General features: G+C 41.0%; 3 protein-coding genes across 5 annotated transcripts; 1 reads left to right on the top strand and 2 right to left on the bottom strand.

Moving 5' to 3' along the window:
• Positions 1-25,541: 25,541 nt before the first annotated feature.
• NOL10 (nucleolar protein 10) lies at positions 25,542-78,098 on the bottom strand. 2 transcript variants are annotated; one of them, XM_069011591.1, is made up of 21 exons: positions 77,993-78,098; positions 77,512-77,557; positions 76,659-76,757; positions 75,780-75,857; positions 73,950-73,987; positions 70,413-70,549; positions 69,616-69,681; positions 67,409-67,469; positions 66,818-66,903; positions 66,379-66,457; positions 65,022-65,171; positions 62,634-62,700; positions 58,173-58,225; positions 40,153-40,279; positions 39,089-39,168; positions 38,820-38,918; positions 38,135-38,224; positions 36,234-36,407; positions 35,588-35,835; positions 30,365-30,467; positions 25,542-26,844 (listed from the first exon to the last, which is right to left on the bottom strand). In XM_069011591.1, the coding sequence occupies exons 1-21, from the start codon at positions 78,056-78,058 to the stop codon at positions 26,725-26,727; spliced, it is 2,067 nt and encodes a 688-aa protein (XP_068867692.1). In that variant the 5' UTR covers positions 78,059-78,098; the 3' UTR covers positions 25,542-26,724. The 2 variants fall into 2 exon arrangements, with proteins under 2 accessions (XP_068867692.1, XP_068867694.1); XM_069011593.1 differs by lacking the exon at positions 77,993-78,098 and adding an exon at positions 77,767-77,965.
• Positions 78,099-82,070: 3,972 nt separating this feature from the next.
• ATP6V1C2 (ATPase H+ transporting V1 subunit C2) lies at positions 82,071-101,213 on the top strand. 2 transcript variants are annotated; one of them, XM_069011595.1, is made up of 13 exons: positions 82,071-82,121; positions 82,951-83,168; positions 84,295-84,362; positions 89,629-89,714; positions 93,809-93,903; positions 94,602-94,693; positions 96,322-96,420; positions 97,478-97,546; positions 98,468-98,560; positions 98,975-99,068; positions 99,380-99,477; positions 99,898-100,027; positions 100,822-101,213. In XM_069011595.1, the coding sequence occupies exons 2-13, from the start codon at positions 83,040-83,042 to the stop codon at positions 100,915-100,917; spliced, it is 1,149 nt and encodes a 382-aa protein (XP_068867696.1). In that variant the 5' UTR covers positions 82,071-82,121; positions 82,951-83,039; the 3' UTR covers positions 100,918-101,213. The 2 variants fall into 2 exon arrangements, with proteins under 2 accessions (XP_068867696.1, XP_068867697.1); XM_069011596.1 differs by lacking the exon at positions 82,071-82,121 and adding an exon at positions 82,832-82,850.
• Positions 101,214-102,251: 1,038 nt separating this feature from the next.
• On the bottom strand, positions 102,252-116,390 carry PDIA6 (protein disulfide isomerase family A member 6). Its single transcript, XM_069011594.1, has 13 exons — positions 116,294-116,390; positions 113,157-113,298; positions 112,275-112,332; positions 111,486-111,612; positions 110,894-111,000; positions 109,394-109,527; positions 108,870-108,984; positions 107,813-107,953; positions 106,529-106,613; positions 106,363-106,435; positions 105,174-105,332; positions 103,471-103,567; positions 102,252-102,725 (listed from the first exon to the last, which is right to left on the bottom strand). The coding sequence occupies exons 1-13, from the start codon at positions 116,325-116,327 to the stop codon at positions 102,657-102,659; spliced, it is 1,341 nt and encodes a 446-aa protein (XP_068867695.1). The 5' UTR covers positions 116,328-116,390; the 3' UTR covers positions 102,252-102,656.
• Positions 116,391-144,179: the final 27,789 nt, after the last annotated feature.

A 144,179-nucleotide genomic window follows, 5' to 3' on the forward strand; every position in this document is an offset into this window, starting at 1 on the left:
CTGCATGCTGGTAACATTGCACCAGCCACAGACAGAACAGGAGGCAGAAGGAAGCAGGGAGCTTCCTCAAGAAATGCAGGAATGCAGCAGCATCCATCCTGCAATCATTTCAGCTTATCAAATCATTTATCTTCTGGTGATTGATATTCAAGGAAGACTGTTCTTGAAAAACAGCTGTGGTCCAGAGCCCTTTAAGTATTCTCAGTGTCTGGGTTCAGGGTCATGAGACAGTGCCTCACATTACACCAGGCTCACTGCCAAGGCATCAACAGGGGATGAGTTAAATGTAATTGCAAAGCGCTGGCCCAGCAATTTGTAGATTTCTATGGCTTATGCCAGGGCTTGGACAGCAAGAATCACCCCTCCATGTGCAACAAAAAATAGTGTTCTATAAGAGTGTGAGGATATATATTAGTCCCTCTCCACAGCTCAAACACACCAAAAAATTATTGGCTCTCTTTGGACAGAAACACTAACCCAGCTGAAGCTTACTCCCTCAGTAGGTGCTAATGATATACTTGGCTTTCTGACCATGCTCTGGAATAAAAAGGAGTGTTATTAATTACCTACAATCTATGTATTTATTACACTATATGGGACCTGGCTGATTCTATTGTTCATTTTCAATTAAATAAAAAATGTGATTATTGCAGAATTTAGCAAGTCAAATGGGTTTCTGATGTACATTAAATGCTCTTACAAGATTTCTCTGTTCTTGAAATACCCATATGGACAGCAAACAGGAGGAATTGCTTACACAAGGATGTAGATGAAAGACTGGTCTTTAGCAATGTAGCTAACAGCCCACCACCTAAAATAACCCATGATCCTCATTAGACTGGACAGATTAATAGAGGTGAAGATGCCAAAGTAGCTTGTGGAGTACCTTGCTAATACCAGGCATGACACTGGAGAAACACCTCACGTGTTGCCTGTTTCAGCAACCAGAAACAGAAACCTGTTTTCCAGGTTGTGGAATGATGGAGATCAATTAGAGGGTGACTTGAGTTGCCAGGGTAACAATCCCAAAGGGGACAAAGGAAATAAAGTTAAACAAAGATGGTGAAAATAATTTTTCCTCTTGCTGACTATATTACTTTAACACAGAATTGCTGGATATGATTGCTACTAGATAAGGAATGACAATTCTTTAGTCTGTTGGTCCAGATTCACTTCTAATACAGGCAGAAGCATTGAAAACAGCACTGGTGACAACTAAGAGAAAAAAAAAGAGCCAAAAGAACTGCTGTATGTGTGTAGCTTACATAATAAAGAAAGGCATTACAGGTTTGTTTGTTACAGACATTTTTGAAACAGAATGGAACATGACATATAAAGCAACAGCTGTACTGAATGCTGGACAGTTGTAAGGTGAAATTCATGCTGCCTTCTCTCCTGACTGCCTTACACAGGTAGACTGACTGGGAGATGGGGACTAGGATCTCAGGTAGAACATTTCCTGGAAAAATCTTGGGTTGCTCTGCCCTGAATTTTTCATCCCATTCACCAGACAGCCCAGGCTCAAACACTGAGGAAAACCACTACTGTCTTTTTAATCCAGAGTTCATAACATTCCTGGTTCAAATCTGCTGTCTCAGCACAAGACTTTAAGGTGAGGGTCTGCCATCATAAAATGAATACTAAGGTACCCCGGTGTGGGTAACCCACAGCTCTCTCCTATTTACAGAAACAGGAACCAGTTCAAGGGCTAGAAGATTGATTTTTATCCTGTGCATTAATCATTACTTTATAAAAAGCAAAATATCCAACATGAGGGACAGAGTGCTTGCAACATCTTTCTTCAGCTCCCTCAAGAGTATTCTACTTCATTCCTGGTGGGCAATGTCTTTGGGGAGATGTGCAGTTTCAGATTCCCTCAGGCAAAGGAGTCAGTCAAGCCCCAGGACTGCCACACCCCAGCCCCAGCTACCTACCTACTCACTACAGCCAGCAGCCATGTGCTGGGCTGTAATACCTGAGCCTAATCTCACAAAGAACCTTTAGCTCCCCAAACAAAGCAGCTCTTTGTGGATGCCAAAGCATCAGCTCTTCCTGAAAGGTTAAACAGGGCCTTGACTCCTTAAGTTACTTGGCTTGGAGACAAGGAGCTTTCACAGGCTAAGCAAAGATCTGCATGTGAAAACAGCTGAGCTGACATGTATTTAGTATGTTGCCGACTTCTCCTCCCAGAGGCTTTGATCAATGTTCAGAGAGCAGGTAAAATGCACAGTCCATGCCCAGAACTAAGATGCCAGTGGCAGTTCCAACAAGACACCCTGGCAAGAAAACCTCCTGATCGGATAAAAATGGGAGGTCTGTGATGCAAGTAATGAATACCACACAAATGCTCCCATCTCGTGATCCAATGAACTCTGCTGATGGATCCTCAGTGAGTTTTTCTGTTTGGCTCTACACCACGGGAGTAACATATTTTCTCCATTTTAATGCCAAGACACTAAAGCTTACAGAAACTTGGTGAAAGCCACAGAGCAAATCTGCCATGCCAGAAAAGAACTTCAAACTTTCAGCTCCTATTCGTTGTTTTCCATGTTTTCCTCCTTTGGTCTTACCACTTCTTGGTGCACTGAGAGCAAGGACTCCTGTGAAGCTACTAGGAAATATGACTTGGACACCACAGTGCTCCAGTCCTGCCTGTCTTATCAAGTCCATCTCCTGTGTCCCTTGAGAGCACTGGAATGCACAGAGTGACCTTGGTGGTGCAGAAAATCCTAGGAGTTGTCTCCCTGGGTATTGAATGATCAGTCCTATCTCAGGTTATGCCTTTGTATTACAGTGCCATCTTTAGGATTTAGAAAACTGGATGCAGACACTGGACATAGAGTGAGGCACAAAGAGGACAGTAATACCAGAAAATAAAAGGGGCCCAGACCCATTCTCTGATCCTGAAGACAATGACCTGCCAGAACAGATATGTCTAGTTTAGCTTTTTGCAGCAGGGTGGCAACACCCAAACCACTTAGTGAGACTGAGTCCAAGCTGATTCCCAAGCTGTGGGATGAACACTGCCTGAAAGTCCTGTCTTAGGTCCAAACCATGTTAGGCACAGCAGCAGGTCAAGAAGACTCCACAGACACCACACGAGCTGCAGCAGCAAACCTTCTTCGTCAGTGGAGAGGGTGTCTAGTCCACCTCTGAGTGCACACATGCTGAGATCAGACTTTTACGGTTGTCTCTGCCAGCAAAAGGCATTTTCATTGCCACGGTGTCACACAACAGCACCCTCTTACAGTGGCCACACCTGTGATCCCCCAGCAGAAGAGACCCTCTACACCAGGACTCCCCAGCCTGCTATTCCCAAAGTCACCCAGATTATGACATAGCAGTGCTGACTCTTCAAATCCTTGTGGCTCATAGAAGATGATCAGAGGTTGTTTGTATGGTCTTGTCTGGCATCAGAGCTTTGGAAATGGTCAGCTCCAGAAAGCTGACAGTCACCTGCACCCTGAGGAGTCAGTGACATGTTCGAATAGTGTAGCTGACAGCAAAGGGAGGGTTTGCTTGTGCCCTCAGTGCTGGGGCACTGATTTGTCTTTCCTGGTTAATTAAAAGCACTGAGTAAACTTTTTGTAAAAAGAACTGTTGCAGCAACAACAACACAGGAAACAGCATTACAAGGAGAAAATCCAGGCAGGACAGATATATCCAAAGGCTTGGAGCATCTTGGTAGAGATCAGGTTGAGAGCAGGTTAAACTCAGTTGGGTGGCAAATAGGATTGGATTGATATGAACATGAATAAATAATATCAAACCGACTAGGAAGCTACTGAAGAGCAGCCTATTTCTATTTCCTAGAGGCCTGTGAATCCAATTCATAGCCAAATTAGCAACCCAGACAGTAAACTACCCATCCAGACCAGAAGCTATCTTTAAATACAGCAGGAGCTCTGTCTTGCCTTCAGACCATCTCTGGGGGTGAGCGTGAGGAGGCAAGAACAGGAAGTAAGGAAATGTACTGTGAAAAATATAAAGCATGTTTAGTCTTGTGGACTGGCAGTGGAAAAGAGATCATAAAAGAGCATAATCAAAGTGCAATAACAAAAAGGAAATACTTGGCCTTGAAAAGATAAATAGATTTAATGATGTTGTGAAAGCATCTTTAATTTCTGACGTCTTTCTGCTGCTTTATAGCATACGAACCAAGGTGTATATTTTTTTGGTTTGGCTTCCTGTCTTTCTTAAAGCTCATATTCCCCAGTTTTATTTGGCACATTCTTAAATAGAAAGGACAAGATCTGAGATTTTACCAAATTCTCTTTCAATGCATCCAGTAAGTATTTTATCCTCTGATATGAACCACAACCGTTGTACAAGTAAAAGTTGGTCGAACACACTGCAAAGAAAGGAAAAAAAACATGTCAGTTCTCAAATTTCTTCACCAATGTAGTGCCATGCTTTGAAGACTAGTTTAGAAAATGACTTAAGCAAAGCCATGTTCAAATTGATTTCAACAACCCAATCAATTTGACAATATTGTCAAGCTTAACTGTGGTAGTTAAATCAGCGTGAAGCTGCCTGTGGAAGATGCTTCAGAGCTCCTATAAAAAACATCTCTGGTTCATCACCAAACTTCTGACATGTGCACATAGAAGAGCCCTTGAAAATGTGGGTTTAAGCAAGCCAAAGCAGAACTGTCAACAGCTAAGTTAGAGTCACTCCCTAATTTTAACTACTAACTGCAAAACCAGTTCCCTTTAGAAAGAGGAGGAGCTTTTTCAGAAGAGATGGCCTTTCTCAGCTGGCCGTCTCTCTCCTAGAGAGTAACTGTGTTGGCACATTTGTCCCACTTGTGTTCCTCAAAGAGTAGCAGAGGCTGGTGCACATGGGCTGGCTAGCTGGGACATTAAACTGCCTGCTGGAGCAGCTAAAGGGAGTAACCCATAATGCTGGATGGAGCTGATGACTGGGCAGCTAAAGCACCCTGAAAATCTCAGTCAAGAGTCAGTGAAATACACCCACCACTTCATTCAAATGGGCAGGCCAAGTCCAGCTCCTCCGTTAAAATGCTTACATTTATGGAGCCCTCTTAGCTTATTTAATCAGTTCCTAGGAAGTTTCAGAAGAAACTCAAGTTCATAAGCTGATGGCTTATACTCTGCAGAACAGCTGTCTTGAAAAGAGCACCAACAGCTTTGACTGGCTGAGAATATGGCCTTTGTAGGAGTACAGTGCTGGTCTCAAGGATCCTGTGATCACTCAGCCAAAGTTGCTTATGCACCTTCCCTTCTGGCTTTTTGTTCCGAGGTCCAGCCATGTCTCTTTCCCCACCCCAATTTGGTCAGCACTGTTTTACTGAATGGGACAGAGATCCCTGCTTAAAAACACCTTCCACTGAGTGAAAAACATGGATGAGAAAATCCCAATCAAAACCACTAACTGTGAAATTCCAATGCCATCTGAGGCTACCAGGTAATTCTCTGAGGTGTCCTCACCTTCTCTCCATGTCCTCAGTGGTGGAGCAAAGACAGTGGAGACAAACCAGCCAACTGCTCTCCAGGTTGATGGCTCGGGGCTTCTGGATGTCTGTTCCTGGGAGCAATCTGACCATAAATAGGTGGTTTTTAACAGATTACCAAGTGCTGTGCCTGTCTGTCAGTGATGGCTGTGTTGCAGGACCGTACTGCCACAGCAGCCTTGTGATCACCATGAGAAAGGACTTTTCTTCATGGCCAAATTTGCCTACACGTAGATCACTGAAAGTTATACACAGCAGGATGAAGTCTCTCCTTGTTTTTAGGCTGAATACTTCAAGAATCACTCTAACTACAAAAAGCTGAACTTTGTGTGTCTGTAAGAGACACCTCAATAAAAACAAGAACCCGCATCAAACTTGGAGGACTTCTGCTGCTGTGACACCTTTACCACCATCAAACAGGATCCACAAGTGCCACAGCCTATGAGCTTCTCACATTTGTTACTTCTTAAATTCTCACAAACATTTTCTTCACAACTAAGCCACAATAAAAGACTTTTTCTCTTCTGAAATAGGGAATTGCTCCTGTTCCTAAAATCAAACAAAATGAAGCAGATTTTAAGTGACTTTCAAAATCACACAAGAAAGTGCAGGTAGAAGCTACAACTGTGGTTCAGTCCTACTAGTCCAGTGGTCTAAGTGTAAGACCTTCCTTCCTTCCAGACACTCTGCTTTACTTTGAAGCTGGGATAATGAAGAGGTTTCCAGTGCTGCTGTGTCCCACTGCTGTCTGCTCCGCAAGGCAGGAAGCACCATTGTTATTGTGCACTGGGCAATGCCCATGCATCCATCTCTGCAGTGAAAACACAGTGAGCATCAGCACCTGCAGCCAAGGACACTGCTGATGAGATGCCACATTGAAACATATGCCTGGGATGTTTGTGATCAGCAGGGTTGTGGACCTCTGCACCTGGAACCAGTCTAATGCAGACTTTACAGTCTTCAGCTGCCCACATTGGGGCTTACTCCCATTCCTGGATCCCAGCTGCTCTGTAGTTGAGTGTGGCAAAATTTTTGCTTGTGGGGGGTAAAACAGAGATACAGAGAAATGTCCTTTGCAGCACATCACATGAATGGGCACTCTCTGCCTCCATTCCCACCTTCCTCAATTGACTTAAATGACATACATTCTACAGCAACTAAAAATACATGAGGGCCCTATCTGCTGCCATAGCCCTAGGAAGAGGAATGCTCTGAACACTCCAGGATGAGAAGCAAAAACACTAAAAAATTCTGTGCCTGGATGCACATTCAGCGCGTTTTTTTGAAGACCTTCGCTGGGGTGCCAAGACTGCCCTGGCCTCCAGGACTGTCCCAGGTGGGCTTGTGACCCTTTGCACATTTGAGCTCATACAGGTAAAATTCCTGCTGCCTTTCAGTGGTGTCTGAATTTTTCCGGCACGCAAAACAAGCAGATCCCCATTGGAATGAAGAGGCCTTTCTGCCAAAAGGCTCAATCATAGGAGCAGTCTCATCGGCCTTGCGGGGGCCGATCCGATGAGTAAGGACTAGTCCCATGAGTAAGACCCATGGGACTGGACGCGGCTTGTCATTCATTTTTCAAGTGCATGCAGGCCTGCTAAAGCTGACCTATAAATTGGGAAAGAACGCAATCATTAATGGGTACACTGTCCTCTCTTCTGAGGCAAATCCCGGGATGCCTGAGGCACTCCTCTTTTCCATCAAACTTCCTTGGTTTCTCCAGGCAGCCATAAATTTGGGTTTGTGTCCCTTGACTGAAATGAGAATATAATTTGACAATTTAGAAGAGCCCCACCAATTTCACAAACACTGCTTTCTCTCCTGGCTCTACTTGGAGTCCATCCAATGCAGCACTCAGCATGCTAAAGCCCTAGCATGTACTTAGAAACACTTTCCTTCAAAAAATGCATGCAAAAGTGTTAACGCCAGCATGGTGAGAAGGGCCAGAGCAGGGGCTGCAGGCAGGCAACACCACTGGCTTTCCTCTGTTCAGATATTCCTCTCCATTTCTGGAATGAGAGCTGACCTCTTGTCAGAGCTCCTTGGATGAATCACTTTTCCTTTAGAAATGTTTTCACTGATTCTACAGCAACTGAATAAATGCAGAGAAGGAGAGTTTGCTGGAGGCAGGTGTGTAATTCACCTTCCCTGCTCTTTCAATAACTCATTCCCACAGGTACACTTACAGTAACATATGAGCCTTGTGTGTGGACAGAAACACAACTGTAACTTCTGCAGCGTCAGCAGCACCAACCGTGAACGAGGAACAAACAAAAGCATGTTGTAAATGCTGGTTAAGCAGGGAATGCCCCAAGACAGGAGCCACTGGAATTTGCCAAGTATTAAACCACAGTGAATATGTGTTGGCATTCTTCCTACATATCTTTGATTGCTATTTTAGATTTGTTATCACCAAATAGCATACGCATACAATATTTTCATCATATCACCAGCATATCATCCGCTCCTGATTGAACATACAATCATTTCATTTCCTGATCTCTCTGAAACACCTTCTGCTACATGGCTGACACAGAACAAAACCAAAGAGGGAAAAGATCAGTGAGGACACTGACCTAGTAAAAGGTTTGCTGAAGCCAGTCTGTTTATGAGGGATTACTACAATGTGCTGATTAAAGAGATTATGATTATCTCTTTCTAAGAGATTTATCTGCTGTGATTGTGTGTACATAAATGCCTCACTGCAAGTAGCTAGAGGAAAAGCTATAGTCAGATAGTACCAGATCCACAACCAAAGTATTTGGGATAAGTAACAGAAAATCTCTTAGAAAGCAAAGAATATCTAGCCAGATGCCACTGAATCTTGTCTGGGTAACATTTCATCTGACAAAGCCAGTGCCCAATCTCTAGCTGACAAGAACTGGCAAAACTCCAGCAACTGGCTGAAGAGCTGGCCTATATTCAGCAGAAATCCCATCTTTCCCTTCTGCTTCTGAAATACACCAGGCAGAAAGTCAGGGAGCCTAGCAAAGGGTCAGAAGTGAGCTAATGGCTCATGTGGGTCGAGGTGGACTGCCATTCAGATTAGCCTTTGAGAAGCCCTCTGGGGCGGTAATGACGCAAGATGCCACACACACAACACGGCTGTGGTAGGTCATAGCCAATCTGTAATGCTGCACATGTGAAAAAGGGGGGAAATCCAGACCCACCATTTTTGCAGAATTATTAGCCCATATTATCTAATCTTAAAAAAAACCCGCTTGTTTGAAGATTAAAGGTCAAACAGAGGTGATGTCAAACTCACCTCCAAGTAAAAATCTCAAGAGAACAATTTGCTCCATGGCCGACCCTGAAGGGGCAGAAGGGCCACCCCAGGTGATGAAGATGCAGACAGCCAGGGCAGAGATTCTGGCAGTGGCTGCCCTGTTCCATGCTGCCCTGACAGAGCAGCTGTAGCTCCAAGACATAAATTCCTCCTGCAAAGCTTTCCCTGTGAGCAGGATGCTTTCCCAGTTGATTGGTATTCTTGGAGTCGCTGGGTGATGGAAATGCTTAAATAGGGGTGTTGCAAAAACTGGGACTTCAGAGCAGACCCGTGACAGCCAGTTGTCTGTGATCATCTCTTCTGGCATTGCTAAATGGGAAAAGGTCTCTTTTAACTCCAGGCTCTGGCAGAACAGCTATAACAAATTTTGCCACAGTGGTTTAAGACATCCCCTTTATCTTGTAGCACATCCCGACAGATGGGGCTCACAAGAGCACCCCAGCTACCCAGCCCATACACAGGGGATTAGCCTGTCACACACAGGCACTGAAGCCAGCTAAAGGCACCCACACACTCTGCCATCATGTCACCTCATCCATTGCCTGACAGTCTGGGGGGTGACAATGGGGAGAATGGTGCTGCAAAATGATTCAGTGACAAAAATCACCCTGGCCAAGCCAAGAGCTGCAGTGCACACCGCTTGCTGATGGAGGTACGGCCACACAGTGTTGGTAGTGACCCCAGCTCCCAGAGGGGCACACGGGGAGGGGTTACCCACAACAGAGGTCACTGACAGCCCAAGAAGCAGCAGCCACATTCATTATGAACGAAGAGAAGCAGCCACAGGAAATGTCAGTGAGCATCTCCAGCACAGCATCCAGAGGCTAGTTCACACCTTAAGAGAGATGGAGAAGTAGATCTTAGGCTCTCACAGTTTTTCTAGACCTTGCTCCAATGCCCATGTCTTTCATCTTCAACGCCTCTTTCCTGGGTAGCCCTATCCAGCTGCCCCAAGGACAAGCTCCTCTTAGGCTGTGAATCTTGATGGCAAGAGTGGTGCTACTCCAGCCTTGATCTGAGCACTGGGACACAAGTCACGTAAGGTGGTTGCAGACATAATCCTGTCATCATCGTTGATTTGCCTGTCTGCTTGCGCTCACTGGTGGCAAGTCTCAAGCTTAGATGACCTGCACCACAGAGGCAATCAGTGCTCACCTTTTCCTCTCCAGATCCTTTCAGCAGCCTCTGCTTTGGACTTCTGCATCCCCACAGCAGAGCATCACAGTAAATCCAGCTTCTACCTCCTTCCCCACTTGCCCAAATCTGCTCTCCAGAAGACTGAACTGTGGCTCTTTCTTTTCTTCCTGCTTGCACTGGTATAGAATAGATCAACATCTGCTAGCAAGCTTTGTGATAAAAGGAGACCCTTGCAATAAGAGTTTCTATCACTGGATGCAGAGTTTTATTAGAATAAGAAAAAACAAATTATTGACACTATTCTGCTTCTCTCCATGCTCCTGCTGGGGACATGCCCAAATTATTCCCATCTGCCACCCTGCTTTGAATTTAAAAGCAGCAGTAATCCATAGATCCTTGCAATTATGATTAATTCTATCTGAGAAGGAAGAAAACCTCAGAATTCAATGAAGAAGTTACCACATACAAAAGACATGTTGCCTAATAGTGGCCTGCTTTTATTTTATTAGAACTATAACACTGAAATTAGTTACTAATGTTTTGAGGTCTGCCTTTGATCTTAATAACGTATGTGGTGAGAATTGGACAAATCAGTAATTGTCTCCAGCTGGAGACAAAGCAGTTGGAGAAGAAGCCATTTCAGGATCCTCTGTAGTTGCTTAAGTAAATCCTAGGATTAGGAATATGCAAATTTTACTGGGGGGAGGGAAGAGAGAAGTAACTTGCAGTGCTGAACAGAAAAATGAATAAAAATTATTGTAGGTGGGCTGGGAACTCAAAATGCTTGATTTTAATTGATTTCAAGAAAATGGAAAATTCAGTTTTTCCCTGTTCTGTCTGCAGCAAAAGGCAAAGGCTGGTTCACAGGTGCAGCTGACAAACCTATCCAAAAGGTTTGTTGTAGGTAGGGCAGAGAAAAAGAAGAGACATGACAGAGAATTGATTGTGGAAGTCTCCTCTGCTGTATGTATGGGTACAAACGAGTAATGTTTCATAGTGGGATGTTTTAACCATAGGATGTTTTAACCATGTTTCCTTCTGCAGTCCAAGTTGAAATTTTGTGTAAAGGACACCTGCCCTGCTTGTTGAGCAAGGTGAGCCCTATCCCCAAAATGTCTCGTTGTTCAGAGGTGCAGATGTGAAGACTTCTCTAGCCAGCTTGTGCAAGAGAACAGTTTTCTTGCTCCTGTTGGAGTGGGGCCTGAATCCTTCAAGAGTCCTGCCTAAAAAATCAGGTCAGAGTTTAAAATTCAGGTCAGAATTTTAACAGGTCAAAACTACACTTTTAAACAGAAAAAATCAGAAGTACTTTGGGAACAACAGGGATTATGTCCTGTCAGACTCTATTTTCAAGCAGGATGATAGAAATACCAACTTCAAGATTACTAGCAGTAAGACTGGCATTCTTCCAACCAAATTTTATTCCACAGACACATCCCTTATGGTCTAATTTATTGCTCTATCCCTGCATTTCATAGAATTATAGAATAGTTTGGGTTGGAAGGAACCTCTGGGTCATCTAGTTCCAATGGACATCTTCCATTAGACCAGGTTGCTTAAAGCCCCATCCATTTAAGGAATGAAAAATAACAAAAATAAACAAACAAAACAAATGAACAGACAAATGAAAGAAACATACTCTCTAATCATTTCAGATGTTATCAGCAACAGTTTAAAAGAAGCTGGAAATATTTTCATTAGTTGCTCTGGGAAAGATCTTGCCTAGGAAGAGGAGAGGACTTGTGGCAGCAGAAGGCATTTGTGGACTGCAGGGAGCTGTTCACAATTTTTATTTGTATAACATACCTTAATGGAACTACACTGAAGTGGCTTTACCTGTGGTTCACAAACTGGGTGTTACTCATATGTGGTAGAAAACATGAGGTTGACTTGGGCAGGAGCCATCAAACACTTCAGACTGCTCAGCCTCGTAACATGCATGATATGGCCATGGAAAGCATCTTCAGGTTTCTTCATAATACCTAGTTGGAGGCTGGAAGCTGTTTTGCCTCTGAGGAGGGATTTCCAGGCTTGGGTATTTGTGGTTAGATGCAGCTCCAGTCTCTTGGACAGAAGGCCAAAGACTGGGATTGAAAGTTAGAGGTTTCTCTACCTTCCTGGCAATAGTATTTGTCTGTTAATAACAGAAGACCTCAAAGTAAGACCCTGGGAGAAAAAAAAGCTTATAGTGCACATAAATCTTCAGGTATTTTTAAAGAGGACATAAGGGAATATGCACTAATCCACTGCTTGCTTATACCTTTCTTTGAATGTTGTGATTTGCAAATGCTAGTTTTTGCTATGCTCTAATTCCTTGTGAGCTCTGTAACTGCAAGTATATAATTGGGTTTTTTTCTTCATGTTTTGTTCCCAGCTCTTCAAGTCCTTCACTGTCCATTTTCAGTGGTATCTACAAGGATTGGTATTGTTGGGGCAGCGAGAGCAGAAGAAGCCTCAAGTCAGTGGTAACTTCCCCAATGCACTGTCTTGAAGAATGTGCACTTTGAATGCACGAGCATCAGCATCTGCACCCTGCATCTCACAACAGGGCCCTGCAGGTTGGCTTACAGTTCAGAACCACAAGGAGAAAGTAAGAGCAGGGATGAGACTGGTATCTTTCCTGTAAGCCCATTTGTGTTCTGCCCTTTTTCCCATGGAAAGCTCATGGGCCAGATGTGTTGTGAAACTGCTCCTGAGGTGTTTCATCTGGATTGTCATCACTTCTGCTGTGATGTTACAACAGCAGCTCATTCCTACAGGCTCAGTGGTTGCAATTCCTTTCCCCTGGAGCTTGGAACAACCTCGTTCTGCCCCTTGCACTCTGTCCTGGGCAGGCCAGTAACACACCAGAGTGACACAATGTTGGGTCCAGCACCCACGGACCCCTCTTCTGGCTGAGCCTGACCTTGGAGGCACATCCTAGTCTGTCTGTGCTGGTGCACTTCAGAGCTGTGACTTACCCTCCTCCTCCACCGTGATTCCAGTGGTGAGGGGACTGCACAACTGCTGTTGACTCTGTCCTACTTTCAGCCTTTCTTGCCCTTTAGCACCCAGGACCCCTCTCTGCCATGTCCTGATGACAACCCAGAGGTGGGAAGTGGAGAGGTGGACACTTTCACTCACTGTTTCTGTAGAATTACAGGAAATGGGACAAAGTGACATTTGTGGGACCCTGTGCATAGCTTCGCTTCTGGAGGGGGATAAGCTCTACCTACCCTGCATCAGTGAGGTGTTTAGCTAATCTGCTCTTAAGCTCCTGTGATGGAAATCTCACAGCCTTCAGCCCACTCACAGACAACTATAGGCAGAGCAAAGTTCCCCGCTCCATTGCAGATATGTAAGGAAAGGCATAAGGAACTGGTCAAGTACAGAGAAAGCGTCTCAACAAATGCTTCCAGCTTCAGGCAATCACTGAACGTTTCTTGAGCTGGAGATGGCATCCAGGTTCTGAGGCACAGTAAAGCTCAGTAGATATCTCACCCCTTCTAGGACTAATACCTATGTTTGGCCTCCATAATAGCCTAAGATAACTGGTCTCACAATGTACATGTTTATCATACACCTAACTCTATATGTTTGTCTTAAACCTGCTACCTGATAATTTTATTTGCTAGTATGTGGATCTTACATCCTGAAGAATACTTAATAGTAGTTTTGCAAACTTCCTTTACACACCATTCCAACTATTTTATAGGCTTCTATGATATAACTGCTCAGTTGTCTCTATTTCCAAGCTGAAGTGTTCCCCACAATTAGATCTTTATGTTAAGGAAGCTCTGCATGTCTCTTATAAAAAAGGCTGTTTCTCTTCAGTGCATAGTTATACCACAACCTTTCTCACAGTGAGCTGACTAGAACTCAACCTAACATCCACAGCACAGGAGCTCTTGAGCCTTATGTATAGTGCAGATACTAATTACTTTTTTTTATATTCTTGTCCTCTCATTGCCAATAACTTTGGACTATTGCTGAACACTGAATCAATGGTTTCAGACAACTTTTTCCAAGATCTTTTCTGAATACCAGTAATGAGCTGAGAGTGCACTCTTGTGACCCTGCAGCTGACTGGATTTTCCTGTCTGTCCCTATCACTTTGCACAGCTGATGTTCTACTGCTGTGTCACATCATGTCATGCTGACAGATGTCACTTTGTTTTCTACTCAGCTTTACTGTATTTTCCTACAGCTCTGTGCAGCCTTCTTTATTTCTTACTTTCCTGGGTGATGAATTATCTTTCCAAATCAGTTACAAATACATGGAACTGCACAGGGTCCCTGGGAACACCCACACTTTCCTTTTCCTATCAGAGAAACTGCCTACTGACTGCCACCATTTTTTTCCTGTCTGTAACCATTTATGAACCTACAGGAGGACCTCTCCTCTTACCCCCTGAGAACTGACAGAAAGCAAGCCTATTTTCCAAGCAAAAGGCAAGATATATTATTAAGAGCTTTTTAGAAAGCCAAGTACTTTGAATTGGTGGCATATTTACAGATATCACAAACATGGGACACCTTCTGTACAAGGAGTTACTGAATAGTTCAGGACTTAGTCTGAGAAAGAGACAACTGAAAAGGGTCATGAAAGAAGTCGGCAAAATCAAGAGTATTGTCACAAAGGGGATGAGAAGGGAACAGCTGCCTCACTGTTTCCTCAAAGCCAACAGCTGGAATGAAGCTCAGGTGAAGCCACAGAGCCAGGCACAGCATTAACAGTAGGAAGTGTCACACCATGCAGTAGCAGTAGATGTTGTGGAAACAAAAATCTGCAGGCTTCAAGGGGAAGCTGGAAGAGTACACAGAAGCCATTTCCAGTTAAGGCTGTTCCCAAGCTAAATGGTGCTGGGAGCTGGGTGAGTAATAGGTAGAAGCTGCTGCTGTAGGATCAAATCACATCTCAAGTCAGCATGGGCTACACCAAAACTATGCACTGCTCAAAGAGAAGTCACATGAATGAAAAATCAACTTATCTGAGGTTGCAAATGTTCACAGCATTTTTGCCTCTCCGCAGGAGCTCTGTCAGTTTGCCATCTCATTGCCCTTGACTAATCCTTCAGCCATGGAAGAAACCTATACAGTCACCTACAGATGCTGAAGCTATTCTCTGGGGGAAACTATAAAGCCTTCTGCATATAAAGCCCAACTAAAAATGGCATTTGAGACCTCAATTGTTCCTGACTGTGGCTCCAGTCATCTTTGTGAGTAGGATCCATAGAGTTTCAAGGGCACAAACCACACAAAAGTAGACTCTGCTGGTCTTTAGCTCAGAAGTAAAATAGAAGAAAAAAACCCTGTATTGTTCTGATTCTCTATAAATATTTTTAAGAGAGCCTCTTTTATTCCTCATTAATTGTATCTTCCACAGAAAAGGATGTCTTTGGTTTAAATCATTAGCAACAAAAAATGGGGACAGGGATGTTTTGACAAATACGGTCTCTAATTACATCACCAATTTCAGAGCAGGGAATGCACCTTTTTCCCCTACCTTCTGTTTAAGGCAGAATTTATTTGCATTTAGCCACCTTCCTGTTGTATGGTGTGCCATACTGTCAGGAAATCAAAGATGTAAACTGTCTTGTCCATCAGAGCAGACCAAAATTCCAGCTCCTTCCCACAGCATTTAAGACAGTGCTCTGACAGAAACACTTAGTGGATTTGAAAACTTTCACTTTCTAGAATCACTGAATCATGGAATAGATTGGGTTGAAAGGGTCCTTTAAAGGTCACCTAGTCCAATCCCCTGCCACAAGCCTGGGACATCTTCAACTAGATGAGATTGTTCAGAGCCCCATCCAAACTGACCTTGAATGTTTCCAGGGATGGGGCATCCACCACCTCTCTGGGCAATCTGTGCCAGTGTTTTATCACACTCATTGTAAATAACTTCCTTATATACAATCTAAATCAACTCTCTTTCTGTTTAAAACCATCACCCCTATTTCCACAGGCCCTGCTAAAAGTTTGTCCCCATCTTTCTGCCTCTGTCCCACCTTCTTCTTCTGAGACATTGTCCTCCTCTCATCTCTTCGGATTTTGGGACCCACCACAGCACACACATTGTGAACGTGTGTGAAATGATGGAACAGCAGAAATCTTACACAGCTTTCAGTGTTTTCCTGCATCCTCACTCCACTTTGGGAGATATCTGCCAATCAGGAACCGGGTTTGTGAAAAGCATACAGCAGATCTGATTTCCGAAGTGGAGCACCCTGCTAGACTTTGGCCTCTGAGTCAGAACAGAAACCATGGTTGGTCTGCTCTGCCCAGCCACCATTAGGGGCCAGGGCAGCAGCTCTGAGAGCCAGGGAGTTCTAACACCTACACAGCCACGTCCCCTTACCCCCCAGCATGGCACAGTCCTTTCCCTCAATGGCACCCAAACAGTAAGCCAGGCAGTACCTTGTCATTGCCACAGTAAATACACAGCCAACATCATCTCAACACAGGTAAAACTCCTCCAGTGCCAGCAAGAGTGTGTCTTGCACCAAAGCAGCAGGGTTGACCCTGTTGTTTTGGAAGCTGTGTAAATGGAAAAGATCTGCAGCTGGAACAAAAGCCCAAAGAAAATGAATTGAGAAAATTATTCAGTAACAGTTCAAAGGCTGCATGTGGAATGAAAGCTGTCTTATGCTTGAAAATTCCAAGAAATTATTCAGTAATAGTTTATCCTGTGCAATGGGTTCTCTGTAATTAATGCAAGCAGCATCCATGAGAACCAATACAAATTACATACCAGACATTCAGATTAGCTTTCTCTGCCTCTGGGTAGTTATGCACCCAAGTAAGAACTTTCAATTGAAAGAAAAGTCTTTCTCAATGATCACATGCTAGTTTAGTTCACCTGAGCTACAGGTCTGTTGTCGAGGGATTTGGAGCACGGCACCACAGCTCACTCACATTAGTATTGCTTCTCCAGTTAAAACACATGAGATCCCATCAACGTAACAGATTTTCCCTCTTTCAATGCTTGAAATCCACATGCAAAACAGTGTTCAAAGAAAACTGTCTGAATAGCTTTCAAATTTCTTGTTTTGAGGCATTTACATCATCTGATTTAGAAATTGACTTGTCATACACGAAATCCCTATTTGTGCTTGGTCTTTGCATATTAAATGCTTTAATTAATTAATTCTGAGTTAAATATTTTTAAATTGAATGTTAAAATTAACCCATCAGCCCAGGTACAAAAATCAAGTTCCATTATCAGTGTTTTCAATTGTTCAAAATAGTTTATTAAGAGAGTTGCACCATTCCCAGTTAAAAATCCCCAACTTATGCTCCCTTTTCAAACTTCAAACCACCTGTACACCATAAGAGTTACCTTTCCTGTGTTTACTGTATACTTTTACAAGTGTTTTAAGATGTGTTGGATGTATTTTAATATTTTTTTAAGTATTATTACTTTGCACCCTAACTCAAAGGCTAACTCCAAAACCCCAGTTCTAACAGCCAGTAGCTATTTTTAGCCCCATAGCCATTACCCTGTAGGCAAGCTCCGTGGCAACCAGAATTTTAATGAGGCATTTTAGCACCCTTATCTCAACTGATACCACCCCTCTGACAACGACGAGCCATTGGTGGATGGAGATGATCTGTCAAAGGGAAAGCACCAATTACTTTAAGCCGAGGGGGCAGGCTGTGGGCGGGCTGTGGGCGGACTGGGGCGGAGCAAAGGCACTATAAAACAACAAGACAGCCCTCAAAAAGTTCAGAGAGAGAAGGGAGAGAGAGTCCTTTGCAGGCTGGCTGTGGTGGACATCAGTGTGGGGCATTAAAAGCCTTACTCCTATTAAGGAGCCTTTAATAATTGTTTTTTTTTACATTTGGACCAGCCAAAAGTCAGCTGAGCACTGCAAGTCCTTTTTCTCTACCTGAGGTCCAGTGCTATCTCAGCCAGAAGATCTAAAATCCCTGCGCTCCTGGGGCATACCATCTATCGAGTCATAGGATCCCAAATCTTTATATTTTTCTAATTTCTGTAATTTTTCAATTCTTCTATTTTCAATAAATTATTTAAATTTTTTATTTAACTAAGAGTTGTCTCTTTTCTCACATGACTGAAGTGCCTCAGGATAGTTACTGTACCTTGTGTATTTATGTCCTTCTGCCTTAGGGCTTAATACTCCTTTCTCTGAATCCAGTGGCCAACTTTACTTTCACAGACCCTTCATATTTATGGAAAAAAGTAAAATCTTGTATGGAAAGTTTTTTGGTTCTATTGCTTTTCAGCTTGGTGGTGAGGGAACACTGCCTAGGCTCCACTGGGAGCCTGTGGTACCTTGCTGAAATATGGAAGATACTTCTAGATACAGCAGTTTTAAAATGCCCTGACATACAGAAGGCTTTCAGAAAAGACCAGGAAGATTGCTCAGAGGGAAGGCTGGAGACATGGCTGCTGCCAAACTCTTAGGACAGCTGTGTCCTGGGGATTTCTGAGCTGTGTTCAGAGATTCAAGCACACTTGAACTCTGAGCAAGCCCGGAGCCTGGTCCCAATTCTTGCCTTAGCCAAGGAGCAGAAAATTTGACCTGTGGGAATAACACAAGCTCATGCAGTAGAGGTTGGTTGGCTGTACAAGTACCTTACACAATAACAGATCCTTAGCTCATCTAGTTCTTCAGCCTGGTTTGTATCTTGAAGTTAGTCATATAGATGCCCTAAAATGCATTACTCAGTATGGTGAGCTAGATGAAGTGATACATGAAGAAGTAGGGGTGTCCCAAAGTCAGAAGCTCCAAGGCTTCCTGTGATCAAGAAATTATTTGCACTTAGCTCCTATCAGTTAGTTGTCACCAAATTCCAATGACACTAGAGAAAAAAAACCAGCATTGATAATAATTTTCATTCCTACTATTCCTACTTAGTGCAGAAATTGTTTTGCTAACTTACCAGCTAAAGACAGACTGAAAAAATGAAGAAGTTGTCTGTCTGTGGCAGGTTGACCCTGGCTGGACACCAGGTGCCCCCAAGACTCATCCATCACTGCCCTCTTCAGCTGGACAGGGGGGAGAAAATTTAACAAGGTGTCAAAAACATGCCTATCCAGGAAGAAGGGAAGACAAAACAGGTTCAGACAGCCCAGCACTTCAGCCCTTGTGATTAGATAGTGCCCAAATATCTAATCCCCAGTAATTCCAGATGTTGAGGGGAGCAGCAGAATCAGAAAAATGTTTGAAAGTTTATATTACTGTTTCTACCTGACCAGCTGCACCAGCCTTGTCATGCTGGCTGGAGGAATCCAGTTTTTAAAAGATCCTGAAGTGCAAGAAACCACAGCAGGTCAGGACGGGATTGGACCTTCTAGGAGAAAATGGCAATAAAATTAAACACTGGAAGTTTTCACTGAAGACCCCAAATGAGAACAGATTAATTTCAGCTCTTGAAAATTTGACGTTTACATTAATAAGCTTTTTTTTTAATTGCAAAAATTTTAAGAGAAACATTTGACCAGATCTGAAATGACTTCCCACACCTCCTTTCTCCCCTTCTTTCCAGCTGCTTTACTGACTGCCTTATTAAACAGTGACTTTTTCCAAGTTATTTCCTTCTATGAGAATTCCTTCAATTTCACGGGAAGTGCTGGCCTCTTTGAAGGAAAGAGCTCTGATTCCCCAGATCTTCAGAGGCAAGGGAAAACAGTATGTCTTAACTGACACTAGAGGTCAGTTACTTTTCCGTGATTAAGAGGAAGCATTAAGGCATCACTAGAGGCCAAGGCAGCCATCCATTGTTGGGCATTACTTTCTAGAAATTGTTGCAGTAGACATCATGTACACATCATTTAAGAAGGGAAAGAGAAAACTTCTGGAGGGAAGGAGCCACCTGCCTTGACCTTGGTCATTTCACCCTGCAGCACCCTGAGGGAGTAAATCCTCTTTGCTTTGGTCACATTCGAGTTCTCCTGCCCCCACAAACCGAGTTTTGTTAAACCAGCACACATATACAGCATATCCTGGCAGCCCTGCCCTCACATCTATCCCAAATGCCATCACTGAAGCAAGCTTTTGTTCCCACCACTCCAGGGATGACAAGCATTTCTGGAATACCTGACATAGCCTTGTGCCTCCCCTCTGCTCTGGAGAAACATCCATCTTCTTCCAGTTTTTACCTGGAACATTTCATGGTTTGGGAGACTGATTACGGAAATAAAGGATTGTCACTTTTGAATTCTCCTGGAATAACTGGAATAACTCTAAAGTTACCAATCATTCTAATGTCTTCCCTTACTGGCTAAGTTGCAGATTAGTGACACCAGCCCACAGCTACAGGTTCATGTGAGATGTTACACACAATGCTCCTGGTTGTGTCTGTACTTGCAAACTGAACAGCGTCAGGCCCTCTCCTAAGAACTGGAGAATGATTATCCACACTCTTCTAGTGATACTTAAATTGCAGCAATGCGGTTACCATGACATTGTGCAAAAGTGATTTGTTGAAACCTGTCTAAAATATCTTTGATAGAGGGTATTTATTTGCTGTGGAGAGATGTTTAAAATATTGCCTCATTTTCAGTGCAACAGTGTCATAGTCCCATTCGGCAACCTACAGTTTACCTCCGGGAAAGGAGAAACACACAGTAGCTATGATGAAACTTCCCTTTTGATTCAGTTTACAGGAATATCACCAGAACCCCAACAGACAACATAATTACTTTTCACAACACTGTCATTTGCATAAGATGATTAAATCCTCACAGGTAAGCATGTGGTCTTTTATGACCCCTGCTGTATGCACTCCACTTGTGGCAGTATTATAAAGGTTAAAAACCAGAAAAAAATGCATTTACAGAAGAAATGCTGGTAAATGAAAAGGACATAATATTCATGATTGAAATGAGATAATGTATCATTTTAATGCTTTTGAATGCTAAACTTTTTGTGTAAGTGTACATAATGTAACTGAGCATGTATATAACTGTACATTGCAATCATACTAATGTAGTAGGTAAAATTCTTGAAAAAATTATAAAACACACCAATCCCAGCCAAAACACCCAGACCTTACTGAAGGAGAGCTAGCACAGCAGTGCAGATACACACAGAGCAGAAGTGGATTTTAGGGGCTTTAAAGCAACGTTTCCCTGCCTGTTGCCACCAACATGCACAGGAGTGTGAACGAGCTCTGAATCCTCTCTGGTGCCACAGCTCTCTGTATCTCCAGGCTCATACAAATCCTTTCTGCTCAAGATGTGCCCATACACAACCAGTCTACTATTACCATTTCAGTGCTCATTCTCAAATCTGTGCTGTATCTGTACAAATTTGTACTAGAGATCCTGATATTAACAGAAAAAAGTGGAGTGTAGAGAGACGCACCCCAGAAGAAAGAGCCAGATGTTCAAATGAGATAAGCAAGTAAGGGAGGCAGAGCAGCTTTGGCAGAAACTGCTGTAGGGAAGGGAAGGGTGGTTCCAGGAATTGGGAGTATAAATTCTGATTAGGGCTGGGCTGGTATTTCCCACTTCAACTGCCTAGTTTTCTCTTTAATGAGGAAATGGAATTTTTACTTTTGCCCCCACTCAATGAAGAATTAAATGGGAACAAGGACTTGCCTTCATAGGTAAACTGACCCAAATCTCAGCATAAACCCACTGGGAATGACAGCATTTTCAATCGTACCTGATCTTGCTGCAAAAGTATTGTACTTTAATTAAATACAGATATCAAAGGAAATGCAGCAGTCAATCCTTTTCATGAGTAAGATAAAAATTACTCCTTTCTGAACATGCTCAGGGTGGATCTTCACTTCTTGGATATGCTCCATAGTCTAAAACACTAAGCAAAGAACAGAAGATGGAGATCCTGAAGAACAGTCAGCAACAGACAGACACATTTCTGAATTTATGCTAGTACGGATGGTTTGGTCATTGTAGTTTTCATTCACTTGTACAGAAACTCACTTTAGCTCTGCTCATAGATGAGTGCAAATCAGTCTGTACCACAGGATACTCCCAAGTATTTCCTATGGAAATGCCACTTACAGGACAAACACACAGTAATGTGTCACTTTATCAACAGACATTTGCCACTAGGCCCCATGTGGATTAAGATCTGGGTCAAATTAAAAAACAAAGGAGAGACACAAATTTGATCACAGGGCTGGAACATCTCTTATGAAGATAAGCTGAGAATTGTGGTTGTTCAGCCTGGAGAAGGGAAAGGTTCGGGGTGACTTTAAAGCACCTTCCAATAGCTAAAGGGGACCTTCAAGAGAGCTGCAGAGGGACTTTCCATGTGGGCACATAGTGAGTGTAGAGATAGCACAAGGGAGAATGGCCTTAAGCTGAAAGGGGGTGGGTTTAGGTCAGATATTAAGAAGGAATTCTTTGCTCTAAGGGTGGTGAGGCACTGGCACAAGTTGCCCAGAGCATATGTGGACCCCCCATCCCTGGCAGTGCTCAAGGCCAGGTTGGATGGCTCTGAGCAACATGGTCTAGTGGAAAGTTCCCTGCCCATGGCAGGGGCTTGGAACTAGATGATCTTTAAGGTCCCTTCCACCCCAAATGAAACTATGATTCTATGACCCAGAGATCCTTTAAAATGGAGGAATTCCTTTTCTTTCAGTTATATAAACTACAAATGGTGCTAAATTTGATTATTTTCTGCAGGCTTTACTATTAATTGTTCATTTTGGTGACAGGACTATTTCATGTTCAACACAAAGAGTCAGTTGTTGAGTAAAATGGGCTTTGAAATACAGAGATAATGATCAAGAGGTAAAATTTATTTAATAGATTTATGTGCTTTCATTCAGTTTAAAATCCCCATACTTCTCAAGATCAGACAAAATATATTAGCTATGGAAACATGCCAAGAAGTATATTATCTTTAAGAAAGAGATAAAAAGATAAAACTAGTGAGTGATTCAGTGGAAGGATGAGAGAAAGGGGGAAAATTACTCCAGTCAATTAATGATACATGCTTCCTCCTTATGCCCTACAACATCCATAGAGTAATCAGGCTGGAGAGGTCCTCTAAAGTTCATTAAACCATTCTTCTTCCTCAGGGAAGGCTCCACTACACCTGAAGATACATATATATCTATACCTGCAGATGTTTAATCCAACAAGTCTTTTCATGGACATTGCACAACCTCCCCAGGCAGAGAGCACTGTACTGCTTCACTGTACTCCTGCATCAGAAACATGGTCCTGTCTTCCTGGAATTAAATTATATTCCCCATTTCCACATCTGGAAACATGAAGAACACAAATATAAAAGGCTGCTGCAAAGCAAGATGGAGTAATCTGAAAACTGTTCCATTCCCTCTCACAACTCCTCCTGAACCTTGACATCTCAAACCTGCTTTAAGCTCCATACATAAACCCCATGAGTACAAAAATGTGCATATACATTTTACACACACTTGCTATATATGCAGGGTAATATTTTGAAATCACATTTCTTTTGTTCAGATATTAAAAACCAGCAGTGTGGGGTAAATTTTTTAACTGTTTTGTTTAAACTGGTAGATGCTCCTAATTTCAGACAATTATACCAGCCACAGGAACACAGAATGATTCTTGGCTTGGTAACAGAATTTTGGAAAGAACATGAGACAATTAGTTTTGGTTCAATGCTAGTTGAATGATTAACAGTCTAACCAATATAAATCATATTACTTGTGGAGTAAAAATACTGAAGTACAGGTGACACATCAGACCCAGGCCATTCCTTTATCTCACCAGCATTTCACTCACATTTAACCACTATCTGTACATTTATTTATAGTGGGTTTTTAAACTGATGCTCACTGTAAGTTCTCATATGTATGAAACAATCAGGGTTTCAATGAGGCTACAGCATCTGATCACACTTACCTTAAGAAGATGAACCTTAAATGCCACAAGGGATCCCAGCAACAGCTCAGCTTCTAGGAATTGCAATTCTGGATGAATACTGATTCCTGCACCATGGAAAATGAAGTGAAACTGCTGACTGAAAAACATTAATGAAACCAGGTTGACACTTAAGAAACACCTGCTTTGATTGCATGATGAAGCTAATTCATTTGCAGTGATGTTGCATTGATACTCCAGCTTCTACTGAAACTTTCAATCTTCCCAGATAGCTGCTCAAGAACAACTTTAACCTGCTGTTAATCTACTTAATCTATCTCAACTATCTAAACATGCTTCATGTCAGGTCCCTATGTGGACAGTGATGTGGATTGAGAACTGGCTGAATGGCAGATCCCAGAGGGTCATAACCAGTGTCACAGGGTCTAGTTGGAGGCTTGTCACTAGTGGTGTCCCCCAAGGTTCAGTATTGTTTAACTCACTCATTGATGACTTGTATGAAGGGGCAGAGGTCTCCTCAGCAAGTTCCCTGATGATGCAAAGCTGGGAGGAGTGGCCGATACCCCAGAGGGCTCTGCAGCCCTTCAGAGGGACCTCAACAGGCTGAAGAGATGGGCAGAGGAACAGTTTGAAATTAACAAAGGCAAATGCAGGGTCCTGCACCTGGGGAGGAATAACCCCAGGCACTGGTACAGGCTGGGGTGACCTGCTGGGAAGCAGCTCTGCAGAGAAGGACCTGGGAGTGCTGGTGAACAACAAGCTGTCCATGACGTGTCCTTGTGGCCAACGGTGCCCTGAGGGGCATTAGGAAGAGCATTGCCAGCAGGTCGAAGGAGGTGTTTAAAATGTACCCCAACTACCTTTGAGGTGAAATAAATGGCATGCTAAGGGCAGCATGCATGTGCCTTCTATCTAACAGTACAAACCATATTCCTTTTATCATAGAGGTTTCAACCTAAACACATGATCAATACTATCACAATACTTATATTAGGAATGTAAGTGCAAGAAAAGCAAAACACTGACTTAAACCAGTCAGTCAGAAGAATCTCAAAACCAGAAGAAATACTCTCATTTTAAGCTGAAAGTTAACCATTTCATACTCAATTCATTACCACCCCGCAAATCAACCATATTTAGTTTTTTACTGCTCTTGACAGCCCACAAAATCAATGCTGAAATACAGATGCCTTATACCGTAAATGCAGCTCTAGAGCAAATGTAATGGGGATTTAGGCCCACCATGAGAAGGAGCAAACTCTGCCAAATTGCTGCTCTTACAGCACCACTTCTGTCCACCCAGTGCCCTGTACCAACCACAATGGAGGCCAGTTTCCCCTGTTAATCTTTCCACGTTCATACAGCCCCGTGTATGACTTGAACACACCAGAATCGCACAGAGATAGTTTCTAAGAGATCACATAATGCTCCAGAGGGAAGATATTGCACTAGTACAAATTTTAACTTGTCACTGCATTTGGATTTCAGAGGCTTGCAGGTCAGAAGACAAGACTCCAAAAAGAGGGACATACCCTGAAGCAACCACAACTGCATTCACATTTCTCAGCGCCTAAGGAGAAGTAATAATTGTACTTACAGCATGGGTGAGACTGACATTGGAATACTGAATAGTTCTGTGCTAAATAAAAAGCATGAGAAGCTTTTGGACAATGCAGTAATTTGACAGAGGTAAAAAACTAAGTATTGAGAGACTCATCCTTTAGTTGAATGCAAGGGCAGAGGTGATAACTGCAGTGTAAGTTTTTAAAGATAAAAATATCAGGTAAAAATGCCTTTTTAAACCAAAGGCAACAATATAATTAAAACAAGAATTAAAGCAGGTAAAATTATGTCAGGGAGAAAAAAAATTTAACTATGTTAAATTATTATTTAACAACAACAAAATATGAGGCTATGAGGAATGAAGGCTTTTACTGAAGTAACTGCAAAGATTCTATAAATACTGTCCAAGAGACCTGACCAGATTAATACCCCTCTGGTTTATAAAGCAAAACACTTAAGAACCTACGAGTCTCTTAAAAAGATTTACAGTGACAGAAGGATTCACTGATTCTTGTTGGAGCCAAAGTTCAGAGGTTTTTTTGATCTAGCAAAAAGGCAATCTATAAAAGCTTTTAAAAAGCAATAAAAAGGTTCTTTTAGGTTCAAAGGTAAAAGTTAATTTATTCGCTGAAGTAGTGACCTATTTAGGTTCTAGGTTTTTAAAACTCTTTTTTTGAAGCATAGGAGACTACTGGCATAGCCTTAAAGTGCTTGTTATGTGAACATATACCACTTGATCTATGTTGAACCATGGCTGGCTTTCCAAAACAGAAACATCAGGTGCAGGTTTTACATGAGTTAAGGTAGTATTTACAAAATCTAAGTTAATAGGACTTAGTAATAGGGGATGCTTCTGAGCCTCCTCTTTGTACCTGGTGTGGCAAGAGAGGTTTCCTTATAGAATGACTCAAAGGAACCCAAATCAGGCATTCTCAGTTGCCCTTCTGACAACCATTTGTACCATTTGCTACTAAAGGCAACCCAAGAATATAAAGCCAAAGTCAGTTTTTGAAAAATACAATTGTGTGTCATCCTTCAAGATGAAAAATTTGTTGTGCCCTTGTAAAGATAAGCTTTTAGACAAAATAACTTACCCATGATCTTCTACCTAAGCAGTCACAAAGATTTCAGAAACAAAAACTCACAGCTCTTAAGTTAAACAAAAGACAGGCAGCCTCATTGTATATATAAATTCTTATATAGAAAACATCCAGGGTAACACAATAACCGGTTGCTGGTGATTTATGAACAAATACAGTTCACACTGGACAATATCCATAGTGTCCTTTGGTCAGTACTTTAACTTTCATAAACTTTTCAATAATTAACACAGCGTTTAGGAAGTTCTGGCTTTGTGTTCACCAATGAATCAAAATACAAATCATTGGTACTGTGTCCCAATTTGAAAAAGCCTCTTTTCAAATGAAAAATGAGGTAAGAAGTTTCTTAAAAAAAAAATAACATAAATCAGTGAAATAGTCGTCCTCTTCCACGTCTGCTCTTGAGTTGACTGGCAGAGCGCCGAAGACTTTTCCTCTCTTGACGATGCAGTTTCTCAGCTTCCTGCTGTTTCCTTTGCTGCTCTGACTGGAATATTAAAACAAAAATAGACTCAGGTTCTTGTAAATTTACAGATCACCTCATTGTTCCAATATCAATATATCAAGTCAGAATTCCATTAAGCAAATCTGGAAGTGTTACCATTAGTTGCCCCATGCTATCTTGTGTCAGACTCTACCTGTTAATTCTGGATATCCTCAGGCATTACCAGTCCAAGTTTTTCAGAGCAAATGTTTAACATAAAGATATCAAAAAACAGTGAACAATGTATTTCAGATAAAAAACAAAGCTTAAGAATACACTCCAGAATTTATGTTTAAATACCCTGAAGAATGTAGATCCCAATTTGTGGCTACTTAGTATCTACTTTGGTTAACTAGTGTTTTCAAGTTTAACCACAGAATCACAGAATAGAATAAGCTGAGTTGGAAGGGACTCACAAGTACCGAGTCCAAACCCTGGCTCTACAGGAGTCTCCCTGGACAGAATCACACTATGTGCCCAAGACTACTGTCCAAATGCTTCTTGAAATCTGTCAGGCTTAATATTGCACAATTTAATTTTAAAAAGACTGAACAATTAGTTAAATTTGCTGAAGCATACACATCTCCTAAAATGTGTTCTTAGGAGTTCTTGGAAGTGTTTGATATGCTGTGTGCAGTTCTAGAAAGACTTTCTACATGGAAGTAATTCTAAATCTCTGCTCCTGTGGCACATGCTCTATTAATGTTTCTTCTCTTAATCAAAAACATGCTGGAAGGGTTTAATTTATGTACCATGTAGATGAAATGGTTCTTACAGCCATAAACTACTATTTTCTTTGGAAGACTAAAGCTTTTCTTTCAGCTAGGCAGAAACTGGAACTAGCAGACTTGAACTAGCCAAGCTCAGGCAACTGTCCATGCTAAAAGTACTCCAGCAATTTGAGCAATCTCAAGCAGCCCAGGATAACTGCACTGACAGCATGACAGAATTACCACTGTAGATTGTCAGACCAAACCACTACATAGATGCAGCTGCATCCCCATTGCATCTCATTCTGTAACCAACAGTATTCGTGTCAGCTCATCTCTTCCCCCGTCTCCCATTCACCTACCATTTAAGCTGAGCTAGAGATCTGCTTGCATGGACAGCATTTTGGCTGAGGTGAGATACAAACCAGTTTACCAAATGTAGCAATCAGCCCATACTGGTATCAAGGCCAAAAAAACTACTGGTCTTCAGACTTTGATGAAATTTATTAATTCCTGTTTTCGTTGCAAGTAGAGCAACAAGAAACCCACTATTTGAAAATACAAGTAGCTTCTCTTTGTTTCCAGACCTCTTCTGAAACAGTCTTGATGAATCTTACTTAAGTTCACGTTGACAGCTACTCATAGTGTACTGAAACGGAATGACCTTGATCTGCATTAGAAATTTTATGGTTTGGGTTTTTTAAATGTCTTCCATACTGTCCTAAAAGTGTAAGTACTTTGACATATTAGAAATCCTGCTATTTTGTTAGATCTATTTGCTATGATAAAGCATATTGAAATCGAAAAATAAGTTGCCACACTGTAGGAACCATATTCAAATCCCCTGAAAACTAAACTGTGAAATATCAATGACAAACAGTTTCATCCCTGGATCTGTCAATGATGGTAGCTGGGCATCAGGAGGCTGCCAGCATACCACACCTGCAAGAGCCAAGTTCAGCCTCAATTCCTCTAACTTAGGAGTTGAAGTGATACCAACCCTAAGGAAGGACAATTCTCTCACCTGCTAAATCTTTCCACCTACTCCTAAATACACCTGCCCTTTGAGGAAAGGGCATCACAAAGCCTAAGTTGATGTTTCAAGTAACACTAAAACCCCTTTTTTGGCATGTCAGCTCCAACTCTTCATCTTCTGAAAAGGAGTGCCATGACTGCATAGCATGACTTCCTCCTAGCTCTCCCTTCTCCATTCCTTGGGACTTCAGAAGATATCCACAGAGTCTGCTTATTTGAGAGAAGACCTGTAAGTCTTACTTTGTTGTTCTGCTGATAGGAGAAAATATCTCCACTGTAGATGCATTATTTTTCTTTAAATTAGATTTTTAAAAATCTTTTTAATTCAGATGGCTACAGTGTACATATTTTAATAAAGCAATATCAGTAAATAGTCAGGGAAAAGAAAATCCATATATGTTAGAAGCACCAAAATTTTAAAAAACCCTCAAAGCTGTATCTTATCTGATGGAATCAAGTAAAATTGGCATTCTGAACCACTGCTGTGTCTGCCTTCTTCCTGCAGGGTCTGTCTACCTTGCTCCCCCAAGTCTTTACAAAACTGTCAGTAAAAAGTGACAGTTCAGTGTGCACCACCAACTGCACGAAACCTTGTGGCTTTACACTTCTTCAGTTAAAGCTACTGTAAAAAAATCTGTGCTTTGAAGCCCTGCAAAGCCCATTTATTAAGCTGTAAGACACCAATATATCAGTTACAGAGTTGGTAAAATCACCAGAATGGTTACCCTACAGGGCACTGCAGAGGAATTTGCGACTTATTCCACAGTCACATATTAAATTCCAGCAATATAGGAATCAAAAACAGATGAAAAAGGACATCTGCAAACAGATAATAATCAGTAAAGTAAGGTAGAAACAGTCAGTAAATCTGACTTTTTTTTTTTTCCTTCAGGCATATCCAATGTGACAATCAAGTAACTACTTAGCCATTTTTGTGACAGTGTTTTACCAGTGAGAACAGTATTTGACAAGTGGTAAGGAGAAATGTGTTACAGCAAAGATGCTTACCTGAGGAAAACCAATTTTAACCAAAGTAAATTTTCTCAGGTCAATTATTAATTCATATGGGTCTTCAGCTTTTAAACTGAATCCTCTCCTCAGTTCTAAAGCAATTTTCTGGTAAAAAAATCCCTAAATGTTCTGCAGCAGTAGCAGATGCACACAGGCATTTATTTAACTGTCCCCATGTTATAAAGCAATCACCCGTATGCAATCTACAAAATCCTTTAGAATGGAAAATCAAAACCCTTGGAAAGGGTAAATAGACAGCAGTTAACTCCATATGGAATATGACAACCAGTATAGGACCAGCTCATTCCTGTGACCTGTGTTACATAAAGTCAACAACAAAGGTGGTTTGGAGCTCTGTTTCTGTCATGCTGAGACCTCTCACCATGCTAAACCAAGAGAAAGCCTGTCCCCTGCAGCACCCTCACTTGTGTTTGGACCTGCAGACTGAGATCTGATCAGTGCTGGCACTGAAGTCAGGGAAGGTCACAAGCTTCTGGTGGTACCTCTGCAAATAAACTATTAAAAGATGCAAGCCATTATTTTCCACCAGAATGTAAGATTTTATGAGTGTTGCCTGAGTTATATGGGATAAACACACAGAGCACTACCGGAGGCTTTCATTCTCTTGGCAAGGACCTGAAGAGTTGGCAGCTTATAAAGAAATGAAGAGGGACATTTGCTTGATGGTTTTAAAGTTCCTGTTCTTTCATGCAAAAACTAAAGTTACCTGTGCATTATCTTAAAAATTATATATATATATAGCTCACCTTCTTTAATTTGAATGTTGCCTGTTTGCTGCCTACTGTGGTATCAGACACATTGAGTGTGCCAAGCTTTTCTTCAAGCTTTAAACGATCTTCAAGAGTTTTCCTGCAGAGAAAAACTAACATTAGCCCCTATTTTTGCCATCTTTTTACTGTAATAAAAGTTGATAATGCAGTCAAAACAAACCTCAATTTCTCTGAAACCTTGAAATGTCATAACTAAAAAAATAAACATTCAGGAAACAGAAAGACAAATTCAAATAATTCCCTCCAGATACTGCTTTTAGTAGAAACACTTTTAAAATTTATGTAAAGTTCATTGTTTTTGCTGCTAAAAAGTAACATGACTCAAGTTGAGAAAGAAACCACACCCTTCTATTGCTATAGTTTTCTATGAAATGTCCAATAAAGCAGGGGATATTAAACTGCACAAATAAAAAAAGTAAGGCTAGATATTCAGTTTTTTTGAAGTCTTATAATTTCTGAATTGGAAACACTTTTGAAGGAAGGAAGTAAGCTTGACTATACACCAGAATGAATTAATCACCAAATGAACCATTTCACTACTTAATCCAAACACAAATGCCTGTTCGGACACTGTGCCTGCAACAGTCTAAGTAGTTTTCTGAATAAAAGAACAATATAAACAAGTGAATGTGATAAAGACAGACCCTGGGCCCAGAGAGGAGCTCCACAGAAGCATATGCCTTCAAGCACAGTGCTTATCACTGAGTTTCTGTAAGCAAACTGGTGTAGAGCCTCTCCCTCAGGCTCCAGACTCCAGCTTTTCTGTGGAGAAGGAGGTAGGTGGTGTGGCCAAAACTCATACTGATTTCAGCTCTCCTCCACCGGAAGTTAATGCCCTGCAAAAGCAAGACATATGGACATGCCCCAGCTGCTCCAGGTTGTGAGCTGGTATTTAATATCATGGTTGCTGACTTCAGTTAAGTTGGGCTGTAAACCAGAACAGCTGAGGAGTGGAAAAATGCCTTGTTCCCACATAAGCCTCCAGCTCAGGGGGAAGGCAGGCAGGCAGGGACAGTGCTGGCTTCAGCCAGCCTCCCTAAAGGCACCTGTGACTCCTAACATGGCTCAACCTTCTCCTATAATGTAGGTCCTACGAGTAAGTAGCACCCTCTGAGAATATGACATGGCTTGTACAATCAAACTCACTCTGCATGTGCTTAGAAAACATTCTCCTAACTGTAAACAAAATTAGTTTCTGCAAATTGAGATGCTATTAGTGCCTCATTAGCTCTCTCTGAAGAGGGCCAAGAGACGTTTTTTGTACAACTTTTGAAGTGGAAATAAATCATCATAAAAATAGAGATGATTGGCAGCCACCAGAGTCAATGGCATTTACTGTGTATGAAGAACTCATGGCTGTGGTGGCCTATGCATGAAGTCTCTGAAGTCCACTGCATTTTGGTTAATGAGCCATTTTATGTAACAAAGACTTTTCAGATTAACAATGAAAAATTACTGTCAAGAACTACTTTATTTCTCATGACTAGGTACTTTGATTGTATTTTTTTCTGTAGTATATTTTTATTGAGTACATGTGAAAACTTGTTCCATCTGTGCGAATCGGAAAGACAAGCTAAGCCTTAGAGCTAACTGTGGCAGAAGATCAGTCACCAACATTGTGGTGGGATTTCTACATTCAAGTGAAGTCCCATTTTTCTCCCCTTTGAAAGTGAACTGGAGAAATATGGCTACTACCCAGCAATTATTTAGCATGACTGCCTAGACACTGCTTCAGTCAGGAGAAAAATTAAAATGAGTAGATACTAGCAACATGCTGTGGGGTTGTAATCTTACTGAAAAAATGTAGGTATGGTTCTATTTATCTGAAAACGTGCAGACTTCAAGTGATAGTGAATTGTACATACTGATACACAAACAACAGCTGGGTTTTTTGTTTTGGCTGGGTTTTTTTCATGTCTTCCTCAACAAATTAATTCAAGGGATTAATTTACAGTGTTATGAGAAGCAAATTCCCCTGTTCTAATGTAAAAATCAAACAAAAAATTACCCTTTTTTTCCCCTCATTATAAGGAGAACAGTTTTTCAGGACTTTTCCTGCTGTAAAACAAGAATACCTCTTTAACAACACCTAGGACTATCAACTATGGCTTTCTTGGCCACCTCTGAAGACACATACATTGACTGTCATACTTTTCATAAAATATGACTGCTATAGAATTCTGACATGCTTTAACTTCAGTAACATACTCTTTAAAGGGACATCAAGTAAATCAAAAGAACTCTTAACACACAGATAAAAATCCTTTCCTTTTATGCTTCTCTTTCAAGTTACTAGGTAGGAAACCTATGTTGCAGGGAAACAAAGCAAGGATTTGGAGGTTTCTTGTGAAAGTGTAAGAGTACAAAAGGGGAAAATTAAATGTAGATGGATTTGAGACAAGGTGTTTTATAGAACCATGAGTAAATTTTGCAGCTTTCCTGCGCAGAGAGATGAGTAGACTGTGGGTCTAGGAAGGAATTTATAGTACGCACCACTGCTTTAGAAGTTGGGCTTGGAGCCGTGCTGAGTCAGGAACATGTCAAAAGAAACACCCAGTTTTATATAAGTCATAAACTGTTTCCTCAGGTAGAACATTATATGATTAGAGAAAAAAAGAACATCTAGCCATTAAATGCGTAGTGAAGGTATTAAGGTACTTAATTATATTGGTCACAGACCATCATTCCATAACTTGGATATATCAAATCAAAGACAAACATGCCAGCCTCACCAGATTGTACATGCCACTACAGTCTTTCCAGGTTTCAGTATGCTACTTGATTTAATTACTTTTATGCTGACTACTTATCACTGGATAAGACCAGCACAAAACATGTTTTTCTCCATAAAATTCTAATATGTAAAAATGCTTATGAACCCAACAATTTAGCTCACAACAATTATGATTACAAAATAATATCAGATATGCATTATATGAAACAGACATCAGCTGCTGATTTTCAAATTTCTTCTAAGAATTTGAGGAACACCAAACTCCATACTGAGAACAATGCTTGGATGAGCACAAAGGGGATCAGTGAGTATAGAGCTAATTGATTAGACGAAGATAAAAAAAAACCCATGTAAGTAAATTCAATAACAGCAACTCAGAAAACAAAGGAAGTGATGCTACCACATTAATATTTTTGGTCATTCTATTCTGTCCTCAAATTCTTCTCCTTTTTTTTTCACATTTTACACTATATCCTATCTGTGCACCTACCACAGAGGGTATCCATTAGCAGCCAATCTTAAAGCAGACTCTCCTTTCTTTAAAAGCAGTCTTTTAAAAGTCTTTTCACAGCTTATGTCATCACAGACATTCCTTCATCTACTGGACACATCTGTGATATCTGCTTTTGTTTTTCCTGGGCTGAAGAAATTATTTTGCTCCCTTAAAACCAAAAAGAAAAAATTTACTTTATCCTGTGTTGCCCTGCATTATTTTTTTCTAAATGTTTCTTCTCTTCCTTACACCTGTCTTGGCTTATTTACTTGAATTTCCACACTCTTGTTCACATTTAAGCCTTCAATGTTTTGAATAAAATGAAATCTTTATGCTTCAAATTGAGTGTCCTTGAGAATTTGCTTTAGAGCTTAGCAGCTGAATTTGTGCAAAGGAACAGTATATGAGTAGGCTGCAGCCATAGAGCCTTTTAATGACGTATTTCACTCGCACTGAGAATACAGTGTCATTTGACCAGTCTGTCAGGCTCCTTCCAAGTTACAGCTAATATGACTATAAACCAAATTACAATGTAAAAAAAAAGTATTTTTAATCTACAATACTTTGTCAGAGTGTCCAGAGTGGATTTTCTCCTGACAAAGAAGAAAAACTGACAAAATTAAAAAGTTGCTTCATCTTCTGGAACAAAGAAAAAAAAGAAAAACAATCAGAAGAAAGTTAATGGAAATAGCTAAGGAAGTTAACAGAATAAGTGGGTATATTCAATTAAAAAAAAAAAAAAAGAAAAATCCTTGTGTGAAATTACTTGCTGATAAAAAACAGCTAAGGAAAACATGGGAATCAGTTCTGCAGAACTGCTATAAATCCCAATTTATAAAATACCACTATTTCTACTTAAGAGAAATCTTACAACATGGAAATCATAGACTATCTGACTACCATAGGAACACTATCTTGCTAATACTTAAAAATCCCTTTTACATGATCGTTCTAGTTAAAAGGCTGAATTTTTATCAAATGTTTCTTTGTGTCTTCAGAAAATTTCAATTCTAAAACAACTAGACTGTAGTCATTAGTGACATAAAGAAACAGCCCCATTATATTATTCACTTTCTTTTCTTTGACTGTATAATTTCATTTTAAGTAAAACCAAAATGCTTATTATGAGATCCATCTAGCCCAACAAGCAGTTTCCAACATTAGTCAAAATTCTGCTCTGCACCAACTGTGCTGCAAGAACTTTGAAGCTACTGTCTTGAAAGGTTTAATAAGTGTTTGTGCTCCAAACAAGAAAAGGCTATTATATCTCATCTTCTGAAGGGCTCAACTCGCCTCTGAAAAAAACTAAATCAATGAGATTTGCAGGCACTGAGCACCTCAAAGCCAAGTCTTTTAATTTAATGTGCTCTTTCTTTAGTTTGACATGCTTATCCATGTACCTGTTATTTCATATGATCATCAGTTTAAGGAAATGAAAAAACCAAACCAAACCAGCTACACTTAACAGTTAACACCCTCCCAGTGTGGTACTTTGTATTGCAAAAAAAAAAAAAAAAAAAGCAGAAATAGTAAGTTCTGACATTATAAGGACAGTGTAGGTTTTGAAAATTTTTAGATGTCATAAAAATACCCAGACAAAACAATTTTACTGTCTTGACCCACCTTGATCCTACTCCCAAAACTATTCATGTAGCATTCTACATCCTTTTAGGTGGTCAGATGAAAAACCTCCAGTCTGTTAACCTCATACTGACACTGGTGGAGAAATATAACCACTCACAAGACATGACTGTTATCTGTGACAACAGCACTTTGCCAACACTGAGTAATGGATCCCCCATATCTTACTAATCTCATTCAATGACTATGTCACTTTAAGTTATATCCTTGGATCACCAGATGTGGCTTTACTAGCAAGAGCTTCCAAGCCAAAACATCACTGGACTGCATTGTAGGGAAACACTTGAGAATCATCCACCCCCAGCTATTAAAATAGGAACATTAGTCTTACTTCATTAATTTTTGTTTTTTGGCAGAGTCTTTGAAGCTTCTGAATTCCTCTCCTTCTTTAATCTCAAAAAACTGAGGTTTCAGTAATGTTTGCTGATCTTCCTTGAGCCTTTCCTGCCGCTTTAGTTTTTCCTCTTGGCGTAAAAGCTTGCGCTGTTTCCTGACCTCTTCAACCCAGCCTTTTTCATCATCTGAACTCTCAGAACTTTCTGCATCACTTGCTTTTCCTTCTGGTTCTTCCTCCTCTTCCTGCAGACAAAAATAGTATAAAATAAGAAATCATCAACTAATTTTCTTTTCAAACCATTCCTGCAATTAAGAGTATGGGACAGCTTTTACACACAGCTGTTTTAGATACAGCTGAAGAGAACTACAATCTTTAAACAAAAGCAGTAACAGCAAATGAAGCTGAAAATATATTACAAAGTTGTTACCATCTACGTATTTTATGTTTTTCAAATCTATATTTGTGCAGAAACAATATAATTTACATCTAAAAACTAGATTAAAATTATAAATTACACTTAATTATTGTAGCTGATAAGACATTCTTGCATTGCCTCCATCTTTCTGGGGTGAAAAGTCTGAATGCTTGAAAGAGAGGGAAAAAAAAGCCTATGGAGTCTTCCGAATGGAAAATATTTTACCTGTCCTTGTGCTTCCAGTTCTTCTAAGATCTTTAGCTTCCTCTTTCTTTTCTCACTTATTTTAGAAACAAGTGGGTTAAGTAACCTAAATTCTTCACTCTGCTCATCTACCTGGAAATCTGGATTCTCAAACATGACCTTAAAACGATCATCTTTGAGAAGACTTGGCAGATTCTGGAACAGAAGTAAAGCATGAGCAAGTTAGACAATTCTGAAACAGACATTAACAAAATAAGTAACACTTTTTTTTAATTAAACAAAATTAATAACCAGCATATGAAATGCCAGTTGCTTTATCCTTCCAGGTCAAATAAAAATCAAGATTTATGCTTACTGTATTTTTACAAAGATTGTTCAAAGCTACCTGTAAGCAAGAGGTTTTTTTTTTTTTTTTAAATGCACAGTATAGACACTTTAAATACACAATTACTAATATTTTCAAATAAATGTTTCTCATGCATTCAGCCAGCTAGTCTGGAGACATGTTGGTATCTACTGACTAATCAGCAGTACCTCCAAGGCAAATATACTGCCTGATGGGGATGATTCTACAACATGTAAAACAAATTATAAGGGTACATGCCTTTATGCAATGCTACTATTATTTTACTGTAAATACTTAAGAGGAAGTGTTTTTATACATATTATAACACTTTTTTTCCACTACTTTCACATACAGAATGGAAAAGGCAGTTATTCATGTCAAAGTAAAATGAACTCAGTGTAAATTATGCTACTGATGAATTCAGAACAGTTCAACCTACTAATTCAGCTTATGAGAAGACCAGTTATTGTAATTTTAAAATCATTACATACATAGCTTTTTATTATAAAGTGCTAATTTTTTAACATTGCTCAATTTATACCAGCATATCAATCCCACCACAGCATTAGGTTTTCATTGTTACTTAAGAAAAGTAGGGTGGAACTAAGGATACAGAAAACAAGAGTAAATTTCAAACACAAAAATGCTGCAAATGAACTTTCAATCACAGCCAAAAATTAAATCCCAAAGCCTAAAATAAATTGCTTGTCATAGGACTCTAATACTGTTTCAGAAAAATAACCTGAACATACATTTTTATATATACTCTGTTTAGTCTACTTAATTACACAGTCTCTATGGGCTCCAAGACAAATCAGTCCCCATCTACTGAACTCTCATTTTCATTGTACCATTTGCTTCAGTCTGCATTAAAGTTTCACCCCCACCACCTATCTTTTTAGTAGTTCATCCTTCCTACTAACCTTAACACACAAGATCTCATTATTGACATACATTGACACATGCAGCTAATGTCTGCTTTTCATGAATGCTATACTCCTGTGAGAATGAGCACCTATGAAGTGCTACCTATAAAAAGCCTCCCCTCCTATTAAATATTAAACATTTACCCATTTCTTCAATTAAAACTTCTCTTAGGAGAGAAATGGATTATTTTTAACATCCAGAAGAACTTCTGTTGTGTAAAAGCAAACCATTTTCACTATTCTATAAAATATATTTAACTGTACATACACAGAACTTAAATTTTACAGATAACTTCTATTCTGTCATGGTCACCACTAAGATAACCAAAACCAAATGTAGACAACAGGTCTTGTTCGAACAGCTGTGGTATTGAGGCTGCATTAACCAGCTTTTGGAGTCCTATAAAACCCGTATCACCTTCACAGTATTTCACCATTTTTAGCTTCAAGTTACTATATGGTCTTTTTTGTGCTGCAGCTATAGTCAAATGCATTTTAAAGCCACCTACCAGAATAAGTTATTTATAAGAAACAGAAGCAATGGTATTTTGAATCTGTTTGGCTAAACAGCAACAACAAAAAAAATGAATCCTGTAAGCATTGCTAGTTCTGTGCTCCCAGTTAGAGAAGTCACCAAAGCAAGAGCTCACCTTTTGTTTCCGTTTTTTGCTAATTTGTTGCTCTTCTCCTTCTTCTTCAATCAGTTTGAGTGCAAGTTCTTTATTAACTTTCGGAAGTTTCTAAAAAGAGGAAAGCAATTAATCAATACATTAGCCTTTTACACATGCAACCTACATGCTTTACATTCTTACTATTGCAGAAAAACTCCTTGACTGGTTCCAAATATCTCTAGGTACTAGCAAAGCAACTGCACTTAGAGAAGATTTAGGAACTTGTGTATTATTTTTAACTTCTAATGCATCAGCTTTAGAACTTAAAAAGCAACTCTTTCTCCTTTTATGTTGAACAAATCCAATCTAGAAAGCTACTGGTTATAAACACAATACAATTTTCATGTATCTCTTTCCAGAGTATCATGTTTCAATGGCTTAAGTAATTTAATGTCAGAAGTAGAAATTGTAAAGTTTTACCAGTGGATTATCTGCTCAAGTGGCAAATGAGATGAGAGGTCTCTTTTAGTTTGGTATCAGCCTTTCAAAATCACATGCAAGGGAATTTTATGTTTCCATTCAAGAAGTTCTATAAATTACTTTGTGTGTCCAATGATAAACAGAATCAAATCCTAAGTTGCTACATCTCTAAGATACACTTAGGAATATATTACTCTTTATGAATAGTTTTCCCCAAAGTATATTATTTGTTTATAGGATTTACCTTCAGTTGAACTCTCTGTGCACGTGTTTCTTCTATCTTCTGTCTTATTTTCTCTCTTCTGTATTCCTCATAAGCAAAGGGGTTGGCCATCATTTTTGCCTTTTAACAAGCAGGAGGGAGTAAAAAGAAAATACCATTAATACAGGACACAGTCCATTGTCTGGATGGAAAAAAAAAAAACCAGAACAAAATAAAAAAAGAGAAAGAAAACCCCAACACACATATTTTATTGTTAAGAATAAAAATTGACAAGATGCAGCCTTATTTACCTTATGATAAAGTCTTATGTCCATGAAGAAGCCATGCATATATGCTCTGAGCAATGATGATCCAATGAGATGAGCAAGGCCTGGGAAAAAAGTTCCAAATTTCAAAGAGCTTTCATATATAAAGAACTTCTATTCCAAGCTAGCCAGTCCACTTCCCTAAGACAAACACACACTGCCAATGCAAAACATCAATCTAACAGTCACAATCATGACATCAAGACTAAGTAAAACTGGGAATAAAAAATCATTCTAGCCAGCAAAAAATTTTAAGCTTCTTCAGAGCAACCAAATCCACTTTTCTTATAATAATGCATGCTACTGAGCACTTTAAAAAAATGCCTACATACACTATACTCTATAGAAGTTCACAAAAAATTCCAGAGGATTTTTTGAAAGTCCATAGGTGTGTGATAATCCCCTTTTTAGTGTGATATAGAGATGTTTTTAGCTAAAGAGTTTGGCCTTGGGTCAAACCCAACTCTAAACAGTCGGAAGTAAATTAAGTAAACTGGAGCAAAACACTGCAATCAAACCATGTAATGGACAGAAAAAGGACTAGCAAGCCTCAGAAGAAGCTTGCTTGCCTTCTCTGCTATAGAATTTTCAGTGTTCCAATTCCTTGAAACTATTAGCCCTAGAATGATTTGTATTTTCTGAAAATTATTACATTCAACTAGGGTAGCCTTTGGCTGCGAGTTCCAAATTCTATTAGAGCACCTCAAAAATATTTTGAAAACTAAACCAATTTCTCTTCCTCTGCCTTCCATGTAGCATATGAAAGCACACACAACAGATTCTCAGACACATTATATCAGCAAATATCAATCCCCTTCTTGTGATAAAAATCTGAGAAACACAAGTGTCTAGTGTTGAACTGGTAGGGAACCAAAGAACTTAAGAGCCATCAGTCTGGAATATTAATAACCAAGAAGACAAGAGGAAACTACTGTCAGTGAATTTCATAACAGTCCTCACACATCACAATGAAATTATAAAAATCAGATGTGTAAATGTTCAAAAACTGAACAAAGAAGTCAGCCAAAGAGCATATACAACTGTTTTACCTAAATTTTCAAGGTCTTTTCTGGTAACAAATTTGTAATCGTCATAAACTGTGCTCTCTGGATTCTCTTCCAGTTCTTCAGTCAAGTTGTCCAAGAAGGAACACCATTTTGGGGCAGGTCCTAAAACCTGTGGATATTATGGAAAGTTATAACATTGCATTTTCTTACAGAAAAAGCCTACAGTTAGGCTCTTGGCTACTGTGCTGTAGTGGAACAACAAATTAATCCCACTGCAGACCTCAAGAGCAGCACTTAGAGAACAGAATTAAACCTATTGCTTGCATTATCAATAAAGAGTACTATAGATTATATAAGTGTTGTTTTAATTTAGGTCATTTGAGACCAGCCAGTCTGGAGGTTTCAAGTTTAACTGTTTCAAGTGGTCCCTGTCTGATTAATTTATTAAAAGCTTAGAGCCAAACATTATAGAAGAAATTACAAACTACTGGCACTAGATAGCAACTAATTTTTAAAGTGCTGCTGGATCTTGGACTCATTAGGTTCACTATGCAATCATGTTAAATCCTACTCTGCCCTATTTATTTTAATTAAAACACCACAGATATATTTCACGTATTTTATTCAAGGATAAACCCAAACTGTATGAGCAGATAATGGGAAATATTAACAATACTTGCATATTTCCAAGAGGCAAAGGATTTATTTGCACAATATTAGGTAACACTATCAATGTATTTTTCCATATAAGCTTCCTCCAACTTCCCAAGTTAAAAATCAGCTCCCTTCACTTTTCCCTCCCGCTGTTCTGATTGAAATTCCTCTCCATCTTGACTCATGCAGTCACACTCAGCTGTTCCAGCAGTCTTATTTTAGTAAGTGAGTTAGCTGCATGGAAAAATCTAACACTACATTTCTCTCTCTCAAGTAAATCAGATGACATTTTAGAATGCTAAGTGACCAGTTAAATCCTATAGTGGGACTTTTAACGAGGTTTCTGATTTATTTGCTGAAAATTCATGTTAACCACACTGCAGTCAACCATAGGAATGCTTGTGATACAACAACATTTTAAGATCCTATTCAATTATGGAAACAACTACAAGTGATTTATTTATTTAAAATATACATAGTTTGTTTTAACATGATCATATGATAACAGTATGAGATAATGTCATTCATTTAAGTGTTTCTTCTAATTCAAAAGTCTTCTTTTGAAGACAACTACACACAAAAAAACCTGTAAAACTGTGTTCTAGACCATAATATTCTATCTAACATATTCTTGCCTGTAACACTCCAGAGAATATTTTATTCTAGCCCACTATTCTCTCTGTATTAAATATGAATTATCTTCCTAAGATTTCAGCCCTAGCTGAGAACTATTCCATGCCAAATGAAAAAGTGCACCTTTTTTACCATGCTGTATATTTCATTCCAATTACCAAAAGCTTCCAAGGAAATACCCAAGATGTCACTAACAAGAAACACTTTACCTATGTTTTCCCCATGTCTGCTCCAGGAATAAATGACATATATAACATTCAGACTGATTTCTTGCTAACATTCCAGAAGCTTTTGTCTCCATCCAGATTTTAATTTTTTAATTTACTTCCCCCAAACCCACTTATTTAAATGCCAAGCTTTTATATTAAAAAGGAAGCAGGCTAGATCTATTGAATGTCTGCATGCCACTTGAGGAATCAGTTATCTGTGCCTCATTACCAGATGATCAAAGCATGACTGGTGTGGAAGAACCTTAAGTTTACTATAATTTTGTTTCAGATGAAGCAGTTTGTCCTTCTTATTAAAAAAACCCGCAAGCTACTTACTATCTAAACAAAACATCTCTTGTAATAAAATTTAAGGACAACGTTCTCTCCTAAGATTATTAGAAATTAGAGAATCCTTGACTCACATCCATTCCCATTAAATAAAAAGTTCCCCTTCATTTTATCTTGCTGACACATCAGTGAAGACCTCTATCACTTCAATAAAGTTTTTCATCTGCTCAAGCCCTACAAAGCACAAAGAAACCAGGCCCCTACAACCACTTAGGGCAATCCCCGAATGGGATCTTGATTGGGATAAATCTTTGAAGAGTAACTAAAGCAAAAGTCTCACAAATAAGGGAAAACTGTTTATCTACTCTTCAGCTGTAGCGCCACTCACAGTTCCAAGTATTCCTATATTCAAAACCTGATACTGAGAGTAAAACCTTTCATGGGTGTAATCTGTGCCATGAAACACATAACATGATTATTCATTATAATCTCTGGAGTGAGTTGGATGATCAGATCACAGAAAACGAAGTGGGGGAAATGAGATAATTGATGGAAAAAAGCAGTGGCAGAATACCAGGAAAAAATAGAAAGTCCAGCCATTATTCAAATTTCACATGTAAACTGTGAAAAAACAGAAAGGAAAACCCTACAGAAATGTCTGTGTACATTTTATTACCTTATTTCCCCCTCTTCCACCTCACTAAAACCACTTGCCTACCTATTCTAGGACATCTTAGGAGCTCTGCTTTGTGCATTAATATGAAACATTTTTTAAAGCTTAGGAAGAAATTTAAAAATAGAAAAGGCAAATATCAGCCACAATCATAAAAACATAAACAAGAAATGCCCTTCTTTCGCAATAGTAATCCTTCACAGAATGTAACTGCTATTGCATTTTTAACTGCAGAATTTAATGTTCCACTGTCAAGCAACAGCCATCCCAGGATGATGCTGAAAGCACTCCAGAATGGCAGGCTCCAAGGTTCCACCGTGTCTGTGCCCAGGTACAAAAGCAACAATTGAGAGGGTTGGTCTGCACTGGGCCTCCAGGGACAAGGTGGGAGAAGTGAAACTGGCCTGTCTTCCCCCAGTTCATGTGTTTCCATATAGTGGCCACTTCCAACACAAGTGGGACCGCTTGGAGCTGCTGTCATCCAGCACTGGCACCACCTCAGCCTGGCCTGCAGTCCCTGTTAAAGCCACCATAACAAAACAAAGCTTTGGAGTTTGTGTAGGTCAATCAATATACTTGCCAATTTGGATTGGAGAGGTACAAATATACCACACCTAACGGAGAAAAATGCACTGAAATTCACAGCAAGAGTAAGAAAATGTTATGAGGTAGGTAATTGCATGTAACTTAAGTGACAGATAGAATTTTGACAATATTTATGATATACAAAATAGATTTCTCCGCAAGTTTTAGAAAAGTTGCACTCAGCCAATGGAAAAATCATTATTAAATGAGTGCACATCTAGGCTCAGATTTTATCCAAATTCTTTTTAGGACAGGAAAACTAGACATAAGAACCAACAGTGATCAAATAAGTATCTTTTGCTTTTTTCATTAGTATTCTGCTTTCTGTAGGATAACCCCTTCTTGAGACAATTTCTGCCAATTTCTGCTGAAGTCAGTAAGATTGCTTTGAAAATGTTTTTGCCCATGAACAGAGGAGCCTCACCCACCAGCAGGGCCCAGCTGGCAGCAAGTGGGGGGTGCTCTGTGCTCTGCTCCCCTCCCAGTGCCTTCCTCCTTCACCAACTGGAAACAGCACCCATGAGGTGACCAAAGCACAGCTGTCCCACAGTGTCCCACCACCACACTGCAAGGCAGAATGACAGATGGGTCACACCAATCCCCTCCTCCCCACAGCAAAACTTACCACTACGATACACCAGTAATGCAGACACCTCACTATTACCTTTTACCTTGTTCTGAGCCACAGGAGGTAAAAGCGTGGACTTAATAATTATTAGTACTGTGCCACCTAATATCAAATTTTTCTTATACACATTAGAATATTTCTTAACTTTACACACAGAAAACACAACATATGATGAGTGGTCTAGCATGCAACTGAGCAGAGAAAACAAGTCTAAGATCAAACTGTTCTAGAAACAGAAGAGAAAAATGTTCACAGAAAAATGTTTTTTAAATATTTTAAAATAACTTCAAACATCACAGTTCTTTGTATTCTATCCTACAAGATGCTTGACTTCATAGTCTTGTAGCATCAGAAGTCTTACATGGTACAGCAATGTTCTTATGGCCATGCCTAATTCCTGAGCATTTCTGTAGAAAATATAATCCTGTCATTGGTCTGTAATTCTCCTAAAATTAATGAACTCTAGGACAGCATAGGTATTATTCCCAGCCCACAACAGATATTCCTTATCTTCAATTTGGAACACCGGACAGCACTTGTACACTTTTAAACGCCACTCAACAGTTTGACAGCCAGCTCTGCAGAGCCCTTAGAGCCACAGAAAAACTGCCCGAATCCTAACTAGTATTAAACATGTTCAACAACTTAAAAGAAGCCCAGGATGTGTAGAAGCTTCCACAGTCAGATGTCAAGAGATTTAAATTAAACTACTTTGAATGCACATCCAGACAAGTATTGTTAAGTATCTGTTAGGTTTCTGAGACCAATTCTACAGAAGTGACTGAACAACTGGTTCCAAAATCTGTTTTTCTGTATGTTAAACAATAACTTCCTGGAAGATTTCATACAAAGCAGTGATAAACTCTTTTAGCAGTAAACAAGAAGTCAAAACGTAGTAAGACTCAAATAGCAAAAACCCCTCCCAATCTTCACTGATGTATTTTGCCATCAAAAATACGCAAAATGTTCACAGACGGAATTAATCTGATTTGAAAATCATTCACTAGAGTTTGGAAAGTTTAGACTGACTGAATTCCCTCTAGAAGACTAACTTAATGTATGTGGACATCATTCAAGCACACAGTTCAAGAGGCTTTGGAAAGCAGAGGTGTTATCTGCTGTTATCTGCACGAGACAGCAACACATTCACAGAAACTTCAGTTTCACAAAAATTAACACTGTAAGGCCATATCATGCCACACCATAGTGATACAGTTAGTAACAAAAGAGCAAGAAAATGTATCCTATCACAGTTCTTTTTTATTTTCAAAGTAAAACCTTCTGTCAAAAATCTTCCAGTTGTGTGTTGTGGTACCGTCTATGCATTTTGACTAAGACCATTACTAAGGAGCAAAACTGTACTAACTTAATAATTCACTGCCATATTCTTTGAATAATGGTGATTACAATGAAAATAGCATATTTTTCAGGTCTTCATCAGATCTCTATGTACAGTGCATTGTGAAAAATTATTAATGAGTTGGTGGAGACATTTTGTACAACTCCAGTATATGTGAATGTGAACTGTAGCAAGGACTGTGAAAGGCAGCAAGGAGGATTTCTGAAACAGTAATGCTTGCACAGGAATAAATACATCACAGAGACACTGTAAACTAGAGCTGACCTAAGCGCCAGCGGAGTGTGACTCTTAACAGCCTTTTAAGTAGAGATAGTGGGGAACAACTAACAACTAGTTTTCAGATGAAATCTGAAATATTTAAGGAAAAGATTATACAAAATGGGACTTGACTTCACAATCCAAGAAGGCTCCTCCATTCCACCATTCCCATTAAAAAACAAAACCAAAAATGAAACTTAAAGCACTTCAACAGACATTATTTTCTAGACTATTATTTCTTGAAATGAAATATATGTTATGTATCTGATTTGATGACTTCACATACATATTTACCTATAGGAGACAAAAATAATTCTTTGGAGAAGACAAATAATAACAATAAAATCTTAATTTTGTTTGTTTTTAATGAAATGGCACAAGATAAAGCACTTAAAACCTTTAACAGGATATATTTGCTGGAGAAAGCAGATGCACATCTATGCATGCATATTCTCAGCTTCTATCACACCATTTAACAGGAGGAAGAGATTACAGAAGGTCTAATGAGGGCGGTAAAAAAAATAGTGATCCCCAGGGTGTGGGCAGTGATTGAAATGTACAATTGCATTTTAAACGTAATTAGCTCCCTAATTGTATAGCCAAGTTTAATTAATGCAATTACATGAAATATTAATTACTATTCATTTTAAGTGTATTGTTTTCAATGTTTTGTTCTCTAATTTTAAGAATTAGACAGATCTCCATATGGAATAAACTTTGAAAAGTTTCCATCTAGATGCATTGAAAAGTCAAGAGAAGAACACCTTGCTGCACCTTGTTAACAGTTAACATTAAATCAATTGTAATTGCTAACTCTAAAAACCCAGATGGATTATTTCTAGCTTGTAGATATGAAAATCTGCAGCTCTCTGTTCTTGTTACTATGCTTTTGGCCTTCAATCATAGCCAGCTCAAGAGATCAGCTCGTGTTAGGAAGGAGCCGTGGGATCACGTGATCTTGTTATGTTTCTATCAACTACGTTTCCATACACAGCGTTTCCCTTAGCAACCAATGTGCTCCAAACAATTTGTCATTTTGAATTCTGCCATTCTTTTGTAATCTTCTTTCTTCCTATGAATGCTCTATGATCAACTCCAAATATGCCCTGTTAATCTCTTGAGTAATTCTATTGATTGGACTGAATAAAATTCTTTGATTCTCTAAATTAATTGGTTTGGGGAATAAACTCCAAACAAATCTCCCATATATTCTTCATAATTTCATGCTTTCATTCACTCTACATCATATGGTGTAGATTTGGTGCTTTTAAAGGTATCAAGTAGCTCAGTGGACTACAGACATGATGATGAGAGACTGAATAGCACCTTTCTGGCATACTACTGACAACAGCACTGCAGTTGGTTTTAAGCCCACGCACTCATAAATTTCACTGAATTAAACAATGAATTGGCTCTTTCTCTCATCCTAACTCCAGCACATCCAGACATTTTTGGCAAATTCATTAATCAGAGAGGTTGAATAGTTGGTTTTCCTACCTTTCACTATGCTATGGAAGCTGCCAAATCAACTATTTGGAGGTTTTACTCCTTAGAGAACATGTTAAAGGAAACATTGCTTTCAAGATCTTCCCAGTGTTAAACAAAAACTGCTGCAGGAACTTGCACACATCTTCTAGGAATGAGAAACTAAATCTTTCCACCCTGGTAGTTATCAGATAGTAAGTACTTATTTTTATAATTCTGAGCAGTTCGGCTATGTAATGATGGTTTGGGTTTTTTTTTAAATCTCATATTCTCTGGTCTGACAAGTATTGCAGTCAGTTAACCAGTCATGGGTGTGCTCTCACTTTTGAGTGTCCTTGGTGAAGCCTCATCTTTTGAAGGAGACAATGGTCCAGTTGCTCATAATGCTGGGAAAAGACGCCCTCAAGCAAATAAAGTTACTCCTTAAAATTGTAAATGAAATTGTCAGAATACTCTTTTCTTCACACAACAGAACAAAAACGGGACACTTCTCAAGTCATCTGTGACTTACCAGCCACAGCATTAAGAGTAGAGTCTGATGTTTGCACCAATATCCCTATCATGTTCTGACATACATAAAACAAACACTTCATCAGTACTGCTATGGATCTTTTATTTATCAGACTCCCTACATTTTTTAAATGTTGAGACAATGTTGAAATCAGAAAGATACACTGAAACTTGAAGTACCAGAGCATATTACTTCCACATGAAGTCAACTAATCAAATGAAGCTCAAAAGGCAAAAGCAGAGTGGCTTCTCAAAGAGTGTGTTACAACCATGACCTGCTTCAAGCACCTTCCCAAAACTATTAGCTGAAAATAAACCAAAAGTTACCAAAAGTCTGTCCTTATTCTAATACAGCAGCATCTATAGCATATCTGCTGTAAAAACAGAGGCAAATAGGTAAATTGCCTTAATACTGTGCAGTAAGTTCAGCAGGGACTCACTTCACAGGTTTTATTTACCTATGGCCATCTGCGGATGGTCTTTCTTTATCCATGAAAAAAAAAAAAGATGCAGATCAGGTATGCTCAGCTGAGCTCATGCCTTGCTGACAGTAAGTCAGGAACCACATTATACTTTGGCCATCTACACCTTCCATTCCCCATCACATTTGACTAAGTGCTCTTACCAATTCTTTCGCATAGCTTCTGGTACTCATTAGAACCTTCATGAAGTCAATTTACTATTCAGTGACTAAGAGTCACTGAACCAGCACAATCTCCCTCACAAATGACACCACCTTCATAGTTTACATGGTCTAACAAAAACTCCACCCTATCAGGATACATTAGAAAGAATAAATTACTCGCAAAGTTCTTCCCTTGCATTTACAATTGTGACAGGAGAGGCAGACAAGGGAATGGTAGGTGGGAAACTGCATAACTGTCTTGGCCTTCATTTTAAACAAGGAAAGAACTTCTACACAGCTTTTACCTGTTGCAACATGTTCAGAAATCTGTTTCTCAATACATAATGATACTTCTTGCAATACTAAGGGCATAGGCCATCAATGGTCAAAACTCCCGCTACTAACACAGATGACAGCAACACATGCATTGATTTTAGTATGTATGCAATAGCCTCTGATGGCAATCTAAATTAACAAGAAACACCAAATGAATGAAATAGAAACGCAAAGTCCCAGCAGTCCCCTTCTCAGTTTCTCTTGACGGGACAGGAAAATTCCTCACCTGTCACACTGTGCAGGATCTTGCCTCTCGTGCTTTTAAGTGGCTGGGAACAACAGAGTTCTTACAGTACACACCAGATGCCAAGGAATGTTACAGCATAAGTATCTTTACAGTCATTAAAACAAAACATACTGGAGGATGATCTGTATTTTAGGGAAATTCAAGGAATGCTAGAGATGTAAAGGTACTGGCAAATCCAGCTCTTTGTCTACCTTATATGACTAACAAACTACTGGAAATCTAGGAATGTGTGAGTTTCTAATAACTCCCTACCACTGCAGCTTAATTGCTTTTTGCAAAACTGGGAGGAAGACTTCTCCGTGAGTTTATTCAAGTATTGCCAGACAACACAAAGGGAAGGAAAAGCAACTACCTGTTGGGAATGTGCAGCTCCTCCAGAGAGATACTGAAGATAAGCTCAGAATAAACCAACTTCTTTGCAGAGGATAATGCTAAAGAAATTTTGTATAACTCAGGAAATAATCTTAAGTAGAAAGTACCTTTCAAATAAATATTCAAAAGCTTACACATATGTGATAGTTTTATTTACTTCTAAGGTTTTCTGTAATAGAAATCCTAGGTCTTCATAACTTTTACTATTTCTGCATAAAATAGTCATAACTCACAACACATGGTTCAATACTGAGTGCAGCGCAGAAGACAATACAGTTACCCTGTACTTTCAAGTGCAATGAAATAAAGACTTAGTTGAAATTACTACATGGACAAAAATCTCACATGCTTTGTTTTCTGATCCAAAACCTAAAACACTCTAATTCTTATTACATGCTGATAGACATGTAGCACAGTACAAAACTTCCTTTCAGCAATTACATATTTTCATTATCTGTGACTGCTTCTCTCTTCACTGACTGAAGCTAGGCAACTGCATCTCTAAATTTTCAGAAATGAAGAATAGATGGCCAAAAGGAAAGAACAAGTGCAAGTTAAGAAATAAAAAATATCTTTCAGATACTCAAGACTTAAAAAAGGGAAGCACACCCCCTCCTCAAAACCTGTTTCTTAAAACAAGAACTCAAGAACAGAAGGTCCATTGCTACCAACTGCTTGAGAAACAGTCACAACACTAAAAATATATGATTCTTGTATCAATGGTCAGAGCAATCACCTGGTATAATTGCATACAACTTTTGCTTTTAAGAATTTTCTCCTGTGCTCTATGAAGGGTTTGATGTAAACTATAAGGAAGTATAACTTTACAGTCAGCATGCTGCTGTCTGCTCAAAAATACTGAAGAAGTTCTGCCTCGTACACCAACAGCCACAACAGCTCTAAGCAGGGTTCATACCCCTTCATAATCTACACATGATGTCGAACTACTACATCATCAGCACCAAAAAACATCTAAAACAAGTTTTACAGGCATATCAGAAATTGTTTCCTGATTATCACACATTGGTGTTTTCCTTCTACATACGTGTGATAAGTGGTAGCGTGTCTCTCAGCCAGCACATGGGAAATGGAGGATATCCTTTGTTGGGAATAAGCCCAGTGTGTTATTTTTCAGCTTGAAAGTGTTTAGGTTAAAAGTAGGAAGCTCACATTTCTGCTTGTTAAGATAAACAACTTTTTTCCTATGCTTATAAATACTGTGAGATAGGTAATGCATCATTCACCAGGCACTTTTTTTTGTGTAAAGGATTAGACTGTTATGGATGGAAAACACAATTTTACAAGATTGATATATCAAAACTCAGTTTAAAGGCCAAAGATGCACTCTAGTATCTTTTTATTAATGGAAAGTTTCTTCTTTTGACACTTTGCAGCCTCAAAGCTCAACTGTAATACACTACTTCATAACAACCCTTTTTTCCAGTCATGTCACAGTTCTCAAAATAAACAAACTAAGATTAAGACCAACATTTTCCATTCTATAACAACCATTTTATTTTACAATTTTTTTTTCTCAGACTATGAAATGTTTTTCTACATTATATACTGTTTCAAGATAGAAAAAATCTCTTAGCACAAGCCAGTTTCATGGTTGCTTTCCACTTTACCAAAAACATGGTAGAGAAGGGCTGTATTAAACAAGATGAATAACTGTCTTCTAAAACCCACAGCCTCATCATATGATCTTCAAGACAACATTTTAGGCACCACTACGCAGAATGACCTAATACTGCTAATCAGAAGGCATGGAAACATTCTAAAAGAAATCAAGATCTTACTCTCTACTGCTAATCTGTTCTCTTAGTGTCAAAATGCCAGACACAAATATAAAAAGAACTGCGTCAATGATTCATAGTTTTTACCACACAGAAGCCAAAAATCTGTACATAAGATCTCACTGTAACTCTAACAGCACCCACAAACTATTTGAATGACAGCTGACTATACAAAACACTGTCCCTAAAGGCATGAAGTACAAGGTGTGGACAGGTAGGTTTGTGTTCCCACCATATAAAGACCCAAGAGAGAAAAGAACCAATCAGTAGATCCCAAATGGATGAGAATGTAAGTCTTAGAGCCATAAAATTATGAACCATATATATAACCATATAGGTAAGTAACCATATAACTATAACCATAGAGGTAAGTGTGGAGAGTGTAATACAGGAGAAACCTCCCACACCTTTTTAAGTGAAAAATCACAGACTATAAAGACCGGTATCTGATGGTCATAACATCTTGTATAGAACTGCTGAGAGCACTCTGTCACCAGACTGACAGAAAATACCTACCTATTTCAGATAAATGCTTTTTCTGTCTGTGAGTGAAGTGAACACAACTCTGGTCAATTCAGCCATTTAGAAGCAGCTCATCTGGATGCGTAAGATCAAAGCATGTTCATCCCTAATTTACATTCTAGAACTACTCCAAACAATACCCAGAAAGAAATAAAGGGGATGAACTAAGGTATTAAAAAACTGCTTTCACGTGTTTTTCCTTCAGTACAAGGTCCCTCTACAGATGTTTCACCAAATATCCAGAGCATTAAATGAAAACATGTAAGCTAATAGGATGTTGCCTTAATCAGTGATTATGTTATTTCAGGGTTAATGACTAAGGAAAGCCAGTTTTTCTAAGGTTTTCTAAGACTTTCTTTATCTAAATCGAAGGAATTTTTTTTTAAGGAGAAGCATTTTTGAGGAATATTCAAAACAAAAAGATGCTGATAAACAGTAATTAAACCAGGCTAGAGGAGTGTCTAAAAAAACTGAAAACAAAATTAGTTAAAGAATGTATGAAAGGCAAGAAGTATCAGCAATGGTTGGTTTAGCTGAAAAGCCACCCAATTTTAAGAGGGCAAAATTCACAATATTTCTAGCAATAAGGAGAGCCACATGTCCAAAGTAGGTATTGCATTAGAAACCAGAACCCTTATCCTCCTGGAGAAACGGAATCATTGAGTAGGCAAGAAATACCTGCTCTTGAAATATTTCCAGTTTATAACTCCAACAGCCCTGAACTAGGAGAGTGCTCCAAAACTACCTGAAAAGAAGCCAGAGGTGCTCCAGGATTTATATTTTCTCAAAGAGCTTAATATCTTCACTACACCAAAAGTACATTGCTTCCAGCCTCAACAGGGAGTGTCCTGCCAAGACTGCAGGAAAATAAAAAAAAATCCAGAACACTGAATATTACACTCAATTAATTACAGTCTTAATTGCTCTCTTCTTTTAACAGTCTAATGAATAGAGCAAGTTTCAGTTTCAGTATGTATGTGTAGCCCAAAGTTTCAAGTCCAATAAATGAGACAGGACTGATTTGCAACATCTGTGCTAAGATCAGACGGGTTCGTGTAACCAGAAGTAAACACTGAGAGTAACATCTATGCCCCTTGTTCTCCGCCCAGAGCACACAGGAGCTGACATGTAAGGGGTTTTCTGTACAACCTGCAAAGACAACGTTGTATGTCAGGGAACATGACAGCCTCAATTAAACTTAAAGAGAATCTGACTCATCTTAGATCCCAGGCCAGTGGACCACCATGTGTCAGTGGAACTTCTGCCTCTCTTCACTTCTTTGGCCAGGACCTGGTTGCACTATCGACTCAACTTATGTTTCTGAGTCAGTAGTCTAAAAACTATCCCAAGGCACACACAACTTTCATTTCAACCTTCCCGAGGCACACATCAAAGTGATGTACCAGGAAGCCAGCTGGCAAGAAGCAGGTTCCAAATGTTTGCATAAACTGCAAGTTAGCTATTAAACTAGTGGCAAACAGCCCACTTCCAGTCAGAGGCACTTGCCCTCATTAAAGCCCAACAAAATAAAACAAAAACAAAGTCTCCAAGCTAAGCCACTCAAGATGTTACCTATGTAACACAAACATTTCATTTCAACGGTCAATTTGGTTTTTGCTCACTCTGCACTGTGTACTTATATGAGGTACCTTGCCATTTAAACGCAAACCTGTCTGTCCTTTCTAGAAAAGAAAAAAATCACCTTGTATTTCCTCTACTTACAGCTTTTCACACAAAAGAAAAAACTGCAGTGATTTTTTACTTTTTTATAAGAAATGCAGTGTTCTCAGACATTCCTAGTCTCAACTGTCATACCTATCCTGATGCGTGCCATTTCATTTACAGGCAATATTATGATACATGCTGTCAAATCTTTTATAATCCTGAAGTTCAAGAGAGTCATTTTTTGGGTTTGAAATGGAAATTTAGCTTTGGCATTAACAATGGAGAGAACGGGCACACGTACACAGATAATTCAGTCAGACATGAGCTCAGTCGGAGCACATTCCAAGCTGGCCGGACAGAAGCCAGCTCCAGTTCAGCAGTCATGTAGCTGTGTTAGCACAGCACTGTGCCCACACTAATAAAACCTGCTGAGATGCTGGGTATGCTGGGTTGGGCACAGTCCTGCACTGTCTGGCCAACTCCAATCACGGACAGAGGATGCTGGGTCTGTCTGCACCCATCCATGAATATACACACTCCTGCTCTGCAAGACTCCCACTGCTGTGAATTTTTTTTCCTTACAAAGAGCACAGCACCATACATTTGGGATTTTAAGTATCCTCCTTGATCATAGCCATGGCAATTTCATATAGCTGTTCCAATGAGCATTTAAAACAAGAGAATAATTGCTAGCACTACGGGCCAATGAGGGGCATGGGCAATTGAATGGATTTTATTTACATAACTGTCCTTTACAGTTAGTAGCATTTCCCCCAGGCATTTATTCTGTTACAGAATTCAGCAAGACTTATAACTCAGTTCCTGTCAACATCTCAAAGGACACATTTCTAGTAGTATTCAAGTCTACCTTAAAGTAAACAAACAAAGAGAAAATTAGTTATTCATTATAAAAACTGTGAATCCTCGTTCTTAGAAAAAGACAGAAAATGAAACCATGAAAAGAGATCAGGTAATACAGTTCTTCAAAGTTTTGCTCCAAAGGCCCATGTAACTAAACTTATCTTTGCCTGTGCGAGGAAATTAATAAGTCTTTCAAGGATGAAAAAAATCCATGCATTAATCATGTACTGACACAGAAACCAAAGGACAGGTGTGCAACTCTGAGCTCAAATAACTAGCCTGGAAGATCAAGGAATAAAACTGTAACATGAATGTGTTAATAACATTACGTTTTTCTTAATAAAAAATGCCCTGGAGCACTTTAAGGCTGACACAAGTCCTCCATTTTATATTTTCTTCATTTAAAAGGTAGATTAAAAAATAAACAAAACAGCCAACAAAAACAGATTTAGTGAGCTACATACTTGATTTTTAGGAAATGCAGTAAAACACCCTTCAATTATACAGCATTGTCTGTGCCAGCCCCTTCAGTCTTGCTTGTAAAAAGGCAGACAGGGTAAAAAAGTCAGACCAGAGTGGGAGATTTCTGTCTCTATTTCAAAGTAACTTCTTCTCGCTACATTTAACTTTCCTATTGTCTAAAGTAAGAATTACATGTTTTGAAATGAACTACAGATTGTCAACTAAAACAGTACTGACAGTATTTAAGGTATGTTAAACAGCCTTCAAACTCAAAGCCACTGACACAAACTGGAGAAGCTTAGCTTATTTGAAAAGCAAATTTAATCTGGGCAGTAGCCTTTGAAATACATTTTAAATTTTCTTGTATACAACAATATTTCAAAAATAGAACTGATATTTGGATTTATGCTTTAACATTCATCATTTGGGTCCATTTGTATACTCATGTCACCGTGAATGTAAAACCCATAAAAAGGTATCATCCAAACAAGTTTAGGCAGATTCAGGTACCACAAATCAGGGATAGCGACAAAGGATGATGGTTTAGGGCAAGATTTATGTTAATCTTCATTGGAATAGCCTGACTGCTGCAAAAATTCTAGACAGTATTAGTCAGTACTTAAGTTTGCAATATTCTCTCTAGGTATGATCTGAGATCTAATACAGAGTGTATTTCTTAACTAAAAATTACTTGTCTGACTTCAGAAACATGAATTCAGTACTCACAGGGCATTCAATGAGAGTGAGATTTTTGAGAGAGCAAAAAGTATTTTTCATTTTGATTTACAATATGTGCAAGAATACTCAAAGTAATACTAGCTTGAACAAGTTCTAACAAACCATTCATCTCTGGTGACAATCAAGACAATGAAATAACTTTTTGGCTAAGTTGAATGTGCACCTCTAATGTACTATAGCTGTCAAGTTCATGTATCATGCACACCTGCACAAAAAATATCTCAGTGCACAATTTTCAGACAGAAGCTGAACCTTACCTTTAGTGACAGAAGGAATGCTTTTTCCATCTGGATTACTTAAATTAACTAACTAGTACACTCCAGTTTTAAAAACTCATCAGATTTTGAAAATATGTGAGTTTGTCTTCCCTAATCCATTAATTTAAAAAGGCGATAGATTAAAAAAAGTGCTTGGAGAGCTACTCTCTCAACCTTATAAGGGACAAGGTAAATGGAAAGAAAGTGTTCAGCTTCTTAACTACAGCTAGTATTTTGCCATAAATACATAAGTATTTGTTGTCCCCCTTTGTTACCCAAAGCATGGAAAGCGCCCATTAATAAAATGCGAGCCAGTTGGAGCCGAGTTACAGAAATAGGCAATTCACATCCGAAGAACATCCTTTATACAAATGTATAAAGTTTTTATACAGTTCATGTATAAAATTCCACATCTCTTTAAATGCAAAAATCTAATAATGTAAGTAAATATATCAGACTACAGAATTGTTTAGAGGGGTATACTGTTGTGTTTAGACACACAAATACAACATGTATATATTGTCTATTCCACAAAGAGAAATAAACTCATAAATCTCCATCCTGAAATCAAGATCATACAGAGTGGACATGGCAGCAGAGAATGACCAGAAATGAACTGAAAAAGTAAAATTTAAGTTAATTTAAAATCAATTAGCTACATGAAGACTTTTTGGCTGATTTAAAAAATAGTGAAATATATATTATAGTTTGTCCAAGATATGAATAAAATTAATTAAGAAGTGTACATATTTTTAGAGTCTGGTCAGCTATTCTGCATGCAACATTTACATAGGTATCATTACTATTTATCTTCTATCAGGACAAAAAAACCTCTAGATAACGCACTGTAGAAACTAAACCAAGAGTGAAATGCAGGCATAATTTTCTGTACCATTAGGCTTGCTGCTAAGTCTCCCTAAAACAAATCTGAAGAGATTTAACATATAGTTAAACCTACAGTTGAGCCTTTCAAGTGGAAAGCTTACCCAGTTGTCATGGGTTAGCAAGCATAGGCCCAGAAGGGATGTTCTTGCAAAGGGGTGCTTACAGCTTCCTCTGTGACCTGACCTGACAGAACCTATCAGCTGGCCAGTTTGAATATGGACAAAATTTAAGCCACTTAAAGTTGTGACCGCCTCTGTGATGCACACATAAGAATAGAAACTCCGAGGCAGAGCCTCTCTGTCTCGTTTCCAGTGTTGGGACAGGTGGCTGCGGGCCCCGTGCGGGGGCCAGCGGGCCCGGCCCAGGCCCTGCTCAGGCCAGGCCGGCCTGGGCCACGGCCATCCTGGAGCCAATGGGCCCTGTTCCATCCGTGGAACCCCCCCACAGCCCTGCTGTGGGCAGTCGGAGTGGCTCAGCTCCCCCCCCACTGCAGCCAAGATTCAGCTCAAGCTGCACTGTCCGCAGAGATCATGTGAGCAACAGCGATAAGCCACATTCCAGCTGCAAGCCATAGGTGAGATTAACCCTTTTAGTGCTGTGAAGAGCTGAAAACCTGAGGAAAGAGAAAGAGGAGATGCTTAAAGCTGAAATTCTGTTGTAAAGCTATGATATATCAGAGTATCCATTGTGATTTCATGAAGATATGGGGGGTGGAGTGTTCAACTTGTACTTGAGAGCAAAAGCACCTATGCTGAGATAAGCAGATGCTGAAGCAGCTGTAATTTCATGAGAAATTTGAACAGGGAGAGATGGAAGCGATGAGGACTTTTGCTCCAAATGGGAAAGGAGAAAACCTCAGTTCCTGGAGATGTTCCCAGAGATAGTCCTAAAGATGAAGATGAGGAGGGAGGACCCTTTGCTCCCAGGGAAGGAGAAGGGCCTCTGTTCTTAGAGATGAAATGCTCCCAGAAGGGTGAAGAGAACTTTTGTTTCTAAATGGCTCAACCTTAAAATTGTACCCCAATAAACTTCAAGAGTGGACCCTCGAAAGCAGCTGTGGGAAAAGCTGCAAGTTGGGGGAAGGGACTCACATACAAGCAGAGAGACTCCTCTTCCTAAATGGACTGAACAAAGTTATTTGGAAGTGGGCGGCTCTCTCGTTGTGATAATGTGTTCATAGCATGAGCAAGAGAGGCTCCTCTTCCTACATGGACTGAACAAGGTTACTATGGAAGTGGTAAACAGACTGAACATCTCAAGGGCTGTCTTTTTACATTGTCACTTGGAGAAGGGAGAAAGGTGGGGGTAGAAGAAGAGTTCTGAAGGTGTGGTATGATTTTTTTTTTTCCTTCTTTTAGGTCTGTTAATAAACTTCTTTATATTCTTTTAAGGTTGGTGCCTGCTTTGCATTTCTCCTAATTCTTATCTCACAGAAGGCAAACAGTAATGAGTATTTTGGACCAAACCTCTACACTAAATTGGTGTTTCTGCCTGGTTACAAACCCAACCTGCTACACCGGTGAAAAGCTGCAATTGCAGAAGGGCATTGAGCATAAGCAACAGTCAAGAGCCATATTTGAAGCCACACAATATCATTTCTTTGTCAGAACAGAGAAGAGTATTTACTGCTATGACTATGTCACTGTATACCACATATTAAAGACCCTAATGAAATATTTCACAACAAAGCAAAGTTATTATCTTGAAACTTATAGTCCCTATTTAGGAATTCTTTTTGATTAGCTATCAAAAACCCTACTTTTTCCAGTAAAGCTCCACCTGAATTTTCTACCACCACTAATCAGTTTTGAAACTGTCAGCAAAAGGCAAATCTTAAAAAAGGCTGTTTTTAAAGTAATTTAACATGTTACATTAAAAAATTATGGTTAACCTAAATTTACTTTACTGTGACAACTCAGACAATGTAGACATGAATTTCAACTGAAATACCTGAATGGCACCAAACAATTGTGTCTTTAAAGAGCAATATTAGCAACAACTTGTATTACTTACTGGTATATAATAGATATTCATTTTAGGGGCTTCATTGGCAGTCATTAGCATTCCTAAAAAGAGATTTCCACATTTAAAAATATTGATCACAAGAGGATAATACTATTTTTTTTAAAAAAAACCTCATAAAGTACATATATACACTAACCAAGACCTGTAATAAATTGTTGCATCAAATACCATGGAAAGAAAGGTGTGATACCAGCATAATTAACAAAGCCTAATTTTCTACATATTTATTCCCTTTTGTCCTCTATCTTAATGGTTCAGCACCACTTTAAGCAACATCAAGCCCTGATAAGTGCGGGCTGCCAATTTTCATAACAAATGTAAACAGTTCATCCCTTAATACTGTTTAGAACAAATCCAGTTAGTACTGCAGTTAAAACTTACCTGGGATATAAAACAGCATTATTAATACATTGGTATTAATATTTATGGTTTTTTGTTTTATTTTTAAACACACACTTAAACAAAGCCTTAATCACAACATGGTTTACACCTTCATTCATATTTCGTCTTGAGAAATCAACACAACAGCAGCTACTCAACCCAAAATGAGATATAGGATAGTGTGGCTTCAACAGGAGTAATACTAGTGCTATTAGCCAACCAGGGAAAATGTAAAATTTGAAATATCTATTAATATACTGAAGAAACACCACAAAACCAATGTCTTGGGGTTTAAGTACTCTGAATATAAAAAAAATACTGTAGCAATACTAAAATCTGTGGAAAATCTCCTACTGCCACAAGATTTCATATAAGTTCAAAATGAAGAACACTCTCAATTTCCTTCTACATAAAAGAGTAATAAGAACATTTGCTATATACTTTTACGTTTACCTCAATTTTGTCTTTCCAATGTAGCTGATCAAGATGTAATACAAGAGATTGATTATGAAGAAGAAAAGTGCCATCAAATTAGATAACATTCTGATCTGAAAGAACTGTAACATGCCACTGAGACTATGAATAATTGGGTCAATTACTACACACCCAGAGGGCAGAAATATAATTTACACCCAACTAGAGGAATGCAATTAAAATGGGTGGAGTAATCCTTCCTACCTAATCCTTTTATTATAAATACACAGTGCAGCTGGACTTACAATGTCGGAAAAAGCAAAAGCAAGGTATTTGTGAAAGCTTAGTCAACAAACTGGCTAAAAACTGTGCCTGGAAAGGTTTGCAGGCAATTTAAGGAAAAAGCAAGGATTTATAGTATATACATGAATACACACAGACACACACAGAGTACTCCAGCATAGTATATAGGTTACATGCTCGCCTAGCAGCACGCTCCAGAGACAAAGCATTTTTCCATTGGCTGAATATGAATCACTGGAAATAAAGACAGAAATTAATTCTGCAGGTGCTTCGAAGATGACAGTAAAGGAAAACCTCCTCTTTGAGAGTCTTCCACCAATAATTAAAGGAGGACAAAAATGGACTTCAGAACAGTACATGGGTATATACTACAAGGGAAATAGAAGAATGAAAGTTAACAACTCTGAAAGGAGAAATCTATTCCATGCATTTTTATTGCTTCAGCTTGTTAGTTTTAACCAATTTGTATGGGAAGACAGACCACACCCTAACAAACTACATAACAGCCTACTTTGATTACTGTAGAAGGGAAATAAATGAGAGCCTTTTTTCAGAAGTTTTAATAAGACCCTCTTTGGAAAATGCTCTGCAATACAGTATCATGAATGTAAAAGAATGCAAATGGGAACATGAAGTGATAGTATGTGGGAGAAGCAGTTTTAGAAAATGCAAATTTTTAACTTTTAATTTTTTTTACAATAATTGAAACAAACAGGACACAGATTTATATACACTGAAGATGCCGTCAAGTTTCATTTATATAATACAACTAAATCTCCTGTGTTTCCTGTGCCATGCATCTAGTGGTGCTCTGAGAATGCTGGGGCACCAGTAAGAGCACTGAGCCAAACCCATACTTGTTAGAAGCTCCGCGGGACGGGGAGCTCAGGCCCCCGGCGGGGGGAGAGAGAGACAGTCCAAACCAATATGGTTGATAAATGAACTCCGTTTATTAGCAGTCCAAAGGCACTTATATAGTATACCAGCTTGTTAGCTCCTAAGTGGCTTAAAGCTTATCAAGACACATTTCTATTTCTACATAATTGGACTTATATTGGCAAGTCTCCACAGTCTTGTTATGATCAAAAGAATTTTGTGCTCACCTCCCTTGTTCACTCCCGGATAGCACAGCTGCAAGTTTTTCACTCCCTCTCTGTTTTCTCAGGCCTGTTTGTTTCCTTCACACAGGGACTTTCCCATGGAAAGTTTTTCTCACACACAAGCCTAAAAACTTCCAGGTCTATTGCTTGCACAGTTCTTTTATTGATCCCAATAATTCTATTTCCCAACACATACTGATACTATATTTCCAACTTTCCACAACTGCAAGGCTATCTTACTGAAAGTATTTACTTATTTTCAGATCTTCAGTCATGATTATTCTTTAAATTCTGAATGAGCATGAGGTGGTTCTAGGCATCTTAAATTCTGGTTCAACAATATTTATGACAAATCTGTGATGCACCACCTCTTACCTTAAATCTCTCAATTTCCACTGCGACATGTTCTAGCTTTTGCCCCACTGTCTCCATGTGACCATAAAATACAACCAGTTTTCTTCCCACAACAGTTCTTACTAAAACCATCAAGCTGTCCCCCTACAGACAATAAGAAAAGCAGAACTGACTTAAGTAGGAGATGTGGGACACAGAACGGGACTGCACAATCTAGATCTCAATCACAGACACATGAAAAGCTGTGTCAATAGCAAGATTAGAGAGATGTGTGCATTCAGTTCTTTGTGCTACAAGATTCATCCTGCAGAGTCTCATGAAAATCACTTCCGCAAAAGCACATGAGGCATGTCCACATACCACAAAGGCTACAGAGTGTCCAAAGTTGAGTAATGCCCATTCTTGATATATTCAAACTTGGCTTGACCTGAGCAACATGATCTGACTTCAAAGCTGGATCTAACTTCAAGTTGCCCCTGCTTTGAGCAGGAAATATACAACTCCCAGGGGTACCTCCCAACCTAAATTACACTACGATTCTACATTGTCAAAGAACTTTTTTCTGTTCCATTCCCTGTGGTGAGCTCCTCATTGGTGCTGCGTGGACGTTAATTTGCTGCAGGGTTCTCTTTTAGATGAAACCAACAAGCTCACAGGTGAAACGCAGGTGAAATGCTAAAGATGATTCACTCCAAGGACCTCTCTCTGTAGCCACCATGGATGAGGGCTTATCCACCTCCATGGTGCACAGTCCACCCTGTCACCACGCAGTAATTCTCATATACACCTATATGAACTCCTACATACAACCAGGGCACATGGCATGTACCCTGCTCCATAAGGTCAAAAATGCCCACCATCTTATCAGGGAAGAGTATTTAATTGCTCATCTTACCAAAAAAACAAAACCACAAACCTCCAACACATTCTTAACTGAAGTTGGCAGAAAAGACAAAGATAAGTTTTAACTTGCTAGAAATCTCAAACTCACTTATCTACAATCTTAAATTTGAGCTGCTAGTGTGAATCGAAGTCCAAGCTGCTCTGTCTTTACTGCTACCTCGCTCTAAAATTAGGATAATAGCAGAGTTTGCAATTGTCTGCTTTGAGATTTTTGCTCTGTGCCATCCTAGTGGCCCTAACTTACTTCATCTTTTTCAGTACTGCTTTCTAAAAAGGAAGTAGGTGTCACACTGTACTTAAGAACGACAGCAACTCATATTAAGCAAGAAAATTAAGTCCAGTTGCACTCTGAAATACAACCGAAGCACATATGCACATACAACCACCACTTTGCAAAATATTTTTACTCATAAATTAAGTCCTGGTTAGAAGTGACCCTCAGTTTTGATCTTTAAACATAATGAGATGCAACAAATCTGAAAACAGTCACAAAAACCATGCAAATTTGTGCACATAGGAATCTACACTTAAAACCAAAGTATTAAATCTAAGGACCAGCACAATTTAAGTGCTGTATTTAAATCCACAAAAGGTCAAATTTTTGTAAATACTTGAAAAAAAATCTATAAACCTGCTGTAAAGAGATTTTTCCTACCTCTAGAAAGCAAGCTCTAACTCATCTGGGACTTAGTCAAGACAATAGGCCAAAATTGCTATTCTTATGAAATGAGTCACTTCAGATATTTGAAAGAGTAAAAGAGATCAATCACTCAATTAACAGCACAGCAGCTTCTAACTGCAAAGAGATTCCAATGTAATGCAGGTACAGAGGAAACAAGGACACTAATTGACAAATAACCCTTTATTCCAAGCTCTGCCATAAGGAGGAAAGTAGACCTAAATTGTATCACCTAACCAGGAAAAAAGACCACAGCTTGGGTTAGAGCAAGCTTTTCCTTTTGAATTTAGCAAGATATTACTATATTTAACATACCTGAATTAGGATACAGGCAGACATCATTTATATCATGTTCTGGCTCCATTGAAGTAAATATCTTTCCCTGAAATTGTAGGAAGAAAATACATCATATAGAACTCCAAAAAATTAATTAAATTCAGTAAATCTAAACATTAATAAATAGCTACTATAGAAGCTAAGAAACATGATGGAATAAAGATGGAATAGCTTTTGCAGAACAATAAAATATTATCAAATATCTGAATATAACACAAGGAACTCCATATTGTATTTTATGTCTGATTCAATCTCTTACAAGGAAGTGAAGCCTACTGGCTATTGAAGACACAGCAATGTACAGCGGCACCGCTAATTTCTCAGTTTACACTTCTATGTTGAAAATATATGTCAAATTTACTTTATTTTATGCAAAAGGGGGCCTGAGGTCTATAAGTTCCTGGCACATTGCCAGTGTAACTCTCACTTTATTCAACTCTGAATGTGGTAGTTTTAAATCATTTTTACTTTGCAAAGTATGATTAGCTGAAAAAATGGATTAGGAATGAAATTTGAACCTGGATCTTGGTTCTTCCACCCTGCTAATGTCTAAATGAAATTTAATATAGCTCAGCATTTTATTTAGGTCTTGATATAGAATAAAAGTAGTAAGAGAATGCAGTGGTATCTAGCTTAGATCAGAACTGAAGTTAAAAGGTTACTTAAGAAAGAGGTAAAAGCAGGAAACAACATTCTCAAAATAATAAGAACTGGAACAGTGTCTGAAAAACCCAGACAAAATACAGGTGCTCTTATAAGCCAACACACAAGACAGCCAGTAGAGTCTCTAACAACTGGACTGCATAATCTGAAGCATGAGACTACATGCCTACACAGTTCTAAATGAGGGACAGGAACAAGGAAAATTTTGATCCTGTTCCCCTTTTTTTCTTTCCCTGCAGCAATCCCACCTACCTTTCCAGGCCCTTCCTTTCCCTCCCAGTTACCCCACCCACCTCTGGTCTCTCCCTGATTATTAAGAAGAGTCCTCCTCCACCCCGCCTCAGCAGACAAAAGCCCGGTGCTCCCCACCCCAAGGCACGTCTCAGCATGGGGCTATTCTGGTATCAAAGCCATATGCTCTCCACCCGCAGTCTGCCTCTGCACTTGGTTCCCAGCCAGAGATAGTCAGGAACCAGCATCTGGGAGAGGTGGAGCCAGCTGGAACATACTCTAGGAAAGAGTCCAAAGCTATCTTTGCCTTCCAGCAGTGAGAAACCCTCCCTTTTCCCACCAGAGGCCACCTGACAAACCTTACAGTGCTTCATTCTCAAGGAGGGAAATATACACACCTAGGAAAAATGGCGAGAGGCCACTGCAGATGTTTTAAATAATAACCAATAATTTATTTGCTCTTTCAAACAATAAAAATTAACTGCAGAGGAGCATACAAAAAACTACTTGTGATCACAGTAAAAATAAAAGGCTGTTGAAAGTTCATGAAGCAGCACAACAATACTGAAGTGACTGCCTGAAATAATTAGAAAAAAAGCCTCTACTACAACCTCTTTATGTTTCACTATAAAGTTAGAAAAGCATAGATGGAGCACGTTTTTTAGAAGGAACACAATTGACTAGACAGCCCCTCAAACCAAAACAATTTACAATAGTACTACTATGAATCTATGGGGTAACATATTTTGTTACCCCATAGATTCATAGCAAGCTTCACTGACAGAAAGATAAGAAAGAGGGCAGCATGATATAATGAAAAAAGTCCTATGAAAATTAGAGATTTCAATTTCACTTAGAAGTGCATGCATAAAGACATTGACCATTGCAACATAATCCACTAATACAGTGTAAGACACATTGTTACTGCCTCTACGCACAGTATCTGCTTCAGTATCCAAATATGTTCCTGCAAAAATAAGCAGCACCTGATTTTAGTAGGTCCTTAACTAACTGATCTACCTTTGAAATTAACCCTACTTTGAGCAGGGAATTGGAATGAACATGTTTTCTCTGGTGAAAAAGGTAACTGGATGTATTCAAGAACACTGTGAGAAATGCACAAACCAAGGCAACGGCTAAGATACTACTTTTTATGTTTAAATCCTCCTCCTGAAAGAAGCCTCTTGGCCAGACATGTTCAAACAGCTAAAAAACCCCTAAGACTGTATCTTTATACCTGACAGCCTATTGAATAACTTCCCAGATGCTGATTTAGTCAGACAGGACAAAATGCTATGTAAATTAAGAGACATTAAAACCTCAGCTTCCTACACTGAATTTCAGCTTAATTAATCAAGCTGCACAAAAAAATACCCAAAACAACAAAACAAAACAAAAAAACCTAGAAAAACCCCCCAACCCAAATAAAGTAAAAATTTAAAAATCCAAATGCAGCAACATAAAACTACTTACTGTATCTTTGTTCCACATTTTTATTATTCGAGAATCCGCAGAGATAATTAAATCCAACTGATGCTGAAACTGAATTGATTTAATAGGCAGGCCATAGTGGTGATCTTTGACTATTAATGGACTACTAGACCGGAGATCATATAATAGGACCTTGAAGAATAAGAGGCAGATTAAATTTATAACATTCTAAGATCATGAAGAAGTCACGCCCATCAGATCTTCACTAAATATTTAGCTAAACTTGAGATTTTACTTAAATACATAGGTGGGATTTACATAAAATAAATAATTTTAAATTCTGAAAACAACCTATTAGGTGAGCCCAGTTTATTCTAGTCATGTATTTTAACATCAGCATGCTTCCATCTAGAAAAATTAAAAAATTTAAGATCTAACCATCTTTCTAAAGACTTTTAAATTACTATTGAAAAAAATGAACCTTTTTTTTTATTTCAATACTCTTAGTATTTCATAATTAGTAACATTTCACTTTCAGATTCTTGTGTTGTTCTTACATGATTTAAATTTTCAGACTCCCTTCCAGATTCAGTGAATGCAACATTCCCTCAATGAAACACCACAAAGTGCAAGTTTTTGTGTTAAGGAAAGTAGAGAGTACGGGCCCTATATTCCAGAAACCTGTATTTTTATCTCCAAAATTTCCTATGGAACTTGAGAAAGACCTTAAATCTTTCATATGTAAAGTACAAATACCAAGAATTCTTGGGAAAAATAATATTCTTGGTTTATTTAATCAGAAACACAGTCTACAATAAAATTTGTCCGACTTGTACACTAGCACAGCAAGTGCAATTCTCATACACATATCTGCTCTTGAAGAAGCTACAGTTTTCTAAACCCATGAAAATACTGATGAAGGCAGGAAACAGTCCCCACACTTCCCTTTACAAATATGATGGCAACAATAAATGAATTTAAATGATTTTCCATATTAAGATAAGACTGTAAAAATAACAGTTAATAGACAATAATTTCTGGGCTTTTTAACCACCAAGATAAGGGAGAGCACATATGTTGCATTGAAATGGTACTGATAGTCCCAAAATTAGCAACTTCCCCCACACACGTGACTCAAGTCTTAAGAAAACTGCAAATCTGAAGTAATATAGTATATTGGTTATGATGATTTTAAGTGGTACCGACAGAATTCTGAAAAGCACAAGCATTTGACAAAATTAAATAGCAGTTTGACTATTACTACTCTATACATGTAATTTATGGTCTTATAACTACTTGCAGTAATAGAGATATAGTGCGCTCAATGTATGATAGGCTGGGATTGGGAATTGCAAGAGCAGGATCTCCTAAGAACGATGATAGATGAAGTCAAATATACCTGCCCAGTAGATGTTCCAACAGCCATATTCAAAGCTCCATCAAATTTCAGTGCTGAAATGGATGGTAAACCTTCTATCCTGCCAAGCACAATGCTTATAGTTAGGCATTCTTTCAATAAAGTCTGCAAATAATTTTTTTAATGTTAAAAATTGCTACATTATTATTGCAAAATAATTTACAGGCATCACTCAGAAATACTACTTCAAAAAGCTGTGCTGTTTACATTCACAACTTTTATTTGTATAGAAAAATAGCCACTACTATTCAGATCAATGTCTAAGAGAACTCCTTTATGATTAAGAAAATCCTTTATTCACACTAGCAATGACAAGAGAAGAGAACAGGCAGGTCATTTTAAAGCAAAATGGGATTTATTTCTAAAAGCAAAACTTCTGAAAAATTCAGGACAACACACTTTACTCACAGCCTTTACTCACTCTGTGTCTGCTGTCACACTGCTTAGTGCACAGTCCAACAGCCCAACTCGATTTCTAGTTCTAGGGTCCCAGCATTCCACTTTACCCTAAACAATTTAGAAAATATGGTTCAAGCTTATGTAGCAGATGCCTGGTATTCTGAAAATGTTTAAAGAAAATTATGAATTATCTAATCTAATTAATAATTACCAAAATTTCCTAGGTTGACATGAGTTGTTTTAATAATGACATACAGGCTGCACACATTTCATTTCTAGTTTCTTTCATGGAATCTGAATCAAAATCACTAATTTTCTTAAGATTAATAGGGTACACATGCCAGGTAATTTCTACAGATGGCTACACTGCAAAACAAGAGAACCTTATTTTCGCTCCCATCTGCAAAATCTCAAGTACTCAGCAACCAAGTAATTCAGGTATTTTATCTGCACTACGCTCTAAAAACTCATCTGTAACATATCTATATCTAACATAACAAATGAGACCAATTTAATTAATTATGTTCATGATTTCTTCTTATCCTCCTGCAAATTAATATAAAAATGAAACAAACACTACTGCCCTTTTTATAAAAGGAATGCAAACATTTACCTCAGCCGTTCCCATAGCAAACAAGAAGTGTACAGGATTTATGTCACAGACATTACTCTCTCTAAAATAGAAAAAGGAGCAAGTTTAATGACCTCAGAAAAATTTAACACATGAACAACTAGTAAGATTTCTGTAATCGTGTATACACTATTGCTCAGCCTGGAAATGCAAAAGTTGGAAGGAGGGACAGATGGCCATAAAACAGCTTCCCATACTTAAGGGAGCTTACTAACGGTTTGGAGCCAGAGACAGTGCTGATTACTTGAAACAGGTAAGGCTCCAACTGGATGTAAGTGTGGTCACCAGTGCACATAAACTACAAGGGACAGAGAGTCTTCAGTAAGACATGCTCCTAGAACCACAAGAACCACTTCATGTTAAGGTGCCCAAAAAGGCTTCTCCCAGGATGCATTGTTCTGTTATGTTAATCTATCCCAGTTTGGATTCCCCGGTTGGCTGTCAGCCTTTACCACTCATCACTCCCCCAGAGCTCCCCATTGGTCCCCGTTCCCCAGTCCCGCCTTCCCCCCCCCCCCCGATAAAACTGTGAGCTTTGGGCTCACGTTTGTATTTGCCTCTGCACCCTTCAGCAGTGTAGCAGCAATAAATGCTCCTGCTGGAACACACCCAAATGCCCTTCTCGGCTCTTTGCTACCGACTGTAACACTGAACCCACCCGTGCTTCTGAGGGTGCACGCGGGGCCCCATGGAGCCGAGCAGGGACAGTGTTATGTAAGGATAATATTTTTATGCTATAAGGATAATTAAGCACTGGAATGTGTTAGTGATAGAGGCCAGGAAATTTCCATCTTTGGAGTTTTCAAGACCCCCAGAGAAAATTCACCTGAATTCATATGACCATGCCCTGAGCAGGAGCCTGGGCTCTGAGGTTCTCTCCAGCCTGAACAATCCTGTGTTCTTCTGCCCATATCCACCACCTACCACCAAGCCCTGTCATATCACTCTGCTCCACTGTATTCTTAAACAACTCAACAGGACATGAAGAAATGGCCTCAAGGTGTGCTGGGGGAGGTTTAGATTGGATACCAGGAAAAATTTCCTCACTGGAGGGGTTGCCAAGGATTGGAATTGGCTGCTCAGGGAAGTGGTTCAACCACCATCCCTGGAGGTATTTAAAAGACATGTAGATGTGGCATTTGGGGACATGGTCTAGTGGTGGACTTGGCAGTCCTGGGTTAATAGTTGGGCTTGATGATCTTAGAGGTCTTTTCCAAGCTAAATGATTTTCTGATTCTAATTATGTCAAAAGATCTTTCTGATGACTTATGTTCTAAAGCTTACATCTCCAACATGTTCTTGTGTGACCAATGGTCTCCCTTCTCCCACCCAAGTATCCTGTTTTTCAACAGGGCACCCAAGAGCCCTGTATTTCAACAACAATTCTTCCAAAGTACAAATATTTCTGTCTACACCACTTATCCCAGCACTTTCCAACTACTTCCATTCAAAGGCCTCTACCTCTAATTCTGTAACTCATCCAACTCCCTTGCCTCAAAACCTTCTCAGAACTTAAGTCTCATCTCTCTAATCCACATTCTACACTACACCCTTACCTCTCCCATTCTAGGATTTCCCCTTTTTTTCTCCTTTTGCTTGTTTTTTATTTTGCCTTCCCAAATACTCCTTCATCCATTAAGCTATCCTGCCCACTGCACACCAGCTGTTGCCCACCAACAAGCCACTCTATTTAGTGAAGTCTGTTCTTCTAATCTGCCTCTCTCCACATGAAAAAAGCTCAGTTCCTACTCTGGTAGGCTTTTCAAAAGAATCAGACACATGCTGGAGATATAAGAATTCTCTCTGGGCTACTTCAAGAGCAGAAGGACAAAGACATGTCTGGGAAAGTACATACCCTGTGGGTAGATCTCTATATGATGGCTAAATTGAGTAATAATGGCAAAGTTTTAATGAAATGCTCTTATGATCAAGTTATATAATACCTATTTAGTCCACATTAAGCAATTTTAAAACATCCACAAAAGAAAATTCAATTAAACATAAAAACTAGAACAAAAAAAAAATTACAGAACATAAAATGAAATGAGACTCAGACTCGGCATATGTTCCTTTTCAACTCTGCAAAGCGTTTGGGCAGCGTTCAGAGACAGTACTGGTGCTGAGCATGCTAGGAGTCTGCTTCCATCTGGTGGAAAGAAGACAGAGGTCATGCATCACACATAACTTACGAAGCTTCAGTTTGCAGGGAGTTCAGAAATCTTCCTTGTTCCAGATTTAGCCTGTACACTTCAGAACTACAAAAGAAAAACCCAAAATTACTTGTCTTACAAATACTGAAAAACACTGCTGTAAGTTCAGAGGCATTGTAAAGATTCTTATTCACAACCTAATTTTGCCAAATATACAATTTTCAGAATTCATAATCTACAAGACAAACCTATACTTCAGTGTTCAAAATACAGAGAAGAATGTGCATGTTCACCACTTATTTATGATACTTCAATATCCTGCCAATTACTATTTTTACAGGGAAAAGATACATTAACTTTTCTCAAGATCTTTTAATTTCCTGTGATTTAAGTTACATCTTGAATTTCTACTTATTTTGCTTGAAACCCTAGCATCTAATTTTATTTTTACTGTGTCTTTTCAGAGACCCAATTATGTGATTTAACATACACTTTACAGCAATGAAACACCAAGCAGGACAGGAAAAGTTATTTAATTTTCCTTACTTAAATGCTAGACACTTTTTAAAGCAGTACACTGACCTGCAGTTTTTAATACACATTTGCAAATACATGATGTACATGGTTTAAGAATCAAAGGAAAAAAGGTTTAAAAACAGCATGGGAAACTGAATTAATTTTAATCTTCCCATATTTTCCACTCTTCCCAGTCTCCATTATTAATTTGGAAGAAATTGCCACTTCTTCCACTTTTTAACTTTTCTAGTATTTGAATGTTCATTTTATTCTTGGAAAACATGGCTAACAAAAGTGAAACAAAATATTCCACTTAATACCTTGCTCCTACGAAATACAGGTCACATGATGGATAGTGGTAAGAGAAATCTCTACCAAATTTTGGTATTCTTGTCCTGTAGTAATGGCCATGTTGTGAATGAAACTCCACAAATCTGCCACACTGCAAGAAGACAATCTGAAAATAAAACAGAAAGCACTGAAACGTACAGAAACAGACAAGGATCTCCCCAACTTGTCTTACAATGCAAACTTATTGTTTTTCAGATTCACAGAGGCTTATCACAGCTTATTCAATTTCTACTAAAATGATAGGATCAACTATTGCTTCATCATTCTCACTAGCCACAGGGAAGAGTTTTGTTAATACACATTATATAACTATTCATAAGAGTAGATGTGACACCCTGAAAGTGAGTCTGCAATCAGCAGCACAGTTATCTTGTGTTCTGCTGCACTAAAACTAACATCTCTACTTACTTCAAGACACTACAGGTACAAAAGTACAAAGCCATGCAGACACCAATGTCCATATGTACTAAGCACATGAACTACACATCCTGATGCACAGCAGTGTTCCAAAAAATGACACCAATGATCTTTCTGCATTTTTGTTCTTTGCCAACTAAATAAGAACATTGCTTCTTTCTGAAACTTAGACAAACATCTCAGTCCTGGAAAAACATACATGGAGGCATTACTAGAGAGCTCAATCTATCTCGGTAAATAAAATGGGCCAGGACCTGCTGTTGCACTTCTGATGGCAGGTTAACATGGCACACATCCACAGGAAGGGATTCTTCCCGCTCCAGACACATTTTCACCCACATCACCTGTTGCACTCGTGCTGTGCCTCAAACCATGGCCAGGAACTGTGCAATGGAGGAAGAGCTGGCCTGGCCCAAACTCATGCCATGAATGATAATCACAACCAAACTCTGAGCCTCATCCCTATTTAGCTTAGATTAGAAAAGCGCTAGTTTAGTTTAGCCTGTGTAGTATATGCATTTCTAAAAATGAAGGTCTACAATTTTCTACTGCTGAATTACACTTCTAGCAATGCAAATAAGGATGAGAAACTCAGAGAAGGTGAGGTACAAAAGTTACTTTAAATCTGCCACCTTTATTTATAAATCTGTACATTCTTCCCTTAAGAGACATGGAGAAAATACCGACCTGGGCTGGCACTTCATGCTTATTTATCCTTAAGTCCTTGTGTGCTTTTTCTGGTATCAGAAAACCTAGTGTTCCAACTTTTAATCATGGACTTACTCCCCTTGGTCCAAGACTAAGCAGAGTATCATCTCAGAATTCTAACTACAATTTCATACAATGTTACAGACACAGTTGCACAGCTAATGTTACACAGTGATGTTGTTCATATACATTCCACTTTATTCTTTGTGTGCCTAATGCCTTTATGCTTTTACCTGGAGGCTTTAAACAAGCAAAGTTCTTTAGTTATCTGTTTGAAACAATGCCCAAACAAAATCTTTTCTCTATTGTCATTGCAGAAGAAGAAATGTCTGCATTTTCATGCAGTACGGAAGACAGGTAAACTATAAGAACACAAAATTAAACCATATTTAATTTAAACATATCAGTATCACATATTCTTAGTTCACTACCAGTAAGTCATCAAAACTTGTTACAAGGAAGACAGAAGATGCAGTTTACTTTCAATTAGAAAAGTGAATTTTCTTCTCACTCACTCTGCCTCCAAAAAGATTTTAGGAAGTTTTTTACAGCTGCCAAAAGCATCCAAATATTCTCCTAGTAATTGTCTTACCACTAATAATTTTCTATTTAAATACAAATTTCTACAATATTGGACTTGAATATATATTCTTGTTCTCTTTCATTAATAGTGGATATAGCTCACTGTAAATTGTGTTTGTCTTTTTTCTTACTAAATAAATTTTGGTCACCAGCAGAAAACTACAACCTGAGGGTAGCAAAAGCATTGGCACCAGTGTGTGGCAAAAATACTATGTGGAAATATAGGTCTTCTGGCAAAAGGCTGTGGGGAAAAAAGAGATCACTCTCTCCCAAGTTTAAAACTTAGTCCAAGGCTAAAACTTTTAAGTCTAACACTTAGAAAAGCACAGCAATGTAACTGGCCTTATCGGTACCAAACTGTATGAAAGAAAACATGTGCTCTCACTGTGAAAATGCAGGTAAGCCTGAAAGCAACCTTACAGGGATGGCAGGAACAGACCTGGAGAGACACTATTTTCCCTGGCAATGAAAGGATGCTGAGAGCATCAAGAGGGATACCAAGACTGACAAGGGACAGAATATGGGGAGTACAAAAAAATCCCTCTTTGCAGTAGCAACAGTAAAAATTTAAGATTTTCCTGGGCAGGTCTGACAGGAACTAAAAATTCTTTACAAGGAAGCACAGCACTGCAGTGATTTATTCAGTACATTTGTGGAACCACCACACTGCAGATTTTGACAGAACTGTTAAAGCATTAAAATGATATCTTAAGGTCCCATTCCAATCAATACTTCTACGATTCTAAGAATTTCAAGTGTAATTTCTCAAGTATCATTCCCTCTAACATGTCTTTCTAACAACATTGAAGTTTAGTTTCCTAATTTATTCCTTTATTAAGTTTTAGTAAAATAAAACTGAAAACATAAAGATTGTATGAAGCTGAAAAGGTAGGGCTTCAGTCTGAAATACAGTACCCATTTCAGCTGAAAACACACATGCCTTTCTGTTCATAACCAGTCAGAAACATATTTGGGACACAGCACGTTCCTCAGACTCCCAAATAACTATTTGGTATATACAGCCAGAAACATTTTCCCACAGACAGACAAGTGGGAAGCTACTATAAAGTATTGGTCATTACCTTCTGCTACTTGAATTCATGCACTTCCTTGGAAACCTCACAGGAAAAATGGAAAAAAGCTACAAGGCTAGATGATCACATCTCTGATCAAATAGCAGTATTTATTAAAATAAATAAACCTGTACCTGAAATGGTAAGGTCTCTTCACAGAAAAGAAAGTGTAAAATAAACACTCAGGTGATTCCTTCAGGTACAGCACTTAATTTAAAAATAAGTAAAATTAAAAATAAGACTTAAAAAAAAAAGACATTACTTCTCTCCACATTTTTTGCCTCATTCATATGCTTATAATCATCATGTCTACAACAACACAGACAAATCAGGTTGTCAACTTAACCCATAGTTATCCCACCTTCCAAAAACAGTCTATGTGTGCACCACTTGTCACAAGGGATTGTGACTAAATGTTAGCCCAGAAAGAATAGTTAATTCCATTTTTCACATTATTTTGCTTGCAAGATAGATCGCTATTTGAAGTTTTTCTCTCCAACAGACAAAAGACTTTAAAAGTGGTAAAGCAAATTATAATACAAAGACATAAAGAAAACAAACAAAATTTTAAAGGTACAAAAAATGTTTATCCTGTTTACTGCTTTTAAAAAAACATTTTTGTTCCAAAACTTGTGTTGATTGACTGCCCTTACTATATATGAAAATGCATTTTAATATACATACTGAACAATTTTTTCATTTATACACTGAAAATATTAAACATACCTTTGAGTAATCATCTGATAAAATCTCAAACGTAACCACTAGAGGAGAGAGCAAGAGAATTTTGAGTCAACTAAGCAAGCAAACTTATTTGCAAACATTGGCATAATCCTGAAAACATTTACACTCATGCTAATCTTTAGTCATGTAAGTGCTCCCCACAGGTGCCAATGCATAATGCAGGCATTAATCTTTAGCAGGATCTCTAATTATATAACTTCATTTGCAAAATAGTAAGTATTCTAAAGCTTTAGAAACATATGAAGCATCCTGTAATCTTTTCATTGTTCTTGTATACTTGACACGTTCCTCAACACAACACTCAGCCATGTATTTTATTGGTTTGGGAAGGTCTAATCAAATGGTTTTCAGTGTGTGTGTGGTCCATAGAGCTTTGCTAATCCATCAAAGATGATAAAAAATTACATGAGTTTGGGTATATATGCATAAACTTGCACATGCAGTCCTTCCAAGGGGTCAGCACTTCCACAAAAGAAGTTCTAGGGCTCAAAAAAATCAAAAATGTGAAAGCTACTACTCACGCTCAACACTAACGTATTGAACTTTGCCTAGTTTTAAATGAGGTGAGTTGGGAACATTAGGGAGTAGCTGCTTCAGCTAAATTGGCTCTATTTAAATGAGGTAACTCATTTAAAGTTACCTGAAGTGACTCTATGCTATACTTCAAATTAAACATACTTCTGCAGTTTACTAAGATGCCAGTTCAAAAAAATTTACTTTAAGCTTTAATTACCAGCAAGCATTTATGATTACAATGACTTCTACTCTTTCAAAAAGGGTTTCTGTCTTGCCATAGAGAGGAAGCTCTCCCCAGCCTCTCTGAAACCCTGCCTAACAGTGCTCCTTCACCCTACATGACTCCTTGTTGTCCTGAGGCAGAGAGCAAAGAAACACCCCCATGCTCTTATAAGTTTTTATTTTTCACATCACTTTCACATACATCACAGTTAGACCAGTTCAATTCTTCTGTAATGAATGTGCTCATCTTCTCATTGTTTTGGTCACCCTTTAGCCCAGCTTTCAGTTACCAGTCTTCTAATATCCCAGTCTTCAAATTAAAAAAAAAACCAAAATAACAACCCTCCCACCAACCTCAAAAAAACCCTAAACAAACAAAATAACTCCATAATTCCTAAAATTTAAGCACCCTAAAAGCTCAAAGCAGTGGCAGCTCCTCCCCTGCACTGCCAGCCAGTTCTCCCTTTCCCATTCCTAGATGGTTCCTTGTTCTCACCACAGTTGTTTTCCCACCAAATCAGTAGCTAACAAGGTGTAATTAGGGCCTGGGCCTGCTACCATCTACCCCTAAGTACCCTGTTCCCAGAAAACAAACAGAAAACCAAACCAGCAAACAAACAAACCAACACCCCCTCAGGAAATTCTCTTTACCCTCTAACTGATCTACTGGGCTTGGGCTCCAGAGAGAAAACAGAGCAACCACAGTGCATTCTCCTACCTTACTGTTTCACAGAACAGGTAAGAAGGGAGATCTTGCCACCACCCAGCCATTGTACTTTTGTCACATTCACCAAACAGAACACAGATTTCAGCCACATTCACCCTCTGACCACCACCCTTTCTGACTCAATGTAAGTGTTACATCCCTCACACCATTCCAAGCAAGAAAAGAACTTTAAAAGTGGAATAAAGGGGAAAATACAGAGATGAAGACTAGATGGTTTTACTCCAGATTGTTGTGTTCCCCTGAAGCACATTTTATCCCCTCAGCACAGGCAGCAGAATTTTTGCTTGAGTCCAATCTGAACTATATATGAAAGACATCTTGTACAAACAGGCATAGCTTATACTAACCTTCAGAATCTAAGCATCTTTCAAATTTCTGGGATAACTGATAGGTATCAAAACAGCGGACCCTGGGCTTGTAGGTTCCTGAAAGAATAATTCGATGTTTACTTAAATAAAAAAGTTAAATAAAAAGATAACACAAAAGCATTTTTTTTAAGTATAATGTTTTACATATACAGGCTTTACTATGTTTCTACTATAAGTCTTCTGACCTGTGACTGGAAAAACATGCCTCTTAGTAAGACAACCTTACAGCCTGTTTCTGTAAGCACCCTACTTGTACGCAGGTTCTCCTAATTACCACATACATCATACAGAATTTAATAACACCTTCCAGTAAACCAGTAAAATTTTAGCCAGTAAATCTGAAAGACCAAGGCTGCTCATGCTACTAACACCTACTAAAGTATTCATGTTTGGATCCCATTTTGACAGTTACAAAATGCAGCATTATCCTCCATCCTATAAAACAATACTCAAAACAATGATGTTCAGAAGTTATTTAAAGTAAATTTACATACATGCAATAAAAGTAATTCAGAACTTAGTAATTAACTGTATTATAGACAGCTTTGTTTTATTAATTTTTTATTTGTATTATAAACCCTGATGGCAGGGGGGTTGGACTAGATATCTTCAAAGGTGCCTTACAACCCAAAGCATTCTATGATTCTAAGAAGGTCTGTATTCTAAACAGAAGTGTTCCACAGCACCACTACCAAGAAAGCCATTCCACCACATCTTAAGAGTAAGCTTCGAGGATTATGTTCAGTGCTATGCTTAAAAATGAACTCTTACCAATTCTACCTGAAATACTAGGTCACTCTGCACTCAAGATTTTCTAGGACTTTTGGCCTCTGTTAGAGAGACACTTTGTTAACTCACCAACTGCCATAATATACTGTCCATCTCTTGATACCTTAATCTTTGTGCTAACTGTGGGCATTTCAAAGTCTTGAATAAGTTCAATTCTTCTACGGATATCTGTAAAGAAAAAAAAAATTGTAGAGTTAGCACAATTCTATCAGTCCAGGAAGCTGTAATGGTTTCCTAAGGAAGCATGTTGAGTTAATTTGGTATAGGGAATATCTTTTAAAGATATTTTAAGTATAACTAACACATTATAAGCAGATTAACACAGCCTGCTAACCCTGAGAAGCAAGCTACCTCTGTGCAAGATAAATTAGTAGTCCAAGGTAACTATGTAACAAACTATTATATAATATAGTAGAAAATACTCATGGCACACTTATACAATTAAGGTAATATACAATACCTTGTATAAGGTATTCCATCCTCCATTACCTCTATGCATTTTCTCTTGGTTAAGTTTCTTGTATAACACTTCCTATGATTCCAAATAGCTATTTTTCCTCTGTGCAACAAGTTTAGGCTGAAATGATGTGGTCCTGCTCTCTAAGATTAGCACAGCATCACAGAGGAGTTTATAGTCTGACTAACGTAAGGGACAACATGGAATTCATCCACCATGTTTCTCTTACAATCCACAACCCAAATATTTACTGTCTGAAATTTAAAACACCACTGGTAATATTCTGTTCACATGAAGCTATACAGGAAGCTGAAATAACTATCTGTAGTTTAATTCTGTAGTTTTAAAATTATGATCTAGGGATAACTTCCGTGTATCAGTCAGTGAGGAGTCTCCTCTGGACCTGCATGCTGTGTATGTGGAGTAGCTGAGTATTGCTGAGCACCCTTTGAGGGGAAAACTCACCCACATCTTTCTTCTGTAAAGCTCTTTTCTTCCTGTCAGAGAGCCACTGCAAGCAAAGGTATACATCAGTATTGAGCTCATTATTCGTACAGGAACCCGAGAATCACCTAAAGTTTATCCAAGCATTTCAAGTATAAGACATTTAGGCCGCTCTTTTTTTTTTTTTTTTTTTTCCTTGCTTATTTTACAATTTCCATTCCATTGATAAGTTTAACCATTGCACACCAAGAAAACTTACAAGACCGTGTTGCTTACGGGTTCGTGGACTAGCACGCCTACAGTCAGAGGTTCACGCATTCAAACTGCACATCTAGTTTAAGGAAAACTTAGAGCTGTTTCTCGGTACCCAACACAAGCGCACATGGACCGGGGCAGCTCAGCCAGGCCGGGCCGGGGCTCGGCTCCAGCGACGGCACCGCGCGGGTCCAGCTCCACCGCGGGACCCGGGCCGGGCCGGGCACATTCCCCGCGCCGCCCTCACCTCCGGGAGGCTCCTGCCGGCGCTCAGGCTGTAGATCTTCACCTCGTTGAGGCTGGAGACCTGCATGGCCGCGGCTGCGCCCGCCTCTTCCCGGGCAGAGGGGAAGCGGAAGGCGAGGCGCTTCCGTCAGCTCGGCCGCACCCGGCGGCGTCCGTGGCCCGGCGGGGCGGGCGGCCCGGGGCCGCGGCTCCGCTCCTGCCTCACACGGGGGAGAACGGGGGAAGCACAGCAAACCAGGGACAGCAAGGTCCGCCGGCTCCGCAGCTCACAGCGAAGCAGCTCCGCTGCTGCCTCCTCCGTGTGCGCTGCCCACGGTCCCCGAGCCCCGGAGCGCGGCGCTGCAGGAGAGGGGATGTGGGGAGAGGACAGGAGCCGGGGCAGCCGTGTTCCTCTCCGCCGGGCCCGTCCTGTGTCCGCACACAAAGAGCGCCGTCTGTCCGTCAGGAGTGTCCGTCAGGCAAACTGTGGTGTCATTCTGGATGGTCTTCGGGTGAACTCAGGAAGGCAGGAGTTGTTCTGGCAGCCTTGGTGGAGGAGGTTAATTTTCTCACCCTGTGGCAAACCGTGTCCATTAGCCATGGAAAACAGCAAGTCCAGGGTTTGCTAATGAGAACCTTGCCAGCTACCCTAAAAAGACACACTTCTATTGCTTTGTAGCATCGCTGTTGAAAAAAGAAGAAAACAAACCAACATCCAAAATTCCAACCATTCCTTTTCCAAATTACAGGACAAAAAACAAGGACTGAAATAATGTGTATCCAGTCTATATGCATCTTGAAGAAACAATGAAAACAACAACTAAATTCTTAACAATGTGTAACTGGCACAAAATGCAATCTGAAGCTGTTTTAAATAAGTTATGCATGGTGTTCCCTGGATGATATATCGCAACAATGATGATACCAATATAATGACTAGAAAGAGCTCTATTCTAGGTTGTGTTAGAGGGCATTAGAACTGAGATTCCTGGGAGATGAGCACACCTAAATATAGGCACCTGTAGGTTTAAGCTAGGTGTTTAAGCTCCCATTTCAGAGAGTTAAAGCTTTACTTGCTTAAATGTAGGTTGTCCAGTGGCATTTGAGATGCTATATGGTATCCAGGGCACCTAGATGGGGCTGACACAAGACGTATGGAAAATCCATACCCTTCTGCAGTGTAATCTAGAGGCCAGGCAGGATGTGCAGGGACATCTGTGGTGGCACTAGAAGCTCAGGCAGCTCAATCTCATCCCTAGTAAATGCAGGTAATGGAGCATGAGGAGTGTGGTGCAGCAGCCACTGGGTGTCTTCCGTGGAGTGAGTTTCATCAGGTTCCACAGTATAATTAGAGCACCATGAGCTGTTCATAGATATTTAAAGCTAAATTTCTGAGTTCACTTGTTCTCTATTCAGGATATCATAAGGAATCCCAAACCTTCACAGGGGGTTGTTGATGTTACTTGGGATGTGCAGAAGGCCTGTGTTATCCTAGAACAGCAGCTTGAAGGCCCAACAGGATATTCCAGGGCACCTCAAAAGGCGTTCAGCAGCATCAGAGGTCTGAACCTACAAAGAATTCCTAGAGGAGTAAAACACTGGCGAGAGCTGCTTTCCTGCTAGTGTCAATGTTGTAATTATCTAGGTAATTGATTTTGGTTATCTGTTTGAGAAAGATGTCTTGGAAGATACTTCAAGTAGGATATTTCAGTACTCTTAGTGATTGTTTGGAGGCAGCGTTTTGCTCCCTCAGTGTGGCATCTGAAGAAGTACTCATAAATACTGAGAGAGGCAAAGCCACAGAAAAGTTCATTGCTCTGATGGATCAAAGGGAGCATAAAGACACGTGATGATCATGAGGGAATTAGACAGCTCTGAGATCACATGGCACCACATGCAGGGCCAGCCAGGGAAATGAGCTGGCAGAACTGTGTTACCAACCAGACTGCAGCACGCTCCTTGTCCCACAGCTGCCTGCTCCTTCCCCTCCACCTTCACCACTGCCTCATCCAGCCTAAAAATACGTAATGGGGTAAAAAGAAAAAAGATTAAAAAGTTGCAGTAAACCCACAAAATATGATAATGGAAAACATTAAACAGGACATTACTTAGACACTAACATCAGGTTTTCTTGGTAATTTTCTTTTAGAACAATAAATTAAGTAGCATGATATTTTTCACATCAGTAACAGTAAAAAAGCCACATGAAAAAAAGAAAAATGGCACTCCTGCTATAAAAATGTTCAGGAATGAAGTAGTGTATATTGTAGAATCCAGAAATCCAACAACCCTACAGCTTGGATTTTACCTTATTTGTTATAACATCCATCTGTGGAGAAAAAAATCCCTGAAATCTAGCACCACTGCAGCAAGAAACTTTTCTCATCTGTTAACGCTAGTTTCAACTTACACGATTCTAAATTTAAAGAGATTATGAGAATGTAACATTTCTAAAATTAATCATGTAAAGCATTTCCACAGCTTGAGAGTGCAGCAGGGATCCAGTGAAAACTGTACTTGGTTTGATATGGGAAGGAACTGCCTTACCTAGGTGATCAGGTCTACTGTGCCTTTCAGACCTGTAAGCTGTGGGTAAATATATATGATGTAGATACTTGAACTTCAGTTAAGTATGTTTTCATTATTAAAGTGTATAGTCCAAAGAAACAAAAAAGAAGGAGTAGACAATAATCACTTCTTCTGTGAATGCCATCTCACACATCAATATGTTAATTTTTTTCCATAACTTCCAGAAAACCCTTTGTTGTGCCCTAGGGGACACTATGATTGAAAAGAATTAGAATCATAGCATTTATGGGAACTGAATGTCTAATTAGCCCAGAAAGGGAAAAAAAAAAAAACAAAAAAGCAAGGGAAAAGCCCCCTCAAAATGGTTATTTCAGCTACAGATCTTTTCTGTGTCTTTTTCTGGTGTGCTTTCAGTAAAGACTCTCCTCCTCCACACATGTATTGCTTTTTTATATATCACTAAAAATGTTAAAGAGAAGCAAAGGGAAGATGAATCCTTGGCTAATCTAAAGAAACTATAAATTTAGAGCCTAAGACCTTGACCTACATGTTAGCTACCTAAAGCATGTTTTATATGGCATCATTCAGGATGCCTTGCATCAGCTGCTTCTTCCTAGTGCTGAAGATACCTAAATCTTTTAGGGGCCTTCATTTAAGGTTCTTGGAAGTGTCAAGAGCTCTGCTTCTGTGCGTGACTACACCTGCCTGGCCCCAGCATCTCAAACCCTCTTTGGTTTACAACAGGTCGTGTGGAAAACCAAGAGCATCCTTCTGCTTAATTTCTTGTGGGGGCTCAATTTATCTTTGTTACAGAGAAACATGAGTTAAAAATACACCATCTTTTGAAAAAAATAAGCCCCAGTAATAGCAGAGATTGCCTAAGTGCTGTATGACAACACAGGAATTAGACCACTCAACTGGAAGATGAGAACTGGATAACCCCCAGTGAGGTGCTCGACTCCCTCTTGCCCAGATGCCTCTCAAAGGCAGGTACGGAGTGTTTAGAGACTTGCTTCCTTCAGAACATGCCTGGATTAGAAACGCCTGGAGACCATAATTCCACACAACCCATTAAATACTCCCAATGACTTGAACAAACTTAAGGGAATGTAGGACAAGCTCAAGATTTACTTAAGGACTAAAAGCCACAGCTACACACGAGGGAAGAAGCATCACCAGGAACGTGAGCATCACTGTCTTGCAGATTCCTGCACTGCGTATTTGTTAAATAAAGCACCCAAAGAAGTTCCAGAAACAAGAGTTTCCTAGAAGTTTCTTGAATTATTCCAAAACCTTCAGACTTGCTAAAGGTAGTCAGCGTTTAATAAAAACAAATGGCCTCTGCATTATTTGCGCTAGTTTAAAAGACAGCAAAAAGATGCAAAGCTGCCGTAGTCAGAGCTGTGACAGAGCTTTTCCGGCACCAGGCGCAGCAGCCCCCCGTGCTCCGGGAGGGAGCCCTGGCGCCCTCGCACCCGCCCGTGGATGCGGCGGCCGCCCCGCGCCCCGCTGCGCTCTGCTCCGCCCCGACCCTGCCCGCCCGCGCCGGGAGCCGCCGGGAGCCGCCGGGAGCCGCCGGGAGCCGCCGGGCTGGGAGCGGGCACGGGGAGCGGCGCCCGCAGGTACGGCAGGGGGGGAGAGGCAGCGGGCAGGAGAGGCAGCGGGCAGGAGAGGCAGCGGGCAGTGCCCCGCGGGGCCCCGACAGCCCCACAGCCCTGCTGGCAGCGCTCGGGCGCGGCGCGGCTCGGCGCGGGTGCCGAGGGCGAGTGCCACACCTGCCCTGTCCCGCGCACCTGAGAGCGAGGGCGTGTGGCGGGGATGCTCCGCGGGAGTCCTCGGGAAGGGACGGGGGATTGCGGTGTGGTGCCAGCTGCTCGCTCTCCTGCCCTCCTCTCTTTGCTTCACACCACAGTTGTCCCCCCTCTATTCTCGCCACTGTTCCATCTGTGTGGTTCTGCTGATACCGTCTCCGTACGCCAGGACTCGTCTTCCTCCAGCTCCTTCTTCTCGAGCCTGGGAAGAAAAAACACAGAGGAGAGCAATACTCTGGCTTGCCAGTGGCATCTTTTGCAGCCTTTATGTTCAGCAGAGGTCTTGCTTTCACTTTTCCTTGCAAATGTCCAACAATTTGAGAGAGAATATTTATCAAGCAGAAATGCTTTATTACATTTGGGTGGTTTGGTAAAGCCCCCAAGCTCCCCAACAGGCACTAAACTTCCAGTGCAAGGCAAATGGAACAGGCTGGGAGGGAAAAGGGGAGGAGGAAGCTTCATTCCTTCATGCAGAAACTGGATGGAACAACCCTGAGAAGGAAGGAACAGCCACACTCTTTCCGTGACATTCTGGAGAAGGTCATGTTCCATTTCAGCCTGAGACACAGGACTGACTCACTCTCCTGGTGTTTCTGAAGAAGAAAAATCTCTGATCTATTCTAACTCTTTCTGTTCTTAGGGAAGAACACATTTTGTGTGGTGCTCTTTTAGCTGCTTACCTGCTTTGAGTTTCTACAGTGACCAGGAGTGAAGGGAAAATACTAGATCATGTCAGAGTTCTGGCTAATTTCTGCCCCAGGAGACAAAACAAATCTGCAGGCGTGGGAGAGAATGAACACTGTGACATCTAAATCCAACCTGTCCAGCAACAGCAAATTCCATATTCCAGACTTAAAGGTAAGTGAGGAAGGGGTTTGTATATGGGCAATACAGCAGCATTAGCCAGGGCTAAGGACTTTTGGGATAAATATGGGATTTATCTTTTGAGGTAATATGCAGAGAGTAGAAGGAGATTGTGTTTGGGGGCTGAATTTTGTTCAGTCAACTGCACACAGAGAAGTAAGTCATTGTGCCTGAAGCTGAGCTTCACATTGGAGGAGTACATGTATAAGGAGTGAACATGAGTGAGATGTTAAATAACTGATCTATTGCATTCCATGTACAATTTGCTCCTAATCATGAGAGTCATCAAATATAGATTACTAATGCAAAGGGAGTAGCTGACTCTCCACAGCCATGGCAGCAAGACTACTGACAGAGAAAAGAGTGTTGCTTTTTTGTATGCACACCTGAGATTGATATGATTTTCACCATCCATGGACCTTATTTTTACCATCTGTGGACCTTAACCCACTGCTGGTTTGAGTCTGCTTATGTTAAAGTAAAGCATTTGGGATATCTGTAGATGCCCATTCACATTCTATTTGTTCTACATAAAATTTGTTTCTTCTCCCTTAGATTGACCCTTCATAATGTTGAGCTGGCAACATTACAAGAAAAGGTTTGGCAATATGCTGCAATACCATAAATATGGGGTTATGACTGTGACAGTCATTCAAAAAGCAGATGTTGGTCAGAAATTGCTTTGCGAGAGACTTGCTTTGGTAATAGCAAAGAACTCAGACAGACACCCCCTTTTGAATAAGTTCTGCTTCCCTTGGTTCTCTCAGTACATCTGACTTGTTTGTATGAGTGCATTATTTGTGTGCATTTCTCATCACTATTTTGTCAGGTTAAAGACTATTCTATGCAGCTGGATGATAGAGGATGAAGTGAAAACAGGAAGAAAGGCACTGACGTGTAATCTTGAGACTACACATACTTTTTTCCTTTATTAGAAAAGGCTTTTTATGCCCTAGTTCTTGGGTAAAGGAATTGCTACTATTTTCCACCAAGTAAATAAAATTCTGCCAAACTGTTAAATTCACATGTGCTAAGGAAAAGTCAGTCTCCTTAAGGCTCTGCCAACAGAAGCCTTAGACAGAGTTGTGCATCTTTCACCTAATTCTCATCTTTTGCACAGGTGGGGACACTGGATGCTCTTGTTGGTCTGTCAGATGAGTTGGGAAAACTTGATAGCTTTGCTGAAAGGTAAAATAGATCTTATTTACCACCTACAAATGAGAGACATTGTTTTTATGGGATGGTATGTCCTTGTGTTCACCTCAGTCTGACTTAGTTCAACCTGGACTACAACTGGACTAAAGTGGATAGGCTTTGTTTAACCCTTGTGTTGATTGTCATGGAGTTACCACAAAGAAAGGATCATTCCTTAAAATTTAGCTGAATTATGTCCACGGTAATTTTGTCAGCACAGCAATCAATTTGATTGCTAGGGAAGCTGTTTCTCATAAGGAAACTGCTTAAAATGGTAGGTTGTGGGGTTATTTTATTTTGTGCTTTTGTTTTTGTTTTAAAGAACATCCTCCCACCCCATCCAGAAACTTGATAAAACATGTAGAGGATATGAAGCCCTCCCTGATCTTGTTCTGACAGAATATTTCTCTTGAGCCTTCTATGCCTTTTCAACCAGATAGAGCAGTTCTAACAATTATATTCTTTTGAATTAAGTCCAGCCCCTCCTTCTCAGGCTTTTAAACTCCTTAAAAACCAGAATATTTACTCACATTGCATCAAAACTACTTAAGGAAAGACTCACATGATCTCCTTGCTGACAATTGCCAAGTTTGCCTTTTGGGACAAACTGACCTCGGTGTACAAAAGAATAATGTAGTACAGCAAGCTGAGAAAATGCTAGGTTTTAAGATACTTCATGGCACAAGGTAGACTTTGAGGCAATGAAAGTATAAGCTGCTGGGTTTTTCTGCTTTGTTCTGTTTTTTGCTTTGGCAGTGTACCTCACATGTAGTTTTGGTCACAGAGGCAGGTGTTAGCTCTGGGTCTTTTTGCCTTTTTTCTTCCAGTCTGGACTGATAAGCATTTTCTTGTCTAAGTATGCTCAATCCTTTCATAGATCTTGGTGTGGCCGTTTCAAAGACGTACAGAAACCCTGATATAAACTGTTTGAATCTGTGCTAGGCAGTTTAAGTAAAAGTCGGTCTGGTAGAATACATTTCTGCATAGGATTTTTTTTTTTTTTCTAGTTTTACTGGTGCTACCTAAGGGCTGTATTAGGATGATTGCATCTGATAACTCTGGGTGGCACACAAGATTGATCTTTTAGAATCACAGAATATGATTCATATCTTGAGTTGAAATGGACCCATAATAATCATTGAGTCCAACACCCTGCTCCTCACAGGACTACCTAAAACTGAACCATACTGCTTTTTCAGGACTTTAAGCAAGACAGAGCAACTTAATTTATTGACAAAACCATCTCCACCATGACTCTGCCAAAAATACTGCCCCATATTCTTTGTAACACATTCCAGCTTCTTGTTCAGTTGAAGAGATTCTTGAGGAAGTGGGAATGGGGGCAAATTTGGGGGGAGACGGTGCCAATACCTGCTATCTGTTCTAATGGAAAGAGTTCAATGATCCTTGTGGGTCCCTTCCAGCTCAGAATATTCTGTGATTCTGTGTCTCTAGTCAGGGTAGCAGATAGGAAGCAACTGTGTGGTCTGGGTTTGAGGACTGCCAGGAATCATCAGAACTGGTTTTTCAGAAAGGCATAACTAATTCTCAGCTTTGTGAAGAATTAGGACTTCTGAAAAGCTGACTGCAGAATCCTTGTAAGATCATGGAGGGCAGTTATATGTGAAATGTCAGTAGGAGCTCCTTAGGCTTACCGACTCCTTCTGTTTATCTTTGTCTTTACTTGCCAGCATGGTACAGCTTCTTGTTCAAGCTGAACACCACTTTACTCCACTAATTGTCCCTTTAATGCCAGTAATGACTCTAGGCACTGAGCAAAGGGGTCAGTGAGGCCCTTCCACTGTAATTGGCTGAGGCAAGGACTCTTCCTGTTTGTCTCATTTGCCTGTAAAGATAGGTAACCAGGAAGGATCAACAAGATTTAAAAATAAGAAAGATGTTTTGAAAAATAAGAAAAATGCATTAGAGTAGTAACATTAGAGTAGTAACAGAGAATAATCAGCAAGGATTAATCAAAACAACAGAATAATCAAATGTATTAGCAGAGTGAGTCCCACAAGGACATACAAAAGCATTTTGCATTAAATAAATGCCTCAGGTTTTATGTCTAAATTGTAATTCAAGAGTTAAAATGCCAAGCACTCACACTTGGTTGAAGTAAATGGCATCCAGAGGGTTACAAGCCTGTTCAGATGACCTGAGCATTTATGTTCCTGGTCCTCTGAAAGAGCTGCCTGCTGAACTGTTGCTGGATAAACACAGCTGCCAGTAAAGCCAGGCAGTGCAAACCTGTCAGCGCTGCCACCTGCCAGGACAGCAGAGAAGGGGCAAGAGTTTGCAGGAGCTATTGTTTCCACATACTTTTATTATTTATTTACACAGGGAGGAGGAGTGTTTTTCCATGTCATCCTGTGGTAGCATGAAGCTCTCTCAAAAGCTGACAGTCTCCTGGGTCACTCTTATCCGGGGGTTCTCTCTGGTCTTTGGTCAGTGGCATACTTGGGAGTGGCCTCAGATTGCAGGACTTCTGCTCCCTGCAGTGTTTTGGAGGTCTGGCAGGTAGCACCCTTTCATTCTCAGTATCACTTAAAGAGTGTTAGACTTTTCTTCTTTTTTTTTTTGAAGGTAATGACATTGCAGCAGTTGCAGAAGCAAAAAATAAGAGTCTCAAGACATAATAGTAGGTTAAATGGAGTTACTCTCTTTACAGATTTTTATTACTACTTCTTGAAGCAGTTTTGCTGAAACTCCTTTTATAATGCATCATTTAAACATGGTATTTGCTCAAGATGAGATTCATCTCATCTAAAGGCAGGATCTGATGGTTGGCTGTGAAAACTGCCCATTGTTGGATGTCAGTGTAGTCAGTGGGGCTCCTCCAGGGGTCTGATTCCTGTCATTTGCCCCAGGCATCATGGTGTGCAAGGGATGTGTTCTGTCTTTGCTTGGGAGAAGTATTGGGTGAGTGAATCCCACTTGCATTTCACAGAATGCAATGCAAGGCACAGAGGCTAAGGCAGGACTGGAGAACATTTCTCTGGCACAGTGTATTACACACATTGTGGCTGTATCCTGCTGCAGGGACCACAGGATGTGTGGGTTGGAAAGGAGCCAAGCCTTGCCTGGGCAGGTAGGACTGTCAGGTGCATGAGAGCTCACAACTGTCCCACCCTCTCTATCTATGGAGAGAGGCCAGAGCTGTTTCCCACGTGTCAGGTCAGCCACCAGCTGCACTCAAGAGAAATGAAAGCAGCTCAGACCCTTTGGAGAAGCTCCTGCTTTAAAAACATCCCTGTAAACTACTTTCTCCATAATGTCTCTAGCCTCATGCTATGCTGGTTTTACCAACTGCTGTCTTGTTCCACATTCCTTTGGGCTCTCTGAGCATCATGAAGGAGACAAAAGACAGCTCTATCTACAAGCTGAAATATGCAGAAGTGCTTGGCAAGGTTGCAGAGGTCAGGGAACCTCTGTCTGGATCCCTCAACCCCCCCACAGCCTGAGTGTGGGCAACGCGCTGTACTTCAGCAACCCTCAGCTGGTGCCAGCTCCCTGTGGGGCTGCAGCCAGGTGGTGAAAAACTGCAGCAGCTCTGAGAAAGGGATGTGAACTGGAGCATAGGGGTATAGATGCCTCCTACAGGCACTCTGAACTGCACCTGTCCAGGGTCATGAGAAAAATGATTTGGGTTGAAAGGGTACTTCAAAGATCCTCTAGTTCCAACCCCCTGCCACGGGCAGGATGCCTTTCACTAGACCAGGTTCCTCAAAGCCCTATCCAAACTTCATCCAACCTGGCCTTGAATGCTTCCAGAGACTGGGCATCCTCAACTTCCGTGGACAACCTGTGCCAGTGCCTCATCACCCTCACAGTAAAGAATTTCTTTCTTTATGTCCAATCTAAATCTACTCTTAGTTTAAAACTTGCCTCTTGTCCTGTCACTATAGGCACTGGTAAAAAGCCTCTCTCCACTTTCTTATAAGTACCCTTTATATACTGTAAGGTCTCAATAATACCTTCTGTTCTTCAGACTGAATTGACCCTAAACAGCTTAAATTTTAACTACTGCATTCTTGGCAGCATCAGCAATCTCAGATTTTTCCTGCCTGTCATAGAACTGGAAAACCTTTCCCAAGACTGTTTCTTCACAGGAACAGAGATAGATGCTTTGCAGCACATCAAAGAAAATCCTCTTCTCTGATGCTTTCCTGGTATCCTGGCCCAAAGTCCCTTTCCTGCTCTTGAAAACCCCAGGATGTCACACAACACATTGTCCAAACATTGTAGATGCCCTTTCAGTCTCCAGCTCATCTGCAGCTGTAGTAGTCTCCCTTCAGTAAGGAAAGAGATAAGAAGCCTGCCATTACACTCCCTGTCACAATGCCAAGGATTATGTCCACTTCATGTCTTTGCCAATTTAATAATCAGTCAGTAACCTTGTAGCTGCTGGGTTTTTTCCAAGGTGTAGTCATCCTAGGACAGTGAGGGAACTGCAGGCCAAATTCTGTGAATATTTTTGAGTGCAGAAGGACACTTGAACAACCAGAAAGTCTCTCAGCCTGTATGAGACAGGTACTTTGACTAGAGACAGGGGGATCTACTGCTAGAGGGACTTGATGAATCCATTTCTTAAAATAAGCAAAGAATAAGTGACTCTCTGGAGACAGTGTTCTCCAGGAGGGTCTCTGTACAAATCACTACTCTGAATTGGGCAGAAGGGTTTGAATCTAGTTCTCCTACACCTTAAAGGAGTGTCTTGTCCACCATGCTAAAAGAGAAGAGAGAAACAGTCCCCCAAAGAAAAGGAGTAAGAAAGAAATTCCCCATCAAGCAAGACAAAACTGCTATTTTCCCGAGTATTTTCGGAGAACCTTTTCTCAGCAATCCCTAGGGGTTTCTTTAGCATCCTGTGGAAGAGATTTGCAGTCAATGTCTGTATGTAGCCTCCTGTTCTTTCGTCACCTTGGGGGTTTTAAACTAGTTTCTTGCCTTTCTTGCCTTCTGGTTTCTGCTGTGTGTATAATGAGTGTACAGAAGACTGAATCTTGATCTTCTGTAAGTCCAGAGCACTGGCAAAATGACATTGCCGATGTTTTTGAAGAGATCAGTGTATTTAGAGGTAAGACACTTAATTCTGCATTGTGTCATAGATTGTTTATCATCATTTGAATTGCAAATTAACCTGCCTTGCTTCAGAAGTGTTTTGTTTGGGCATTTCTGTGTTTATCAGATCATTGTGAAAACTGCTTTATAATAATTTTGTTTCTTCACTAACAAAGTTTCTCTTGTTACACTTAAGCGTAATAAAGAAAATCGCCCAGTACATAGGAGAAGTTATGGAGGACTCAAAAGATAAAGTCCAGGAAAATCTTCTGGCCAATGGAGGTAGGTGCTATGAGTGTGGGGGCTTAAATACATTAATGCTGCTTTTGCTTGCTTCAGAATATGAATATGTGTAATTAAAACCCTCATGCTTTAGAAAGGACAACCATCAACAACATTTTATAAGAACATATCTAGCCTGCTCCCATTTTTCTCAGTTAGCGGAAGTTAATTTTGGAGTGAAGATGAAAGTAGGAGACATCCTTCTTCACTCCTAACATGACCTAGCACACTTCTGTGCCCTGTCTGGGCTTGATTTCTTATGGGCACCTAAATCTCATTCTATATGGCTGTGTGACATCTGTCAGTGATCTGTTAGTGATTTGCATTTTCCAGCTATTCTGGAAAAATACAACAAAATTGATGTGTTATGCATGCTGATTACAGACTTGCAGAATGGTGCACACTCCATCTCCCTTTGTCTGCAATGTTGTACTTCAGACCTGTATTAGTAAAGAATGGGGAGGAAGTTCTTTTAAAAATGTCCTTGAATGATATAAGACTGATGTTTGATGGGTGCAACTGTTCGAGAAATACAATAATCACGCTTATGTGTTTCAGGGCTAAAGGATAAAATGAAATGTCTCAAAAGTATGTTGAGGACTGATGGTTGTGGTGTTGTTACATGCATGCATTTGTGCATATTAGTGCTAGACACAAGTCTTGGTCTCGTTGTAGAGATACAGTGATCAGGTTACGATGGATTTCTCAAGTAACAACCTCGTAGCTTGATCACGATATCCCTATGACTTGAGGAACAACAGGTTTCATTAATTTCCTTTGTTTCCCCTTTTTACATAATTTTTTTCCCTATCAGCTCTGCATGTGTTGTATTAGAAGGATGTGGAAATTATATGCATGTGTTATGAATTTCCTCTGTCTGGGTTTGGTCATCCAAACAAATTGTATTGAATTAGGACATTAACCTTTTAAAGATTATTGACATCATCTTAAAAAATGAAGTCATCGTTAGTATATGAGGATTCCCCTAATACATTCCAGTGTCAGTCTTCATAAGCATCAGCAACTTTACTGTACCAATTCTTCCTCCTTCCCTTTCTGATTAGCAAAAGGACTCTAAAGTTGAAGACTTCCTCGAGAATGTGAAATCAGAAACAAAATCATAAGATACGATTTCTTGCTGTGTGGTCCTGTTTCATACTACTGGACTATCCCAAGACAAACTCAGTTTTAAATAACACTGACATTAGCTCACTTGTATACAACTCTAATAGCAGTTTGGTGGTGGCTGGGTGTCTAAAAAGTTTTTTTGCTAGATTTTTATGAAGAAAAATGCAAAGTAGTAAAAAATACAGCACTTTCAGTTACATGAATGTGTCCACACACACACACATAGAGCTTTCTGGTGGACAACAGTTGAAAGCAGCCACATGGAAATTTGTCTCTCATAGAGGGAAATGTGTGCTTTTGTAATGTAGAAACTTTTAATATATCGTAACAGCATAAACAAGCTTTCTTGAAATATAAGTAAAGCTTTTCTTCACAGAATCATACCAAATTCTCTTCCATTTATGAAAATGTTAAGCCCAAATGAATTTAAAAATTTGGTAAGTGGTGAAATAACTCCATTCTTTATAGTGATCCCAAAACAAAGCAAAATGGGAACCATACCAATTTTGAAGAATTAAGTGTTTTGGAGGAGAAGTGCTTAACATTGCCTTTTAGAGCTGGGTGTGTAAGTTAGATTATGAGATATTCAGGCTGTGGGTTCCCTGGGCAGCTGTGAGCTGGTAGGAATCACCTCTCCCAAGTGGGCAGCTGTGTGAAGCCTTCTAGAAGTGACTTGACAGGTTGCATAAATGAGGGATTCCATTCCAGGAGCATCAGGGTGCTGGGACTGCTTGGCATTTTAAACACAGCTCTGCTAGTGTATTCACAGTAGTTTGTGCCATCCCCAAGATCAGGCTGCTTAGCTAACCTGCACCAGTGCCAGCCAGCACTGGCAAGCTCACTCCAGAGTGAGCTTGAAAAACTGGACTGAGAACTCATGCTCTGCTCAACTGCCCAACATTTGGACGCTGCTGAGATTCTAGGATTGTGAGGGTAGAAAGAGCATGTGAAGTTCTTCAGGGAGCTTTTATATCTTATCAGCTATAAATAGGTCAGTGCCTGTCTTTAAAGAGCCTGTGTCTGCAAAGCCTAAGCACATGAGCTTAGAAGAGAGGCAGCAGGGTGAAATCCTTGTGTTGTGTACCCTGTGCTGAAAATGCTGTGTGAACTTTGTTGCTGAAGTATTTTTGACCTCTCTGCCTTCCCCACAGAGATCACAAGCAAGCACCAGTGGAGAACTGTGCATGCAGCAGCTGTGTCATAGCTCTCCCAGCCTTCTGCAGTTTTCCCCCTTTTCTACGCCCTCCCTGTGCAGGAGAAATTGCTCATTCCTGATCAGATATTAGCAGGAAGGGTTGGATCTTTGCCTCGTGACTCCTGTTCATTGGATGTGGGGGACGTTGACACAGCTGTGGTTTTGAAAGAGGGGGAGAATACTGCCATGGCAAGTGCTCTCTGCCTTCCAGGCAGTTTATCTCTTGCTAAGAAGCCTATTTCTCCTAACATAAGACTTTCCATGCTTTGGAAATCTAATAGGGTAAACTGACTCTGTTGTGGGGTGAGAGAAGCCCATGGAAAGGATAGTGCTCTCCTGCCAAGGGTATTCAGTATCACATGAGACGCAGAGTACCCTCAGCCTGGTAGTGTGGCAATTACACAGTTTTTCACATTCCTTCTCATGCATCTTGGTTCAAAAAGTTTTCCCCTAACCCTCAAAGTCCAGCCCACAAGAAATTGTGCTCAAGCTTTGCTGTGGGACTGAATTCACTCCCTGGACAAGGCAGCAAAGAGCACTGAAGGGCCCCAGCATGCATGTCCTTTTACTTGGCACCTTGAGCTTGTTTTGCTCCCCATCACCTCAGAGCAACTTCCCAGATATTCTCCATGTTTACCCTCCTGGTCTGGAAGGAAGCCCACCCTTTAGGTGACAGTGCCTCTGGCCTCTTTTTCTAGACCTTGAGACCCTGTCTACTGCCTTCCACTTGTCTCCCTAACCTTCCAGGGGGCGGTCCCAGCCCGTCTCCTTGTTGTGGCAGGACGCATGACTTTGTCCCATCCTATAAACATCTGCAAGAACACTGTGTGGTGGTGTGTTCAGCATCCAAAGGCTCTCAGGACTCAGACAAAGAGCTGTTTGATTTCATGAGCTACTGGAGGAGAATTCCTTATTTGGTACCATAATGTACTAAGCCTTAATGTTTTCTAACATCAAGAACCCTTGATCTTCAAACAGTGGAACAGGAAAATCTTGTTCTAGGAGCTGGGTATTGTATGCATTCATTTCCCCTTGATTCTGGAAAGAAGCCATGGCTCCCCACGGTCCGAGCGTGCCTTGTTTTGGGGGTTGCATGCACAGGTCCTTGCTGTGAATTTCTGTTCTTGTATGCTGTGACTGGATGCTGTGACTGGATGTATCCATTTATATAAATAGTCTCTAGCTTTGTGTGAAACAGGAACCTTTGTGTGCGAGGTCAATGAGGAATTCCTCATCGCACCTGAATTTGTTTGATTTCTAGTGAGCACTTGACTGAATCACAGAGAAGTGACATCTGCTATGCTCTTCATACCTTTGCTCAAGCTCTCAACAACCCTGAGTATTACTGCTGATCCTGGGCACAAAGTATTTTCCTGATAGCTGTTGCTGGTATTAAATTCAGTCATATTGCAGAAATGAAGATTGAGATTACACAAAACTGTTTCTAGTTTGAAGAAGAATAGCTGTATACTGCTGTGTCCTGCTGATACAGACAGTTTTACACATTTTCTGTACTTTTAGGTGTAATGCAGCAAAGATTTCTAGTTTAACTTTTAAGTTTGGGGATGTTTAGAAAGTTGATTAGATTGGGCATAGGATCTGTGCAGATTTGATCTAGATCAAATCTCTATAAGAATTCAGAATTGGGCTTCTGGTTAACTTTCTAAAGTTATTCAAAACTATGCCTAAGCTATAGCTGGGGACTACTCCCCAAACCTTGACCTACCATCTGGTACACTATCTGCTTTCATGCATCTCTTTGCATTTTCAGTTGACCTAATTAGCTACTTGACACGGTTTGAGTGGGACATGGCCAAATATCCCATAAAGCAGCCGCTGAAGAATATATCAGAAGCATTAGCAAAGGTAAATTGTACTCCAGATTTTAAGGTGTCATCATGAGGTAGCATGTATTTTGGCTGGCTCTGATCCTTCCTCTTGTGGCAGTCAGTGGGAACTTTGCCTTTGGTTTGGGCAGGAGCAAGCTCAGAAGCACATACTTTTACTGAAGCAGTTGATATTATTTTAATTTCTACTGCAATAATAATGATACATATATAGAAACCTATCCAGTCTGTAAGTATATAGCACTTTATCAGATTCACTAGAGTACACTGATATGTTTTCTGCACTGTGATCCCCTTCATTGTAATTTTCTTTTTTTTTTCATATAATGCCATATTATTCTCCACTTCGGAGGTGTTTTTTGTGAAATTGTTGGTCTGACATTAAATCAAATGCCTGCAGGCTGGATGAATTATTTACACTGTCAGTTGATTCAGAAAGGTATGATGTGTTGTTGTTCAATGTAGGTAACAAATGAAACCATGAACTTGCCCCTTAGGTAGAGCTCTAGCCCACCAACAGCAATAGCTGACTGAACCCAACTTTCTGCAGAGGCCTTTGCCCCAGGGGAGCTCTGACACCAGCTCCCTCTTGGCCCCAGGCTGGTGGTTTTAGGGGGGCTGGCAGCTGTGTCTCTGTGTTAAGGTGCAGCAGTAGTGGGACAGGTGAGAACAAGGCCTCGAATACTGCACTGACTCTGTGTTTTCACTTTGGTTTAGCAAGTGACTCAAATAGAAACAGACCTAAAGACCCGATCAGCTGCGTACAACAACATTAAAGGAAATTTGCAAAGCCTGGAGAAGAAAACCATGTAAGTGTTCTGCACTGGGGATGCTGCTGCATGGCAGGGTGTGCTCACACCCATTGCTGTGCTGTGGACCACATGTGTTCTGGTGGGAACAAGTTTTCCATCTTTGGGACATGCTGAGCATGTAGAGACCCAGTGAAAATAGGTGGTGGGGTAGCTGGTGTCATCAGCATGTCTCAAAACTGGCTCAGGGAGAGTGAAGTTCCTAATAGGATTTTGTTGGCAGTGTGAGCAGGCAGTCTTGGAAAAAGTCAAAACTGAATGCCCAGTTTTGCTCCGATGGGATTTCAGGGAGTCAGAAATTAGATGAGCTGTGTCAACTGGTGGATTCCTTTGCCACATGGAGCTGTGCCTTAGGTTCTGAGCAGCATTTGCAGAGCTCCCCAGGGAGGAAACAGCTCTGTCTTGACTGATCCTGTACCTCACCAGCATCCCACTTATATTTTTGTTTTCTTTCTTTACTTCTGTTGGTTCAGGTAATACACTGTTCAGGCTTCTCAAATGTTCTCTCTCCTGTCTTCATCTGCTTATGGTCTTTGCCTATGGCAGTGCTGATACCTGGGTTTTTTCTAGGCTATCACTGGGGAGAATGGTAAAATCCAGTAAGTAGTAAATTTAAAGCAAATTAGATGGTGCTGTGCAAGCCCTCACCCAACACATGCTCATATGTTTCCTACTCAGGATTGGCCACAGGGCACAGGGCAGAGGCAGCCTGCTGGCCAGGGCTCCAGCAATGTGAGGAGGGAGAAGAATGAAGACCTCATGGCCAGGGGACAATCTTCCTCTCACCATTCTATCCACCTTTAAATGCTGACGACTCTGGTGTCTACCAGTGCCAGATAGCTGCCAGGGTTGAAAAAAGATCTAAAAAGTTACCAGCCAGTTAATTAATATTTAGACTGGTCCAGTGAACCTCAAACCAAAAACTACTAGTTTAGGTCCTTCTTCACTCCTACCCAGTGACAGGGAGGGCAGCTGCTCTTCTCTTACCCACCTAGTGCCTTCCAGCCATACACAGCCAGTTCTGGACATCTAGATGTCCTAGGAATTAATGTGATCAGGTGGGCTTAGTCTGTGGAGACTTCTGCAGGTTCCACCTGTGCACGAGACTGCTGCTCTCGCTGCCGTTCAGCAGGAGGTGTCTCAGTCAGTGTGCTTGTCCACGGCAGTCCAGGAATGCCAGGGTTCCTGTGATGGCTTAGGTCCCTACTGACATGGGTCACTGCCTGCAGCATGGTCACACAAGCAGCTCAACAGGCTTCCTGAGAGAGCAGGTGCTTCCCACAAGATGTGGCAATGACTGGGAGCAGATGTGTACTTCCCAAGCATTTACACCCTTACTGTAAAAACAATAACAGCAGAATGGTGTAATTTCACATGAAGGGCATAAACTAGCCATGTGCTAGTCACCAATATAATTTCCTTAGTGTTACTTTTTGATTCTTTTAGTTGCAGTAAAAATATCAAAACAGCCATTTCAGAAGTGTAGCTGTGTCCTTTAGCCACCTCCTTCTGGGCCTTCTTCTACCCCAGTATATACTGTTGGCACCTCCACGCACAGCACATTGCCTCCAAGGTTCTGCTGCTGAGTTCCTGCTGCTGTTAGTTTTACTTTGTCTTCTTCACCGTAGGGGAAATCTGCTGACCCGGACCCTGGCAGACATAGTGCACAAAGAAGACTTTGTTCTGAATTCTGAGTATCTTATCACGCTGCTCGTCGTGGTGCCAAAGTAAGGCAACAGAGTGTGCACACACCCCGCGTGGCATTGAGTCCCAGGCCTAAGCACAGAACTGGGCAGCAGCAGGTCAGGTTGGGGCAGCTCATGAGTGCCCTTACTGGGACACAGGTGAAACCCTTAGCAAAGAAGAAAGAACAATTTCTGCCAAGAGTGGTGCTGGCACAAAAGAAGGAGACAAAAGACTGTGCCAAAACTGGAGCAGGACAATTGGGATGTAGGTTTTTCATTGTTACAAGTGGGTTCTCCATCAGTCTCCTGATAGGAATAGTATGAGCTAAAAGAAAAACAGATTCTTACTGCAGCATAGCCAGTTTCTAAAAGGAATTAGAGCTGTCCCACTCACAGTCTCTGCTGGCTGTGCCCTTGTAAGTGCCCGCACGTAGGATGACTGCCACCAATGGTGAAGTTACACTATGTTCTCCTCAGAGCCCTACACAAAACCTTTCCTCTCCATATAGCCCTGTCCCAACACACACATACAGCACCATCACTCTTCTGTCTGTGAAAACCAGGTTGCAAAAAGCTATCTGAGGTAAGTTTGTTGGATTTATTGTCTGAGTTTATTCACCCTAAAAACAGACTTCTCTCTTTGCAAACTCTGACCATCCCCCTGTTCCCTTTCTCTCAGTGCTGGCACTTGCCATGAGTGCAGTCTAGCACCAGATCAGCTCTGGGATTGCACGCAGCAGATGTAGCACACTTACCTGTGGATCAGGGCAGCTTGTGCAGGGGTCCTGGAGCATGGGACGCTGTGTGGCAGCCTGGAAGTGTGTGCCACGTTCTTCTCACCATCAACTTCCTGATGTTTACCCTTCCTCAAGCCAAGATCCAAACTGAAGATTGAGAGTGTAGCATTGAGGGAAACATCTCAGCTGGTGACTAGGAGAGGAAAGGATAGGAGAGGCTTAATGTATCTTAATGACATAACCCAGCACAAAGAGCTCAACCCTTCTACCCTAAGTTATTAGCTTAATTAGATACATATATCAACATTTGCTTTCCAGTATATAATATTTATTTACTGTGCTTCGTTTTGTGTTGCTCAAAGGTCAAGCTACATACAGTGGCAGAAGACCTATGAATCACTCTCGGATATGGTAGTGCCTCGCTCTACCAAGTAAGTGAAATTCAAAATTCAGCTCCCTGTTTGTTTCAGAGATTCCTGTCATGTTTCAGCCCCTTAAATTGGTGGATCCTGGAGGAAATCACTAGTCTAATGCATAGGCTCTGAATTAACATATTTGCAATTCAAATAGAAATTAGTTTGTTGAAGGGAAGTAGAGATGAAAGAACCAAAGTCAGTTTCTTTACAATTAGCTTGTTCCCTTTTCCAGTAATCTGTTTCTTTCTACTTTCAACCAGGCCATTGCTTCATTTTGTGTAAAACAGGCAATTTATTACATTAATTGAGGTATAGTTCAGACACGTGCAATCACATAGAGTTTTGCGGAAAGTATTTTATAAAAAGATCAACCACTAAATTTGCATTTTTAATTGCTTCCTGTTGTAGGATAGAATAATTCAGCATACTGTCATTTGCACTAGCAAATGCCATATTAACTCCTTCTTTCACCTGGGGTGAAAAATCTTTCCTAGGACTTAAGTATTCCGCTGCTCAGCTCACACAGACCATGAGATCGGGTCCGGGGCACAAAAGCTGAGTATTACCTGAAATGGAGAAAGTGGAAAGCACAGAGAAAGAAACAAACTATTTGCTACTGCCTGTCTCAAAACCACAAGTGCATGTAAAGGTGGGGGAATATTACCAGGAAACACAGAAAAATCAGGCAGGCAGAATGTGTGTATACTACAGTGGGTTCAGGAACTAAACTAATTGAGTTTTGCATTGGAGATCGAGTAGGCAGTGCAAGTAAAGTCATTGTTCCCTGTTTCAGTCACAGCAGTTTTCAAAAAGCAGGGTATTGTTCAGTATCATAAATGAAAATAAAAAGAATTGCAAACGGGGAAGGCAAGGTAGGTAAAAAAGGCATGAGGGATTTGCCATGTCAAATCATAGCAGTGGATTTCCCTCCCACAGAATGATTGCTGAGGATGCAGAGGGAGGACTCTTCACTGTGACCCTATTTAGAAAAGTGATGGATGACTTCAAGGCTAAAGCCAGGGAGAACAGGTAAGAAGCACTGACTGCTGGGCATGGCAGGCTGGCAAGATGAGGGTAAGGTGTGGCTTGTTGTGTGTGCAGCATGCTGAATCCATCACTGCTTTTAGGACTTCTTGACTGCTTGGGCTGCTGTTGGTCCTAAAGCCACTGAGAAGGCAGGGTGGGAAGGAGCTTTGGTAGCAGAATCAGTGGTCCTGTTCTTTAAGCTCCAAGTTACAGATCCTGGAATTGTACTTTCTGCTCTCATACTGCTGACAGCAGGAAGCTGGCTTTCTGAGGGTGACTTCAACTCCCACCCTCCACATGCTTTTAACTTGTTAAATGGATAGCAGCTTCCCACACCTGCTTCTCCAGGAGAAAAAGAAATGAGTGTGCATATTGCCTGGACTACAGCTTGTGAGAGCAAATGCTATTCCATTGCAGGTTCATGGTTCGAGAATTTTATTATGATGAGAAGGAACTGAAATGTGAAAAGGAAGAGCTGATGAAATTAGCTTCTGACAAAAAACAACAATACGTAAGTGAGCACCTCATGAGTTGATGGCCCACATAGTGGTGGCCTTTGCTACCAGCATTTGCCTAAGCATCTCTCTCAGAAAAGGCTTTATGGTTCCAACAATCTCCAGCGAGCTCCATTTAGCCCATAAAACTGAGGCATGGGATAAATAACATGTTTTGCCCAAGGTTACTTGAGTTTCTGATAGACTGGGAGCCACTATCAGGCTGCCTGGGAACTATCCCAGCAGCCCACGATGGCCTCAGTGGCAGCGTTGGCTATGGAGCTGCTTCACTCAGTGAGGGGATCACAGCACTGTTCTGCTCTCACAGGGGCCCTTACTGCGCTGGCTGAAGGTGAACTTCAGTGAAGCATTTGTGGCTTGGATTCACGTGAAAGCCTTGAGAGTTTTTGTTGAATCTGTCCTGAGGTAAGTGGGGAAACACAGAGTGCAGGCAGAGATTCCTGGGGAAGTCAAAGGTACAGCTCTCTTCCTGGTACAGTTCCTTTGTGGGAGGAACCCTTACACACCTTGTTTTGTCTTGCTTGGCGTGTGTGCCTTACACACTTCACTCCAGGAGCTCACAGGAGACAATACAGATGTCCACCAAAAAGGTGACATATGAATCGGATGAAAAACGATTCTTTGGGGGCCCTTACAGGGAAGGGGAAAACAGAAAGAGACTGTTTAGTTGACTTTTGGCTTCAAAATGAAAATGCTTTCCAATAAGGAGGCAGCATTGTTTCTGCAACAGACCACCAGCTGGCATGCCTGGAGGCTGAGGAGGAAGGGCAGGAGCAGACAGCTGTGCCCCTTCCCAGCAGATGATCGTATATGTTGTATTCCGAGGTATGGCCTCCCTGTGAATTTCCAAGCAATGCTGCTGCAGCCAAATAGGAAGTCTGTAAAGCGCCTGAGAGACGTCCTGAACGTGGTCTTCAAACACCTGGATGAAGTTGCAGCAGCAAGTATAATGGATGTATGTATTTGGACTGCAAGTACACAGGCTGTAGCTTCTCTCAGCTTAGCTAAATGAACACTTCCACTGTCCTGGGGATAGAGCATGCATCTCCTCACATCTTGCAATGCTAAGAGCCCTGGATGCAGCTCTAATCCCACGTCGTTACAAACTTGATTAGGGTAGGCTCAAATTATGAGGCAGATGCATAGAGATTGCTTAGATTTTCTGTTGAAGCATCTGATTTTTACAGCTACCAGAACAAAACAGGTCAGCTCAATTATGGCTGTTCCTCTACATAAAAAGCTTAAAATCTACTATAAACATTCAGATCAACACAAGCAAGAAAAATTAATTTGGAACTAAATCCTAGGACTGTGACACCTCTGTCCCCTGTAAAAGGCTGTCATTCACAAATAATGGCCTTCAGCAAGCAGCAGTACTTGCTTTCTCCTCCCCATATCTTGAATTACAATTCAAAACAATTTAGGCTAAAGCAATGAGCTAGCAGGCCTTCAAAACAGCCTAAAACCGGCAAGCACAAGTCCCACTGCATGAAGGGGGGACAGAGACGAGCTGCTCTAAAGCTGACGCACACAAAAATGCTGCAAGTTCATGACATAGCACAAGCATGAATTCTCAGTGCTAACTACACTAGGCAACCTGAAACAAGAAGCAGAGCAGATTCTCAGTGGTGAATTCCCCACCTTAAGCATGGCAAATACAAAGTTCCATTGCACCTGTGGGAGAGGAGCACAAAAGCAATCCCCTGCAGCTTGGTTTACTGGTACTAAAGCCATGACTTCCTTTTGCAGCCTGGCATGGACATCCCTGGGTTACAACTGAGTAATCAAGAATACTATCCTTACGTCTATTTCAAGATTGACCTCAGTCTTCTTGACTGCAGTTAAAGAAGAATTGCTCAAGCTTCATCTATTACTTTTCAAGCCTCTAATGTTACCGTAAAACAATCTTTAGCTGCTGAAAGTCAAATTATAATGCAGATGCTGTAGCAGGATAATCTTCCTACCACTTCTAGTAATTTTTACAGTGACTACAATATAAGCATCTCTTATTCATAGTTTTACAAAAACATATTTCAGAGGCAGAGGTACTATGGTAGTATTTATTTTTTTTTTGTAAAGTACAAAGATGGAATATCTATTGGACTTGAAATAAAACAATTTAAAGTGTGGTGGCTAATGGATCTACTAGGTGTATACAGTCCTCTTTTTCTAACAAAGCAAACTTAAAAAAATCCAAACAGAAAAAGTAGAAAGCATCAGAGCAAAGCCCAAAGTTCCTTTAATTTAACGAAAAAACCAAAAGCTTAAGAGGAAAGATCCTCAAAAGTGCTGTGGAACTTATCATAATATGACTTACAGTCCCAAGTACTCATGAGTTTAGTTTTTGCAAAGGTATTTCAGTTAGAACAGTTCCACTAGAGCTCATCTGCTGGGATGACTGAAGAGCTGGAGCACATCTCCTGCATGGAATCAGCAGTTACTGCTGGCTGCCTGTGGTTCCAACACTGCCTTTCACGGGGGTGAGCTATGGGCAATCTCTTACAGACACAAGATGACAAATATCCTCATTATGTTATTTCCTTGAAAGAAGGGGAATCTTTCAGCTCTTTCACTCCTTATTTATAAACAAGCTGATCACATAGGGTCACTTCACTAGACACCAATATACAAGACATGGAGAGCAATAAAATAATAGTACTTTTATTAAAAAAGCAGCAGTAAACATCCCTATTCCCAGTCCTGATTCCCCTTCCAAGGAAATAGCAATTCAGATCAAAACAATGCCAGATGGGAAGTGAAGAAATATTACACAATTTGCTGGAGACAGCACCAGGGTGGTTTTCTGTTAGCACCTGGAAATCCTTACGCCCTAAACATGGATTAGCTTCATCACTAATCCAGGGGAAAGACCAACAGCTCCCAGCATCTCATTGCAGCAGCAACCCCACTTCCAATGTATAAATGATCTTATGAAGTCTGGCACAAAGAAAGAGAAAGCCCCTGAGAAGGAATAGGAAAAGGAAGACTGAAGAGCATTTAAACTAAGATTGTCCATCTTATCAGGCTTTAGGCCAAACTGTCAAGATCTCACAGCAAGGAGGTGGTTTAGGACTCCCCTCTGCACAAGCCTCTCTATTCTACAGTTCACTTTCAAGAGCCATCCAAAATGGGACTGCTTGTATTATGTGTACCTTTCTTACTCTATACGAGACTAACACTGTGTGTCAAAAAATATTTTATTCTTTAATTGAAACAGAAGCTGAGCAGGTTCCACCTCCATGAAAAAAATTACAGTTAAAATTGGTTACACTAACAGCCTCCAGTAACACTCAAACAGCACATTATCAACAAAATAAAAACCAAGATGTTCCAAAGAAATATCCATGTTGTCCTCAAAATATTTGTTACACAGAATACAATCAAGTTTACTGGTTATGACAATTCATAGAATTTCTGCAATGTTTTCTTGAGATGCGTACAGTCCACTGCTGCAGTGCATCCAATAGCACAGTGTGTCATGTGCTACTTCTCCATGAAAAGGCCACTGAAAAATCTGTCTGATTGTGATCCAGGCTGCAAACTGCTGCACAGACTTTCCCAAGAAAAGAAGTTTCCTGAAGATCTCACAGCTCATCTTTATCCCAGTCATCCAGATCCACATCACTGAGATCAATGTCATCTTCAACTGGAAGCTGTGAAAAAGAGAAGGTTTTGAGTACATGTTTAGAAGCACTTAGTGCCAGGAGATCCCTGAATTGGAAAGATCTTACTTCATCCTGAGAGTAAAGCTCTCTCCTGTTGTCTCTTTCATTCATAAAGCTCCAAGTGCACTAAGCACAGGACAAGTGATCAGAGTTTAGACTAGGAGATTGTTTTTTACTAATCAAAATACTCCAGGTGAAGGCTATACAAATAAACTATGTACCAAATTACTACCATGTTGCATGTTTTTATCAGTCTGAAGTAGATCAAAGGACTGCAGTAACTTTGGTTCTTACAGCAATGTTGAACCTTAAGAAGGTAGACTTAAGTCACCATGTTATTTATTACACAGGCTTTACCTGACAAGCTTTCTGGCATTAAGACCTTGATGGCAAGGTCAGCATATTGCAGAACCCAAGTCTCCACAACACTGGGGTCTTGAATACATGCACTACTACCTCCCTTAGTCAGCACTGGTAATACATTTCTGCCTCAAGGGGTCCAGCTTTCAGATCACATCCTAACAGTCAGGCAGGAACATCTGATCCACAATGTCAGATGGTCAATGTGCCATTTGGTCTGCTGGCAGGATTTAGATAATGGGAAACCATCAACACAACTTGCCACAGTCTTGTACAAACAAGAACTTTCACACTAACAGGTGTTAGTTACTCTGTCTTGTCACTTCTGAACCCAGCAATTCCTCAGCACTTTCAGAAATGGAGCACCTCTTACCTCACCATCTTTGCCATCCCAAGGTTCAACTGAATGAATTTTGGGGAAAGCTCCACCACCCACTGGTGCTGTAGAGCCACGACCAACGGAGAGCTCCCTGAGACAAAACAAGTAAAAGTTAAATTTAAGAAATTCCTCCAACCTCTATCCACCTGGAACAAAACCTGCTTCAGATAAAAGGAAGAAAACTTTAAGATTTCATCTCTAAGTAAATCTAAAAGAAGCAGAAAATGACAGAGCCCTTAAAGCAGCATTGAAAATTTACAATTGGATGCAAAGACATCTGTGATTTACACTATTTCATATTTCAGCAGTGTAAAAATCACAGATAAGTGCAGCCTCTTTAACAGTTTATCACTTAAGGTATCTCCAACGGGAGCCTGTTCTAGTTGAATTCTAGGTGAATTCTAGTTCTGGAATTCACCTGCAAATGTTAGTGGGAATCACCAGTGATCTCTGTTAGTGGAGAATTAGACTCCATGGGTTCCAAAATTCCTGCAACACAAAGAGTGTGAGGTAACCAGCTTCTGTTTGAGACACTCCATCCTGCACTTGCTAGTTAGGCTTGCTCAAAAAGCCCAGCATTAATATCCTGAGGAGCTATTCCCTTTGCATCTTTCAGAAGCAAATAAGACTGTATTAGTACTCCTCCCTAAGTGGAGTTCACAATTTTTATGCTCTTCAAAGTGCCAGTTTCCTTACCTGTGGTTTACACTGCTGAGACAGCCTATTAGACTGCACAAGCTGCCTACAGCAGCTGAGTGAATGGCCAGCCACACCAGCTGTGATTATACTGCTTTCTGCATTCAATTATATACTGCATTCAATTAATGTGCTTCTTATGGCAAGGAGGGGAGAGGCTGTTCAGTTGCTTTTGCAATTCTGGCTGTTCTCTGCCATTCTCCAAGGACAGACATGGAAGTAACACTGCTAAATGTAAGGTCTCAGGGGCTCTTGCATAACTTATGGCAGCTGGTGCTTTCCCTGAAAGCAGAGTTCCCAATTCACTTTGACTGCACTAAAGTAACAGTTTAAGTTTAGCTGCTCTGTTTCAGTGCTGACCTTCTGTCATCCTCTCCACTTCCTCTCCCTATTCCATTCTTCCCCGCACTGGCTCTTGCCCAGCTACACAAGAGGCAGTTTCAAGGAACTTGTGCTGAGCAGTGAGCTACTGACTTTTTGGATGGATTGTTTCAGCTCCCCCAATCAATTTATCAAGTGCTAGGAGAATGGAAAGGTGGCATGGGGAAGACAGGACTAGACTGAATTAGAAAGATGAACAGCAGTATACAGAAGCTCAGGAACTTCAACAGCACCCATTCAGATTCCCACAATGGGAACATTCCCATTACTAAGGACTAGTCAGAATGCACCACTTGAATTAAATGAAATTCATTACTAAGTTATTTCTTAAGTTACAGAGAAACAGAATTTTTCAACATCAAAGCCCACTTCTATTTTCAACAGTTTTACTAAACTACCTACCTTAAGTCTAAATGGCCAACTTAATTCTGCACACCACAAAAAGGTAATGACTGCTTTATTGCAATCCCCACTGAAGCCATCCCTTGCCTCCACTGAATTCTCATTATCTTGGTTCTCTTAACTGTGCAAGTCTTGTCTGATCCAGGAGAGTCTGCTTGTGGTTTAAAGAGTCATAGCCCCAGTTACAGGAAGATTTAAGTCACTTGAAGATTTCATACCTGAGAAACTCATTAATCCCTTGCTCACTGAATGATCCTTTCAGAAGGGCAAATTTCATCTTCCGAGCATTAACAGCTGCCATTGCTGGATACCCAAAGCCTCCAATCCCCAGAGAGCTCTCAAGATCTGATTGAGCACCTGCTTCTGTCCACAGCCACCTTGAGGAAAAGATGAAATAGAAAATTAATAATCGGGATAGGCACTACAATTATTTTCAAATCACACATATCCTGCAATCCTACAGAGTTCAAGCAGGGCTCTGTATTGCCCTTGACACTTTCAAAGTCAGCAGGGAAAAGGAGGGTCCTGATCGTGAACCTTGCAACAGAAGAAAGCCCCCTCTCAGCAGCACCTCTAGGCCAGTCCCACCCACACAGCCACTGAAAGTTGAGTAACAACAGTCACTAAACACAGTGCAGGGGAAGAACTATGTTACCATCCTGAACAAACTGCTACACTTTAGCCAGTCCTAAGGAAGGTTTTTAAGTACTCAAATCACAGATGGAAAGATTACAAAGTCCTGCCCAATTATCACTATAGAGGATTTCTAGCTAAGGACACTGAGTACTTGTTCCTCACTCAGGTCTCAGTTCCTTTAATGCTTAGCAAGTCCTCTGAGGAACCTCTGAAATGAGCCAATCTCAGCATTTTCCCCCAGGTTTTCATCCCATTTTGATCCCTTTCATAGCAGTCAGTGTGACAGAACAGCTCTCACTTTCCTGGTAAGTCCTGGAGATCCTAACCTGCACCTGAGAGAAGGAGGAAAGGCATAGCCTGCTGGCCTGTTTCTTTGAGAGCATGAAACTTGTTAATAAACTGCAATTTACTTGTTTTTTTGAGAATTCAACAGTCACACTGGCAGACTCACTGACCAGCAGCAGATGGTAAAAGAAACCTCCCTAAAATACTTTAGTATTCAGGACAAGAGTAAAAGATGCTTAATCTCATTAATGCTTAGATATCACTTGTAAATGCAGAATTTGAGAGGTGGATGAAAATTTTAAAAAATTGGTTATTTTAAGGTCACAACATCCCCTTCTCCAGTAATTAGTGAAATATCAAGATATGCTACCCTGAACAAGGAACAACTCTTTTCTGTAGCTAATCGGGTATCATACAAATTTTATCCCGTTATGCCCAGAAATGCTCACGTCTTTTCCAAGACAACCAGTGAACAATGACACTTACCCCCACATTTTCTTTTTGTATTTTTCAGCCATTTTTAACATGACATCCAGGTAAGAATTTCTCCCTGAAGCTCCTGTTTGTTAGACAGAATTGGACAAGTTAAAAAACACAACTACACGCTTTAGGTGACAAATTCATACAAAAGTCTGCTTGCTTGTATGTGTACCTGTGTCAAGAATATGAGGCAGGACAGAAATGATGCAGAGCTGATGAGCATCACAGGTACTCTTCAGAACATCCTCACTAATTATCTAGACAAAAGCAGCAGAAAGTCAATTACAGTAAGACTTGGTCCTTCGGTTGTGACTGCACTTCCCTCCAACAGCCTAATAACTCTATCCTACAAGGTAGTAAGTACTGAAACAACTTGACACAAGAGCTTACAAGTCTCTCCTACTTCACTGGTCCCCAGCACATGAGTAATTTACAAAGAGTTCACAAAGTCTTCTGTTGAGCTTTGCAGCAACAGGAAACTAAGCAGTACCAAATAAGGCTTACAGAAAGCACAGTCAGATGTCACTTCTACTTCTTGCTCAAAATCACTGTCCTTGCCCAGGGCTAGAAAGAGCAGCCTCAGGCCTATGTGAATGCTTGTGAGCACAAGGAGAGCCAGCAGAGGCAGCCTTTGCTGTGGATAACAACGTTCAAGCAACAGTAACAACAACACTGGTTTTGTGGGATCTGTCTCAAAAGGGAATTGATCCAGTGACCTACACCAGTGGTCTCCAACATTTGATTGTGCATCCCAGTGGTAAATAAATTTCTAAGCATGCAGCCCCTGATATATATAAATCAACTATATGCATATGCACATGCACATACATCAACATGTATTAATATTAGAAAGCATACAAAATAAAAAATTTAGAAGGATAAGAAAGATGAAATAAGCACCATTTAAAAATATCTTTAGGTTTATTAATAGTGCAAATGCTTTTTGTTTTTTTCCTTCCTACATCCCAATGGACTGTCTTGTGTGCACCTCACGTTAGAGACAAGCGAACACCATTTCAAATCTACCAACAGCAAGCTGAAAAAAGAAGTCGCCTTACAGAGGGTGGAGTTTTTTGAACAACAAGCAAAACTATTCATCATGCATCTCCTAACAAACACTTTACAAATTACAAGGCCATGCCCTCTTATTGGAAGAAAAGAGGTGGGGCACAGAACCCAACTTTTTCACTCACTCCTCAAGAGGAGATTCAGACCCCCTGGCACCATCCTGTCAATGCCTTCACTGTATCAATTCTGATAGTCTCCAGACAACAACAAATTTACAGTAGAAATGAACATTCAGCTTTTTGTTATTTAAGACTTGTCATCCTTTACTTTCTGGGGCAAAAAAGTGCACAAACACCACACTTAGGCAGTTTAGAGTTCACATAGACCTGTAAAAACTGCTGCCAAGAGTATGATAGAAAAGCAATTTGAGAAAATGATGTAGAGGTACCTCCAGGAGCTCAGGTGGTGGTGCATTATCAGAAAACAGATCCAGAGCACGAGCAATGATGTCTGATCTAGTTCTCCCACCATCATAATCAACAGGGTCTTCTCCTTTCTGGAAGATTTTAATGGTGGGAAATCCACGAATCTGCAAGACAAGTTTAACCCATCAGCTCAAATAAACCTGAATATTTATGGTGGAAATTATCTGCTTGTCTGATGTGTTCTAGATTAAGAGCAAGGGAAGAGATTCAACATCTTTGTGTATCAAGTCTCATATGTTCTGACTGAACTTGAATTTTGTAGCTTCCTACCTTTGCAACCATTCAAAACAAGGGTAATGCATGCTATAATGCTGCTTTGGGGTTTTGGCCTGATGAACCAGCAAAGATTTCATCTCAATTTAGATGCACCAAGCACTGCAGGTGTAAGTACCATGAGGACTATCTTTACCCTTCATATCCATTAGACATTAATTTCCTGATTTGTCTGTGGGGGAACAATACTGTGCCTATATGGCAACAAGTGGACCATATGCTCCTTCTGCTACACTTCCAGTAAATCTTGCTCAGTGTTTCCCTTCACTGTCAGTCATGTGCACTTAGAGGGAAACTACACAACACACTGTAAGCTCCGTGGACTGTACTACAAATCCGAGAGTATCTGCTCTCTTTTGGCAAGCAACACACCTCATCTGGGCAGCTGATATTGTCTGAGTGATCCCTGATAACTGGCTCCAAGGGTTCCAGAGATGCCCAACCAGCCTACAGTCTGAAGAGAGAGACCTCTTACTCCAGATGATACAGGTATACAAGGTCTTATGGAAATAAGCAGCTTTTCTCCTCAGGAATATCCAAGTTAGTTCTTTTCCTCTCTCTTCATTGATTTATATTGTTACTGACATTCACGAATTATTTGTGGGGAAAAAAATTGAATGTGTCACTTACTTTTAGCACAAAACATTTAAGTAGTACCAGATTAAGGAACAGTTCAGTAAGGATTGAAGAGAAATCTGACTTGCTAGAGATGGAAAGGCAATTGTAACCACTGCAGAGCACACTCACCCCATATCGGCTTGCCAGCACCTGATTGACTGTTGCATCTACTGCAGCCAGCTTTACTTTTCCTTTTGTTTGATCCTTCACCTCAGTGGCAGCAGCTGCCCATTCTGGCTCCAGGCTGAAAAACAGAGAGTACAAGTGTCCTAAGCTCTCTCAGAGCTGGCAAAAGTATACCACACTTCAACATTATGTAGCATGTTTTACTCAAGAAAAAAATTCTCTTCTGAGAATGACAGCTAAGAAGGTTATCCAAACAAGACTGATGTCCTGCATCTGAAGGAATGAAAAGTTTAATATAGCTTCTGGATCTTATTTCTACTGATAACTGGGAATTTTACTGCTAAGGATTGCAGCCAGAGCAGCACCAAGGGGCCCTGAGCAGAAGCCCACACATTTTTGTTAGATCACCTCACAAAAAACCTCATTTCTGGTATACCAGAGATGCAAGGTCTCTTTTAGGGAATTAAGGGTATTACACAAAACAGGCACTAACAGGAACTGAATTGTTGAAGAAAAACCTCATTTACTTTTTGCAGTGCCCACACCATGGGGCATAAAACTCCACCATCCACACATCATCACTATTTATGACATTCTTATCAAAGCTGTCATCAGTCAGCTCAATCACATCCTTCTTATCTCCACCTCCGCTCTGCCGGCTCTGTAAGAAACAAACAGACCCTCGTGTAAGAAGTAACCAAAACTGGTCTCCCACACAGGCCAACTCCTGTGTGTCACATTGTACCAAATGATCTTTATTTGAGCAAGATACAAAACAGGCAGTGTTAGGTCATACAACTTTCCCTTTTTAAAACTGACAGTACACACAGCCTACTCCCCACAGCACTTTCAAAACACAGCAAATGAACCTTCTCTTGAAAAAGGAGAAATCAGGTCAAACTGACTACCAAGAAGATGTGGGAACACTTTCTCAGTTCTTCATGCTCTGATCTGTCCATGAACAAAGTGCTCTCCAACCCCTACCTCTATCTAGAACCAAGTCCTGGTTTCCAGGCAAAACAAACATGGGGGAACATGATGCACACTATGGGGTAAAGTCCACCCAGGTCTTCTATCTGGCCACCCTGAGGATGTCAGACTGTACCCTGCACCATGATTTAGAAACAGTAGTAGGACCCAGAAGCTTTTCAATTTACCTTCGGGGAGAAATCCAGCAAGCCAACTTCAGAAAAACACTACCAAATTAAAAAACCTTAATCAGTCTAACTTAGACTAGGACTAGGCAAATGGTACCTCAATCACCTGGAGAATAGGGCTACCAGGAATCCCAAAGTTCAAAGGGAGATGCACCTGGGGAGTAACAGCCCCATACACCAGCACACACTCAGAACTGATTAACTGGAAAGCAACTTTTCAAAGAGGAACATGAGTGTCCTGGTGAACAAGCCAAACACGAGCCAGCACTGCAACCCTGTGGCAAAGGTGTCCAACAGCCTCCTGAGCTGCACTAGGCAGAGTTGCCAGCAGGACTGAGGAGGGAATCTTTTCCTCTGCTCAGCACAATGTGGAACACCTGGAGTGCTGGGTCTACTTCTGGGCTCCCCCACAGAACAGGCATGGACACACTGGAAGAAGTCCAGCCAGAGCTGATTAAGGGCTTTAAGCATCTGCCATCTGATGAGATGGTGAAGGAGAGCAAAGAAAATAAAGCCAGGCTCTTCTCTGCAACAAGAGACAAAAGGGATGAGGTTGAAATAAAAGAAATACCATTCTATGATTCCATAACCTAAAACATAAGAGAAAGGATTTCTACTGTGAGCATGGTCAAACATTGGAACAATTTCCCCGGAGAATGCAGTCCATTTGGAGTCTCAGTTCTTGGAGACACACAACTTTAAGGAACACAGGCCAGAGCAATCTGCTCCAGCTTGCCCTGCACTGGGCAGGGTGCCTGGACTAGATAAAACTCCAGACATCCCTTCCAATTCTGTGACTGAGTTGGAAGCTTTGATCTCCTGTACAAGACAGTCTCCAGTTGAAAAACAAACACATATTCCCTCAAATACCTGTTTTCCAGAACTGTATCCTCCACTTCTGCCACTAAGACGTTCTTTCACCAGGGACCGAAGAGCATTCAGAGCAGCATCGACAATAGCATCGCTTGTCCTGCCACCTGCAGTGCAGAAAAATAGGTGATCAAACCACCAAAAGGCCAGTTTAAGGGGTGCTCCTAACTTAATTGCAAACTTAATCCTCCCTCACCCTAATGACCTATCAGGAAAAGCAGGACTGGGCTATGAGCGATACAGTACTAGTGGTGGGACATCTGATTTAAATACAAGCAGCAGGACTGACTTCACTACACCTTTTCATTACCTGGCTTTTCTGGTGAGGGGTGACTCTACAGCAAGCTCCAAATAAACAGGAAGAAAGGAATAATTCCTTCAAATTGCCTATCAGGCACCAGCTACGAACTACAGGTGGGACTGTTAGACAATGCTAAGGCATACACAGTTTGGTCAAACCACTCCCACACATCTGTCTCTCAGTTACTGCAAGAACTAGACAGGAAGGAAACACCACACAACACAGCTACCATAATTACTGCATTCAGGGAAGTTTTTAGGCATGCAACATTTAAAAGATCACCACATTTACCCTGATAATCCTCTGCTTTGTTTTTGTTGGCTCCAAATATCTTGATAGTAGGAAACCCTCTGACTCCATACTGTCCACCCAAGGACTGATGTTTATCTGCATCTACTGCACCCACTTTCACTACACCCTGCAGAAACAAAACAAGAAGTGACACCTAAGACTTCTACAGTGATTTAATACCTTTTATACTCTCTGCTGGGGGCACAATGGAAACAGGGAAGAGAGAGCGACAGTTACTAGGACAGCAACAGAATAGTCAACAGAAGAGAGGTATTTCACCCCACGAGCATACAGAACACTATAAATGTCCACTTCTTCCTTCAGTGTGACAAAATAAATTTTAAATTGTTTGGGCCATTATTTAGTTGGGTTTTTTTGTTTGGTTTTCTTAGAAGGAGAATATATATATATATATTTTACATAGGCAAGAGTTCAGCTAATCATGCCATGACTAATTTTTCTACAACTAAAAAAATAGTCAACACCAATGGCTTACAAAGCTGTTTTCAGTCCTAGAGAACAGTAAATGGGAATTCACGGGGACAGAACTGACTTTCTTCCTCTACAATTGAATGGCTTCTTTTAAAAAGAATACAACAAACCAAACCAAACAAAAATCCTGAATTTCAAGTTTTCAAGTGCCTGAATAACACTTCTCTGGCTAGACAAGTATGATTAAAGTGATAATGGTTTTAAGGACCAAACCCCTCCATGTTCCCAATCCAGATGTCAAACAGCCAAACTCTCTTCAATCCACTTCCACAAGTACATTTGAAAGGCTAAACTTACTTTTAAAGCTGTTGCTGCTTTCTTCCACTCAGGGGTTAGCCTTTGACAATGACCACACCTTTTTGAAAAAAAAACCCAAAAAATGGTAAATGTCATTCAGATCTGACACCTATTTCACAGTCACTCACAGCAAACTGTAGGAGACTGAGGATTTACTCATGAAGAGACTACACCACAAGATCACATCATCATTCAGGCTTCTGAAGAAAAACCTCCACATTATATAGACCGCAGCAACACTAGAAGAGGCACAGCAAGGCTTCCCCTAAACCCCTCAGCCCAGACACAGTCCAGCTGTTGCAACAAAAGGCCACTTTCTTCAGAATGTGGAGCTTTGGATGGCAGTATCACAGAGGATTTGTACAATGATGGAATATATATACATCACCAGAATTTAAATGGAATAGACTCCATACTCTGGACCTGAGCAGAACAGGAGACAAAGAGAGATGCTAAATTAAGATGCACAAAGCCAGTATTTTTCAATGGAAATTGGAAATTTTAAGTGTGATATCAGATCTGTGCTCTCACATCAGAATTAGGCTCAGAAACACAGAAGTGAGAGACCTTCTCATTTACCTACTGCACTTTAATCAGTCATTTTTAATACTAATTTAACCAGAAAAATTGAAGTAGAAAAATGGCATATAAGATTTTGCTAGCAGACCCTATTTGCCAAATTGAAATGCCAATTCCTGCCTTTTTCCCTCACGATAATATTTAAAACAGGAATCACAGGTACAGCTATTTTGCCAGTCATGTGACCATCAAAATGACAACTGTGCTGTCAACAGCTGAATGAAACCTCGAGCTGATCAGCAGCAGATTCCTGTGCTGCTCCTCTGTGATAAGAGCAAGCAAGTACACAGCTGCAGTTCTTACCATGGGGCATAGAACTCCACGAGCCACAGGCTCTCGCTTTGGATGACCTCCTTGTTGAAATTAGTTGGTGTGAGCTCTATCACATCATCAGTGGCTGAATATAAACCATTAACTGCCAGGAACAAAGTGCAGCTCACTGCGCCTACAATGAAAAGCAAAGACATCAGCACTCCTGTTGAACATTCATGCCTCTCCTGTTGCCACGGCTAAATCATCTCCCCACTCTTTGCAAATCAGCAGTGGTGGGAAGGGATTCCAGTTAGACCAGGTAAAAAAGGAAGTTAAGACAAGATAGATGCTCTTCCTCCTCACTTAAAACATGATTCCATAGGATCACATAAAATAGGGTCTGTGCCTAAAGCTAGCTTGAGTTATGCCACTCCTGTTATGGCTCTACAGAGAGACTTGTGTCAAAGCTCCTACCCTAACTTTTGCTGGTACCAGACCACCAGAACTTCTCCAGGGATCCCCACAATCAGCTATGTTTTCTTTCAGTTCTCATAGAAACTCCTAAGCCAATTGTTCAAACCTCTTGCACAGCAGGCACTCAAACACATCTTTTATAGGATCACATCATGCAGGACTGTCCCAACTAGGTTTGGCACAGTTACACTGATTTTAGGACAAGCACTTGATGCACTGGTAGTGCATCATTCCTGCTCATGAGGATCTTAGTCTACCATTGATTTATCTCTTTAGCAGGAGACTAAAGAGACAAATCAATGGAGAATAACAGCTAAATCTCTCTGGTTAACAACTCAAGCACGCTGAGAATGCTAAAAAAATAACATTAAAAGATAGAAGGAAACTGCTTTCTCTTATAGCTTTGTACTTCTGATAATTTCTGGAACTTATTATTGCTTCAGACTTTGTACATAAAACCTCATAATCCTTCCTTCTACCTAGTCAGGGAGATTGAGAGATGACTTGATGAGAGATGACAAGCATCTGTGTAACAAAAAACACCCAACAAAAGACTTCTCTTAATCCACTAAAGACTGGAGGGAGTAAGAGCTCAGACACCCAAGTTACAACTAGACAAAAAGTAGCTTTACTGCAAGTGGTTAACTTGAATGGGAAGCTGCACAATCTCTCTCTCTCGAAAAACAGGTCAATGATGCAGAAATGCTACAGCACATGGTATACAGATTGCACAGCATCACCTACACTTTATCAGTCCCACACAATTAAAGCTGGTTTCATTACCCCTATTCTGTAGGTGAGTGAAGATGACAGAAGTAAAATCTTCCACGTTACTCAAGCAGAGATCAGGACTGAAATGCCACACTACAACCCAGTGCCCTATCCACTGCACCACTACCCCATCCTAATGGTTTCTTCTAGCACAAGGACTCAACCCTTTTCTTCTGGGGTGATCAAAATCGGTTTCCACCATCAGATGTATGAGTTAGATTGGCTCTGTCTCTTCAGGATGCCCATACACAAGACGCACTTCATCAGCATTGATCAACTGACTTCGAGGAGATCCGCGGCTGTCACAGCATGTTACAGTGACCTACAGAAACAGCTGCTGCTGGGGTAGAGTAAGAAAGTAAGGATGGAAAAAGTTCCTTGAATGTTACAGTCACTCTCAAGAGAAAAAATCTCCTCTAGGCAGAATGAGACCATTAAATTGAAATCAGCATATTCTGGCTTCATCTTTAGGTGATCTCTGGCAGAATACATTCAGAAGATGAAATTCACTCAGCCATTTCTGTCCCTTCAAAGAGAGAAGTTCTAGCTTATACAAATACACCTGCTAAAGGCTACTCACAAAAGAAAGTACATGGTGAAATTCACCTAGTCACCTATCACTGCATTTTTTTAAAACTATGAGTCATGAACTGGTGGCATAACTTTCTACAGTGAAACATTCAAGGTTTAATTCAACTTCAGCAAAGGAAAAGATCATTTTCCTGCAAGCATCTATGACAGATAAATGCAAATCTGACCTTATTATTAAGGAAAAAGCAAATAGATAATCTGATTTCAAAAGCTGTTTTCTAATGTAAGCAAATCACATAGACAGAAGCATGAATAAACCAGCTAAGGCAGCTCCACGCTGGTATTACTAGTTCTAATTGAACCGTAAAGTTGCAAGTCTGGAGATCTATTTTAAAAAGCTTTTGTCACGGGATGATGATAATGATTCTGCGAACTTCCTCCTACAAATACCCCGTCCTGCAGCAGTGCTCGATGTGCCGGAGCTCACGCATCCCTGCACACGTGCGCTCGGCGAGCCACGGCCTGGGGCAGAACTCCCGACACCTTCGGCGTTTCCATCGAGGGGCCCGAGCGGGAATGGTTTACCAATTCCTCCGGCACACAAGAGGCGGCAGCAGGCGCAGAGGAACACCAGCTCCCCTCGGACTCCTCCGCTGGACCTCGGTCACTGCTCTCTTGCTGCCCTCAAAGCACCAGATCGCAAGGCAGGGCAGCCAGGCACGCACAACACCGCCACTTACTCAAATCAAAGAGGGTCTTTTAGTAGGGTAAGAGATAACCACGGTTTTCTTTTCTTTTTTTTTTTTCTCTTTTTTTTTTTTTTTTTTTTTTTTTTTTTGCTACTGGGATCTTTAGGACTTTAGGATCTCTCTACTTGTGCTTCGCTAACCCACCGAGCAATGCCCGCCCCCGCGGCACAGACCGGCCACAGCCGAGCCGCGACTCCAAGCACTGTCGCCACAGAATCCATGGGGTTGGGAAAGACCTCTAAGATCAAGTCCAGCCCATGACCGATCACCCCTCTGTCAACCAGACCACGGCACTGAGTGCTACCTCCAGTCTTCCCTTAAACACTTTCAGGGACAGTGACTCCACCACCGCCCCGGGCAGCCCGTGGTAATATCTGATCACCCTTTTTGTGAAGAAATTCCTCCTAATGTCTAATCTAAACCTCCCCTGCTGCACCTTAAGACTATATCCTCTAGTCCAGGCAAGCTGCCTGGGAGAGGAGAGCGATCCCCACCTTTCAGAAGGCTCTCCCCTCCGCCCGCCGCCCAGCAGAGCGGCCGCACGGCCCCGGGCCCCGATCCCTCCCGCCACGACGGGGCCCGCAAAACCGGGGAAAGCGAAGCCGCGTCCCGCCGTGCCTCACCGCCCCCTCAGACCTTCCCCCGGGCCCTCAAGGCTCCTACCCCACCACAGCCGGCCCGCGCCGCACACCCCCATGGCTGCCCTGCTACCCCGCTGCCCCGGCCGCTGCCGCCGCCGCCGCCGCCACGGCCTGCGCGCCCCGCCCCGCCCGCGCCACGCGCCCCGCCGTGGCCGCCTCCCATTGGCCGCGCCGGCGCCTGGGCAGGGCTGCAGCCAATGGAGGGCGGCCGCGCCAGCCGCTGCGGCGCGCGGGGGGCTGGGGAGGCGCTGAGGGGCGGAGGCGGGAGGTGGTGACGGATGGGAGGGGCTGGAGTCTCGGAGCTGTCGGGGCCAGGAGCGTGGTGTCGGTGGCCCTGGCGAGCGCTGGTGCCCCGGTGAAAGCACCCTCAGTCTGCTTCTAGCAGTTTCCGAGGATCCTGCCCTGTCCAGAGCGCCCCCAGCCGCTCCAGCCTCAGCGCTGGCGGGTGCCCGGGCCTGAGCCAGAACCCGCGCAGGCCTTCAGGGAGAAGGAAGGCAGGCCAGGGATTTATCCTGTTTGGTGGCCGAGCTGCTTTGCTACTGCCTCTGTGACAACCAAGGCAGGCATCTAGATCTGAAAAAAAAAAATATTTTCAAGTCGCAAGCTTGCCCGTAGAAATTAGGCCGGCTGAGTCTGCTGCAGTCCGGGGAAATACAAGCAGGGGGAGGGGACTGGTGCATGCTGATAAAAGGGCTGTTAAACCTCGAAAAACCTGCTTGCATTCGACAGACGCTTGGAAAGTTTAGGTCCAGCAGCACAGCACGTAGGTGGCTCTTTTATGTGAAAATTCAGCATCCCAGTTCAAAAATACTGGAAACAACTGATTTGAAAAGCTGGTATTCCGCCCCCCTCCCCCAAAGATTGCACATTGCAGGTGGGCCGTAGGGCTTGGGGCTATATGTAGGGCACAGGTCCAGACAAAGGCTTTTGCAGAGCTAGGATTACTCTATTAAGTAAGCTGTCAATTTTGTAGTGTAGTAATAGTAGCTGAACTTGACGTATCTGAAATTGGCTACATTTTACCCCCATCCACAGCCCCACTGCTCCATGCTCACAAAATAGCACTTTTCAGAACGGTTCAGTCCTGCTTTTCGAGAGAATGAAATTGTTGGCACAGTAAGAAAAGACAGCCGTTTTCACCCTCAAGTTGTTTCAGAAATGAGGACACAGAGATGCACGGAATAAACATTTTAATCATAATGGCTACAAAATACTGACGTCTTGGCATTTCCATCCGTAAAAGGGCAGGCTGCTGAGCAGGCAGGTTCAGGTCTGTGGCACTTCCTAGATCTTAAGATAAAACATGTCTATTATTTTACTGATTCCTAAAGCAAACAGGAGCTGCTTTGCAGACCAATGAGTATTTCTCCAAAGTGTCTCTTACATTCCACTGGTATGGCGAAAAAACAGAACATGAGATGTCAGGGCACTATTGAGCACTTAGCATGACGTTAGCTCCAGGTAAAATTCTCAAACCCAGAAATCATTAAAGAATCATTTAATGGCGTGTAAATTAGCAGAGAAAATTGAGAATTGGGGGCGAGGGGAGAGAATGGCTAATAGAAGCATCTGCGTAGGGGTAAGTGTGATTTCTTTTTCACGGTAGTCTGCTGCAGTAAGTTGAATGGTTGTGTTTAACATTTCTATAGCACCGAGAAGCATGTGTTAAAGTACTTACTGCCCAATAAGAACCTTTTAAGACAAGAGTTTTACGGACTCTGTCAGATGCCTTGTGAGTTTCTGCAGGAAACGGTTCTACAGGAACAGTTCAACATTTTTATGTGTGTTCTGGAAATACACATAAGATAGTGCCGATAAAACCTGCACCATGACAAATATTAGTCGAGTGATAAATAACGATGAAAACAGGGAAACAATACAGGCTATGTGATAAATGAGCTGCCTTCCGACAGAACGCATTAAGGGTGGTAATGAGCTCTCATGGGGCTTTACTATCTCAGTGAAGACAGTCACTCGAGATTTAGATGCTGTTTCTCCATTGCCACATCTACATTGATGTATTAGTGGCAAAAAGTCTCATGTGACTCAAGGCTACATACAAAGGGGAATAGCAGAAAGATATTTTGTCTGCAAACGTTAATGAGACAAGTTATTGAGTCTACATTTAAAGACCCATAGATATTTGCAGGGACAGGATTAGAAGGGACTTTGCAGATTTCCGAGGTCAGCAGGCTGATGAGCAGACATCATTCCATGTATGAGCCTGTGCCCCCTCATGGATGTGTGCCGGGGAGCCAGCTTACCCCAAACCTGAAATCGATTACCAGAGAAAGGAAATGCTGAGTTTAAAGAACACTTGCACAGGACACTGAGATAAACAATGTTATAAATGTGAGAAATAATCTTGTATTCCAGGGATCTTGCCTGGTTCCTGCTTTGGCAGATGAGTATAAGAAGTGTAACACAGAGGCATTCTGACTTTGCAAGTTCTGGTTGCTTTCTGACTTCCAAACTGAGATGGGGCTGAGTGTTTCTGTAGTGCAGTTCACAGTAAAACAAGCTTTACCTGAAGGAATATTTTTCATTTGTGTTATTAACATGCATTTAATTTTAGTCACTAGTAGTTACCAAAAGGTTGGAATCAGCCATCTGTCCTCTTCTGTTGTTTAAATGGAGCAATCAACTATTCAAATCCAGGCCTTTCTCTCCCAATTCTTTACTATCATGGTCATTCAAGTTCCCAGGGGGACCTATCATTCCACTTCTTTGTATAATAATTTATTTGGGATTAGCCTCTTTCACAGCCATTTTGTCGTCACTTCTGGACTCTCAAAATGGCATTGAAAACCCAGTAGTTTTAGAGGCACCCAGTCTGACCTGATCATGCAGTCACAGCTCGGACTGTAGCAGTATGAGGTTTATTCTTTATGCATGACAACAGAAGGTATCACATTTTCCAGATGCCTGCTTTCTTAGGTTATATCCTGATAGCAAACAAGATGGGTAACAATGACACACCCTGATGCAGAAAGTCACCTGCCATTCATCTGGGCCATGTGAGACAGCGAGATTGCAAGATGCATCAGAAGGATTTCTAGTGGCATTTTCTAGAATATTGTTTGATGCAGGAAACCTGTTAGAGGTCCCCCCCTTGATCTGTGAAGCCTCTGTTGTCCTGGGATCTGAGGATGCACCCACTCCTTCAAAATAGCAGCAGGTACTAGCTTTTTTAGTACTTCTAATGTTAATAGCTGCCAAACGAGTTTTACTGTTGCCCATGAAGAAGTTTGGGAGGAGTGGTCATTGCTGATGGAGGTGTTACTAGTCTGACCCCATTTCATTCTGGTGCTGTTGGAAGCAGTGACAGCAGGAATGTTGGGACACCCAGCTGACAGCTCATGGCTTTGTATTCAGCAGTTAATTTTCATCTATCTCAATTCCCTGAAACATCTGCACAAGGGAAGGGACAGGTTCAGAGGCAAGAGTCTGGCAGGACCCCAATAGTTCTGACTTCTAGTAACTTAAGTTACCATAGACTGAACCCTGAGATTTCAGTGGCAAAAGGAAAACAGTCAATAAGGATCTGGTTTATTGAGGATGCCTCTGCGCTGATTGGAACCTGTGAGCAGCAAGGGAATGGATGATGCAGGAGATGTCTCAGATAGCAGTATATCAGAGAGGGTTGCAAGCATGAGCATCCAGTTTAGAAGCATGAAAACCTTTCAAATTCAGTTAATTACGAGAGAGAGAGAGTTCCCAAAATTTGTCCCAAAGAGTACATAATGACAGTGCTTCCTATGCTTGCAGTTCCAAAGAGGGAATAGGAACAGAATGGAAAAAGAGATTCTTGTTTTGCTGAAAAAAGAAAGAGTTGCTTCTAGGTCCATTTCCCTCTTTTCTTCAACTTGATCAAGCAATTTGCAAGGACAGCAAGTCTCAAACCTTCTAGCTTGAAGTATCTAACAAGGCTTGGCAATGCAGAAACAGCATTTTCAGCAGCTAAATAAAATCCTTAGCTTCTTCTGACAGATCTACCAGAATATTCTGCATTAAAAGAAAAAATTACACAAAACCATTTCAACTAAACCAATAAGATTTTCAGGAAGTAACATTATGCTTGGTGTAGAGAACTGTTTTGCAGTCCAGAGAATCCTTTAGGAGTATCTCCAGTTGAGCCTCACTTCTGTGCTAAACAGAAGTACAGTCTCTTCACGAGTCTCAGGGCTGACTAGGTCATGTGTAGTTGTATGGCAGGCCACACTATCTGTCACTTTGGAAGTCACCTTGGGATTGTCAAGAAAATACAAGTATAGCGGATACCTAATGTTATGGAAGTCCAGTAAGTGTCTTGACATTTTTCAGTTTAATGGCTGCCTTGTTGTATTTGACCATTTGTGCCAAGGAGAAAAATCTGTTGTAGTAAAGTATGCATAGCTGTCCTTCATTAAGAAAAATAGGTTTGACTTGAATGTATGACATATAGGCTGACCTATATAGAAATCCTTGGAAGTCATGGCTTGAATTAATGGCCGTGAGCACAGATTGTACTCCTTGGTGAGGAGAGCCTCCTCAGAGCCTCCTCAGCTTAAGTTCCCACTATGTCTTGAGAAAGGACCAGGGGAAATGTTCCAACCAAGGAAAATTCCAACCAGGAGAATTCTGGTTACATGATGGGAAAGACATTTTTCACTCTGAGAGTGACTGAGCATTGGCACACAAAGATTTTGGAATCTTCATCCCTAGAGATATTAAAACCCTGAGCACCCAGACTTAGCTTTGGCTCTAAGATCACCTTCAGTGGTCCTTACTAACTCTCCGAAGGCCCTTCTCTGCCATCTGCCCTGTACAGTGAACACAGCATTGCTAGCATAGTCAATGCTTTTTTTTTCATGACAAACTATTTCTGTGCAAGGCCTTGTGCTGAGGTCAGCTTTTACCACACAAGCTTGATAGCTCTACACATCAAATCACTGTAACTCTGCTAGACAAGCACTGCATGTATTTGCAGCATCTGTATGGCCACTTAACATCTCTGCTCGAGAAAGTCAAAGCATCAGCCCCTTGAAAATCTAAGAGCCAGCACCATAGACCTAATATGTTGCAGTGGGGATACTGCAACACCTTTATCCAACCAGGAGTCCCGTGGAAAAGAAATATATACGGACGGATTCTTGCTAGATGTTTCAGAGATGTTTATTTCCCCAGCCGCATGGCCGGGCTCTGCCGAGGGACTCTGCTACAGTCACAGGACCCGAGCTGCTTTGCCCGCGCAGGGGAACACAAACCAACCAATGGGGAACGAGGCTGAGCAGGGGCAGGGAAACCCCGTGCCTCCCCCCCAGGGCCCCTCTCCCAGGGCTACATGGCAGGGGGAGGAGACCCCAACATCTCACCCATTTTATTTTAATAAAAGGAGAATGAAGACAACTGGATAACCATAACAAGAACTGCTTCAAAACAAAACAAGCCACCCTCCTGAGTCTTTAAATGTCCAAACAGATTCTGTGGAACATCTTAGGGCTGACAGAAGGGAGACAGAACTCTCTGGACATGCCTGTGGGGAAACTGAGGCAGGAGAGGGTTCAATCTCTTCCCTCCCCCTTTTCATCCCCCCATCGGCATCGGAGAGGAATTGTAGGGGAAACAATTGGCAAAGGCAGGGTTTTGTGAGGGGAACCATGGATGAAAAAATGGATTGGGAATACACTGGGGGTAATAGGACATAGGGTAAAAGGGAAAGGTGGGATTAGGAAAGGGAGACTGTAGGGGGGGTTTACAATGGAGATATTGTCTAACAGGACTACGATTTTTTGCATATATACTGCCTTTTACAGGAACACCATCAGGCCCAGTGACCTGCGATGCTTGTAACCCTTTTCTACCTTGTATGATTTTGAATTCCACCACCTCTCCATCTCCCAAGCTTGGGATGCATTTTTCAGGGTTATTCTTTTTAATAGCAGTTCTATGCATGAATATGTCTTGCTGGTTATCACATCTTGTTATAAAACCATAATTTTGTTTAACATTATACCATTTCACCGTCCCTAAGATCTTAGCTACTATGGTCTTTTCCTTTTTCCGAGTGGCTGCTGTTTTCTGTCTCGCTGTGTATTTGCTGTCTCTTTCGGTCGCTCCCGTGTTGGAATTATCGGCGCGCTTTTCCCAGGGTCGCGTTTGGGGCCGCGCGGGCCGGGCCAGGCCGCGCTGCTCCGTTCGCCGTGCGTCGCCTCCTCTGGTCGCAGCTGCGTTGCCACTGCCAGGCGCTGCATCTCGGCCAGGCCCCCAAGCGATGGCCCCCCCGTGCCCCGCTCCAGCGCGCGTTTCGGCTGGGCACGGCTCCACTCTGCCGCCGCCAGCCGCCGCCCGCGCGCCGCCCCTCTCGTTCGGGCGCTCACGGGGCTCGCTCCACCACGCGCTGCGCGGGGCCGGGCGGGCACTGCCGGGCCGCGCCGCTCCTGCCGCGCCTCGCTCCGCCACTGACACTGCGGCCCGCGTGGCTCCGCCCGCACACGGGAACCGTCTCGCTGCTGCTCGCAGAGCGCTCGGTGCACGTGGCCTGGGTCGCACGGTCCCTGAGCCAGGCTTCCCTTCACCAGGACACAGCTGACATTGCTCAACAGTCTCGGTTATTAAATAATATTCACTAAAATATTCTTCCATCGGCATATATTTTGACTCAAATATTAACTGGGTCCAAACGGTCTTCCAAAAGCTCTTGGTAAGAATTAGATCCCAAGAAACATAGAAAAAGTCCTTAAACAACCATGCCAGGAAGTGTTTCAGTTCTTTCTGAGCTTGAATCAAGCTAAAATTTACAAACCGTTGTTCAAGAATCATTTTAAGTTTAAGATAAATGTCCATATGCGGCTCTGAAAGCCAAGAGTCTTCCCACGGTTCCTCCATAGTTTAGATATGGAATAGCAAAACAAAACCAAGAAGAAGAATCCAAAGTTTCCAGGGTTTACTCACACAAAGTCGCTTAGGGATCGGGGATCGTTCTGCCCTCAAATCTCCACCATTATTGTTGCAGTGGGGATACTGCAACACCTTTATCCAACCAGGAGTCCCGTGGAAAAGAAATATACACGGACGGATTCTTGCTAGATGTTTCAGAGATGTTTATTTCCCCAGCCGCATGGCCGGGCTCTGCCGAGAGACTCTGCTGCAGTCACAGGACCCGAGCTGCTTTGCCCGCGCAGGGGAACACAAACCAACCAATGGGGAACGAGGCTGAGCAGGGGCAGGGAAACCCCGTGCCTCCCCCCAGGGCCCCTCTCCCAGGGCTACATGGCAGGGGGAGGAGACCCCAACACTAATATTCCTGTCAGATTGCATTAGAGGGACTGTAAATAAGTTTAAAACCAGTCAAATGATTTCTAGTTGTTCCTGAAAGGCTGAAGCTGTATGATCTTGTTACAAATATGTATTTCTGCAAAAATCAGTGTTTTCAGACATCTCATGAGTCCACCTCAGCTTCCCCTCTTGGTGTCTTGCTTTACTAAGTCATTGAATATAGAAATCTTCCTCCTTTAGCTGCTCTGGACTGTACTGGTTCTCTTCTACCCCTGAGCAGGAGAGTTTGCCTTCAGCTCTGATAAACACATCTTATAAGGCCAGCCTGGGTTTTCCTGTGTTTTAGTGAAGCTTTCAGAAGTGTTGATTTTAAAGGATATTTGAGAAGTGGTGGAACAAGAGAGCAGATATTGAGGGAGTTGAAAAATGCAGCAGTATATGTACACCAAAGGAAACTGGAAAAAGATGGGGAAAATACCAAGAGTGGCAGTGAAGGGGTATATTTATTAGGTGTTATAGATGTAGATCTCTGCTAGTTTGTTTGTGTCAGGTTGGTGGAAGCAAGTCTGGTTGGAACGAGGAGCCTGCACATCCAGCCAGCTCTAGTGGTACCTGCATCCTGGGGGATGCTGGCTGATGGGACAGGGTTCTGCTCTGTCCTGCTCCTCTCCTTTCACCTTGGTCGGTCTAGAATGGCAGTGCACTGCACTGGAGTATTTGCACACAATGGCAAGCAGATTTTTCTTCCAAGGTACACTATAGGTGGTTCTTTGGCCTGATTTCATATTGCTGTTTTATTTTTTCAAATGCTTATCTAGCTTTCATTAAGGAATTGATTATTTTGGGGATGAGGTTGGAAAAAGCTTGTGTAGGGCAGTTGGGCAGTTACCACCAGCCTTGTTTGCTTTTCTGTAGTTTCTTAGCCTGAGTTGCTGTCTTGGTTTGAAAGACAGGTGTCTGCTAAGGAAGGCAGGAGCCTCCCTTGGAATGGCAGATGCAACCCCCCCTTCCCTCCGAGTTATTATAATTTTGAAATCAAGCGGCTTTTAGGCAAAGATATGGGAAATAGGAATAACAGTTCTTTACTATTATATCTATAACCAGTCAAACAAACAACAATAACTGTGGCAGTAACAGCAAACAATCACAAACCCAGTCCCAGCCTTCTCGGCTGTCGGGCCCTTTCCCCTCGGGTGCAGTTCCGCTCGCAGCCGGCAGGGGCGCTGGCGGCTCCCGGTGAGCAGGGCAGGTGCGATGGTTCCCCCGCGGCTGCAGGGGGCGCTCCGGAGCGAGCTCGGGGAGCACGCGGCACTGGGGCCCTGGGATACCGGGAAGGGATGGGACAAAGGCTTCACAAACCGCTGGGCAGCCGATCCCGGTGTCCAGCCAGACCCTTGGGAACAGCAGGCTGGAACGGCAGGGATGAGCACAAATCCCGGATGGCAGAGGAGATGTATCCAAGCGGGGAATCCCCCGGAGGTCTGGGCAGGCAGGGTGAGCAGGGCTACAACGTAGCAAAGGCTCAAAGCAATGGCGGGGGCAGGGCGGCCACGGCCCAGGTCCCAGCGGGGTAGGGAAGGCAGGCTTGGGATCCTGGGGTTTCTCTGGCAGAAGGAAAAGCAGCCGACAAAACAGCCTCCCTCTCCATCCAAAACGCCAGGGACTGACTGACCTCACACCCAGGTGAAACAAAAGAGTAGCCAGATGCCCCCCACCTCCAGTGGCTAGGTCTTTGTTTTTCTTAAGTACCCAGCAATTTGTCCCCCTAGCAACACGTTTGAGGGAAATTTCTTTAACAGAAAAAAAAGCCAGGAGATCTCCTAGAACCCCAACAGTTGCTAATGGACAACGTAAGTTCCCTCCTTAGCTGAATAATATATAAGCTTGCCTTTATTTGTACCCTGGCAAAAAATTGGAACTGCTTTGCTAAAAACATCCCAGCAGTAAATTGAAATTATTTTAGAGAAGAGCATCAAGGTGGCAGAGTTTTAGAAAGAACTGGAATGACCTATTTCCTAGGTAATGAGTAAACAATGACAATAGATGACAAATATCTGTATAGTACAAATATCCATGTGATCAAGGAAGTTTCTTTGTGGAGTATGTGGAAGCATGTGAAAGAGAAGTGGGAAGAAATTAAGGATGAGTTCCTGAAAGCTGTTTGTTGGAAGAGCTGTTGAGAATGGCCAAGCCTGGGGGTTACCCCTTATGCCAGGGGGTTTCTCTGCAGGGGAGAGGGACGCAGAAAGACAGACCTCCGGATTTCCCCTGCCCTTTAGGTTTTGTATTTTATAGTTTACAGTTTAGCTTTTATAGCCCTACAGTTTTTATACTCCCCTGTCTCAGCACTGGTGGGGGCATCGCCCTAATGAATCAAGAATTATTGCTGCCAGGTATCAGCTGGTGATAACCACTAGATGCCACTGTGCCATTTCTCTGTGTAAGACTACGTGCTCTTTGCAGACCCGAGCACAGTATGTTCCTTTCAGTGGCAGCTCTGATGCCTTTAGCTCATGGGGATCTCAGCAGAACATTTGGAAATGTGTGTGAGTGGCTTTGCGTGCGTGTAGTCCAACAGAGACTTATGACAGCAGCGACTGAGAGGACAGCAGGAAAGGTTATTCGTCACTGAGGTAATGCTAGCAGGACTAGTTCTTATACAACAGAAAGCAGCAGTGGCCTTTACTCTATAAGAAGTTTGAAATATTTTTCTATAAGCTCCTCTTGCTCAGGACTCAGCCTGACTTGCCACTTGCCTGTGACTGTGAGCTTGGGGGCAGTCACTAAAATCTGAATTCAAGACTAGCAAATAGGGACACAAACACACAAGAGCTTTGTAATGCACCTAAACATGATTAAAACAAAAACCCCTGTAGATGACACCTTCTACTGTGTTGTAACAAATTGTCACCTAATCAATATTGCTCCATGTTGCTTCCTTTATGACATTATCTTCTAGTGATGTTACAAGTGCTGCTTTATGCAGCCTCTTTAATCACTATTAAATAAAAAAAAAATAGTGAGGTTTAGAAAGTTCTGGTGAGAATAAACCACACCACCTCTAAGCTAAGAGCTTCCTCTGGGCTAAATATTCCTTAGAGAAAATTTAGGGCATTAGCCCTTAGTTTGCTTTGGAATATACTTTCCTGTCTCCCTACAGCTGAAGTTTTGTGCTGGCTTTTTCTCTTAACCTGTCCATAGGCCTAATCCTAGAGTGTCCCTTGGACAGGGTTGCCAAAACCTTCTCCCAGTTACACCATGTCCAAAGAGGGTACTTTTTGCAGTCCTTTCTGTCATCTTCCAGCCCTGCTCTTGCTGTTGTCTGTGGCTCTCAGATCTAGTCCTGACCCAAGAAATAAGCTAAGCTGTAGGCCAGAGATCCTTCCCAATCAGAATTCTTTGGATATGAGCTCTGGTAATGGCACTGCTTTACTTCAGTGTTGGGTTGAGAGAAAGCCCAGAGCTCCAGGAACAGGGCTGATGGCACTCTTCCAAAGTGGCTTCTGGCATCAACCTTTAATTTACTTGGAAAGACACCTTCCAGCCTTTTAACAGCTGTAGTTTTATCTTTTGTCTCTGTACTGAACTGTAATCCTTGGCTGGACCTTAGACAAGGTGCCCAAGCCTTTCCTCCAGCTATACAGTCTCCACAGGACAGACCTTTCTACAGCTCCAAGCTTTCTTTGGCAGCCCCTTTCCAGCTCCACCCCAGCTGCATCTCTGGGATGTCTTGGTATCTCAGCACCCAAAACTAGGCTGAGCCACTAGCCAGAGATCACTTAGATATGGGGATGAAATCAGCATCTCTATTTCACTTTAGCTGGTGGATCTCTGACAAGAAGAATTGTAATAGACTTGTGTGAGTGTGCACATGTGTTGAGTTCCAGAGAATTTGCAAAACTTGGTGAACTTGCAAAATAAATAAAACAACCCCAGAAACAAATAGTGTGGGTTACTCATTATCAAGCTAATGAGCATCAAGAGGATGAGAATATGTACACGTTATACATTGGAGAACAGAAAAAAATTGCTTTTGTCATGTAATGAGACTTTCCCCTATGCATTCTATTTTGCGTTTAGCCTTGTTTGCCACATGCTCATCTTTGTAAGTGTACAGATGGAGGCACATGTCTGTATGGCAGCTCTGTGCATGAGACAAAGACAGGATGTGAAGGATACAGAATTTATCAGAAAAGATGCTAAAATGTAACAACATCCAGTTTCACTTGAGTCTTTCCAGTACAAAACTATTTAAATATAGTAAATGGCATGTTAATAACATTGGAAGTTGCAGAATTCCCATGGAAAGAGAGGTTGAACATGAACAAGGTTGCAACAGAACACAGAACCACCATGAAAGCCACAGGGGTCCCTTTTGTCGTGCCACTTGCCAGCCCGGCCAGGCAGGTTGTGTGATGAGACAGAAGCTGGTCATCCCAGATTTTTTGTTACTCTGTTTTATTTAGTATTTCAAAAGCTTGTACTATATGAGTAGAACCAGCTGGGGTACTAACTCAGTGCTGATCCTCTGCCTACACTTGTTGGTTTAACATGTGGAATACTGGCTTTCTCTGGAGTGATGCCCTTTATTTTTCAAATATTGGTTTAGTCATCTTGTGAGTTCTGCAGTTTTTCATTTGAGTGACAAATGAGTGACAAGCTAGAAGTCAAAACACCTTATCTCCAGACACCAGCTGGTACTCTGTCTGGACTCAACTGATGGCTTTTAGAAGTATGTGAAGTCTGTATTAAGCATCTGAAAAGGCATGTGTTTGCCTTGTGTTAGTGATTGAATCCTGTTGGATTTTAGTTCTTGCTGTGCCACATGTTTTCTGTGCCAGAATTTGCAAATCTGCAGACTAACTTATCTTCCTTTCCCCTCACTCAGTCTGCTTTTGTCACTAGTTAAAACATGTCATCCATCAGAAAGCTAATTCCCACTACTGTACAGAGGAGCAGTCTGAGGAAAAGGTATTTCTAGGAGATCAGGGCTGTGGCATGTGTTTGTTCTTTGGAAGCTAGAGGTCTGGAGAACTATCTTGGTTTTACTTTTTTAATCTTTTTTCTTTTATTAGGGACAATGGCTTGGATCAACTCCTCCTTAGAGGAAGAGGCTGTTTTCAAAACTAACCTTCTTGTAAACTACCAGAAAAAGCATTGTTTCCCAAAGTTTCTTAAAAAAGAACATTTTGAAAGTCTCTAGCCAATTGTCCCTGTGCAGGGAGACTTAGTCATTCAGATACTCACACATCTGAAAGGGGATATGTCTGAACAAATGGAGGGAGTGAAAGAATAGAAATGGATGGACTAAGATACCCCCTACGCTCTATTTTAGAGGTTCTCTGAGGGAGAAGTTAGAGGATCATCTGAGACAAGAGAATATTGGTTATATATGAACGCCTGTGGTCTCTCTTGCCAGATATCCATCTTGAACCTTAGAAAATTTTTTCCCAAGGCCTTTGCATTAAACTAACATATTACTTTGAATGCTTTTTTATTGCAACAAATCAACATGTTCAGAAAAATATGTTTTAGTTTGGTGTATTTCAAAAAATCTTGATGAGTTTGAGTCATGAACTGACTCAATGGCACATAACAGACATCTTTACTCTAAAACTTTATAGATAATTGGGGAGTGTGTGAGGAATATCATCTTTCCTTTTCTCACCCACTTCTGCTGCAGGATTGCCCAAGTTTAGTGTAAGCCTGCTGCTCCTTGCAGTGCTCTGAAAGAGCTGGCAGATGGTGCTGCTTGCCTTTGACATGCAGCATATTTCATCATTGTACTGTTGGTACTGTCAAAACAGTCTGTTCATAAAAGTGTTGTGTGCTGGAGATTGGAGATCAAGAGAGGAGAAGAATAAAAAGAGTTGAAGAGGAGTGAGTCTTACAGTCCTTATGATTTTCATGGAAGCTAACAGAAATAAAATTAGTTGGAGCTACTGCATTAACATGACAATTTGCATTGTTTGCTAACATTAAAATTGAAAATCATGTGTGTAAAATTAGATATAATGTGTCATATTTTTTAACTGAGTACTCCTAAGTTAATGTAGCTCTCAACTCTAGGGCAAGAAGGGCTCATTCTGATAGTCAGGGCTGTCCTGGGTTAAAACAAAGGTGCTTGGGCTTCCCCTATGTCATAGGTTAGCAAGGATAGATAGTCCCGGAAGGGATGTCCTTGCTAAGGGGTGCTTACAGCTTCCTCTGGGACCTGATAGAACTTATCAGCTGGCCAGTTTGAATATGGACAATTCTTTAAGCCACTTAAAGTTGTGACCACCTCTGTGATCCACACTTAAGAATAGACAAACTCCCCCCCAAGCTCTCTCTCGTTTCCGGCGCTGGGACAGGTGGCTGCAGGCCCCGTGCGGGGGCCAGCGGGCCCGGCCAGGCCCTGCTTGGGCCAGGCTGGGCCAGGCCACGGCCATCCTGGAGCCATGGGCCTGTTCCAGCTGTGGAACCCCCCCCCATTGCCTTGCCGTGGGCGACCGGAGCAGCTCGGCTCTCTCCCCTCTCCACTGTGGCCAAGATTTCAGCAAAGCGGCACCTTTGTCCGGCAGAGGCCAGGTGACCAACAGCGATAAGCCACATTCCAGCTGCAAGGCCGAGGTGAGATTAACCCTTTTATTGCTCTGAAGAGCTGAAAACTTGAGGGAAGAGAGAGAGGAGATGCTTAAAGCTGAAAGTCTGTTGTGAAGCTATGATATATCAGAGTATCCCGTTGTAATTTCATGAAGATATGGGGGGTGGAGTGTTCAACTCGTAAGCAATAGGCAGATGCTGCCGCAGCTGTAATTTCATGAGAAGTTTGGACAGAGAGAGATGAACCACATGAACCAGATGAGGACTTTTGCTCCAAATGTGAAAGGAGAAAAACCTCAATTCCTAGAGATGCTCCCAGAGATAGTCTTAAAGATGAAGATAAGAAAGACCCTTTGCTCCCAGGGAAGGAGAAGGGCCTCTGTTTTTTTGTTTCTGAACGGCTCAACCTTAAAATTGTACCCCAAAAAACTTCAAGAGTGGACCCTCGAAAGCAGTTGTGGGAAAAGATGCAAGTCGGGGGAAGGGACTCACATCGCAAGCAGAGAGACTCCTCTTCCTAAATGGACTGAACAATATTTGGAAGTGGGTGGCTGTCTCGGTGTGATACTGTTTTCATAGCACGAGCAAAAAGAGACTTCTCTTTCTAAATGGACTGAACAAGGTTATTATGGAAGTGGTAAACAGACTGAACATCTTAAGGGCTGTCTTTTTACATTGTCAGTGGGAGAAGGGAGAAAGGTGGGGGGAGGAGGAGAGTTCTGAAGGTGGTATGATTTTTTTTCTTTTCTTCTTTTAGGTCTGTTAATAAACTTCTTTATATTCATTCAAGTTGGTGCCTGCTTTGCATTTCTCCTAATTCTTATCTCACAGAAGATAAACAGTAATGAGTATTTTAGACCAAACCACTACACTAAATTGGTGTTTCTGCCCGGTTACAAACCCAACCCGCGACACCCTATCTGAACTAGCCCACATCTCTTAGACAACCAGAAAACTGCAGTTTAAAAATGAACAAAGGTCAAGAGTTGGGTCAGTATTAATTTATCCCATTGGAGGAAATGTTACATTAAATTTTGTGCACTGAATTTTACAGTGCTTCTGTAGAAGAAAAAGCTCACACTGCCACATATTGCATCATATAATTGTAGGAAATAATGCTGCACCATTGTAGAAACAATATTATAAAGCTCAAAGGCAGATGTAATATAAAGGGAAAGGTTATTTCATTTTCTCCCATCCTCATACCTGCATGATCTCAAGCACTAAGACATGTGTCCAAGTCACATGCCCACCATTCAGGTATCTGAGATGATTGAATTGATCAGGTGGGAAAGGTGGCCTGGTCCATGTGCATTGTGAAGGAAAAATGTACAAAGAACTCTGATTACTGAGTACTCATTGAATTTCCTGGTTTCTCCATACTTTGATGACCATTTGATAGTTTTGGATAAGCATTTTTGCATCCACAGAAGCTGATGGTGACCTTGATCTCTTGTCTCACTATCCCATTGCATCTCACTCAGAGAACTTGCTCATGGTTGTCTGCTTATGAGTGGGTTTTAAGGATCCAGCCCTGTTAAAATCACAGAATGGTGGAGGCTGGAGGGGTCCAATACCCCTGGTCAAAGCAGGGTTAATCAAAACAGTGTGCTATAAGATCATGCCAGGTGTGGTTTTGAGTATTTCCAAGAGTGAAGACTCCACAACTACCATTTTTGACAACCCCTTCAGGTAAAAAGTTTTTTATGTTTAAATGGAATTTCCTGTTCCTCATCTTCTTACCATCATCTTGTAATGTCTTGGATCTTTGTTTTAGTCTTGATGTAGGATGTTCTTTATTTTAGGCACTCCTTTTTTAAGCCAGCCTGGGTGTGAGACATACAGAAACTGTTGGTAGATATGTTATGAACTTGATGATGAGCTAATCTAGGTGCCAACACATGCCATTCTTACACCCCACTTCTTCCATGCGTTATGGTGCATCCACATCCAGACATTTATCTTCTTTCTCTGCCGGGACTGATCCTAAAGTTTCTGTTCCAAATCTTAACATCATCAGTGTCATATAAGGACATTCAATTTAATGAGGCAAATGCTAGTGCAGAGTCACCAGGTATAACAGAAATGGATATAGTGGAATAAGACATTTTTCTTCTCATCCAACTTGGAGAAATAAACTTACTTGCAGGGAACAGGGCAATATTTCAAATAAAACCCCATAAATTCTCCTGTCAGCTCTATCTATGACATGGAAATAGGATCTTGAGTGTTAATATAGGAGGTTGACAATGTGGTAATGAAGGGGAATGCAAGAACATGTCCTTGCTACATTGCTAAAGTTAGAACAAGTGGCTTCTTGAATGTTAAAGGACATTTGTTTAATGAGCAGAGTCCTGTATGTATGCTAAGAGATTCAGGAAGAGGACTCTGAGTAGTCAAAGGTTCATGTATTTGGAATGGTCAAAATTTGTCTATATTCCTATTGTGAAATGTGAAGTTTTAGGACCACAACATTCTTTGTCGCTTATGAGAGTTACTTGGGGGAGATGTAAAGACTTTGCTGACATTTTCCAATATTGATGGAAGCACAGTCTTGAAGGAAACTTACAGAACATTTCACAACTTGAGACCTGTGTGCCACAGTTGCTCACGAAGTGCTGATTATGTGTTTATTGGCACATATTCACCTTTGGGCTTTGTAGAGCTTTGCAGTTACTATGTTGGGCTCTCAGGTGAGCAGACACCAACATACTGTCCTTCAGCAGGGCAGAGGAGAAAAGACTGACTGATTTTAGGTGTCACAAAATCTACTGGGCATGGATTGGGGTGGCTCAGATGTCAAGGCTCCAGTACACCGAACAAAAGCCTGTTTTTCACAGCTCTTGCATTGCTAAAGCTTTTGAAATCACACTGAGGGCAGCAATACAGTAGACTGGATAGATTTAAAGGCCTGTCTTATACCATCTTCATTTCAAATTTATGTCCTTAGCCTTTGGAGGTGTCTCATGAGAAGTAAGCAGTATGATCATACCAGCTGGCCACACACGGCAGTGTGAGTACTGAAAGGTCAGTGTGCAAATGCACATTATCAGGAGGCAAGGTATAATTTGGGCAAGTATCACTATTTGTTAGAACCTGTGATCAAACCTCTGAGCCTGTGCAGCTCTGGCATTACACCCCAACTCTTTGCTATCACAGTAACCTGCCCAGATTATTTCAGTTAAATCCCTCAAAACCCCCAAGGATTCTCCTTACCGTGCTGCATGTGATAACAGTGACACCGACAGCGAACACAAAATCCAGAGTCTAGATTTCACAAAGGGGATTCATTTATGGTTAGTTTTATGTCATATTTTTAGCCTTAAATGTGTAATGTCAGTTTTCCTCCTTTTACCACCAAATGGATTAAGTTCAGTGCAATTACAGCAGAATGGTTAAGGGGAAAATATGAATCTTTTGGTCGCATTGCTTTGGGCTGTTGATATATTGCAGTTATACTGCTAGTGGTAAACTCAGCAAAACCTTTTTGGCCTTGAAGCCAATTGGCCTCATCTGGTCATCATCACACTATGGAGCTCTTTAGCTTCTGAAAAACATTGTGTGTATATTGATTGATCCCTGGCTTGCATTAACTCCAAAAATCCCTGGTTTACATTTGTGGTGCTGTATTTCCCCACTGCTTTTCTTATTAAATGTCTGCCCCTTCCACATGGTCCCCCCTTCCCCTGCCCCTAGTCCTGGCTACACCTTCAGGTTCTCCCCACTGGTTCCAGTACCCCAATGCCAGTACTGCCCATGCATTGCCCCTGCTCCCTGAGATCATTCATCCACATGCTCTCTCTACCCCCCTCGTCCCCAGATAAGACCCCAAGCTACCTGACCGTGTTGTCTCTCTGCCTCTGGGAACTGGCTTGTCACCATGTAATAGAGGTTCCTCTGAGGTCCATATGGAGGGACTCTTCTTGCCTCCTTTACTGTCACCATGTTGTGGAACTGACAGCTAGCTGGAGCAAGAGCATGGGGCCGTCCAGAAGGAGTATGGGAGAGAGGAACAGCTGTTCTATCCTAAGCAGCCCTGCAGCGCTTTCTGGGAAGGTTGTGGCTTGCTAAACCAACGCAAGAACTAACCCACTGCAAGATACATTAACTCCAAAACTGTACCTGGAGCTTGTGTAGGAAAGTGTTAGTTGGGCTTGGACAAAATTGTGCCATACATTATTCTAAAGATGTAGCCACTCTAGCAAATTCAGTGGCCAGGTCTATGCCTCTAGCTTAATTTATTAATACAAATAGAGTCTTACAGGTTTAAGCACAGCATTTTTTCACAGGGGATATAGTTCATCCATGACTTCTAGAGCCAGGAGACAAGATGAAAAGCAAAATTTCCATGTGACTTTTTCCTTCCACAAAACACAATACCTTTTTTTAAGAACACTTAATCTGTATTTTTAAAGCCATTTTTTAGAGTGATTACAAAAGCCCAGGGGACAAATGTGCAAAAGAAGCATCTAGAATGGGAGCTGTCAGCTTGACTTCTATGTCAAACAGTTATTTAAACCATGATGGGATCTTAGGCTGCCTTTGTAGTTAAGGAAAAGAGATAACTGCTAATCTCACTTATGTCATTTCTGTCAGGAACTATACCGAGAACCTGGTTGGTTGGATGCCATATTGAGCCTTCAGGCAGATGAAATGTGAGCATGTGGATTCCTGCCCATTATGGCTGATAGCAGCTCCTCCAGATACTTTGTGCGCATATGGGAAATTCACCTTTATTTTATTACACTGGAACAGTGTCGCTGTTTCAGAGAAAGACAAGCGACAAGACACACTGGGTTCATGGACAACAGCCCTCTTTTATTGAGTCTTCTTCCCCTTATATAGATCTGAAGGTCTGTGCGGTCGATCCCTATGGGCTGAGCCAGTTGCCACCCGGCCAACCAGCCAAGAGCTGCTTGCATCCCCAACGGCCTGGGCCTGCTCCCCAACCGTCCACACTGGTCAGATTACAGAACCTACTGGTCAGGGTACTTATGTAATTTCAGTTATGTCTTCATTATTTCAGTTATAAAATAGGGAGTTTTAAAATGGGATTAATTATTACTGTGAGGCCTTCAGGCCAGCTGCTGACCATCACAATAGACCAGATTGCCCAGAGGCTCTGTGAATGCCCCATCCCTGGAAGTGCTCAAGGCCAGGTTGGATGGGGCTTTGAGCAACCTGGTCTAGTGAAATGCCCCATGGTGGGGGCATTGAAACTAGATCTTTAATGTTCTTTCCAACTCGAATGATTCTATGATTTTGATGGCTGTGAAACATACTTGTGGAAACATCTATCCCTACTTACTTTCTCAAGGGTGTCACAGGCACCACCAGAGCTTTGTGTGGCTGTCGCTTTCCCCTTTGTTTTACGTAAGCCATGCAAAGAGAGAGCTCAAAGTTGTTTTAGTAATCAGTGATTCATCTCCCCTAATTTGTGTCAGAAAATAATTAACTTTGGTTTGCTGATCTGCATATCTCATTAATGCAGACTCTGAAGACAAGGAAATAAAGAGATGTCATTCAAAACCTCTTTCTCCTGTTCATGCTGTGAGGAACCAAGGAAGAGAGCTCTCCATCTGGGGCAGGAGGGCAAAGGGAGATGGGTGTGGAAGTCTGCATGGCAGCTTGGCTGCAACCACTCTCTCCATACTCCTGCCCTGGACTTACTTTCTGTTCCTCATAAGACAGGTCAGTGCAAGTCTTGTAAGCTGCTACAGGCTGAGGCTGCACCTGAAATCAGCCACAAAAATGGGAGAATGAGTGGTTTCTAGTGGGGCAGAGGCTAAATCCTGACTTTGCACTGCTAAATTCCCTGAGGCCCAGCAGGAGGGAAGCACAGGAGAACTTCTTGTGAATAGAGAGTTCTCAAAATATCAAAGGCTATGAACTTGATGCTCTGTTCTGTCAGAAAGGGAATGATTCCCCAATCTGAGCTTTTCCCAAAAATTTGTCTAGAGTTCGTGCCAGGTAAACATACAGAGGTCACATTCTTGTGGATGAGTTTTAAGATGATTTATATTTGAAGAAGTGGTATAAAAATGCATGCAGCTTGTGCTGCAGATGATGATAAGAAATCCTTAAAGTTGAGACAAAAATCCAGGATAGAAAAATTTAAATTGTTCCCTAGCAATAGTTGGGGAAATATTTTTCTAAAAATATGATACAGATGATTTTACTGTCCCCTGAAGAGTAATTGCAGGGGTTATGGAGAGAAAATTTAATCATAAAGTACGAACTAAAGGTGTTTTAGCTCTGCATTAATTACAAATTTCAGTGAAACATCTGCTATGACATTGCTACCAGGTTGCATCAATATATTTGGTATGTTCAAATTGTCTTTCTTGAAAACACCAAATTATACAAATTGAAAAATCATTTTAAGACTATTTTAGAGTTTTTCTAATCATCTCCACCCTCAAAGCATAGCCAAGTAACTTGCTGGAAGGCAGAGAACTCACAGTTACGAATACATCATCAAGATTCAGGGTATCCCTGTCAGCTGCTTACACCACCATGAGGAAATGACATCTGTTGGACAAATGACTGAAACCTTTGAGCATAAAACCAAGTTAATCTATATCTTAGGTATCAAAGACTTAAATCTTCAAAACTCCCATGTGGTTGCTACTAGAGATGCTTGAGCTTCACAGGCAGTTCTGTTTTCTATAACAGCTCCAGCAAGAGCTGGGACTCCTTCTGTGCATGCCTGAATAACCTTGTTTTCTATAGGGCTGTGCAGAGTTGTTTATCTCATACCCATGTTCTGATAAGACCCAGTAATTCTGCAGATTTCATAGATGCCTTGTAGAGCTCAGTTTAACTAGAGCAATAAAACAGGATATAAGGATCTTATTTTTTCTGTTACCTTCTTTGACTGAGCAGTTTCAGACCAATGTCACATGTACAGAAACTAAGCATTGAGCTACATTGTTTTACATGAAAAAGAGAGGCTGTTGAATCCCTTCTATTGAAACTGTTCCTCCTTGTACAGTGGGCTGGGAAGTTCATTCATAAGTGGGCAGGATAAGCAGACAGCAGCTTAGTGCAGGCAGGGAAGCTCTGGTTCCCATCCTGGAGAACAGGTAGTAGAACTGCTGTGGATGGGGGCTCAGTAAATTATTTGGTCTTGTATGGAAACAGCATCACAGAGTAATGCCTTTTGCCTCTGTGTGTGTGTTTGTCTTTGGGCACCTCATTCCCTCCAGGCGTAAGTAAACATTTAATAACAGATGGAGATGTGTGCAGTCCTTGAAGTTACTGGGTGATGGCATGTGATGCTAGACTGTGATTTGTGTAACAGTAAAGCAGTTCAACAAAGCAATACAGTCTGTGAGAAGGTGTTGATCCTGAAAATTCCTAGATGTCCTGAGAAAAGAGAGAAATAATACATTTACCAGAATTTCCTGATCCTAAGTCCGTTTTAGCACCTAAAGTTGAGAGAGAAACTTTGTATCAGGATTCTGTTAAAAAGTAGCTATAACACACTGGGAACATTTAAATCAAGAGTGCCAAGCCATGGACCGAGCACTGGGAACTTGATTGTCCACTAGAAAAGTCATTGACATAGTTTTGGTCTTATTCAACTAGCACTCCCCCAAAGAACTCATGAGAATAATTGAGAGGGGATCCCAGGCTAGGGCTTTTTCCCATGGGCAGATCACACATCACCATCCTTTCTTGGAGGTGGAGAGAGCCTTTATCTGGCCTGCTCCTAACACCTGACCTGATACTGTTTACAACATTACTATGGATGTTACTTCTAGATGTTTGTATCTATAGACATTTAAATCACTGTCACTCTCAGCTCTGTAGTGAGAGACAGGTAGTTTTAAGATGTGATTCATGTCATCTTAATGCAGACATCTAAATAAATCAGATGAATCACAGCCTAAAACATGCCATTGATGATGGCAACACAGGCGACTGATTCAGATGGAGGACCACCTGCATTAGTCCAAACAAATTCCTCCCTGTATGTGCACTTACCCTATGGCTGTAGTGTTCAACTGTAAGCAGGGCCTCTGAGGCCAAGGAGAAAGACAGGACCATGGTGTGAGTGGAGCTGGAATCTTGTCCCTACTGCAGAGAGGCACTGACAGCCATGAAGACATTCTTGCTCACTTCAAAAGGTAACTGTCCTATTTTTTAATACCTAGGTTTGCTTGTATAATCCTACTATCCAGTTTTCTTATCACTGACATCTTTTATTAATGTTTTTTCCAGAACTAATATATGAACACCACTACTCACAAAAGTGGTCAGACTGGAACTGAACAGTGTTATTCCAAAGTAATTAGAGCTGAAAAACTGTGATAGTATTTTGTGAAAAACACAATCAAATATCCCACTGTCTAGGACTTTGAAGACAATAAGTTACTTTTCAAAGCATTGGGCAGCATGGTAAAATCAATTGCAAACTAACATAATCAGTCTGTGATGAGATCAGCAGCGACGAGAGTGGTTACAGCTTGAACTATGCCAGATGAAGGCAGCAGGCAACAAGGGGTGCAATTTGAGTGCTTGGCAGAGGGAGTTGGGGAACAAAACCTGCAGGAAAGATTCTGGTGGGCACTGGGTTGAATTATTTTGCAGTGTATTGCACGAAAATATTAAAACATTGAAACAGACTAGGACAGCCTTCCTTAGAGGAAATGAGTAAGAATAGCTTAATTTGGGAATGCGGCATTCACAGCAAATCTTTCTGTAATTGGTAACTGAAGATAAATTCTTTTCTTTTTAGTTCTTTAACTGTCCTGACAAGATGAATGTTACCTTTTCAACAGGTTTATACTAAATTGCTAATGCTGATTAGACAGTCACAAAATCTAACAGAAATTAAGGTGTTGTAATAGTAATAAACTTCAAAATTTTCTAATACTAGAGAGGGACAATAACCAGGGAAAATGCTGACAGTTCACAGAAGCTTTCAAAATCTTCCTTGCAGCCAAGTCTGAGAGGGTGATAGGAAAGAACTAAAGAACCAGCTCCTTGACCTATTTGCAAGATCAAGAAATAGGAAGGTTTGGTTCTGAAGGCTGAGAGTATACAAACTTAACTGGCAGGCTAAGAGATGAGGAATTAGCAAAATGAGCAATGCAGATTTTGGCAAACACGGGAAAGCAGAAGGGTAATGAACAATCTCTTTCAGAAAAGACCATTTTCAAGTGCTCTTTTAGCCATTTTGGATCTCCAAATGAACTTCTGGAGCAAAGAAAAATGATAACCCTTAACTGTAGGGAGTCTTGAATTGCTGCGTGCTTACAACTGCAAAACAAAGCAATGCAGGATAGGGGCTTTTTAAAGCTACCTGTTAAATCCCCCAAATATTGTGTAACCCAGATTAAATGTTGGTGCATTTCAGCGAGCTGAAAAGTAAAGGAGAATCAAGGGGCATTTGTTCCTGTCAAAGGGCAGAAGTACTAATCAAGGAGGCAGCCTAGAAAATAGTTGTGCGGACTGAAAACCCAGAATTCTTGCATGTTGAAAACTGTATCAATATGTAATATTATCTTTACGTCATGAATGACAGATGTAAGGTGGCACATATGGTGGCACACATCTCTACTTAACTATCTATCTAAAAGGTGGCTAAGTCAAAGGTAATTACCAGAGACACTCTTGTAGTCAGTGGATAAAACCAGGCTTTTCCAGAAGGCAGTTTCTCTCAGGCTGAGATGAGTCAAATTAATTTGCCCTTTGCAGTTGCCTTTTGATTGTGAAGTGACCATGGCTGAGCAGTTGATGCATAGGCAACTAACTTTCCAACATCTCCAATTACATCATTTAAATCCTACTGCTTTTACTCTCGCATGGTTTGTCACAATTGGGATCATCTGTAATTGATTTCCTAAATGGTAGGAGATAGAGATGGATTTGAGAGGAAAGCAGTTGCCGTTTGTTTATTTTTAGATGCAAGCTCAAATTTGAATATGCTTTCCTAGGAGTCCTTTGAGTTAGGCCAAGGCAACAGCAGCATCTCAGAGAGATCACAATGTTTATCTTTTCCCCACTACCCACTTCAGATTTTCAAAGCTAGATAGAAAAACTGAGAAAGCCACAGAAAAAATCTTATCCATTGGATTCAGCTTGATTCAAGTCTCACAGAAAAAAATGGGCCATTATAATCTGCATTTTCTTGGGAAGAGTGACAAATGCAACCATTGCTTTCAGCTATTATCCTGTGTTCCACACAGGCAGCATTTACCTTAGCAATTTCATCATTCATGGGGAGAAACACTGGCCTCAACACAACCATGAATAGGTGATTTCTAAATGGCAACTTGCTACCAGGACAGAGCAATTGGATATTGATCTGCCTTTCAGAGTTGATGAGCATGGCAGATGAGAGTTGCAGAGTTTTGCTTTGGAACCCAGCAAACAGATCAGTAAATCATGTAATGTCTCCACAAAGCAACTCCTTTAACCATGAGAAGAGTCAAACCTGAGTCACATGGAGAGATTTTGTCCTGTAAAGATAATTGTCCCTTATCAAACAAAGCAGTACAAAGACTGTAATTGAAGCTACATCCTGTGGCAGTGCTTCTTGTTCAGGTGCGAAGTACACTTCTGTCCTTATTTGTGACAGTAATGAATGTGATATGGAAATAATCCATGCTATTTCCAAGGAATGAGGACCCAGGTAATTGCTAAAAAAAGCAAGATAAAGCCACCAGTTGATCTTTTGAGAAAATGACCACATGCTTGTTCAATTGGATATCATTAGGTTTCAATTTCATTAGTAGATTATATTTTATCCTCTTTTGTTCATACTGTATATTAGAATGATAGGCAAGTGCTTAATGAGAGACTGTGGTTAATAATTAGCAGTAGCATCTTTGCTAAATTTAACGTTTCATTTCTACTTCCTACTGTTTAATGAATTAGGCAATGAGCAATTTTCTAAATTGGAGCAAGCTTGACGTATACATGCGAGTTTCATTTCTGCAGGTCCTTTGACGTACTTGCTTTGATTAGCAAGGTAGTGACAGGCCCTGCTGTGCAGAGGGGATTGTAATTTGTTGTGGGGCTCTTTTTCAAGAGACTAAGCAAGTGTGCCAGCACCTTGGCTTTGAATGTCTGCAGAAATTCGTGGGAAACCAGGACAGTGTGACTTCAGCAAACACCAGAGACAGTTCCCAAATCAAGAACTACATGGATTTTCGAGCTGCAAAACTCCCATGAACTAGTGTCCATTGAGGAATATCAGTAGAGGATTATGTGAGGGCTGTGTTACTTCTAGTAAAGAAATAAATAAATGCCATGACACAGATACAAGCACTCCCAGTCATCTGTGCAGTTAAATTGTTAACAAGTCTCCCGATCCAGTTTGACACTGGGAACATTGCAACGCCATTCTAGTTGTTTAAGCTGCCAAGGGTTGCTCTCCAGCATTATTTAATTTATTAATGCAGCCACAGAGTCCCTCATCCTCAGTTCAGGGTTGCAGAGGGTAGCTGTTCCTCACCAGCTCTTCATCACAGTGGACAGCAGGAGAAAGAACTGGTCCATACCTCTTAGAAAACTCATTCCCATTCTGGGATTTTTGCTTTTTCTGAGGAATTCTGCTTTAAAAAACCTCCTCTTAGCCATATGTCTGAAGTCTGGTCACTGTTGTATCCCTGCCTGCCTGTGCTCCAGCTGCATTTGCTGCCTATGTTCACAGGCAGAGCTGTGGGTGTAGCTGCAGCCATCCCTCCTCTTTGCACCACTCCTCTTGCAGCGCTTGGTGTCCCTGGAGCAGGAGAAGCTGAACAGAGTGCTTGTCCACGTCCAAAGGCCACGAGTCACAGCCTGATATACCAGTGCCAACTGTGTGCACTTCATGCTGTGCTGATACACAGGGTGATGCTCCGTGCTGGTCTGCATGAGAGGGAGCACATATGCTACCTTGCTACTCTGCTTTGTGGGCAGCAGCCCCTGGGAGCAGCAGGGCAGGGGCTCTTTCAGCCATCCTGGCTAAATCCACCTGCAGATATGAGTCAGAGTCTCAAGCTTTGCTCAGACCTTACTGCTGAGAGAGCTGTCAGTGTGGCAAAACTCCTATGCAGTGGAAGAAAATCCAAAACATCTTTAGTAAATATCTCCCAGTGTCTTTTAGAGGGGAAGAGTCTGTTTTATCAGTAGTTAGAAAGTCTAGGGTCAGCCTAACACTAGTGGGCTTGGATTATTTCTGCCTCACATTTGAAGTGATGTTAATGCTCCACCATCACTTCAGTGTTCAGGCTGGAAGCTCATCACAAGAATGGGTTCTCACCTCAAGCAGTACTTGGAAGGTGGATCAGCTACAGTACTGACACAATGATTACCTTAAACTGAATGGCTGAAAAATCAGTTCTGGGCCAAAATTTTACTTAGCAAGGGGCAAGACTTCAACAAGCATTTCAGTGCCAAAAAAGGCAGACGGCTGCTGTGCAATTTGTGTAGAAGCTGTTTAGTAGCAGGACTGAACTGACAATTTCATATGCTTAGATGCTTTTGGAAGTCCCAATGAACATCTAAATACCTTCACATTTACACAGTCCACACTCTTAAAAGTATTAAAACTAACTTTCATACTGCAGGATAATTAAATCATATCCTGGGTGTACAGTCCATTTTCTAACCCATTCATTTGGAGACTGCAGTGATCCTCTGTTACAGCAGCATGGGGAAGACATAGGCAATTAGCAAGGGTTTATTGCTGTTGAGCTGATTCCGCAAGTTCTGGGTACAAATAAGAGGAAATACTGCTAAATATTACTTATCTGTATTTCTTTTAATATGTATTTCTGTACAAGCAGCTGGAATAATGACTATCCAATTACTTTCCAGTCATTAAGACTGTGAATCTATTATTGTGTGCTTTGAATATCCTGTATAATCTGGTCATTTAAAACAGGGAAGTGGAGTGAAGTCACTCCAGAATGTACTTTGTAGAGAGGAGAAAGTCCAGAGGAAGCCTGTATGTCTAATTAAATTCAGGGAAACTATTTCCTTAGATATCTGGTCTTGTTGTTAGTTCAGCAATTTATTTAGATCTAGTCAAATGAGATGTACATTAAAAGATTTAATTAAATTAGCTAAAATGTACTGAAACGGAAGTTTTTTGATTAAAAAGGCTGAAATGAGTAATAGCTAAAAAAAGGGAAGAGTTAATGAAAACTGAAAATTTTCAATTTGTTTGCTGGAAAGAAGCCAAATTGAATTCTGAACAAAAGCAGGCATTTTGCTTTTCCATATAAATATTTGTATAATGTTATTTGGAATTGCAGCTATATAATTAAACATAATGAGAAAAAATTTTAGAATGCTCAAGTAGTAATCAAGTAGTATTGTGAAAAAGGAGAAAGATGTCTATTACAGCACTTCACCTCTGACCAAAATTAAACCTGCTTCTTCATTGTCAACCTCAGAAAATAAAACACAAACTCATATAGTTCAGATGAACACTTCTGCAAATGGAATCCTCTATAATAAGTAAATCATAGTTTTAGTCTCTTTATATTTAATTTTGTGCATATAGTGCATAAAATTGCCTTCTAAAGCTGTAACATAGATCAATTAAACATTATTCTGAGATCTTATTAATACTCCTAATACTTTTGCATACTAGACAGAAAAAATATTACCTGTGATCATCAAGATAAAACTGTAGTTAAATTTAAATTCCTGTGGGTCAAACTAAGTACATTTTTTCTGTAAGAAACACACATGAAAAGTATGAAGTTTATTTACATGCCTGGGTATGAGCCTGTTCACTGTTAACTTCCTTGCCCAGAAGCTCCCAAGCACTGAACACTAATGGCAGGAAAGTCAACTGCCAGCACAAGCTGGAAAATTAAATGCTTTTTTTATAGGCTATGAAGCTGCACTCTTAGGGGCTTGCTACAGCATGTGAGCATACATATAAAGTGTGCACATGCATACAGAGGGTTAAATATATTTTACTGAGTATGTTTTTTGTCCCAGTGCCTGTGTACTGTTAAATATCTGGTTGATCGATCTGTTTTCTTATTACTCCACAGAGGCTTTAATAATTAAATAGAACCTGACTTCCACATGTAGAGCCCCTGCTTTCTAAAGCC

Source organism: Aphelocoma coerulescens, chromosome 3 (assembly GCF_041296385.1).
Source record: "Aphelocoma coerulescens isolate FSJ_1873_10779 chromosome 3, UR_Acoe_1.0, whole genome shotgun sequence".
In the NCBI taxonomy this organism is placed as follows: domain Eukaryota; kingdom Metazoa; phylum Chordata; class Aves; order Passeriformes; family Corvidae; genus Aphelocoma; species Aphelocoma coerulescens.

Bases quoted from the DNA above. Each gene is read 5' to 3' on its own strand.
- NOL10 (XM_069011591.1), bottom strand. From the start codon at position 78,058: ATGCAGGTCTCCAGCCTCAACGAGGTGAAGATCTACAGCCTGAGCGCC. The intron at 77,558-77,992 runs GTGAGGGCGGCG...CTTTGCTTGCAG, and splicing joins CCGGCAGGAGCCTCCCGGAG to TGGCTCTCTGACAGGAAGAA. The intron at 38,919-39,088 runs GTAAATAAGGCT...GCTTGTTAAAAG, and splicing joins ACATAAGACTTTATCATAAG to GCAAAAATGATGGCCAACCC.
- ATP6V1C2 (XM_069011595.1), top strand. From the start codon at position 83,040: ATGTCAGAGTTCTGGCTAATTTCTGCCCCAGGAGACAAAACAAATCTG. The intron at 98,561-98,974 runs GTAAGAAGCACT...ATTCCATTGCAG, and splicing joins GCTAAAGCCAGGGAGAACAG to GTTCATGGTTCGAGAATTTT. The intron at 99,478-99,897 runs GTAAGTGGGGAA...TTGTATTCCGAG, and splicing joins TTTGTTGAATCTGTCCTGAG to GTATGGCCTCCCTGTGAATT.
- PDIA6 (XM_069011594.1), bottom strand. From the start codon at position 116,327: ATGGGGGTGTGCGGCGCGGGCCGGCTGTGGTGGG. The intron at 113,299-116,293 runs GTAGGAGCCTTG...TTTTCATTGTAG, and splicing joins CGCGGGCCGGCTGTGGTGGG to GCGCAGTGAGCTGCACTTTG. The intron at 107,954-108,869 runs GTGAGTGTGCTC...CTTGTCTTGCAG, and splicing joins TGCTGGCAAGCCGATATGGG to ATTCGTGGATTTCCCACCAT.